Raw genomic sequence first — 144179 nt, 5'->3', positions numbered from 1 at the left:
TTTCATTCTTGATAAAGGAGGATAACAAACCCTTTTCACTAAGTAGCCTGGATTCTAGCCTCATCAGAATTTCTCACGCCGAAAGGTGGAGGGCCCAAACACTAGGTTAATAATTGAAAAAAAGAAAAAAAGTTGTTGCAAAAAGCAAATAAAAAAGTGAGGACTTCTCCCAAAAGGTGAGAAGTGAGAAATGATTAGATAGAGGTTGTTTTGATTTTTAGCCAAGTTGATTTGAGCTTGTAAGTCTATAGGGTTGTTTAAACACCTAATGCCCTAAAGCCGTTCGGTTTGGGGGTCATTGACCTAACTCTCGACCTCATGGATCGCTACAAAGCTTAATAGATTAACACATTGTACTATGCTTTCATCTTTGATCCTTAGGATTAGAAAAAAAAAAAAAAAAATCTAGTAAAAAGAATAAGCGCACCTAGATCAATAAAGCTCTATTAAAAGGTTCATCCTTTGTCTTGATGATCGGTACTAGATTTGTGTGCTAGTTTGAGTGTAAGGATGTGATCATTTCTTTAGTTGGCTTAGATAGTAACATATTTGATGCTGGTTCACTTAAAAAGGATTAGAGTTGTTTTGATTTGCATGATCATTGTTTTGATGTGTGGAGGACCATACTTGCTTCCATGTTGTTGAGATTTTGGGAGATTGCTTGGAATTGGTTGAAAAATTGCATACTTGAGGTAGTTTTTTCCCAATGCTTGTTTGGAATATTGGTGCCTCTTTTTGAGAATGAGCTTAATGTTTGTCGGTATCATTTCTAAAAATCCTCACGAGACTTCACTCGTCCGCTAGGGGTAACCTAGGGGTTTAAAAGGCTTGTTACGTGTGCTAAATGCAATCATGTTCCCTATGAAAGTGGCGTTTTCCTTTTATTGCTTTCTAGTTTGTAGTTGTTTAGTTGTTAATTTCTTTCTTTACTTCATAGTTTATTGCTAAGGCCTAGCAATATTTAAGTTTGGGGGTATGATAAGCGCTGAAAAGTTTGCATTTAAACCCCTAACGTTCTAGAACCTTATTCTATCTTATTTTCCCATTTTAGTTTAATTTCATGATATTTCCCTTTTCAGGCACTTATCTCCAAAATAAGTCAATTCAGCTGAATTAGAGCATAAAAGATGAAATCTTAAGCTCAGTGGAAGAAAGGAGTAAAGTGGTGAAAAATAGCCTTCTTTGATTGATCGAAACAAACTCTAATCGATCACACAGTGTTTGTTCCAACCATACCAAGATGGATCGATCCTTTTGTCCTTATCCTCAGAAAATTTCCCTTTTCGATCAATCCAACATTCCTTCGATCGATCGAATGTTTTTGATCTTATCCCCACCTACCAATTTTATCTTTTTCCCAAAATATCCTGAAAATATCTCAGTTTTGTCATTATTCCAAAAAGGCGCCGCCATAGTTCGATTGATTGAAACACCCTTGTAATCGATCGAACCTTCTCAAGTGAGAGAAAAACAAAGTTCCAACCAATTAAAAGGTGTGATCGTGGTGCAATCATTGGGGGGTCCTAGTGCACTAGGTCTGACCATTGGGTATGGCATTTAAGCTACCTATATAAGGATTTTGGCTATTTAGAGGAGATATAGAACCATAGAGAGAACTATAGATAGAATTAGAAAAGAACCATATACAATAGAGAGGCTTTGGAGGAGGCTAGAGATTAGAGAGAGATATACACCATTTAGGAAAGTTTTTCCACTCATCTAAGGTTTTTACCAAGAAAAAGAAGATCATTTCTACAATAGAGATAGCCCTTGAGGGTTAGATGACAACATCAATGAGTGGCTAAACCATTCTCTTGGGGCTAGAGATAGCCCTAAGCATGCCTCCTAGACTTTGATATTTTGTAATTAAAGGGGATTTGTGTTGTAATTCTTATCTTGATGATAAGCGCCGAATATTGCATATTCAAGCGCCCTTAATTGCGTTAGTTAAGTCCACTATTTGATCATTTTATATAGATTATCTTCAGTTTTGTGTTTTTTCAGGTTTGTTTCCCAAAAAGAAATAAAATGGAAGTCTTAAAGGCTTTTTAAAGATCAAGTCATTCTAGGCCTACGCATCATATGATTTCCAAGAGAAATAAGGCAATAAGCCGAGCGCTTGTGCAGAACCAAGTGCTTATGTAGAATCGAGTGCTTGTCCATCGCCGAGCGGCAAAGAACCGAGCGCTCTTCCAAAGCCAGCCGAATGCTTATCCAAAGTTAGCTGAACGTTTGTTCAGCAATCCAAAGCGCAGCAATCCAAAGCGCCGAGCGCTCGTCTGTGCAGCACAAATCCAATTCAGGCCCAGTGAGTAGAAGGCTATTTATGAGCGCTTGTCCCTTCACTGGACGAGCTCGTCCCTTCACTGGACGAGCTCGTCCAGACAATGTAGACCCAGTTGGCATTTTAAACCTTTCAATTTGATTCCCTCCTTAATTGAGGTTGTTGGTAAATTACTTTTAGGGGACATTAACCTTGAAATGGAGGAGGTTTGGTAGATATTTTGCCTCTTTTAAGAAAGGGTGATGATTGTAAAATTGGGATAATGTTGTTGGAGGATAATTTTAGAGAGAGAATTATTGAGTTTTTAAAAGCTTTTTGGTGGTATTTTCTGAAAGTAGCGGGAATGGAAGGGTTAAATTCTTCAACCTCTTCCTCCCTTGCTGCTATGGGTAACTAATTCCCTTCCTAGGGAGGTAATGAAGCCTTTCCTTGTAATCATACTCTAGTTGTATTTTGATTTGGGGAATGAAACATGTATCTAATAGTTTCATAGTCTAAAGATTTACATAAGTTGTAATGGGTCTTCATTTTAATAAATGATTGTGTTGAACTTATTATCTTGTCTTAGATTATATTTTCTCATAATATTACTGCTTATATCTTCGTAGTGAGAATGGAGATGAGATTATGAAATGGTTTTTAATGGCATGTTGTATGGAAATTTTGATAGTCCATAGCTTAGGAACACCTTTGTTGGATTATGTTTAGTTTTTGACTTCATGTGCTCTCATCATACTTATTGAGGAATTTGATAGTCCATAGCTTAGTGAGCATGCCTTAAGCTACACCCTAGTCTAGGTAGTGAAATCATGTAAAACTTTGATGGATCATACTTAATTCTTGATTTTATGAAATTCTTGAAGGTAATGTAGTAATCATGTATTTCTACATATCATGGTCATATATATAGGTTGTGCCCCAAGTTAATTGCAAGCAAGCATGTTTATATGATTTGTGGTGGATTCATTTCCCTAATTCTCTCTACATAAGTTTACTTCATCTTAAATTCATTCCATTTACTATTTTATGCACATTTCAATTCCTAGTTTTAAGTGACAAACAAATCAAACCTTATACACCTCTTTTATCAAACTAAAAGTGATTTTACAACCTTGGTTGCCATAAACTAGCAATCCCTGTGGTTCGACTTACCTTTACAATAGCCCTATTTTACAATGATTTATGCTATTGCAAGTGTTGATTATTATTGGTAAACTTATATCAATCCACCAAATTTTGGCGCCATTGCCGGGGATTGCAAATAGTTTTGTAACTGAGGTTTCAAGATTACCTTTGGTTTGATTGTGAATATTGTATTTTGTGGATATTTTTTCAGTTTGGTTTTGGTGATTTTTGTGTTTAAGTATTATTTGTTAGATTTTAGGAACTCAAGGCTCGCCAAGGAAAAACTGAAAATTGTAAGTCTAAAGGACTTCGGTTAAGTTTTTCAAAGTTCTAGTTTTAAAAGTTGTGAATATTTTGCATGTGTATAAATTAGTGATTTTTGTGAAGCCCTTGTCGAGGCTATTTCTATTTTTCTATTTTGCAAAGCATCGGTCCTTGTCGCGGCCATTTATTTTCTGTTTGTTGATAATTGAGGAGAAAGGGAACATTGCATGTGGATGTTATGGTGAAGGGTTGTTACGCTTGTTGTGTGAATTTTGTTGTTGATGTTGGGCCGTAGATTATTGTCTTTGCCAACTCTTGAAGAACCAATTGACATAAATTTAGCTGAAAGGACTCTTAGAAGAAATCTTAGGGAATATGAAAATATAAGAGGAATCGAACTTGAATTTAATACCATGGCAAGAAATGATGGAAATTTACGGAATGAGGAAATAAATCTTGAAACGGCCTAAATTCCAAATGTGGTACCTATGACTCTTAGGGACCATTTCATCCCTACAACTTTTACCTCTCCTTCTTGCATAGTGATGCCAAATATCGATGCAACCCAATATGAGATTAAATCTAGCACAACTCAAATGCTTCCGTCTTTTCTTGGCTTTGAAAATCTAGATCCCTATAGGCATCTTAATGAGTTCCTTGAAATCTACTCTACCATCAAGATGAGGGACTTCCCTAAAAATGCACTCTATTTGCGTCTCTTCCCATTCGCCTTAAAAGATAGGGCAAAATATTGGTTGAACTCCCTTGTTGTAAATTCCATCATTACATGGGCACAATTGCAACAGAATTCCTAAAAAAATACTATCCGGTGAGTAAGACCAATCAAATGAGGTGTTCCATTCTCAGTTTTTTACAAATCAATGGAGAACAACTCTATGAGACTTGGGAAAGACTTCAAGACCTTCTTAGGAAGTGTCCGCACCACCAAATTCCAAAATGGCAATTGGTGCAAGCTTTCTATGGTCGTTTAACCAAACCACATAGACTTATGGTTGACTCATCATGTGGTGGAATGTTCATGTCTAAAAATGCGGATGATGCTTAGACCTTACTTTAGAATTTGAGTGAAAACTCTTTGCAATATAATTCTCGTAGGGCTCCAACATTAAATAATGCAAAGAACACCAATCCATGTCAACCAAAGACAATGAGGGAAGAATCTTCTTAAGTGGATGCCATAGCTCATAAATTCTACCAATTAATGGACCACATCTCTCTCATTCTCTATCTCAAAATTCAGCAAGTGCGGTGTGTGCATCATGCACTAGCCCATTCCATCTCTCAGAAGATTGCCCCACACCGGAGCGATTTTTCAGCAACAATCAAGAGTAGGCTAATGCCATGTTTTCCAGGCTCAGAAATAATTTTTATTCTAATACCTACAATTCGGGATAGAGAGATCATCTGAATTTTTTATGGAGGTAACTAGCCCCACAAAATTTGACATTTTAAAATCAAGGGTATGAAAATCAGCTCTCTTCTCAATTTCCAAATTGGCAATTTCAGGCCTCTTCAAGCTACCATCCACCCTATAATCTAAATGGTTCTACTCCGCCTCCTATGTTTCCAACTGATGAGATTCTAACTGCAAATAAGCAAATGATGGAATCCTTTAACAAGCAAATGTTAGAATCCAACAAGCAACTATTGACATCATTGCAGCCCACTCTCCAAATGGTCCATTCACATGCTCAGTCAATAGCTAAACTTGAGAATCAAGTGGGATAAAAAGCTACTTCAATGAACCAACTTCTTCAAAAGGATACCGGAAAACTTCCTACTAAACCATTTGTGAATCCTAGATAGATCCATGTGATTGACGAAGTCCCTCCTACTAGTGGACCTACTCATGAACATGTTCAAGCAATCACCACACTTCGAAGCGATCAAATTGTGGACAATAAGGTTGATGGAGGAAAAGATGAAAAAGTTTTTCCTCCCAAAAATCCAAATCTCAGCTCATCTAATCCAAATTTTACTCATGTAAATCTAGAGTCCAGCACTGAAAATTCCAAGCTTGTGACCCCAAATGTGGAGACCTCTTATGAGCCTAAGGCTTATTTTCCTCAATGTCTCTAAGAGTCAACACATATTGTGAACAAAGGTTGTAAAATTCAGGATATGTGGGGGGTCTTTAAGCAAGTAAAGATCAACCTACCTCTCTTGGATGCTATCAAGCAAATTCCTCTTTATGCCAAATTTCTCATGGATTTGTGCACTCAAAAGCGCACTTCTAAAAGTCATTTACCGAAGAAGGTAAGACTAACTGAACAGGTGAGTGTGATAATTCAGCACAACACTCCTCCAAAGCATAAGGATCCGGGTGCCCCGATGTGATACCCCTGGATTTCCAGATGCGGGTTGGCCAGGCCCACGCCCGAACACCCGAGGATATCAAAACAAATGACAATAAACGAACACAGAATACAATTATAATAAATAGGAATAAATAAAAATTGTTGAAAGAAAACTAAAATGATAATCCAATAATGAAAATCTCAGAATAATTTATATATATAAGAACTATTTTGGTACATCCAATACAAAAACGACTTGGGAATCCATCTAGTGGACCTCTATTCAAAACCCAACTGAAGATACACTAAACCAAAAAGGAAAATCCAAAACTAAATATAAACAGCAGTTCTACGCAGTCGGAAGAATGAGTGACCGTCTCTGCTCAGCACGAACAAGCTCTAAGACTGGAACCATCTGATACCTGAAAAATAATAATGGGTCAAGCCCACGAACAAGTTCTATTCTAACTACAATCCAAGCAGAGACCCGATACGCAGATACATCCTAGATGTCTCAACAATAGCTATCTAGTCCATACATATATATATCCACACTAAAGGACTTTCATTGGACTACAATGGGGGTCTCAACCTGAATAGAAGGCAACATGCAAAAATGCACCCAAAGGTGGGCATGAGTACCTAGACCTAACAGGGTATACCTCAACCGTCATAGCCAGCTATGAATCCCAATGCATATACGCTCCCTAACCAACGATCTTGAGACTCAAGCTCATATCGTGGTACCATATTCATATATCTAAAGTCCATCCAAAATCAGAGTATGTCATTCAATTGTTCATTGATTTGACATAAGTTTTATAATCCAGTTAGTCAATCAACTTATTCTGTTGATCAGACTTAACCACAAATAAAATTTAATCCAAAAAAGTCACTCAACTTACTCAGTTGATTTGACTTAAATATAAGTAGGATTCAATATTTTATAAACCATTCCCTTATTCCAATAAGGTAGGTCTTGGTGTTTTGAGCTAAACTATCCCTAGTATGCCACCATCCCATATCGGTGTATACAATCCATAACATCCATGTAAATTACAGAAAATATAAATAATAGTTCAGCAATTAAAGTCCAAAATAGTAATCCATGTAATTGCAGAATAGAGTTTAATATTTTAGCAATTAAAATCCAAAACCTTAATCCATGTGATTGCAGAATAGAGTTTAATATTTCCGCAATTAAAATCCAAAGTATGCATAGATCAAGTCTGATAAATAAGTGACCTTATTATGCATCCAAAACCAGGTTTATAATCATGTTATAGTTCGTTAAATTGTTAAAATAGAATTAAACAATTTAATCCTTTTTATTCGTTAACAGTATACAAGATTGTTTAAACTTCCCTACTGTTAAATCCATTAGCATAAAAACATTAATTCTATAGGTTGGATCCTTATACATCATAATATAATGTTTAGAGTCCATCCTACAGTCCATTAAATTGCTAGACACAGTTTAAGCAATTAAATCCTCTCTATCCATTATATCCGAGGACAACATGTAACTCGTTTTAAACTTTCATACTATTTACAAACCATTAGCATATAAATAAAAATTATGCATCCTAGGGCTTTAATACACCATGAATTAATATTTAGAACCCTCTTAATATCCCAAAATAGTTCAGGATACCAAATTTAACCAAACAGTGCGCAAATCACCTCCGGTACGCTTCAAAACAAGAGAGCCTGCTCACAAGAATTCAATGTAGGCTCAAACCACCTTGGAGCCAGCTCCCTAGACCTTGGAGCCAAATTTGTGAAGAGGGGAGCCGGCTCCCCATCACCTGGAGCCGGCTCTGCACAAGAGGGAGCCGGCTCCCACTTCCATGGAGCCGGCTCTCTCCCTTTATGAGAGCTCTGCACTTCTTCGCTTCGTCTGCTTTGTCTCCGGCCATTTCTAACCCTTCTGTTCTTCTTAAATAATGATCTTAACTGTCTACAATACATCCAGTAACATCCTAGTCCTTTATTTAAATTAGTTTGCATCAAGAACAACAACGAAAACAGTTAACGATTCAATATGCTTTAAGGTCTGATGATACAATCCAATTTTGCAACAACTATACCAGTTAAAATTAGGCACATGCAGGCAAAAAATCTAACATATACTAAGCATGCAAGATTCAGTTAATATCTAATTAAAACCTTAGAGATCATCTAGGTATGCACATAACACAAGTCAAGGGGAGAGAGACAGAATATAACTTGCCTGTGTGGTTTTGAATCAAAAACTTGTTGCCGTCTTCCTAAGCTTTCCGATGACATCCGTTCATTATCAACCTCCTACTACTCAACCTTCCCTCCTCCTAGGTCCATCCTTTAAGCCACAGCCGAAACCCTAACTGCTATCTCTCCAATTCCCTCTCTATATCTCTCTATAACACTATAAATGCATAGGGTTTTTCCAACCCTTTTGAAGACGTATAATAGTATATTTATAGGCACCAATAAAACCTAGGTCCAATTCTAATCAGAGATGGAAAACCTCCTAGGTCCAGTCGGCCAATACGTGAGTCATAAAAGACTAAAACCCTATTTTAATATTATAATTAAAAACACTAATAATTAAACCTAATTAAGTCATTTAAATAAACAAACAAACCATCTAAACAATTAAAACTAATTTAATACAATTAAAGAAAATAAAAATACAATTAGACAACTAATTAAACAAACAATTCAATTAAATAACAATTAGTCAATTAATGCAAATAAATAGGCAAACAAAATAACCAATTAAACAACCAATCCAATTAAATAAAACAATTAATCAATTAAACATAAACACATATCCACATAAACACATAAAATACAATAATTAAATTCCAATTAAGTCATTTTTAAAATTAGGGATATTACATTCTTCCCCCCTAACAAATGGAATTCCATCCTCAGAATTTACGGAACTCTGAATTATTTGTTTTTTTTTTTTTAAAATTCATTTCCGTTCTCGTGTGGACTCAGCCTTTGTGTATAGGTTCCACCAAATTCCAATGCATCCAACAATAAACAAACCTTGTTAGTATGAATATATATCTTGGCAACTCAACCATGCCTCCTAAAGTATATTTATTTATACTTTTGGCAAATCAACCATACCTTCTTAAGTATATTTGGTTATTCTTTGGCAAATCAACCATGCTAACAATTCAACCATGTCTTTAGCAAATCAACCGCATCTCCTTAAGCATATTCAGTTATACTTTGGCAAATCAACCATGCCTTAATTCACCTATATACTGATTTTAAACTTAACGATGAACTAAATCACACATAGGCATAGCATGCATATCACACGCATAACATTAATTTAAAACCAATCTATCTGGATATACCAATTAAATATGTCCTTACATCAGCCAGTTCACTTGACCAGAGATTCGATGTCTTGCTATACCTTATAATCATCTGAGTGCATTGAGAAGAAGTGACAAATTTTACATCACATTCACTCCAACAACATTAACAGAAACTACTAATCCTCCACCAGTACCTTAAGCTCTATTTGAGTAAGGTAACACCTCCACTAAGATCAGCCCCAATATTTGAAGTTGAATTCCTTAATTTCCTTGGTAATAACCAGTGTCATTATTATATTAGCTAAAACTTCAACTATGAACTCAACAACTAATCAAAAGATATGAATCCTATTAGTTCTTGAGAGCTTCCACTTCCATATTCCCTTCCACCAGACAGAACTTAATGCAAAGTATGAATCACCACTTTAATGCATCTAAGTCGTCTCATAATCCACTCTATTCATATGAACTGATGTCATACCAGTTCGAAAGAAACAAGAATTTAGCAGATTTAATTTAGAAACTAACCAATATCCCAACCAGAATCTTGACCCTTTTGTAAAGTCAGCAATCCCTCAACTAAATCCATGAAAATGCTAGAGATCATCTAGGTATGCACAGAACACAAGTCAAGGGGAGAGAGACAGAATAAAACTTGCCTGTGTGGTTTTGAATCAAAACCTTGTCGCCGTCTTCCTAAGCTTTCCGACAACGTCCGTTCACTGTTAATCTCCTACTGCTCAACCTTCCCTCCTCCTGGGTCCTTCCTTTAAGCCACAGCCGAAACCCGAACTGTTATCTCTCCAATTCCCTCTCTGTTTCTCTCTATAACATTGTACGTGCATAGGGTTTTTCCAACCCTTTTGAAGACGTATAACAGTATATTTATAGGCACCAATAAAACCTAGGTCCAATTCTAATCAGAGATGGAAAACCTTATAGGTCCAGTCGGCTAATACGTGAGTTATAAAAGACTAAAACCCTATTTTAACATTATAATTAAAAACACTAATAATTAAACCTAATTAAGTCATTTAAATAAACAAACAAACCATCTAAACAATTAAAACTAATTTAATACAATTAAAGAAATTAAAAATACAATTAGACAACTAATTAAACAAACAATTCAATTAAATAACGATTAGTCAATTAATGCAAATAAAAAGGCAAACAAAATAACCAATTAAACAACTAATCCAATTAAATAAAATAATTAATCAATTAAACATAAACACATATCCACATAAGCACATAAAATACAATAATTAAATTCCAATTAAGTCCTTTTTAAAATTAGGGTTATTACACCCGACAATCTCGTGTGTTATTGGTGACAATAAGATAGAAAGGGCTCCCCTTGACCTAGGAGCGAGTGTGAACTTGATTCCTTACTCAGTTTACTTACAACTTGGGTTGGGAGACCTTAAACCAACCACCGTGGTCTTGCAGCTTGCAGACAGATCAGTCAACACCCATGGGGTATTCTCGAAGATGTGATAATCAAAGTGGACAAATTTTACTTCCCGGTAGACTTTGTGGTCTTTGACACGGAACCGGTCCATGATCCAAAGAAATATATTCCCGTGATCCTCGGTTGGCCTTTCTTAGCTACGGCTAATGCTTCAATAAATTGCCGAACCGGGGTGATGGATATCGCCTTTGGAAATATGCAAGTCAAACTCCACATTTTCCATGCCACTCTACATCCTCCCGATGAGGATGATTGTTTTCTCATTGATGTGTTAAATGAAGTGGTTGAAGAATCTCTCCCCTTCATTCTAAGCAAGGATCCTCTTGAAACTTGTATATCTTTTTGACTTCGAAAACTTTGATATCGACCAATCTATCCAAGAAGTCAATTCTTTACTAGAAGTTGGTGCTATCATGGACTTTCCTTCTTAGAAAGTGCCAAGAGAACCATTTCCTCAACTTTCCAGCACTCCTCCGGTACCGTCATTGAAATCTCCACCACAACTTGAGTTAAAGCCACTCCCGGTCTACCTCAAGTATGTGTTTCTTGGTACAAATAAAACTTTTCTGGTCATCATTGCATCGGACCTTTCAAAGGACCAAGAAAATAGCCTTTTAGCGGTACTATAAGAGCACAAAGAAGCTATTGGCTGGGCAGTGGCTGATTTGAAAGGAATCGACCCCTCTATTTGTATGCATTGCATTCATATGGAGGAAGACGCCAAACCTTTTAGAGAGGTACAACGCTGGTTAAATCCAAACATGAATGAGGTGGTCATGAAAGAAGTGATAAGCTACTAGATACGGGAATCATCTACCCCATCTCGGATAGCAAGTGGGTAAGCCCTACTCAAGTTGTTCCCAAGAAATCCAGCCTCAACGTTGTTGAAAATTCACTCGTGCCACAACGCACCACCACCGGGTGGCGTGTATGCATTGATGATGAGCGCTGAAAAGTGAGCATTTAAACTTCTTAAGCTTGAGTATTCTAGGACCTTTATCTATCTTATTTTTTCGTTTTAGACTAATTTCAGGTTATTGCCCTTTTCAGGCGCTTATCCCCAAAATAAGTCAATTCAGCCAAATTAGAACATAAAAGAAGCAAGCTGAAGCTAAATGGAAGAATGGAGCAAAGTGGTGGAAAGCAGCAAGCTTTGATAGATCAGACATATTTTCGATCGATCTCATAGTGATCGATCCAGCCCTGCGAAGATAGATCAAAACCCTTTGTCCTTATCCTCAAAAATTTCCATCTTCGATCGATCCAACTTTCTTCAGATTGATTGAACTTCCTTGATCTTATCCCCACCTACCACTTTTGTCTTTTTCTGAAAATATCCCAAAAATATCTCAGCTTTGTCTTATTCCAAAAAGGCGCTGCCAAGGATTGATCGATCTGGCCTTACTTCGATGGATCTGGCTAGAGTTTGATCGATCTCATCTAATTTCGATCAATCGAAACTCCTCAAGTCCGAAATAAAATAGATTCCAGCTTATTAAAAGATGGCTCGTGGTGCAATCATTGATAGGACCATAGTGCACGAGACCTGACCATTGGGAGTGACACTTGAATTACCTATATAAGGATTTTGAGCCATTTTTACATCATATCTCAATATATCTAAATATATCTCATATCATATCATCATATACTATCTTGGAGAGGAAGCTAGAGCATAGAGAAACACACTATTTGGGAGTTTAAGGGTTGGATGACTACATCAATGAGTGGCTAAACATCTTCTTAGGGCTAGAGTTAGCCCTAAGCATACCTTCTAGATGTTTTGTATTTTGAGGGGATTTGTGTTTTAATCTTGTCTTGACATTTGATTTATATATGAATCTTGTTCTTACAATGATTTGTGTTGTTTAATACTTCTAATTGATCATTTCATTCTATCCACATGTCTATGTATGCTAGAATATATGTTCATGTGTTTATCTCTTGGTTTTGTGATATTGATGCATGTCTATGTGTATTGATGCTATGAATCTAGAGATTGTCAAGGCATAGTGCTTAAATAGAATACTCTTGTGATTTGTTTGATGGTTCATACTCATTTCTTGATGGATTGTGCCTCTACCTTAGTTTAATTAGTTTAATTTTCATGTCCTTAGCTTAGATGTAGTGTAGTTGCTTTACTTTCTTAGATGTGAGGACAATCCATGCTTGTTGTTTGATGTTCCATACTTATGAATGCAAGTAGTATGATTCTCTAACTTGTTAGTGTGTTGATTGTGAGCTTAAACGAAGAAATAATGGCGTAGTTTGATATATTGTGCTATTCACTAAGTTGTTTAGACAATGTATAGTTAATTAGTCAATCCATGCTTGTTGATTCAATCAATCACACCTCTTTGTATTATAACACATATTTCCCCTCATTCATTACATAATGAGTGTCTAGAATGGTGATGTTTAGTGGTGACCTCTAGATCCCAAGACCTCTCTCTCTTGTTCTCTACCCTTTATTTATTTTAAGTTACCTTGTATTGAATCTATTTACATTGCAGCTTAATTAACCAAACAAACAATCTTTAGATCACTCGACCTACTAGTCCGACCTTGTTTCCATTTTAAACATTGCCTCCAATCCCTTGGGACGATCCCTACTCACCCAAGCTATATTAGTAGTTAGAAGTAGTAGTGGCATTTTATAAATTTAAACTTGGCCACACTTTCTATATGCAATTTGGGATGTTACGACACTACCGCACCAATTGATTAGTGGAAACTCAACTCTACCACTAGGAAGGATAATTTTCCATTCCCATTCATTGATCAAATCCTAGAGAGGCTCGCTGGCCAAAGCTACTACTATTTTCTTGACTGTTATTCCGGCTATAACCAAGGGGCAATTGATCCTCAAGATCAAGAGAAGACCACATTCACATGTCCCTTTAGAACTTTTGCCTATAGACGCATGTCCTTCGATCTATGCAATACACTGGCAACTTTTCAAAGATGCACGATGTCCAAATTTTTTGATATGGTCGAGAAGTTTTTGGAAGTATTCATGGATGACTTTTCTGTCTTTGGATCTTCCTTTGACTCATGTCTCCACCATCTATCCCTTGTGCTTCAAAGATGTAAGGAGACAAATCTGATTCTAAGTTGGGAAAAGAGTCATTTCATGGTTCAAGAAGGCATTGTCTTGGGGCACATTATCTCTAAAAGGGGAATTGAGGTCGACAAAGCAAAAGTTAAATTGATCTCTAACCTTCCTCCTTTAAATTCTGTCCGACAAATCTGTTCCTTTCTTGGTCATGCCGACTTCTATCGCCGCTTCATCAAAGATTTTAACAAAATATCTTGGCCCTTGTGTAATCTTCTTGCCAAGGATATTCACTTCAATTTTGATGAAGCATGTTTGGAGCTTTCAAGAAGCTTCGTACTCTTCTCTCTTCAGCCCTAATCATGAAACTGCCTAACTAGTCTCTTCCATTTGAGATCATGTGTGATGCATCCGATTATGCATTATGTGTGGTTTTGGGCCAACATGTGGACAATGATGCGCACAAATGTGTACCACTTATAACAATAGCACATATATTTATCAATGTAGGATAAGGCTATTATAAGGGTTAATCAAACCACAAGGAATGCTAGCTAATGGCAATCGAGATTGTAAGATTAATTTACAGTTTGATTTGTGAAATAAAGTTTTTGGATTGTTTTGTTTGTCACAAACATAAATTGAAATTAACTAAAATTACTAAAATAGAAATTTGATTATAAGTAAGTGAGCTAATAAAGATAAGGGCTAGGGAAATGACTTCACCACAACCCTTGTAAACATGCCTAATTGCAATTAGCTTGGGGAACAACTTAGACATGTAACCATGATATGTAGAAATACAAGACAACTATAATATCTTCAAGAAAATCATACATTTTAGGACTAAGCACAGATTATCTTCAGTTAAATATCATAGATTATCTTCAGTTGGTATGAACCATCTACCTAACTAAATTAATCTAAAGGTGTAGCATGGTCCATATTCCTTAGGTATAATCTATATAAATATTCAATTACATGCCAATATAACCATTGCATAATCTCATCCTTATTGTCACTCTAAGAATGTAAGTAGCATAATCATAAAGAAACAATTTTTAAGACAAGATAAGAGTCTCAACAAGATTATATATAGAATGAAGCACAAATACATCAAAGTGTAATTTCTAGATTGTACAACTTGTCACAAATATACAAAGTTCCCCAAATTTAGATACAATCAAGACATAATTACTTGGCAAGGGTTACATCAAATCCCTATGAAGGGAGTTAGCTTATCATGTGCAAGGTGTAAGCCTCCATTGATGATGAAGACTCCATTTCCATGAGCTCCGAATTCTGCTCCTTCTTTTTCCTCCCCCTTTCTCAATATTTCTCTCTCTATCTTTTTCCCAATTCAAAACTTAGAGATAGATAATGATGGGTGGTTGATATATAAACTAAAAATTCCCTCCAAAGAGATCATATTTTGTAGTCTTTCAAATTCTAAAAGAGTTGGAGACATCCTTAAAATCAATGAAACAAACTTTAACTAAATCGAAGTGTGACAGCTCAGCATGTTGGTAGAATTAGCATGTTATTCTTCTGTATTTTTGACCTATCAATTGTCCAAATTAGCCTTTCCTTTCAACATAGAAAATATATTTCTATGAGTCAAATTTCCAAATCATTAACTCATTTAGCAATTGGATTTATAACCCGGGAGATATGGTTAAAATACCATAGGAGTGTAAAGTTGAGTTTTGCCACCTGGTAGCATATTGGTGTCCTCTTGCTCTCTATTTTTGACATCTAAAATGTGAGAATTAGACTTTTATTAAAACATACCAAACATAGATCTCTGAGTCTCTTTCCACAAAATCAAATGGTTTATCATTTGGAGTTTGGAGTAGACAGTTATGGCCTTTTTACCAAAGGTGCGCAGAGCTGACGACAGCTCGCGTCGGGACGCCAAAACTCGCGCCGGGACGCAAAGTGCTGATGCTTGGCGTCCGGACGCCAGGTACTAGTGCTTGACTTCTTCTTTTCTTCTACAATACTAACTGTATCCATTGCCTATTTAGGCCATTTCTTCTTGAAAGCCACTTGATGTTTAGGCCCGATATGCCTTGTGTTCCAAAAGTCCTTAAAACCTTATTTTTATTCCTTTTTCGCAATTAGACCTGCAAAAACACAAAAATGAAGTTAATCTATATACACAGATCAAATAATGGGCTTAACTAATGCAATTAAGGGCGCTTAAATATACAATATTTGACGCTTATCAGACCCCCAAACTTACATTTTGCTAGTCCCTTATCAAAACAAAATTGAAACACAAATTTTTCCTCTTTTGTGAGAGTGACGATTGCATTTAGCATATGCAACAAGTCTTTTAAACCCCTAGATATCCTAAGAGGACAAGTGAAGTCTCGTGAGGGTTTACCAGAAATGATACCCATAAACATTAAGCAACAAGGCTCATTCTAGTATAAATTGAAACATATGACTTTAGGGAAAATTTCTATCATGAAGACTATAACAGGTATGCATACAATGATATCTCAAAACAATATTCAATTCCCAGCATTCATGCATCAATAAACTAGTCCACATATATGATCCTCAGTATCTCATTTATAATAAAATTTCATCTCAAGTTCCTTAAAAGTGAACCGGAATTTAATTTTCTTTTTATAATGCACTTTTAACCCTTTTATGGTTCATACAAAGTCTTCCACATCCTTAATTTATCTTTGAAATCATAATCCGTGGCATGAATTTATTTGAACACATTTTGTGTTGCTCTTTTTTTTTTTTTTTTTTTTTTTTTTTTTTTTTTTTTTTTTTTTTTTTTGACTGTGTGCAATGTCTAAGTTCCTTAAGCTCTCTAACCATCCCATGTAACAAGCGTTGAACCAACGATTCCTAAACCAGATGGTCTTAGGGCGTTAAGTGTAAAGATACTCCTAAGGGTGTAATGACTCGGAATGGTTAGGCTACGAACTCAAACTAATCATACATCTTACATTCTTTCCTTATCTTCCTTTTTAATCAGTTGACATGTTGAAAGAATGCAGTTTTATTAATCAACTTTTTTTATTTTATTTTATTTTTTTTATGCCAAGGATTATTTCATTCATCCGATTTACTAATTCAATGAGCCAATTAAGTAAAACCACAAGGAAGGGAATGCAATTTTCGATGTGCTCAATGTGCATTATGAAGTCACTTAGAGATGAACGACTCCAAAATAAAACATTTAAATCATGCAATGGACCTTTTTTATTTGAATAATCATGCTAGCAATTTTCAATCATTCGTTGGTATTCTATATAAGCATACAAGTTGTATTAATCACATAGACCCTCTACCAAACTTAGTTCCAATAACACCAAAAATCATTTACCTAAACATACAATTTTTTTTTTTTCAATGTAAATAATAGAAATACATCTGACAATGACATTACGTAAATGAATAGTTAACTCTCAACACCCCCAAACAAATGATACATTGTCCTCAATGTATAAAAACAAGTATAGAAACTAAGCATGCATAGAAGTGTAAAAAGAGAGAAACTACCGAGTGCAAAACAGTGACCCATTGCATCCAGTCACATTCAAAATGCCAAAGTTCTTCCTCTAAACTTGTACCTAATAATCTGTCCACATAATCTAGGTACCAAGCATAAAAGCATAGACATAGATAAGGATATAAATATGAAATAACATGTCATGCTGTATTAAAACCGGGAAAGAAACCAAAATCTGTGCACATAAAAAAATGCACCCACAATTGTCATGCCAAACATGGCCCAAAAAATAGAATTATTCAAGAAAGGCAAGAGTCTAACGAAAAGCTACTTTGAAATTTTTTATTTTTATTTATATTTATTTATTTATTTATTATTATTATTATTATAATATATTTTTTTAGTTATTTTTTTTTATTTTGAATTTATGAATGCATAAATGTAAAGGAAAAGAAAATTAAAGAAGAAAATAAACTTATAATACATTGCAAATTTAAAACTTTTTTTTTTTTTTTTTCATTCACAACATTGCTTCTGGACTACACCTGGGGATTAATGCTCAGCGTATGAAGATGGCGTCCGGACGCAGGAGTGCCCAGGTTTTGGTATCCGGACGCGGAGTGGATTGGTGCACGCGCTGTATATGGACATGCTTGTAGCTGTGGGCAATGGTGGACATGGCGTTCGGAAGCAAGAGCTAGCATCCAGACACAAACTGTATTGGTGTGCGATTTTTGCAGTGATATGGTTCGGGAATGATATATATACATTCCCGGAAGTGGTGTCCAGACGTCGGACCTCCAGGGGTTGGCGTTCGGACGCCAGTTCTTGCGTCCGGACGCGAGTTGCTTCAGGGATTGGCGTCCGGACTCAAGTTACTACGTCCGAACGCGAATGTGTCTAGTTCTTTTGATTGATTGTTGCTTGAAGACTCCCAAAAATGTTACCAAAATCTTTTTATGATTATAAAAACCCATTTTTAGAGATTTTTGGTTTACAGTAACAAGTAAATAAGGAAGCTTGGAATGAAAAGAATTTGCTTCCTTGAAGTGCTAAATTTAATGTCGATAGTTAGACGATGTGAGAATTTCAAAGTAAGGTTTATCCTATACCATGTCTCTCTAGAGAGTCATGCTTCCCAAAATAAGAAAGTTCCTTTAGGAGTGGAAGAAATAGAGACTGAAGATAAAAAATGGGAGTAGGTAAAGGAAAGACCTTAACCCACTCTTCTTCCTCATTTGAGAACTTTGGAATATGGGAAGATTGATTTGGATTTTGGGATGGTTTATCAAGTGACGGAACATCAAACAAAGACTTGTAAAGAATCATATTTAGCACGGTAATTTTTGGAAAAATATCCTTCAAACTTTCCACATCCTCCTCACACTTATCCGATGGTTCGGGCTCAACATTTTTAGGTAATTCAAGTGAGACAATGGGAGGAGATACAAGCTCCCAAGAGAGAGATACATTTGATGCTGCCCAAGGAGAAGAGTGAATGGGTGGAGAAATATCAGGCAAAAAATTTACCTCCCAAATAGATTTGTCAACAACAAAATCCTCACAATTAAAATGAGACAAGAAAGCTTTTTGAGGATTCTCCATTGAAGGAGGTGTATCAGGCAAAGGATTATCTAGGGAAATAATCTCTTCATCATTCTTTTCCTCAATTTGAACCACAAATTCTTCATTTTCATATGTGGAAAGAAATTGATCCTTTTGAACCACCATTTCTTCATTCTCACATGTTCTAACAACTTGATCATTCTCATGATAAGAGCTACTAGGAGTAACCTCATCATTCATAGAATACCTGTTTGAATTGGTTACAAGCTCACATGGAAATTCCTCTTCCTCTAAATGATTTAGATCATTAGCCATTTGTTCCATTTGGATTTCTTTCCTAGCTAGAGCTTGGGAATGAGAATGGATCAACTTAATGGTGGGTTTCATGTTAGCCAAGGCAGCCAATATTTGCTTATGTGAAGCCAATATCTCTTCAAAATGAGACAGTGAAAATGGAGAAGAGGGCTGGAAATCATGATTATTGGGCTGGAAATTTGATTGAAAATATTACCTATGAGATTGTGGGGTTGAATTTCCTATATCAAGCCACAAAAAGTTTTGATAATCTCCCTAACCTGGGTCATAATGATTGAAATATGAATCATTCCCCAATTCAAAGAAATCCGCATTTGCTTATTCTTGATAAAAATCATAAAATTGTCCCGTTGTAGGACAATCCCTTGTATCATGTGTATAATTAGAACAAAATGCACATAACTCATGTGGTATGTAAAAATGAGTTGAAGGGTAATTACCCTCCATTTAAAACTAATTCAACCACTTGTGTAGATATATATAAAAAAAAAATTTTCACACAAAATATATACAAATATAGCATAGAGTGCAAATAAATTCACTTTTGAAAACTCACAAAGGGTCCAAAATTTCTAGAATTTCCCGAAATTTTCTTTCAAGCAAAACAACCCCTTGTACCTACACAAATGCACTCAAATACTCTAAAACAAGTTAAAACCAGAATATATATTCAAAATCCTAAACTAAAGATCAAACCAAATTTAATCTTTAAATCTTTAATCACAAAGCCATTTGCATTACCAGGCAATGGCGCCAAAAGTTGATGCGCACAAATGTGTACCACTTTAAAAGTACCACTTATAACAATAGCACACACACACACACATATATATATATCAATGTAGAATAAGGCTATTATAAGGGTTTGCCTAACCACAAGGAATGCTAGCTTATGGCAATCAAGATTGTAAGATTAATTTATGGTTTTATTTGTGAAAGAAAGTTTTTAGATTGTTTTGTTTGTCACATACATAAACTGAAATTAACTAAAATTACTAAAACAGAATTTTAATTATAAGTAAATGAGATAATAAAGATAAGGGCTAGGGAAATGACTTATCTACAAACCTTGTAAACATGACTAATTGCAATTAACTTGGGGAACAACTTATACATGTAACCATGATATGTAGAAATACAAGACAACTACAATATCTTCAAGAAAATCATATATTTCAGGACTAAGCATAACTCATCTTTGGTTGGTATGGCTCATCCACCTAAACTAGGTTGTGGTATGAACCATCTTCCCTAGGCATGGCCTATGAAGGTCTTTTAATGGTATGTTGCAGCATATGAAATCAGTTAAATATCATAGATTATCTTCAGTTGGTATGGACCATTTACCTAACTAAATTAATCTAAAGGTGTAGCTGGTCCATCTTCCTTAGGTATAATCTATATAAATACTCAATTACTACCAATATAACCATTGCATAATCTCATCCTTATTGTCACTCTAAGAATGTAAGTAGTATAATCATGAAGAAACAATTTCTAAGACAAGATAAGAGTCTTAACAAGATTAAATATAGAATGAAGCACAAATACATCAAAGTGTAATATCTAAATTATACAAATTGTCACAAATATACAAAGTTCCCCAAATTTAGATATAATTAAGACATAATTATTTGGCAAGGGTTAGAGATAGATAATGATGGGTGGTTGATATATAAACTAAAAATGCCCTCCAAAGAGATCATATTTCGTAGCCTTTCAAATTCTAAAAGAGTTGGAGACATCCCTAAAATCAAGGAAACAAACTTTAACTAAATTAAAGTGTGACAGCTCAACATGTTGGCAGAATTAGCATGTTATTCTTCTATATTTTTGACCTATCAATTGTCCAAATTAGCCTTTCCTCTCAACATAGAAAATATATTTATATGAGTCAGCTTACCAAATCATTAACCCATTTAGCAATTGGATTTACAACCCAGGAGATATGGTTAAAATACCACAAGAGTGCAAAGCTGAGTTCTGCCCCCTAGCAACATATTGGTGTCCTCTTACTCTCTATTTTTGACATCTAAAACGTGGGAATTAGACTTCTATTAAAACATACCAAACATAGAACTTTGGGTTCTTTTTCTATAGAATCAAACGGTTTATCATTTGAAGTTCGGAGCAGAGAGTTATGGCCATTTTACTAAAGATGCGCAGAGTTGACGACAACTCATGTCGGGACGCCAAAACTTGCTTCGAGACGCGAAGTGTTGATGCTTGGCATCCAAACGCGAGGTCCTGTTTTTGGACGCCAGGCGTTGGTGCTTAACTTCTTCTTTTCTTCTGCAATGCTGATTGTATTCATTGCCTATTTGGGCTATTTCTTCTTAAAAACCACTTGATGTTTAAACCCGATATGCCTTATGCTGCAAAAGTCCTTAAAACCTTATTTTTATTCCTTTTTTCGCAATTAGACCTATAAAAACACAAAAACACAAAAATAAAGTTAATCTATATACACAGATCAAATAATGGGCTTAACTAATGCAATTAAGGGCGCTTAAATATACAATATTCGATGCTTATCACACATGCTATCTACTATGCCAGTAAAACTCTCTTTGATGCTCAATTGAATTACACCACCACTGCAAAAGTGTTGCTAGTTGTAGTGTATGCCTTGGACAAATTCCGCTCTTACCTTCTTAGGTCTAAGGTCATATTCTTTTCAGACCATGTTGGTTTAAGGCATTTGCTCACAAAGAAAGAAACCAAACCCCGGCTAATTCGATGGATACTCTTACTTCAAGAGTTTGATATTGAAATTTAAGATAAAAAAGGGATAGACAATTTCGTCGCCGACCATCTCTCTCGTTTACTCATTGAGAAATCTTTTGAATTTTCTACAGTTCGTGATTCCTTCCCGGATGAGCAACTGTTTCAGATTTCTCATACAAATCTTCCTTCATTTGCGGATATTGTCAACTATCTTGTGGTAGGAAAAATTTTGTCCCATTGGTCCAAACATGAGAAAGACTGGCTCTTTTCCCAAGTCAAAAATTTCTTTCGGAAGATCCGGAATTGTTCAAGTATTGCCTAGATCATATTATCCAGTGATGCATTCCTGAAACTGAATTCTCAAGTATCCTAAATTTCTTCCACACGCTTGCATGTGGAGGACACTTCAGCGCCAAGAAAACTTCTGACAAAGTTATTTAAAGCGGGTTTAATTGGCCCTCTCTGTTTCAGGACACTTACAATTTTTACAAGTCTTATGAGCACTGCCAGAAGCTCAGAGCCATGTCTAGAAGAAACATGATGCTCCTGACCCCTATCTTAATTATATAAATTTTTGATGTGTGGGGAATTGATTTCATGGGACTGTTTCCATCCTTTAATGGCTATGACTATATTCTCGTAGTGGTGGATTATGTGTCTAAATGGGTTGAGGCTAAGGCTACCAAAACCAATGATAATAAAATTGTGGTCAAGTTCGTTCAATCGAACATCTTCAGCCGATTGGTATGCCTAGAGCCTTCATCAGTGACGGAGGTTCTCATTTCTGTAACCGCAATCTCAAACCCATCATTCTAAAGTACTTTGTCACTTACAAGGTTGCCATACCTTACCACTGTGATACCCCCGATTTTCCAATGCGGGTTGGCTAGGCCCACGCTCGAATACCCAAGGATATCAAAAACAAATCGGCAATAAACGAACACAGAGTACAAAAAGAATAAAGAAGAATAAATAAAATGCTGACAAGAAACTAAAATGATAATCTAATAATAAACCTCAGAATAAATTTCCATTAATTAATAAACTTTTCTGATACAACTGATCTTCCAAAATACAACTCGGGAATCAATACTGTGTGGACCCTTAGAAAATCCAAACTAAACAAATGTCAGCAATAACTGTCTAAATCAGGAAACTGAATCATAAAGGAACTCCTGTGTAGCATCGGAAGAATGAAGTAGACTGATCCCCACTCAGCACGAACAACCTCTACTCCTGACGAACACCTGAAAAATAATAGTGGGTCAAGCCCACAAACAAGTTCTACTCTACTACAGTCCAAGCAGAGATCCGATACACGTATACATCCTAGTCAATCCAACAGTAACTAGTAGTCCGTATATATATATATATATACACATTAAAGGAACCTCATTAGACTATAGGGTTGTCTCAACCTGAATAGTAAGCAACATGCAAAACGCACATATAGTGGGCATGAGTACCTAGACCTACCAGGGTACACAACTACACTATATCTAGCTACACATCCCTGGCGATATACGCGCCCTAACCACTGATCCTGAGACTCAAGCTCATATCATGGCACCATAATTATATATATAAAATCTAGTAACCATTCTATTCAGTATAAATTAATTCTCCATAAGTCATTCAACTTGTTCAGCTGACCTGACTTGAATATAAGTAGGACTTAACATTTTAGTTAATTCATTCCCTTATATAATAAATTAATCCTCCATAAGTCATTCAACTTGTTCAGCTGACCTGACTTGAATATAAGTAGGACTTAACATTTTAGTTAATCCATTCCCTTATATAAAATAGGTAGGACTTAACTAATAAGTTAATCCGTCCCTAGAATGCCACCATCCCATACCGATGCATTAAATCACACAATCCAACAATTGATGCAACAATTAAGAAAATACATCAAACAATCCAGAAATAACTATGATAATATGATATCAAGTTATCACAAAATAGGAATGACTTATTATTTATTTAAGCTTCCTATATCCTATGTCCTACATAAACTGAATCTTATACATATTATGATATTTTATTATACCGTCAAATAAGCATTCTCTATATCCAATTCATCCTACACATTTAATCTCAATTGCTAAAGCATATTAAAAGATTAAATCCATTTATTTGTTTAAAACATTAAAATAGCAAGCATCATTATGATTGAATCTATTTAAATTTATTTAAACCCAAACCTAGTTCCTATTTAATGTTCAGGAATCCTAGGCATGTTTCTACGTTCCATCATTCCACAGATATAAAAAATACATAATTTAAACATATAAAAATTCACACCGGAAATCAAATCAAAATCATGCATTTATCAATTCATAACACAAGAACAGATATGAAACAATTTCATAAAACCTATGTTCTAATCCAATTAAACATGCATAATTATTTAATTTTATGTGTTTAATAAATCCTGAAATTTCCTAGGCATGTACAGAAACATGAATCAAAGGGAAAGAGATAGAAGAAAAACTTGCCTTAAACTTTCGGATTGAAAGTTAAACTTCTTCTTCCTTGATCTTCTCTCTACAGGGTTTTTCTCCTCATTCCTTTTCCTCCTTCTCTTTCTAACTCTCTCTCTCTAGAATATATCACGTGAATATTTATAACCCCCTTTTTCAACCTATAGCTATATATTTATAGGCTAAATAAAATAACCCTAACCCTTTTCACAATCCAAGTCAACTTAAAAAAAATAAATATTAAAATATTAAAAAGGTAAGTAAAATATGTTATGTATATAATTTATGTATATGTTTATTAAATAAATAAATTATACACATTCCATTATTTATTAATGGATTATCCAATAATACTAAAGTTACCATAATATTATAAAGTAACTTAAAACATAACACGTATCAAATCTATGTATATTTTTATTATTTAAATATAAAACATATACATCAGATTAAATATTACTACCCAAGTTATCATAAAAGTAATTAATAAATTACTTTCTCTTTTATATATATTAAAAAGGTAAGTAAAATATGTTACGTATATAATTTATGTATATGTTTATTAAATAAATAAATTATACACATTCCATTATTTATTAATGGATTATCCAATAATACTTAAGTTATCGTAATATTATAAAGTAACTTAAAACATAACACGTATCAAATCTATGTATATTTTTATTATTTAAATATAAAACATATACAACAGATTAAATATTACTACCCAAGTTACCTTAAAAATAATTAATAAATTACTTTCCTTTTTATATATGTATATAATATATATCTATATATATACATACACAACTATCTATGGATAATAATCCATATACATCCAACCTCCTATCCAAGTAGTCCATGGGACCCAATTGGTTGGCCCATTACTACTAACCATAACCATAAAAGAAAAAGTAAAATAAAATAATAAAAGAAAAGAAAACATTTAATTTACAATTAATCAAAACACTATTTAAGTACATAATCTAATTAAACAATTAGCACATAGACAAATACAAATAATACACAGACACATAATCAAATAATCAAGTAATACCTAATTTAATTAAACACATAAGCAATTAGTCAAATAATCAATTAAACAATTAAAATAAATAAATAAATACCTAGACTATCCTTTTAAAATTAGGGGTATTAGATTCTTCCCCCCTAACAAAAGGAATTCCGTCCTCGGAATTCGCCCTTACTTTCTTCCATTATGCTTAGAAACTGTGAGCAAAAAACATCCTCCTATTCCCAAGTAAACGCAATCTCACTATAAAGGCTCCACTTAACTCCAATATACCAAGTGGTATACAGGGTTCCTATATTTTAAGAAACACAATAATCATACGATGCGTAGGTTGTATCAACGTAATCCTCCCATGTCGACAAGGGAATGATCTACATACCTCTAAGTGCCATAGAATATACGCACAAACTCCTATGCACCCAGCGCTAATAATTTGGTAACGCTAATTCAAAGGCGACTGCCTCAATTACGAAACACAATCCTCTAAAAGTCAATGTAATAAGTAAAATTGACCTTTCTCCAAAAATCGCCGTTCTTCCTACATGGAAAACAAAACGAGCAAACTACTCCCTGATAGAAAAACTCTAGTAGACGAGTTCAACTATTTACAACATCTCATTGTCGCCTCCCAATCAAGCGCAGTTCAATACAAAGGGAAGTATCTTTTTCCAGCATATTTTTAAATGAAGTTGAGGTCTGATTATACAACCCTTACTTCCATTTCCAACCAACAAATGAGAGGTATGCATTGTGAAGATACAAAAACTCTAAAGTTGTCACATTAACCTCCTTGTACCAACAATATCACAGACAAAATTCCGACAAGTGAAGTAAACACTTCCAACTGTCCATGAAAATCTAGGATATACTCCTCAAACATATCCTGTATAATCTAATTTAATCTCTCGATTAATTCCTCCGTCTATAGATATGAAGTAGAGCTGCTGCTCCAAAATCTTCATAAAACTCATTTGAAATAGCACTTTGCATCTACTAATATGGACATCCACATGCTATAACACCACTATCACTGAACTATAGAACTACTATGAAGTTCTAAAATAAGCATCACTCAAATTTATGTCCTCAATCGATCTTTCTCAATCCACCACTAGGATTCCATATGGAAAATTGAAATTCCAAATCAATGTCGATCCTTACCACCGACCATCACTCCTATTTAATTTAACTTCCATATTTGTTATAGGAAGTGGCTAAAGATTCCTATGATATCCGATGATTAAATTTCCACCTTTGTAGCAGGTTTTACACTTAGGGCAATTATATATGCATCCTTATCCGTATCTGTTCACCAAAACTGGCATTTGATGTCATGATGTACCTTCTAACCATCTGAGCACACCGAGAAAAATTATAAACTTTCCAGCTCAGTCGCCCGACCGTCATATCACTATTTACAGAAACTACTAAATCCTCCTCGAGTACCTTAAACTCTATCTGAGTAAGGTAACACCATCTCTAAAGTTAGCTCCAATATTCAAAGTTGACCTTCTCAACTACCGTAGCAATAACAAGTGTTATTATTACACCTGCTATAAATGCATCTGATAACTTAACAACTAACCGAAAGATTTAAATATTCTATCGTTTGTTGAGAGCATCCATTTACATCATTGCTTCCACCAGACGGAACTTGATATAAAGTGTGAATCACCACTGTAATCTATTTAACCGTCTTATGATCCATTCTATTCGTATGAACTGAAGTCCTACCAGTTCGAAATAGACAAGAATCAAGCTGACCTAATGTATCAGTTAACTAATATCCCATCCAGAATCCTGACCCTTGTGTAAAATCAGAAATCCCGCAACTAAATCCGTAAAATGCTCTCTCATTTCCACTTTAGTATAGGAAATGGCTGTAAAGGATCTAGTGATCTTTGATGGTCCATCTCTACTATCTAATAAATATTAGACTTGGAGATAAATCACTATGTCCATACTCCTACTTATCGTGAAGCATCATGTTTCCACTAGGATGAAGAATTAAAAGTTGTAAAACTCAGTCCGTGCATCCTCCATCCAATTTGTCTATAGAAAGTACCGTTAGTCTGGTACCACCAGCTTTTGTCGGTACTCAACGATTAAATTGGAGCATCTTCAAAAGCGAATTCTGTAACTAAATCTGTCCACCACTGATCCATGCTAAACTTGCCGATATTGAAAATCAATCGGTAATTCCATTTATCAATAGTCAACTATGACTTTAACTCAACAAAAGTCAACAAACTACGACATTTTCATACATACCATGCATCTCATCTTTATATAGGTGTTTGGTCTCACCATCTTATCTTTGACACACACTGCTTCTTTAAGACAAGTTAATGACAATCCGACTTCTTTGTCTAACTTCAAAAGAATATGAAATCTTTCCATCATCTACATAAGTTATCAATTTCCTAGCAATAGCTAATTGTTGCAAATTGTGACTAAAAAAATAATTCAATATTATTTATGGAAATGAAGAGACTTAGTTTCCTCCTTCATGTGCAACACCAGCAAATTCCTCCTAATGACACACCCTTGTGAATAAATTCTTGATTAAGAATTTACTGATGAATATTTATTCAGTCTCCTATCCTCACTCGGTGTCATTCTAATAAGTACTTAATTCAGTACTAAATCCTCCTTCCGACTTGATAACAACTTCTGAAATTTTCAAGAAGATGTTCAGCAAATCCAGCACCTCTGATAAATCATCATGGCGTTATAGTGATCTTTATTTACTACTACCTCACGCATACCGAAACATTAACAACCACCAATACCATGGCGTTGTAATATGATACGAATCCATACCTAACGTAAGGTATATCAAACTAATCGTTCTAGATTGTTTGACTCGTAGTGATTGTTTAATTATCTCATCCCAAAATACACCATAATGACACATGTCCAGGTCCAATAGATTGGCTAGATTTATGTGTATCTACCAAATCCTACGACCGTACACTCACAAATCTAGCGTAAATAGTGTTATTACTCCATGTTATTAAAACAATAGTTGGCTGATCATACACTTGTGTCCCTAACTAAACCACATACCAAATCTCGAGTAATTAACAAAAATAATAATAATAATAATAAAAGACGTATGATAAACACAATAAAACAAAATATATTCCTACTTAGGACATTGTTCCTTCTAGAAAAGGAAGTTTCCTTTGAAATCAACCTTACTAGATTGTTTCAAAATTTCCTTTTATAGTTTCGTAAATAATTATCCAACCTTGAAACATATCCTTGAAAACATAGCTTAAAAACACAAATGTTTGCCTAAGCAAATACCAAGGGCTTAACCCTCATCCTTCTTATATGCGGAATGTAAACTGTCTAACTTGGCTTTATAAAGCGAATTAGAATGTCACAACATAACACCAACGCTCTCTTGTATGTGATTTAAAAATTATGTATTTCGTTCTGATAAGAACACATCCGATCCTCAAACTCCTGAACAATACTTCTTATATACCTCTTTTAGAGATGATAAGAAAGTTTAATTATTTGTAGATTAATCAACCCCAATTCTACTAATAACATTCGTTATACTATTAGCAATTCAGATCACCTCGCGCGATCATCCGTCTTTAAGATTTAGTACCCTCTCTATTGGATGCACATAAATCTCCTCGATTAGGATCCTCTTCGGCTCTTACTCCTCGCTTGTCTCTTTTTTTGAGATCAACTGAAGTCGTGTTGGCCCCAATATGTGGTGACCTATCACGTACACCTAAATCCTTCCTTGGCTTATACTTTTAAAGTAACGCTAAATGAACCTAAACCATTGATCCCTAACTTTGCCTTCTGGCAACGAAACCGATAACGTACTCCTTTACTCCTTTGGGTCTTATCGCTTTCGCCTTGAACCCATCCTTTTCCTAGTGCCAACCATTCTATGACTACAGAATATAATTGACATCAGCTCCTCCTAACTAACCGTAAATAGAGTACAACGAATCCTAATACGGGCTCTAAGTTTTAAGAGACGTAACGCGGAAGTCATATAATGAAAGACACTCCTAAGGATACTTGAACCTGGAGTGCTTTGATACCAACTGTGATACCCTCGATTTTCGAATGCGGGTTGGCTAGGCCCACGTCCGAATACTTGAGGATATCAAAAACAAATCGACAATAAACGAACACAGAGTACAAAAAGAATAAAGAAGAATAAATAAAATGCTGACAAGAAACTAAAATGATAATCTAATAATAAACCTCAGAATATATTTCCATTAATTAATAAACTCTTCTGATACAACTGATCTTCCAAAATACAACTCGGGAATCAATACTGTGTGGACCCCTAGAAAATCCAAACTAAACAAATGTCAGCAATAACTGTCTAAATCAGGAAACTGAATCATAAAGGAACTCTTGTGTAGCATCGGAAGAATGAAGTAGATTGATCCCCGCTCAGCACGAACAACCTCTACTCCTGACGAACACCTGAAAAATAATGGTGGGTCAGGCTCACAAACAAATTCTACTCTACTATAGTCCAAGCAGAGATCCGATACACGTATACATCCTAGTCAATCTAACAGTAACTAGTAGTCCGTATATATATATATACACACTAAAGGAACCTCACTAGACTATAGGGTTGTCTCAACCTGAATTGTAAGCAACATGCAAAACGCACATATAGTGGGCATGAGTACCTAGACCTACCAGGGTACATAACTACACTATATCTAGCTACACATCCCTGGTGATATACGTGCCCTAACCACTGATCCTGAGACTCAAGCTCATATTATGGCACTATACTTATATATATAAAATCTAGTAACCATTCTATCCAGTATAAATTAATTCTCTATAAGTCATTCGACTTGTTCAGCTGACCTGACTTCAAAATATGAGTAGGACTTAACATTTTAGTTAATCCATTCCCTTATATAATAAATTAATCCTCCATAAGTTATTCAACTTGTTCAGCTGACCTGACTTGAATATAAGTAGGACTTAACATCTTAATTAATTCATTCCCTTATATAAAATAGGTAGGACTTAACTAATAAGTTAATCCGTACCTAGAATGCCACCGTCCCATACCGATGCATTAAACCACACAATCCAACAATTGATGTAACGATTAAGGAAATACATCAAACAATCCAGAAATAACTATGATAATATGATATCAAGTTATCACAAAATAGGAATGACTTATTATTTATTTAAGCTTCCTATACCTTATGTCCTACACAAACTGAATCTTATACATATTATGATATTTTATTATACCGTCAAATAAGCATTCTCCATATCCAATTCATCCTACACATTTAATCTTAATTGCTAAAACATATTAAAAGATTAAATCCATTTGTTTGTTTAAAACATTAACATAGCAAGCATCATTATGATTGAATCTAATTAAATTTATTTAAACCCAAACCTAGTTCCTATTTAATGTTCAGGAATCCTAGGCATGTTTCTACGTTCCATCATTCCACAGATATGAAAAATACATAATTTAAACATATAAAAATTCACACCGGAAATCAAATCAAAATCATGCATTTATCAATTCATAACACAAGAACAGATATGAAACAATTTCATAAAACCTATGTTCTAATCCAATTAAACATGCATAATTATTTAATTTTATGTGTTTGATAAACCCTGAAATTTCCTAGGCATGTACGGAAACACGAATCAAAGGGAAAGAGATAGAAGAAAAACTTGCCTTAAACTTTCGGATTGAAAGTTAAACTTCTTCTTCCTTGATCTTCTCTCTACAGGGTTTTTTTCCTCCTTCCTTTTCCTCCTTCCCTCTCTAACTCTCTCTCTTTGGAATATATCACGTGAATATTTATAACCCCCTTTTACAACCTATAGCTATATATTTATAGGCTAAATAAAATAACCCTAACCCTATTCCCAATCCAAGTCAACTTAAAAAAAATAAATATTAAAATATTAAAAAGGTAAGTAAAATATGTTACGTATATAATTTATGTATATGTTTATTAAATAAATAAATTATACACATTCCGTTATTTATTAATGGATTATCCAATAATACTTAAGTTACCATAATATTATAAAGTAACTGAAAACATAACACGTATCAAATCTATATATATTTTTATTATTTAAATATAAAATATATACATCAGATTAAATATTACTACCCAAGTTATCATAAAAGTAATTAATAAATTACTTTCTCTTTTATATATATTAAAAAGGTAAGTAAAATATGTTACGTATATAATTTATGTATATGTTTATTAAATAAATAAATTATACACATTCCATTATTTATTAATGGATTATCCAATAATACTTAAGTTATCATAATAATATAAAGTAACTTAAAACATAACACGTATCAAATCTATGTATATTTTTATTATTTAAATATAAAACATATACAACAGATTAAATATTACTACCCAAGTTACCTTAAAAGTAATTAATAAATTACTTTCCTTTTTATATATGTATATAATATATATATATATACATACACGGCTATCTATAAGTAATAATCTATACACATCCAACCTCCCATCCAAGTAGTCCGTGTGACCCAATTGGTTGGCCCATTACTACTAACCATAACCATAAAGAAAAAATAAAATAAAATAAGAAAAGAAAATAAAACATTTAATTTACAATTAATCAAAATACTATTTAAGTACATAATCTAATTAAACAATTAACACATAGACAAATACAAATAATACATAGACACATAATCAAGTAATCAAGTAATACCTAATTTAATTAAACACATAAGCAATTAGTCAAATAATCAATTAAATAATTAAAAATACAATTAAAATAAACAAATAAATACCTAGACTATCCTTTTAAAATTAGGGGTATTACAACCACCCTCAAACGAGTGGTCATGTGGAAGTATCTAATTGTGAGATCAAGCATATTCTAGAAAAAACGGTTCGACCAGACTGCAAAGATTGGTCGTTACAACTAAACGATGCGCTTTGGGCCTACCGGATAGCGTATAAGACACCCATTGGCATGTCACCATATAGACTTGCCTTTGGTAAAGCTTGTCATCTCTTGGTTGAGTTAGAGTCCGTGCTTTTTGGGCTATAAAATGGTTCAACTTTAATCTAAAGCAAGTCGGCTTTGCTCTCAAATTGCAACTCAATGAGCTTGAGGAAATTCGAAATGATGCGTATGAAAGTGCCAAAATCTACAAGGCAAAGACTAAAGTATTCCATGACAAACACACTGTTAATAAGTCTTTTGCCCCCGGATAGAAAGTTTGGCTTTTCAATTCTCGGTTGCAACCCTTTCCCGGTAAGCTCCGTTTACGGTGGGATGGTCCATATGTTATCTTAACTGTCTTTCCTCATGGTGCTATTGAACTTCATGATCCTACAAATGGATCTCTCTTTAAGGTTAATGGTCAAAGGCTTAAACCTTATGTTAATGGCATAGTCCCAACTCGAAAAGTGGAGAAAGTCCTATTAACGGACCTAATTTACAAGGATTGATGCGAAATCGTAGTTCGTCCAGCTATTGACATTAAATTTAGCACTCTTTGGAAGCAATTCTTTCATTTCCAAATCTTTCAAAAGTGCCGTTGCCAATTTTCTGAAAATTAGCTAAGTGTCATCTAAAGTTAACTTTTTCGAAACTATCTTGATTTGCATTCCAAAAGTCACTTTAGGCTTACTTAGTCATTTTACGGACTCGGTAGTATTTTCAAAATTTTTCAAAGTCATTTCAAAAATTTTATCAAAGAATTCAAAAATGGGAATTTCGAACCTAGGAGCTTAAGTTTCTAATTGGAAAAATTTTAGATCCCGGCACGGCTTTCGTTCATCCAAAATAAAAATCCAATACATTCATGGGGTTTAAATTTTTCTAAGGCAGGGACGAGCACTCGTAATTAAATAATTCCTCATTGCCTCATCTTCGAGCGCTCGTCCAGCTAGACGAGCGCTCGTAATAAGTAGTTTGCCCACTGCCTCGTTTACGAGCGCTCGTCCAGCCTCTACAATGCAGCTATCTAGCCTCCAATGTCCATTGAGCCCTCCTCCCATGTCATACGAGAACTCGTCCAGTGAAAGAATGATTGCTCATCCTGTTCAGCTCCCCCTTTTAATAGACCTTTCCCTCTCCCTTTCTTTTCACTTACCCATGTTGTCTTAAACTTCCACTATCATCGCCCCATGCATATACCACCCCATCACTCCACCATCTCTTCCACTACCCTATGCCTTCTCTAATTTATTTAAATACCTCCTTTCCTCCCCCAGGTTTATGCACATAGACATTTACAAGATTGCCTAGACTCTATCATGGTCCTTCGTCCCGGGGTAAGATTTCTGAAATTTTCCTTCGCTTTAAGTTTTTTTTTTTTCCATCCTAAGTTGTATATTGAGGAGGATGGAAAATGACTTTTGAGAAGTTGTTGATGAGTTTTTCAGCAGTGTGCATTGATAGGGTCGTTTCTTTACCAAAATTTCGGGTTTTCTCCATTATTGGTGACCTTTATTTCTCCTCTATTTCTGTTTGCACACTAGGTGTTGCTGAAAATCCTCAACCACTTCTCCATCTTCACATGGCTCGTGGGGAATCATCTAGGCATCCTAGAACATCTGAGGCTGCCCCTGCTGTAGTCCTAGAGGTCCCAAGGGCTGCTTGGCTTACCAAGAAGCTTAACTATGAGCACCGGTTCCATCTCATGGAAGTCTTTGCCGAGCACCCGATGTCCTCTTGGGCAGTCACTGAATTGAAAAATCGGCGTCTTCAAGACATTTGCAAACCAGTTGCGAAAGTTGCCTCCATACGAGTGGTACGACTGTTTTATCAAAACCTCCATTGCCTGGATGAGTCGGCCAACACTCTCGCCACCTCCATTGATTGCACTATCTATTCATTCAACCTCAATGACATTATCTCTATTTTGGGCTGCCCTCTTCAGTGCCCTGATGATCTTTTGGATGCTAGGGGTCGTCCGCTATTTGAGGAAGTTGACGATTTAGCCATCAAGCAAATTGTTGCAGCAATTTTCAATGTCGCTGATCCCTATAGGCCTCGTAGTTTCACTCTTTAATTCACTCTACCTGAGTGTGTTTGGTTCCTTGATTCGGTTCTTAAGCACAATGTGTGCCCTTTAGTACATAGCACCAAGTGTCGCAGTTTAATATTGGATGCTATGTAGTAGACCAAGGCTTTTGGATTTCTATTCCAGATTTAATTTGGAACCAGTTCATGAAGTTTTGGGATGAATACACTCATTTGAAGCATCAAAAGGCCCAAACTTGGGCTTTGCCATTACCGTTCTTCATTACCATGCTTATTAAGCACAAAAGGTTATGTCATTCAAGCCAATGAAGAGAAGGGCAAGAAGATCCCAGCATTCACCATATAGAGATGGAACAATGTTCTTAGCTATCTTAGGCCCAATAACCCCGCTGTTGCTCCACCACTGTGGGCACCATCTCCTCCCATCCAAGAGGATGATCCTATGGCAGAAGATTACATCGATTGGGAAGATCCGCCTGTTGTACCTCAGGATGAGCATGCCCCTCTTAGGGAGAGAATTGTTAGTCTCCATGCTCAAATGGACACTATTGAGAGTATCCTGGCTGACTATAATAGGGCCGTGTGGGAAGACTACCTTGCTGCAACCGAAGACCGTCGGGTTGCTCATGAAGAGAGGCTTGAAACTAAAAACCTCCTCAATACACTCCTTGACCGTTTCCCTCCTGGTCCCTAGCCAGCACCGCTTAACTAGTTTTTATCTTTGTTTTGCGTTTCGCATGTTGTGGGGTTATTTCAGTTTTTGGGTTGCTTTTATCTTATGTAATGTTGTTTTATTACAGTTTGGGAATATGTTTTGATCTAACATGTTAGGTTTGGCATTTTGGCACTACAATATCATCTGTAACTGTCATCCTCGTTATAAATTAAAATTCCCTATTTTGTTTTTACTGTTTGCTACATGCTTGTGTTTTGTTTTTCATTTTTTTTTTTAATTATTTCTTTCTTTGGTGTGTATTCACATTTTCATATGTATCTTTTAGTGTTCTCTTTGCAGATTGCTCATTCCAAGTTTGGGGGCATTACTTTTGGATTTCACATGGTGGCATGTAGTCCATGCCACTAACTTTTCTGCCCATACTTGGTATTATTGCTCTTTTTACCCTTTGGTTTTTTTAAAAAAAAATTTCAGTCTTTGCCTTCACACATTGAGGACACTGTGACTTTCAAGTTTGGGGGTATTTTTGTATATATAGTGTTTATATTGTTGTTTTTGTTATTTTGTTCAAATAAATTGGGAAAACAATGATTTTGTAGTCTTGGAACTTGTTAGAGATTGAAGCATGTGTTGAATACTTAGTGTATAGAGGCAAATGATAGTTTTAAATTAAAGAAAATCTAAAATGAACATGTGGATTCAAAATGGTTTGTATAAATGCTTCAATTAGATTATCTTCGAGTATCACTTTCTTCTTTGCTTCACACTTCACATATGCACACCGGAAACTTAATTGTGAGGCATGCAATCCAATTTACCTTGACTATGACTCAGTTGATTTGGATTGATGACCCTAATGAATAGATATCTTTGGCATGATATAAAAAAATAAAATAAAATAAGAAGTTGAATAATGAAAATGACTTGTTTAAGTTCGTAGCCTTGCTAACTCAAATTATTAAGCCCTTGGAGTATCCTTACACTTAGCACCCTAAAGCCATCTGGTTTGGGAGTTGTTGGCCTAATACTTGCTACATGGGTTGGTTAGAAAGCTTATGGGACTTAGACATTGCACGGTTATTCACGAACATAAAAATAAATAAATATGGTTTATTTGAGTTTGTAGCGTTGCTAACTCGAGTTATTAAGCCCTTGGAGTGTCCTTACACTTAACACCTGAAAGCCATCCGGTATGGGAGTTGTTGGCCTAACACTTGCTATATGGGCTAGTTAGAAAGCTTAAAGGACTTAGGCATTGCACAACCATCGAAAAAAAAAGTTGAATAAAATCATGCCTTAGAGACCTCATTTAAAAGAAAAATTCAATGATTTGAAGGTTTGTGTTCTTGAAATTGGAAAAAGAGGGTAAAAGCTGCATATTGGGAAGGTTCACTTTAAATGAAGCTTGAGATGATTTCTATTATAGATATGACAATGGAAGTATTTATATAGACTATGATGTTAATACATAAGAGTTGAAAGATGATTAGCCATTTTGTTCTATCAATGCTTCATATACAAAAGGTAGTTTTCATAATGATTTCATCTCCAATGTTTTCTATGTTCCAATTTTGCAAATGAGCTTTGTACATCTTCATTCACCATGTTGATGTTTGTGGGTAACATTCTTGTTAAACCTTCACGAGACTTCACTCACATGAAAGAGGAGATTTGTTGTCATTTCATTAAGTGTTGTCATTCTAGTTTTGCTATAGGACTAGCAAAATATAAGTTTGGGGGTATGATAAGCGCCGAATATTGCATATTCAAGCGCATTTAATTGCATTAGTTAAGTTCACTATTTGATCATTTTATATAGATTATCTTCAGTTACGAATTTATGTATATTTTCAGGTTTGTTTCCCAAAAAGAAATAAAATGGAAGTCTTAAAGGCTTTTTGAAGATCAAGTCATTCCAGGCCTTAGCATCATATGATTTCCAAGAGAAATAAGGCAAGAAGCCGAGCACTTGACCGAAGTAGAGCGCTTGTGTAGAACCGAGCGCTTGTGTAGAACCAAGTGCTTGTCCATCAGCCAAACGCCAAAGAACTGAGCGCTCTTCCAAAGCCAACCGAGCGCTTATCCATTAGTCGAGCGCCAAAGAACAGAGCACTCATCCAAAGTCAGCCGAACGATTGTCCAAAGTCAGCCGAACGCTCGTTCGGCAGTCCAAAACGCCGAGCGCTTGTTTGTACAGCACAGATCCAATCCGGGCCCAGTGAGTAGAAGGCTATTTACGAGCGCTCGTCCCTTCACTGGACAAGCGCTCGTCCAGACAATGTAGACCCAGCTGGCATTTTAAACCTTTCAATTTGATTCCCTCCTTAATTGAGGTTGTTGATAAATTGCTTTTAGGGGACATTGACCTCGAAATGGAGGAGGTTTGGTAGACATTTTGCCTATTTTTAGAAAAGGTGATGATTATAAAATTGGGATGAAGTTGTTGGAGTATAATTCTAGAGAGAGAATTATTGAGTTTTTAAAAGCTTTTTGGTGGGTTTTTTTTTTTTTTTTTTTTTTTTTTTTTTTTTTTTTTCTGAAAGTAGCGGGAATGGAAAGGCTGAGTTTTTCAACCTCTTCCTTCCTTGCTGCTATGGGTAACTAACTCCCTTCCTAGGGAAGTGATGAAGCCTTTCCTTGTAATCATGCTTTAGTTGTATTTTGATTTGGGGAATGAAACACGTATCTGATAGTTTCATAGTTTCATAGTCTCAAGATTTACACAAGTTGTAATGGTTTTTATTTCAATAAATGACTGTGTTGAACTTATTATCTTGTCTTAGATTGTATTTTCTCATAATATTGCTGCTTACATCTTCATAGTAAGAATGGAGATGAGATTATGAAATGGTTTTTAATAGCATGTTGTATGAAAATTTTGATAGTCCATAGCTTAGGAACACCTTTGATGGATTATGCTTAGTTTTTGACTTCATATGCTCTCATCATACTTATTGAGGAATTGGATAGTCTATAGCTTAGTGAGCATGCTTTAAGCTACACCCTAGTCTAGGTAGTGAAATCATGTAAAACTTTGATGGATTATACTTAATTCTTGATTTTATGAAATTCTTGAAGGTAATGTAGTAATCATGTATTTTTACATATCATGGTCATATACATAGGTTGTTCCCTAAGTTAATTGCAAGCAAGCATGTTTATATGGTTTGTGGTGGATTCATTTCCCTAGTTCTCTCTACATAAGTTTACTTCATCTTAAATTCATTCCATTATTGTTTTATACACATTTCAATTCCTAGTTCTAAGTGACAAACAAATCAAACCTTATACACATCTTTCATCAAACTAAAAGTGATTTTACAACCTTGGTTGCCATAAACTAGCAATCCTTGTGGTTCGACTTATCCTTATGATAGCCCTATTTTACAATGATTTGTGCTATTACAAGTGTTGATTATTATTGGTAAACATATATTAACCCACCACTTGACATCTTATATATATATAAATCTTGTTTCTACAATGATTTGTGTGGTTTAATACTTTCAATTGATCATTTGATTCTATCCATATGTCTATGTATGCTAGAGTTAATGTTTATGTGCTTATTTCTAGATTTTGTAATATTGATGCATGTCTATGTGTGTTGATACTATGAATTTAGTGATGGTCAAGGCATAGTGCTTAAATAGATTACCCTTGTGGTTTATTTGATGGTACATACTTATTTCTTGATGGATTGTATCTCCTCCTTAGTTTAATTAGTTTAATTTTCACGTCACTAGCCTAGTTGTAATGTAGTCGCCTTACTTTCTTAGATAGGAGGACAATCCATGCTTGTTGTTTGATGTTCCATGCTTATGAATTCAAGTAGTATATTTCTTTAATTTGATGATGTGCATTAATTGTGGACTTAAAGGAAGGAACAATGACTTAATTTGATATACTGTGCTATTCACTAGTTTAGCTAGACAATGAATGCTTACTTGGCCATCCACGCCTGAGAATTCAAATAATGGCACACACTATCCTTTGCAACATATAATCTGCCTAATCCATCAAAAATTGAATGTCTAAGAAGGTGGGGGTTAGTGGTGAACTCTAAGTCCCAAGACCTCTCTCTTGTATTCTCTATACCTTACTTTACTTTAATTGCCCTACATTGCATTTTTCTAGTTTAAGTCGTAGTCTTAGTCAACCACCAAACCATCTTTGATCATTCGACCTTCTAATCCTACTTTGATTTCCAAGTAAAAATACACTTCCTTTCCCTTGGGACAATCCTTAGTTACTCTAGCTACATTTATAGTTAGTAGTGGTAGTGGCATTCTCTAAATTTAAACTTGGCCACACTACACACTTTATTGCAACTAGGTACGAGACACACCATATGTGATGGGTTAAATTGTGATGACGAAATAGTTCTACAGTCTAAAAGTTTTAAAAGGTTCCTTAAAAATAGAAAGAATAAAAATTGTAGTAAAGGAGATCCTTCTAAATTGAAAGATAAGAAAAATAAGAAAGATGCTTCTATTTCTTTTGTTGCTCATGTTGATAATGATACTGCTAATAATTCTTCTTCTTGTGTAGGAGATTCTACAAAATTTGGAACATTAAGCAAGGTTAGTTCTTGTGATTTGGATGATAAGAAAATTGAAAAAAAACCAAGTGAAAACAATACTTTGAAATTTTTTTAAGGCAATGTTAAAGGCTAGTCAGAAGCAGTCTGAGGAACTAGAGCTGATGAAAAAGGAGAATGATACCTTGAATAATGAGAATAAGCAAAAATAGAAATTGCTTGATGAGAACAAAGTTGAAATTCAGAATCTTCAAGGTAACGTAAAAATTCTCGAGAGTAAGGTAAGTCAAGCTAATTCTACTAAAGAATCTCTTATTGCCAAATTTAATTTTCTTGAGCTTAAATTGAAAAAGTCACAAGAAAAATCGTTTACTTTTACTTCTGGGCAGATTAAGATAAGATGATTAATGTTGGTAAGTTTGTAGTTGATAAAACTGGATTATTCATTTAGTAAAAAGGGTCAAACTGTTTTTGTTAAACCCATGAACCTAAATGTGCCTATTGTTTAAGCCTAAACTTTTTGTTCAGCCTATGCGTGCAAAGAATGTGTCCAAGGTGTTTTATTGTTCCTATTGTGGTAGAACTAGATATAGTCAACACTTTTGTATAACAAGAGCAAAGATTTTTTTTTTTTTTTTTTTTTTTTTTTTTCTCAATTTCAAGATTATAATTCCTTTGCAGAGAATAGGTTTCATGCTAGAGGGCAAAATAATTGGATAAACCTAGAAATTATCATGCTAGGAGGAATTCACAAAAGAAAAAGAATGTTATTAATTTTCTTAAAAAAATCTCTTTAAAAGTTGAAGGTGAAAGTTGTTTGGATGAAGAAAGAGGATTTGAGGTTGTATATACCTATTGATGCTATGGAATTTATTTCCAATAGGTCATTGGGTGTAAAACCTCCAGAGTAAATCCTAAAAAGTTTTTATTATCATGGATTATGCTTTGATGTGTATCTTGTTTCCGTTGGACCATATCTTGTAGTTTAGGATTTAGATTTTTTTTTTTTTTTTTCATGAAAAAAAGCGATGCTCATGTTTTTCTTGTTAATATATAAGTGATAATTAATTCTCTTGAATTCATTATTTTTAAATGCGAATTGAGACACATGATTATTTGATAAAAAATGTTCTAGATGTGTAATCTATACTTGTGAAGATCAATTTGCTATGATTATTTATTTTTAAAGATGAGTCTCTTGAGTTTATATTTTTCATGTGTACTAGTCCAACTCTGAAAACTTCAATTGAAAATCATTGTCAAGTTGACTAGGTCATATTGCTTATAAAAGTTATAAAGGTTATTGCTTTAAAAAAAAAAAAAAAATAGATCATGTGTTTAGAAAAAAAATGAAAAAAATTTAGTATGAAAAAAAAAAATTCAAAAAAATGCCGAAAATTTTTGCTAAGGAAAATGCTACCTATTGAGACTAGTTCGAAAGCTCCTACTAGACTTTGAAGAGGAGCTAATTGAGTAAAAAGAAAGCAGAAGATAAGTCAAAATAGGTAATTGCTGTCTACTCATTAAAGTGAAAGTTGCCTTGCTTAGAAAAAAAAAAAATTTGTGCTCAGAGCAATTTTATCTTGATGCTTTTCGACCAATATTGTTTGGACAATAGATCAATGTGATTTGATTGAAATTTGATGAGGTTGTATTATAGACACATATGAATTTGGTAGATAAATTTCTAAATTTTCATAAATATTGCAAATTGAGATTCATGTTGTGATTAAATACTTGAGAATGGATTTTATTGCATAATATGTGAGTTTTAAGATATCATGTTCGTAATATGTTCTGAATTCTTGGGAAATTTTTAGGACCTCATATTTGACTTTGAAAAATTGATTGGTGCATTCTCATGGTTAAATTTGTTTGTTTGTTTGTTTTTTTTTTTTTTTTTTTTTAAAAAAAAAATTTGAAAAATCTGAAAAATTCCAAAAAGATTTATTTTTATTTTTAGACAAGAATTTTGTGTCTATTTCACGTATTTTTTTATTTTTGGTTTTTGATGTATTTTATATGCTAATGTGCAAATGTGCTTTTATGTGATGACTATGTCATCGATCCTTGTCCTTTTTCCGGCATTCAATTTTTATTTATTTATTTATTTGTTTTATTATTTATTTATTTGATTTATTCTTTTTCCGCATTGTCTTACGGTTTTGTCGCGCCCGAGGTAGGCTTCGGTGTTCGGAATTGATTTCTGGCCCCTTGTGCATTGCATTATATTATCTTTTACAATCCGTGAATGATTTAATTTCATTGAAAAGCATGCTCATTTATTTTTGATTTCTAAGGGTATGGATGCATGGTTTCTACGGAAACATTTTTGTTTTACGGGATACTTTGTGCAATTAAGTTTTTGAGATATTTTTCCTTAGGGACTTTTGTTCAAATATTCTCTGAGATATTTATTGGAGGGACTAAGTTGTAATTTGGGCAAAGAGTGATAGGTGGCATGATAAGTGCTCAAATGTTGCACATTTTTGCACCTATGTTAGAGTATTTTAGTTTATTCATCTATCTTACTTTTCTGTTTTAGTTCTAATGCTTATTTTTATTTATTTTAGGTTAATAAGGTTTAAATGGACTAAAAACAGACTATTAAGCCCTCTTTGGAGTCAAGAAGAAAATTTGGAAAAAGTCAAAAAAATTACACTGGACTATTGGCGATTGATCGCAGCTTCAGGGCGATCGATTGCAGGCCACGCAATCCATCGCAGCCACTTCAACAAAGGATAAGACTGCCACCTCATCTTTCGTCCAAAGTGGCGATCGATCATAGAAATTGGCAATCCATCACAGTGCCACGTTAGTGCCAACTAAGAGGATAAGGTTGCTAGTTCTCACGATAGCTATTCCACATCATCCACGATCGATCGCCAAAGTTGGCAATCTATCGTAGAAGTTAGCAATTGATCGCCATCCTACTGGCAGTGAGCTGTTTAATTCTTGAACTTGCCCAATGTTCACCTACCACATGGCTACGAGATTGAACCAATTAGAAGGCCATTTTCTGACTTGTTTACTAGTCCAAGGAGCTTGTACTTAAATTAAAAGGAACCATTTGTAAAGAGGTTAGCTAGTTTTACAATTAAATAAATCTTTAGACATAGTTTCTCTCTCTAGAAATTAGGGTTCTTGAGCAAGAAAAGAGCATCATCCCTAGGGTTTCTACCAAGAAGACCAAGAGGAAGAAGATAGAGTGAAGTTTGAAGATAGCCCTTGAGGGTTGTAAGATCACAACCATGAGTGGCTAAATCATCCTCTTAGGGCTTGGAAAAGCCCTAGGCTTGTACTCTAAACTCTAGATCTTTGACATTTTTGGGGATTCTATGTTGTAATAAATGTTTAACCTGTGAATATATAGATCTTGATTTTCTCTATGATTTGTATGGTTCAATCCTTCTAATTAATTCTCTAATTTATTTGCATGTCTATGTGTGATTAAATTGAGGGTTATGTCTCTACACTAGTTTTTCTAGATTTGATGCATGTCTATGTGTAATTAAATTGAGAATCTAGTGATGGTTATGATGATTAGTATTTTTGGATACTCTTATAAATTGATTTGATGGATTATGCTCATGCTTGATGGATTGTTTTACACCCTTAGTTAATTAGTTTAGTTCCATTGTCTTAGTGTAATTATAGTGTAATTGCTTCTCAATTCCTAAATTAGGTAGACAATTCATGTTGAATTTGATAATCTATGCTTTTTGTTACAAGATGTATATTTCTCTAGATTGATATGTGTTACAATTATGGGTTTATTGAATGGTTCATGCCTTAACTTGATGAGTTGTACTACATCCTAGCTTAAGTAGACAATTCATGCTTGTTTTTGTCACTCATGCTCATTGTTTCAATTGGTAGTAGACACACACTTTGGTTAAAACATTGAATTCCCCCAAATTGTTAAATACTAGAACTTTAGAGGAAGAGATTAGTGGTGATTTCTATGCCCTAAGACCTCTCTCATATTCTCTACATCTTACTTTATTTAGCTTGTTTCTTCTTGCATTGCTTAATTTAGTTAATCATAACTTAAGTAAATCAAACCAAATCACTCTTTTGATCACTTGACCTATTAATCTGACTTTTATTCCAAATACTCTTACAATCTCTTGGGTTGATCTTTTCACACCTCATACTACATAGTATAAGTGCCTAGTGGTTTTATAAATTTTTAAATGTGGTGCCACAATTCACTCATCCATTTTTTAGCACACACTCGGTTAAAAACCACATTTTTGGCACCGTTGCTAGGGATTGTCAACGGTCGTATTTGGAATCAAAATAGGAATTAGTACTTTTTTTTATCCCTTGTCTTTGGTTTTATTTTTGTTTTCTCGCTTGTTACTCTTGTCAATTAGGTACTTGAATACAAGGAAAGCAAGCTTGGAATTCTGACATTGTGCTTGGGACCTTTGTAAGCCATTCTTGAAACTTTTGTAGCTTAATTGTTCATTGCTTATTGCTTGAGAAGTAGCCCTTGTTGAGACTAATTGCATTATTTAATTTCTTGTCCAAGCATGAGCCTTTGTTGAGGCTATTACTTTAATGTTGAAAGCATGGGTCCTTGTCGCGGCCAACACTTTCTTGCATTGATATAACATGGGAGTATGAGATCATCGTATTGGAGGTTGTGAATTATTATTGTTGATTAAAGTTGTTAGTGTGTTGACTAATTCTTAGGCGATTCTTTCCACTCTTCATCATCATCACTCTAATGGAAAACCAAAATGTGAATCTAGGGTATCTAGACCCCAATTTGAACCAACATACTCCTATCGGTCCAAATCCTCTAATGGTCATTCGTGACCATTATACTCCTAATGTGTATAATGCCCCAACATGTATCCAATTGCCAACTTTTAGGGCCAAGCACTATGAGATCAAACCCTCTACCATTCAAATGTGTCCCAGTTTTCATGGGTTAAGCAATGAAGAACCTTACAAATATTTGGATAAGTTTCTAGAGGTGTGTTCTACTGTAAAAATCACGGATGTCCCCAAAGAATTTTTAAAATTGAAACTCTTTCCTTTCACTCTTAAAGACAAAGCTAAATATTGGTTCAATAACTTAGGGGTAAATACCATAACATTATGGGTTCAAATGCAAAGTGAATTTTTGAAAAAGTACTACCCCGCGAGCCGAACCAACTTAATGAGAACTGCTATTAGGGAATTTTCTCACGGGGATGGAGAACTCCTACATGAAGCATGAAAGAGATTGAATGATTTGTTAAGGAAGTACCTACATCATGGCATTCCAAAATGGCAATTAGTTCAATACTTCTACGAGAGCTTATCCGATACCCATAAGGGTATAGTGGGTGCTTCATATAGAGGTTCATACATTGGAAAACATGAAGATGACATTTGGCGCCTCTTTGAGAATATGAGCAAAAATTCAATACATAAATCTCAATCCTCTCGGATAAGTGGTAATTCTAATGTGGGAGGGAAAAAGAACTCGAATGTGTGTCAAGTCAGAGATTGTTGCTGAGGTTAAAACTCTTACACAAAGGGTTGACTAATTCTTGTTAAGTCAAAAATCAGAAATTCAACCACTCTACTCTTCACATCCTCAAAATGAAATGGGTATGACTTGTTCTAGTTATAATCACAATACTTCCAATTGTCCTCAAGGACAATCTTTTTCAAGTGAACAACAAGAGTAAGTTAATGCTACATTTGCTCATCCCTATTCCAATGCTTATATTTCGGGATAGAGAGAGAATTCAAGCTTTTGTTGGAAAAATCAAGGAGCCGGTGCAAACCCTCTTCACAATCCAAATTTCCAAGGAAGGTATGTGCCTCCTCATTTTCAAAATGAAAATTCTCAAGGGTACCACTCTCCTTTCTATTCCAATCAAAATGTGAATCATTATTCTCATCCTCAATCTTTAAATTCTCAAGTTCACTCTCATCAACCTCAAGCTTATCCTAGGAATTCCATTGTTGAAGACAAAGTCTTGGCACCTTAGAAGCAAACAATAAATTGTTACACTCTCATTCTCAATCAATCTCAAAGCTTGAATCCTAAATAGGGAAAATAGCTAATTCCATGAATGTAAGAGAGAAAGGTAAGTTGCCTAGCCAACCTGAGATGAATCCCAAGGCACATTATAGGAGAAAACAAGTCCTACATTAGCATTTCCTCCATATGAGCAAGTGCAAACTATAACCACATTGAGAAGTGGGAGGCAAATGGACAATAAGGTACAGAGACCATGTGAAATTAGTAAACCGGTTCAACCAAATAGTTCCAAAAAGAACTTTTCTTCATAATCTCCCTAAGTGAAAAAGTCTTATGAGCCAAAAGCTCCATTTCCTTATGCTTTGAGAGAGACTTCACCATTTGGGAGATAAGAGGGAAAAATCCATGACATGATGGAAGTTTTCAAGTAAGTTAAAATCAACATTCCTCTCTTAGATACTATTAGGCAAATTCCACCATATGCAAAGTTTTTGAAGGACTTGTGCACCCAAAAGAGGAAGAATAAGGGATAAAGCCCTAAGAAAGTGCTTCTCACGGAGCAAGTGAGCCCCATCATTCTCTATAACACTCCTCCTAAGTTTAAGGACCACGGTGCTTCAACCATTTCATGTGTCATTGGGAACCATGAGGTTTGTAGGGCTCTTCTTAATTTAGGGGCAAGTGTTAATCTCATCCTTTACTTCGTGCATGTGCAATTAGGATTGAGTGACTTGAAACCAACTTTGGTGGTACTCCAATTAGTCGATAGGTCCATCAAGAAGCCTAGGGGAATGATTAAGGACATCCTCATAGAGATTGATAAGTTCTACTTCCTGGTTGATTTTGTGGTACTAGATACCGAATCGGTTGCCAATCCAACCAATCATATCCCAATCATCTTAGGAAGGCCATTTCTTACCACCGCAAATGCAACTATTAGTTGTAGGTCCGGCATCATGGACATCTCTTTTGGAAATATGATGGTTAAACTTAATATGTTCAATGCAAGTCGACATCCTATCGATGAAGACGAGTATTTCCTAGTTGATGCCTTGGATGAAGTTGTAAAAGAGTTTACTCCTTTAATGCTTTCAAAGAACCCTCTTGAGGAGAACTTTTCCTATATCCTTTCTAAGGATCCTCTTGAGGCATGTCTTCTTGAAATGTATAGAAATTATGGTTTTGACAATGAAGGATCAATAAGCGAAATAAATGCTTTGATGGACTCCGTGGCCACCTTGGACTTCCCACAATGGAAGAGTCCAAAATAACCTCTTCCTCCACTCTCTAGCACTCCACCGGTTTCGTCCCTCATCTCTCCACCTACTATTGAGCTTAAACCACCCCTTCCAATCTCAAGTACGCCTTCTTAGGCCCAAAAGAGACTCTTCCAGTCATCATTGCTTTAAACTTTGAAGAAGACGAATAGAATGATCTTTTGGAAGTGCTTAAAGAAAATAAGGAAGCCATTGGGTGGAGTGTAGCCGACCTAAAGGGAATTGACACTTCCGTATGCATACATCGCATTCATATGGAGGATAATGAGAAACCTTTTAGCAATGCTCAAAGGAGATTGAATCCAAATATGAAAAAAGTGGTCAAAAAAGAGGTAGTGAAGCTATTGGATGCAGGGATCATTTACCCTATCTTTAATAGCAAATGGTTTAATCCGACACAAGTAGTTCCCAAAAAGTTGGGAATTACGGTTGTAGAAAATGCTAAAGGTGATCTCATTTCCAAACGTACCACCACTTTGTGGTGTGTGTGCATTAATTACCACAAATTGAATTCCGTCACTACAAAGGATCACTTTTTATTGCCCTTTGTTGATCAAATCTTGGAAAGATTGGCTGAGCAAAAGTATTATTACTTCCTTGATGGCTACTCGGGGTACAATCAAGTGGCCCTAGACTCGCTTGACCAAGAGAAAACCACCTTTACTTGTCATTTTAGCACATTCGCTTACCTACAGATGCTATTTGGTTTGTGCAATGCCCCCGCCACATTCCAAAGGTGTATGATGTCAATATTCTCGAACTTGGTGGAGAAATATTTAGAAGTCTTCATGGATGATTTCTCGGTCTTTGGGTTATCATTTGAGTCGTGTCTCCAAAATCTCTTACTTGTGCTTAGAAGATATTGCGAGACAAACCTCGTTCTTAGTTGGGAAAAGAGCTATTTCATGGTTTAAGAGAGGATTGTGTTAGGCCATGTTATATCTCAAAGAGGAATCGAAGTTGATAAAGCGAAACTGGAGCTCATATCTGAATTGCATCCACCTTCTACGGTGAGAGAGATCCGCTCATTCTTAGGTCATACCAGCTTCTATCGCCACTTTATCAAAAACTTTAGCAAAATTTCTAGACCCTTGTGAAATCTTCTCTCCAAGGAGACACCGTTTGTCTTTGATCAAGCACGCTTAGATGTTTTTCATCACCTTCGCACTCTTCTATCTTCTGCCCCCATGATATAACCTCCAAATTGGTCATTACCATTTGAGATTATGTGTGATACTTCTAACTATGCAATGGGTGCTGTCTTGGGGGCAAAAGGTGTGTAAGCTTCCATATGCCATATACTAAGTAAGTAAAACTTTTTTGGGAGCTCAATTAAATTACTCCACTGCAGAGAAAGAGTTACTTGTTGTAGTGTATGCCCTTGATAAATTTTAGTCATATCTCTTGGGATCAAAGGTGATTGTGTTTTCCGATCATGCCGCTCTATAACACCTCTTGTTGAAAAAGGAAACCAAATCACGCTTAATAAGATGGATTTTATTCCTTTAAGAATTTGATTTTGAAATCGAGGACAAGAAAGGCTCCGACAATGTCGTTGCCGACCACCTCTCAAGTTTGATGGTTGAATCTTCCCTAAGACTTCCACTTAGTGATTCTTTCCTGGATGAGCAACTTTTTCACATCTCCAATGGGAAGTTGCCTTGATTTGCCGACATTGTGAATTACCTTGCAATTGGCCAACTTCCCACCAATTAGTTAAGACAAGAAAAAGATCGCTTCTTTGCTAACATCTGAAAGTACTATTGGGAGGATCCCATCTTATTTCGTTATTGCCAGATCAAATCATAAGAGGATGTATACCAAAAAGTGAGATTCCAAGCGTTCTTGTGTTTTGTCATACACTTGCATGAGGTGGGCATTTTAGTGCAAAGAAGACAGCCTTGAAGGTGCTTCAAAGTGGCCTTTTTGGCCCATTATCCATCGGAATGCCTACAACTTTTGCAAGGTGTGTGTTCGATGCCAAAAAATGGGATCAATGTCAAAGAGAGACATAATACCCTTAACCCCGGTTCTTGTTGTTAAAATTTTAGATGTTTGGGGCATTAGCTTCATGGGACCATTCCCAATGTCTTATGGCTTCCAATATATCCTCCTTGCCATCGATTATGTTTCAAAGTAGGTTGAGGCTTGTGCTACCAAAATGAATGACCATTCCGTTGTAATTCAATTTGTCAAATCAAACATCTTTACTTGTTTCGGTATGCCAAGGGCGATCATTAATGATGGAGGCAAACATTTTTGCAATCAATTCTTGAAGCAACTCTTCTTGAAGTACTTCATCACTCATAAGGTTACCATTCCCTATTGTCCTCAAACAAGTGGGCAAGTTGAGGTTTTGAACTGAGAAATTAAGCAAATTCTTGAAAAAATGGTGAACCCGACCTGAAAGGATTGGTCAAGGAAATTGAATGATGCTTTGTGGGCTAATCGGACGGCTTACAAGACTCCAATAGGCATGTCTCCTTATGGACTTGTTTATGGGAAGCCTTGCCATCTTTCGATTGAGCTAGAACATAAGGCTTTGTGGGCAATAAAAAAGCTTAACCTTAATCTTGATAAGGCTAGTGAGAACCGTTTACTCCAATTGAATGAGTTAGAAGAGTTGAGACATAATGCCTATGACAATGCTAAACTTTATAAAGAAAAGACCAAAGCTTTTCATGATAAACATGTTATGAAGAAGTCCTTTGAGCCCGAGCAAAAAGCATGGCTCTTCAACTCTATGCTCAAATTCTTTCCCGGGAAACTTCGTACTAAATGGGAAGGCCTTTATGAGATTATCTTCATTTCTTCTCATAGAGCGGTTGAAATCAAGAGCTTGAAAGATGAGAAAATCTTTAAAGTGAATGGTCAAAGGTTGAAACCTTACATTGAAGGACATGCTATTTGAATAGATGTGGAAGTCGCCCTTTTGGTGGATCCCGTCTATCTTGATGATTGAGAGCATTTTAACGTCGACTAGAGACGTTAAACCTACTTTCATAGAGTTTTCAAACTCCACTCCTCCCCCATTTCTTTTTACTTCTCATTCTTGTGTCACCTAGATACGTTTCATGTTGCATCATTATAAAATTCCTTGTGTTTAGGGCCTTTGAACATTTTTGCCTTTGAAAGGATTCCAAAAACTTAACATTTTGTGCCCAGGCAGCATGCGGTGCGATTGGTCGCAGACATCAGCAATCGATCGTAGAACCTTGGTGATCGATCGCCGTCTGCAGAGTCCAATTTTGGCTTAAATTACTTCTCTATATCTATCCTTCGTGAGTATTCACGATCGATCGCTGACCTTGGAAATCGATCACATATGTGCATCAACAATTTCAAACTTCTAGAGTATCATTTGTCAACTTGACGATTGATCGCCAATCTTAGTGATTGATCGCATTGGAACTATCCAACTTCTCCATCATTCATAAAGCATTTGCGATAGATCGCAGGTTCACCACGATCGATCGTCAAAAGAGTTAGAAAAATCCACCTTCCAGGGAATTGTTCACAGAACTCACAAACGATCGCTCACACCTGCGATTGATCGTGGGTTGCTCTCAAAAATAAAAATAATAAAAAGGGGGAGAGGGTTCAACGTAGTATTCCGTCTTGCTAGAGACGTTAAACTTAGCACCCACAACACATCGTGTCTTTTATCTTTTGTATTTCATATTTTTGTCCTTTATTTTTGTTGCATTTTGTTTCTTTAAATGCTTTCATAAAAAGAAAAATTAAATAGTCTCACCATTGTGCCCTTTTGTGTAGTCATGCATATTTTCATGCTTTATCTTAGGCTTGATCTCACATCTCTCTCAGTTTGTGTTATATTGTCTTGAATGCATGTTTTGCCTTCTTTTTTCCATTGTGATATTTGATGTGAGTTTGCTAGTGTGGTTATTCAAGTAGGTTGTTGATTCCAAATTTGGATGAGACGTCTTTTAAAATGGATCAGTGCTAGACTTCATAGACTTTTGCCACCATGGTATACTCTTTCCATCTTTTTCATTGTTCTTATTGCACATTGAGGACAATGTGCAGTTTAAGTTTTGGGGTAAGATGGCTTCGTTGCATTCTACTTAAAGTATTGAGCTTTAATTGCATGATTGAGTTTTTGAGATCTATTTTAGCGATGATTTTGATCTTTTAAGGACTATATTTCTTAGAATTTAAAAATTGCTTGACTTGAGAGTTCAATACTCCTTATATGCCTTTTATGGCAATTATTTTAAAAGTTTGATATCATGTGATAAGTGCTTAAATGTGATGCATTTTAGCACCTAAGGTAGGGTATTTTAGTCTATTCATCTATCTTACTTTTATGTTTTAGTTCTTATTTGTGTTTTTGTCTATTTCAGGTCAATAAGGTTCAAATAGGCTAAAAAAAGCCTATTAGCTCAGTTTTAGAGCTAAGGAGAGAATATAAAAAAAGTAAGAAAATATGCACTGTTGAAGTTTCGATCGATCGAAGGAAGTCTCGATCAATCAAAGGAAGCTACAATCGATCGAGATCAAGGCAGTGCCAGCTTAATGGATAAGGTTGCTAGCTGTCCAAAATATATTGTCACGTCAGCTTCGATCGATCGAAGCAAGGGCTAGCAATAAGCTGTTTAATTCCCGAGCGAGTCCGAACTCCACCAACTCTTGTAGCTGTGAGTTTGCACTAATCAAAAGGCTTATTTATGACTTGTTACCTACTCAAAGAGGCTTATGTATAAATCAAATGAACCAATTTGTATAGGGTTATTCAATTTCATATTTTACCAAATATAGAAATAGCTTTTAGATAATTTCTCTCTCTAGAACTAGGGTTTTGGAGCAAAGCAAAAAAGAAGAAGATGGTGCCTACAATGAAGAAAACCCTTGAGGGTTCCATGTGTTAGCAATTCAACAAAATATACATGGTTCCAGTGCATAAAACATTATTTGGAAAACATACCTGTCATCTTTTGCCATTTGTGTTTGAGATGAACTATTACAGAAACACTCTTTAATACAGAAACATTCTTCAATCCTCTATCTTTGCCTGTGAAACTGAACAATCATTTAAAAGTTAAGATTAATTATATATTAAGACCATTTTTCTTACATTCTCCCGCTTGGTCTTATAATCATAATTAATCTTTTATTTATTTATTTATTATTTGTTTTGAAAAATGTTTGTTTTTTTTTTTTTATACAATGTTGGTGTGCACACTTTAAATAAATTATCTATATTTAGATAATCATTGTACCAAACAACTTTCATGAAGTCCTTACAAGTATATTAATATTGAATCAAGGATGTCATTATATTATTTAATAATATAGGACATCAATGGTCACAAACGTTAATACACTTAACTTCAAGATTATACATAAATACCGCATGTTCTAAACAATAGAATATTATGCCATGCTTCGGTCCTACAGTGTCTTAATAAGGACACACCATGTCTCATAAAAGACGCTTATAATTTTCCATACACACGTGCACCAATATAGAAAACTAAATAAATAAGGATAATATAATATAAGAAACTGTGATCACAAATACAAATGTGTCTACAACTGAGTTAAAAAACAACCTCCCACTAACTAATTAAGTAAATTAAAGCTATCAATAATACCCATATGAGCAACATGCTCATTGTATAGCTTATGTGGCAACCCCTTAGTCATGGGATCAGTAATCATTTGTTGTGTACTAATGTGCCCAATAGACACAAGTTGGTTTTGAATCCTCTGTTTTACAACAAGCTATTAAATATCTATATGTCTAGATTTTCCAGAACTCTTGTTGTTCCTTGAATACATAACTGCAGTGGAATTGTCACAGAAAATCATCAATGGTTTAGAAATAGAATGTACCACCATAAGTCTTGAGATGAAGTTCCGTAGCCATAATGCATGACAAGTGGCCTCATAACATGCAATAAACTCTGCCTCCTTGGTGGATGAAGCTGTTAGTATTTGTTTAATACTTTTTCCATGAAATTGCTCCTTTAGCCATTATGAAGATAAATCCTGAAGTGGATTTCATGCTATCCTAACAACCAGCAAAGTTAGAGTCTATATAACCCACCACTTCAAGCTTGTCGGTCCTTCTATATATAAGCAAATGGTTCTTTGTCTTTTGTAGGTACCTCATTACTTTTTTTGCCGCTCTCCAATGATCCATGCCAGGATCACTTTGGTATCTTCCTAGCATACCAACAACAAATGCTATGTCTGGCCGTGTGCAAACCTGAGCATACATCAAACTCCCACCTGTAGATGCATAGGGAATATTTTTCATTTGCTCCTGCTCTAGGTTATTTCTCGGACACTAGAATTTACTAAATTTATCACCCTTTACTATAGGGGCAATTCTACCTTTACAATGTTGCATATCAAATCTTTTAAGAACCTTTTCTATATGAGCTCTTTGTGACAATCCAAGAATCCCACGAGATCTATCTCGATGAATCTCAATGCCAATGACAAATGAGGCTTCACCAAGATCTTTCATTTCAAAACTTTGAGATAAAAAATGTTTAGTCTCGTGTAATAGGCCAATGTCACTACTAGCAAGTAAGATATCATCAACATACAACACTAGAAAAATGAACTTACTCCCCCTGAATTTCATATATATGCACTCATTAATAATATTTTCTTTAAACCCATATGAAGTAATTATCTCATAAAATTTTATGTACCATTGTCTTGATGCTTGTTTTAACCCATAAATAGATTTCCTTAACCTGCACACCATATAAACTTCATAATTTCATAACCCTCGGGTTGTTCCATATAAACTTCTTCAAGCAAGTCACCATTTAGGAATGCAGTTTTTACATCCATTTGATGTAACTCCAAATCAAAATGAGCTACTAATGCCATTATAATTCTAAAAGAGTCTTTCTTTGAAATAGGAAAAAATGTTTCTTTATAGTCGATATCTTTTTGTTGAGTAAAACCCTTAGCAGCAAGTCGGGCTTTATATCTTTCAACTTTACCTTTTGAGTCTCGTTTAGTTTTAAATACCCATTTACAGCCAATGGGTTTGACTCCCTCTGGTAAGTCAACTAGATCCCAAACTTGATTATTTTTCATAGAATCTAACTCATCTTTCATTGCATCTGACCATTGTTGAGCAAAAGTGCTACTTTTGGCTTCTGAAAATGATAGTGGATCATCTTCTTTATTAATGTTGAACTCAATATCTTATAGATAAACTTCATAGTCATCTGGAATAGCACTTTTCCTTTCTCTCCTTGATCTTCGTAATGACATGTCAACTATTGGTTTATTTAAGATTTCTTCTATGTGAGGTGTTTGCTCTTCAGGCTCTTGATGACTTAAATCATCATCTTGCATGGTAGTGAGTGGGATAACTACATTATCTCGAGGAACTAAATTTATATTTCAATTTTCCTCAAATACCATGTGCCTGGGTTTTGTACTCTCACTGGTATAACCATCCTCAATGAACCTAGTATTTAGGGTCTCAATAAGTTTGGTACTATGTGATGGATAATAAAACCTATAACCCTTTGACATTTCTGGATATCCTAAAAAATAACAACTGATTGTTCTGGGATCAAGTTTCCTTTCATATGGGTTGTATAATTTAGCCTCTGCTGCACATCCCCAGATACGCAAGTGATTTAAATTGGGTTTTCTTCCTATCCACAACTCAAAAGAAGTATTTAAGACTGCCTTAGATGGCACTCGATTTAGGATACATGCAGCAGTTCTAAGAACTTCACCCCACAAAAAATTTGGTAAAGATGAATTACTCATCATAGTTCATACCATATCCATAAGAGTGTGATTTCTCCGTTCAGCTACACTGTTTTGCTCAAGGGTACCCAGCACGGTGTACTGCGCAACTATACCACACTCCTATATATACTTAGCAAATGGCCCTGGATTAGGACCTGTATGATCATGCCTTCTGTAGTATTCACCACCACGATCATATTGTACTACTTTAATTTTCTTATCATGCTGACACTTGACTTCTGTTTTCTAAATTTTAAAAATATCCAGTGCCTCAGATTTCTCACCAATCAAGTACACATAACCATAACGAGAATAATCATCAATAAATGTGATAAAGTATTTCTTCCCATTTAGTGTAGCAAGAATGAAAGGACCACATTTGTCTATGTGTATAAGCTCTAAGAGGCCATTACTTCTAGTAGCACCCTTATATTTAGACTTGGTTAACTTTCCTTTAGCACAATTAAGTTTCTAATCTCTCTAGAGATATGACCTAAATGCCTATGCCATAACATAGAAGAAGAATCATTGGTAAGACCACGTTTGGTACTGACATTTAAAGACAGAAGAGATTGTGAAAAATTTGGGTCAAGATTTAGAAGATAAAGACTATCAACTAATGAACCAGAACCAATAAATTTGGAATCATAAAAAATATTAATATTACGATTATTAAAATGAAATTCATAGTTCAACATATCCAATTTAGGTACAGAGATTAAATTTCTGGACATTAAAGGAACATATAAAACATCTTTTAACTCTAATACAAAACCACTACTAAGGACATGACAAACAACTCGCACAGCTTTAACTTGTACTTCTACCCCATTACCTATGGTGAGTGTCCTTTGGTTAGGATTAATTTTTCAGTTCCTTATGAATCCCTGCAGGGAACTAAAAATACGAATAGTGTCCCCAGAATCAATCCACCAAGTATTTGGTCGAACAATGGCTAAAATAGATTCTGAACACACTAGACAATGGGTGCTACCTTTCTTTGCTAACCAGTTTTTGTAACTAAAACATTCCTTTTTGACATGGCCTCGCTTGTGACACCAGAAGCATTGAACTTTCTTTTACCCCACTTTATGTACCTGACTGGGTCCAACATTATTAACCTTTATACCCTTTTTCTTATTATTTTTCTTGACTGTTTTCTGATTCACAATGTGTGCCATATCGGGCTTATTGTGTTGAGTTCGCTCTTCCTCTTGTGCACATATACTAATTAATCTGTTAATTTCCACTTATCTTTCTGTGCATTATAAGTAGTTTTAAAAATATCGAATTATGCAGGAAAAGAAGTCATAATAAAGTGGATTAGAAAAGAGTTGCTAACTTCCATATCCAGATTTTTCAATTGACATGCAATATCAGTCATTTTCATGATATACTCACGCACACCACCAAGACCATCATATTTGGCGGTTACTAATTGGGTCATAAAAGTGCTGGCCAGTGACTTAGTCGAAATAGTAAAGTGTTCTTCTAGAGCCTTAAGGTAATCCTTAGCTAATGGTTTATCAGGAATGACACCTCTAATATATTTAGGAATATTATTCTTAATATACATTAGACTAAGTCTATTAGACCTATCCCATTTATCCCATTCCTTCTTCACCTCTGCACCACTAGTGTCTGTAGGCTTAGGTAGGTCATCTGACCTAATGGCTATGTAACGACCCAGTCATTTGCCTTTCTTTCCTTTTTCCTGAAATTTTACGAATGAATTTTTTTCGTTTAATTTTCTTTTCTGAGCTTTGTTTCGTGTCACTTAGTGTCATCTCAAGTGCTCGGAATTGGTTCCTGAGACTCTTTTTCGTGGATTGACAACTTCCTTTGAGGACCGAGTCATTTTCACATTTTTCGTTTTTCGACACTATGCGCTATTTCATCCTTTTCCCTATTCTGTCTTGTCTTCGTTTGTCAGTTTTTGGCACAACCTCACTTCTCATGCTCGGAGTTAGTTTTTGACTTCACGTGCCTTCATCTTGAGTGGTTTTCTCAAAATATGTATCTTTACTTTTATAAGAAAGTACTCTGGTTGCTCCCGGTGTCCACAGGGACATAGATGCACAATTCTTCAGAATCTTTTTCATTTCTTGGAGTGTTTTTCGTAAATATCTTTTGAAGATATTTTATTTCAGGGGCATCTAAGAAAATAGCTTTTGGAAGATAATTTCATTCTGGGCTATAAGTGCAGTTTTCACTTTTTGGAGGGGCCATTGTGCAATTAATGAAAGTTATTACAAAATGTCTTGTTTTGAACCTGGATCCTCGTACGGGATTCATTTTCACATTTTATCGAGTTGTGTACTCTTGGAATTTCCTCCTGGTCGATGTTTTCCAGTTTTAGGGTTTTTGGCCCTAGTTTGCGCCAAACTAGTTTTGGGCATAACTTTTTGCTCGGGACTCAGTTTTTGACGCCGTTTCTTCCATTGTTCATATTTTATCATTTTAAATCTTTTTCATTCACAAAGTTTTGCCATTTGAGCACATCTGCTCAAATTTTACTTTTTCAGACCCGGCGGGGCCCGTTTGGGGCACTTTTTGAGATTTCTATAAAAGGGGGGTGAGATATTTCATTTTTCATCTTCTCCCCTCTTCATACACGACCTGGAGCTCCCATGGCAGCCCAAGGGGTGTTGCCATCTTGTCTCTCCTCTTTTGGTTAACTTTTCCTTGATGTAAAGTCTTTGGCCTTAACGTTTGTTGTTCCCCTCGCCGTCCTCTACCTTTCCCCCTTATTAGAATTCAGTTTTGACCATTTCTTGAGTTTGGTTTTGAGGTCAAGTTATGATTTTGATGGGGCTTTGATAGGGGTTATGTTCACGGCATTGTCCCCGACAAAACCTAGTAGTTCCGTCAGATTCGGAGCCGTTCCATTTTGATGGCTTTTGAGATTTTCATCTCAACTTGAGGTAGGGGATGTTCTAGGTTTAAATTCTTGTTATATAGCATGCTTGTGATGCTTATACTACTTGTTTGCATGATTAAATGAAAATCTAGAGATTTTATTATTTATTTTTCTTGTACGGGATCTAATTTTCCCGGTTGCTCATGACTTGGTTGAAACATGTAGCATGATTTTATATTGCCCCTTGATATGCTCATTGTCATGTATTAAAATTGGAACATTTGAATAAGTATTAAAGATTTTATTTAATATTTATCTTAGGTGAAAGATTAATTCACATGGCCTTAACTAGCTTGAAATCAATATGTGTTAGCATATTAAATTAGGCCTTAGCATGCTCTCCAACATAGTTGAATTTGAAAGTAATTGGAGGTGTTTTGAAAATTAGTAATTATTAATTAATTTAATTAATTAATTTGGCCCGAGTGCACTATTCACTCTATTTGAATTCCGACTTGATATTCTTGATTCACATGCCATATAGCTTTACATATATTTGATTTAGAATATTCGGTTAGGTTTTGAAACCTTTTATTTAATTAAATTCCATGTTTAGGATTTAATCTTCATGGTGATATACAATTTGGAATTATATTGTGGCATGCTAGAAAATTAAGTTTTGGTATGACTGTTCACATGTATTAAATTGAAATTTATTGCATGAGAATTGCAACTTTTGTTTTATATTTAACTTTAGTGAAAGTTTAATTCGCATGGTCGTAAATTGAATGAAATAAACTTGTAATGTGATATTACATTAGTCCTTGGCATATTTTCCGACATAGGTTAATTTGAGAGCATTTGGTTAAGTTTGAAAATCTAGAGATTTTAATTAAAAGAATTACTTAAAATCTATTTTGCGGTCCCATTAGCTTAATTAAGGTTTCAACTTGATATTTGTATTGGCCATGACTTGTTTACTAGTATATATTAATTTGGGACTATCTGAAGTTGTTTTAGAACCTTAGGATTTAAATTAGCATGATTTAATTAAAGTTCTACTTTGTTGTTCTAACAACCTAATTGAGTTTTAGAATGGATATAGGTGATGACCTTGCCATGCCCTTTAACATGTATTAAATTGAGGTTAATTGAAATTGAATCGGAAATCTAGAGAATTTAATTGTGTTTATCTATTTAAATTCTATCAATTTGCTCCATGATCTAGTTGTGTTTTAGAAGTGGTTTCTATATTCAAATCATGGACTTAGACTTATTGTATATTCATTTGGTTATGCTTTAAACATTGGATAACATAGTTGCTATGTTTGTACTCATGAGAATATGTTTTCCTTATTGAATATATTGTTGCCTTGTGTAATGATTTGCACACTTCGTGTTTAACATCTTTCTTGCATAACGTGTAACGAATCGCACACTGAAGATTCGACATTCATCATATCATATTAGTTGTGGATTTAGAGCATGTATTGTATAGGTTTCCAAATTTGGTTGTGCTTAGTAGATAGTTGATTATCTTGCATATTCCTGTTGATATATGCGTTGTTTAACAACTTGTTGATTTTGGAAACTTGGGGATGTCGTTGTTTGACTATGGCTAGGACGTGGTTCTAGTACGGGGGATAGTCTCTCTATATATAGTCTAGTGCGCACATAGGGAGGTTACCCATGGGCTAGTAACCCTAAAGTAACTATGTTGTCGGTCTGATCCGGCGTGACGTCCGAGTATCCACTTTGTTTGATTTCGCATTTCATTTTCAAGTTGATAACTAGATGATGTTGTAACTTGTTGTTTCTTATTTGTCGTTCCATTTTAAATTACAGGATGTTAACTTTGCGAAATTGTGCTTTATGCGTTGTATTGGAAGTTCCAATGTTTGTTAAATTGCATCGATATTGAGAATCGTGTTTTGACGTTCTAATAAAGCTTAAGATTGATCCTATTGATTCGTTTATAACATAGACGCTAGGTGGCATGAACCACTACTGTTATTTTGTGCTTCAGATTTTGATGGCTTTGAGAACTTAAACCTTGTTGCATTGTATAACATGCTTTTTTGTTGTTGAATTGCTTGGATAATGTGATTCTTGTTAACTTGTATTCAAATATGCTTTTGTCATGTCGTATGGATTACTCTAGACCTAGTTCAATTGTATTGAAAATGCAATTCATGTTAATCTATACTCAAGCATTCTTCTTGTCGTGTTCTTTGGATTATCCCAACCATGATTCGTTTCATACACGTATGTATATCATAATTCTTGTTGCTTAGACTCTAAGGTAGCTTAGGATGCTCCCCGAGTCTCACTTGGACATAGACGTTAGGTGGCATGAGCCCCTTTAACATGTTTCATCTTAAGGTGATAAATTTCTAAAATGCTAGGCCGATGCATGCTCATCTTCTACGAGTAGCTTTATGTTACTCACCCCTACGATACTGGGGTATATTTCAGGTACGAAGACTTGGTTCGTGAAGCCTAGCATTCCTTGGATGTCGTGTAGCTTTCAAGTTTCCATTTCATGCGAATGTTAGCATGAAATGTCATTTTGTAGACTTATATGTCAAAATATGTATATTTGATTTCATGTATGTAATGTGTACTTAAGTACACTCCTTTCAATGTAATTGATATGTATGAGATGAGGCCGGAGGCCAATGACATGTATATTGTGTTCTATGTACTTTTTAACTTCATGAAATATTGTGAAAATCTTAAAAAATCGCAAGTCATTGCTTCACCATGGTTGCATCAGGTGTGGGAATTCCATTTTCATTATTTCATAGGGTCTTATTTGTCTTGTATGAAGTGTGGCCAAGGGCCAAATGGTCATTTGACTCTATTTTACATTTTTGGATTCCGAGTTTTCATTCTAAGTTCCATTTTTGACTTTTTGCCCGTTGGGGGGTCGGATTTTGTATCGGTGGTATTTTTAAGTCATGGACCATTGTAGCATGTCCAAATAGGTAAGTTACGTTTGCGTGCATGGTCGTTTCCGGGCAAAACTTTATCGTTTGTGTTTTGAGCCTCTTGTGAATTCATTTCGCACTTTTTTTGCATATTCTGATCTAGGGGCATTATAGACTTTTCACGGTGGTTTTATTTTCTTCTTTTAAAATGGTTGAATAGAAAACATGATTTTAGGGGGGGTTTCTTTTTCGTGTTTTTCCAGAAAATGTCGTCTTGGTGCTGGAAATCGATCACAAAGTTCAGCTTTCAGTTTTCTATTTAGCAGCTTTTTCGACCCTCTGGACCAGATTTTTTGGGAGGGCATTTTGGGCATTTTACATTGCGTTTTTTTTAAATCCTTTCACAAGTCATGTAGAAAACTCAATTTTGAGGGGGTTTTCTTCTTTGTGTTTTTGTAAAAAAATTCATCTAGGCCTCCAAATTCAGCCTATGTTCCGGATTTTTCTGAAAAACAAACCCACAGCAGCTTTATGGGCTACTGCTGCCAGCCATGTGTGCACCAGCGCACGCACAGTGTGCATGGGCGTGCGCATGGGCATGCGCATGGGGCTGTCATGGCCCCTCGTCAGGCCACCGCGACGTCAATTCTTCTTTTGGGCTTTTCTCCTTCGTCTGGACTCCGATTCAAGTGAATTTTTTTTTTTTTTAACTTGATTAATTTTTTGTCGTCTATCCAATGGTGTACTCAGTTACACTCAGATATTTTTGGATAATTACCAGTTTGCCCTTAAAGCTTTAAGTGTCCGTTTTTCGTCGTCATGCCGTTTCTCCTTCGTCCGGACTCCGAATCATGCGATTCTTGACTCCATCTTGATTAGTTTTTCGTTGTCCTTCCAGCGGTGTGCTCGGTGGCACCCGAATCTATGGTTTTCAGAAATAACTATTTTGCCCCTGGGGGCTTTCTATCTTTTGCTTCCGCATCAGTTCTTATTAAGTTCCACGACCTCATGGAAGGTCACTTTGACTTCTTAGCGTCTTATTTTTCGTTTTCGCTTCCGCATTCGGATCCGCTATTGGATCATCCTTACGGTTCATCACAGGTTACGCTGGCCTAAAAACCAGGGTCGTCACAGGTGGTATTAGAGCGTCCGAGTTCGAATATCTTGGACGACAGGTTTTGGGTGCATATCATGCTCACATTTTTTTGCTTTGAAGTGTCATTTATATCTTGATAACTTGCTTTGTTTGATAACATGTCTTATATGATAACATGTTCACATGCTTAGGTGTTTTGAGACATCTATTATTTGTTAAGCATACTTTATATGTATATATGCTTCCCGATAACATGTTCTGTGTCACTATCATGTTCTGGTGTGATAACATGTCTGCGTGCTTCTTGATAACATGTTTTATTTGATAACATGCCTATTTGCTTATGTGGCAACTTGTTTACTACTTGTGTGAGTAGATAGTTATGTTATGTTGCATGCTACTTGTTTACTTTATGTCAGGTTTTTGCATTGTCTCTTAGGATCTGTCATATCCCTTGGATGCGTTCTTGTTTCACGAGTTTCTTCCTTGGATAGGAGAAATTCATTCTGTGAGGACCCATGTAGGGAACCTTCTTGTCTGTTCTGTTGGTTGATGCGAGTGAGGCTCATGTGAGTGTAGACGACTGCGATTCATTTCCTTTTCCTTGTCTGGTGGAGTGAGACGTGGGCCAGGGAGGCACCATTTCATTTCCTTTTCCATCGTGGCTTTTAGATCTAAGGCCTTAAGCATAATGGTGCCAGTGTCATTGTTGTCAGAGTTTTGGTATTAGCTACCCCAACTCTCGCAGATGCCTAGTTCCCGCGGTGTTTTTGGTAATGATCATTTTCGACATTGATGTCATTGGTATCGAAAAGTTCCCTTTTGGGGAATGTTACGAACTAGTGCCTTATACTGTCATGCTACCTTGCTGACGAGTAAGTGTGGGCAGGTTCTGGTCACTGTTCGTACTGCCTTGTCACTCTCTTCTTCTATCATGTTTCAACGTTTCGTTGTCTTGGGATTCTCTCGGTAGTTGACGTTGAGTTAACGTGCCGATTCGTATGAGGTGTTGCCTCAGTTCTTGGTTTCGCGTTCCTTCAGTTGATCTTTAGACTTCAGGATTTGTCCTTCAGTGCGTTGTGAGCTGTCCTTTGATTTGACCTTTTGTTCGGTCATTATTCTGTTCTCTCTGGTGTGTTCCTAATTTCGGGGACGAAATTCCTTTAAGGAGGGTAGGTTGTAACGACCCAGTCATTTGCCTTCCTTTCCTTTTTCCTGAAATTTTACGAATGAATTTTTTTCGTTTAATTTTCTTTTCTGAGCTCTGTTTTGTGTCGCTTAGTGTCATCTTGAGTGCTCGGAATTGGTTCCTGAGACTCTTTTCCGTAGATTGACAACTTCCTTTGAGGACCGAGTCATTTTTACATTTTTCATTTTTCGACACTATGCGCTATTTCGTCCTTTTCCCTATTCTGTCATATCTTCGTTTGTCAGTTTTTGGCACAACCTCACTTCTCATGCTCGGAGTTGGTTTTTGATTTCACGTGCCTTCATCTTGAGTGGTTTCCTCGAAATATGTATCTTTACTTTTGTAAGAAAGTACTCTGGTTGCTCCAGGTGTCCACAGGGGCATAGATGCACAATTCTTCAGAATCTTTTTTATTTTTCGTAAATATCTTTTAAAGATATTTTATTTCAGGGGCATCTAAGAAAATATCTTTTCATTCTAGGCCATAAGTGCAGTTTTCACTTTTTGGAGGGGCCATTGTGCAATTAATAAAAGTTATTGCAAAATGTCTTGTTTTGAGCCTGGATCCTCGTACAGGGTTCATTTTCACATTTCATCGAGTTGTGTACTCTTGTAATTTCCTCCTGGTCGATGTTTTCCATTTTTAGGGTTTCTGGCCCCGGTTTGCGCCAAACTTGTTTTGGGCATAACTTTCTGCTCGGGACTCAGTTTTTGATATTATTTCTTCTGTTGTTCATATTTTATCATTTTGAATCTTTTTTGTTTACAAAGTTTTGCCATTTGAGCGCGTCTGCTCAAATTTTACTTTTTCGGACCCGGCGGGGCCCGTTCGGGGCACTTTTTGAGATTTCTATAAAAGTGGGGTGAGATATTTCATTTTTCATCTTCTCCCCTCTTCATGCACGACTTGGAGCTCCCATGGCAGCCCAAGGGGTGCTGCCATCTTCTCTCTCCTCTTTTGGTTCACTTTTCCTTAATGGAAAGTCTTCGGCCTTAACGTTTGTTGTTCCCCTAGCCGTGCCCTACCTTTCCCCCTTATTAGAATTCAGTTTTGACCATTTCTTGAGTTTGGTTTTGAGGTCATGTTATGATTTTGATGGGGCTTTGATAGGGGTTATGTTCACGGCGTTGTCCCCGACAAAACCTAGTAGTTCCATCGGATTCGGAGCAGTTCCATTTTGATGGCTTTTGAGATTTTCATCTCAAATTAAGGAAGGGGATGTTCTAAGTTTAAATTCTTGTTATATAGCATGCTTGTGATGCTTATACTACTTGTTTGCATGATTAAATGAAAATCTAGAGATTTTATTATTTATTTTTCTTGTACGGGATCTAATTTTCCCGGTTGCTCATGACTTGGTTTAAACATGTAGCATAATTTTATATTGCCCCTTGATATGCTCATTGTCGTGTATTGAAATTGGAACATTTGAATAAGTATTAAAGATTTTATTTAATATTTATCTTAGGTGAAAGATTAATTCACATGGTCTTAACTAGCTTGAAATCAATATGTGTTAGCATATTAAATTAGGCCTTAGCATGCTCTCCAACATAGTTGAATTTGAAAGTAATTAGAGGTGTTTTGAAAATTAGTAATTATTAATTAATTTAATTAATTAATTTGGCCCGAGTGCATTATTCACTCTATTTGAATTCCGACTTGATATTCTTGATTCACATGATAGCTTTACATATATTTGATTTAGAATATTCGGTTAGGTTTTGAAACCTTTTATTTAATTAAATTCCATGTTTAAGATTTAATCCTCATGGTGATATACAACTTGGAATTGTATTGTGGCATACTAGAAAATTAAGTTTTGGTATGGCTGTTCACATGTATTAAATTGGGATTTATTGCATGAGAATTGCAACTTTTGTTTTATATTTAACTTTAGTGAAAGTTTAATTCACATGGTCGTAAATTGAATGAAATAAACTTGTAATGTGATATTACATTAGTCCTTGGCATACTTTCCAACATAGGTTAATTTGAGAGCATTTGGTTAAGTTTGAAAATCTAGAGATTTTAATTAAAAGAATTAATTGAAATCTATTTTACGGTCCCATTAGCTTAATTAAGGTTTCAACTTGATATTTGTATTGGCCATGACTTGTTTACTAGTATATTTTAATTTGGGACTATTTGAAGTTATTTTAATTTGACACGCTGGCCTAAAAACCAGGGTCGTCATAGGCTAAGTCTAAATCCCTAAGTCCCAAATTAAAAATTATTTCATCTTTCCAGTCCGAGAAATTAGACCCAGTTAAGGCCTTCACACATGGTAATGAACCAACTGCCATTGTAATAATAACATAAAATATAATTCACATAAAATCAAAAATATTAAGGCCACAATTATATAGTTGAATTGTTGGGAAAAAAACAATCGAACTTTCTAGAATCAATAAGTAATGCCTCAAAATAATTGACTCCGAATGGAATCAACAACACATTCAACAATATTTCCTTTGGGCCAATATCATTAAATGTTAGTCTCCCACTAGTGAAACAAATTTCACTTTTGAGGCTAATTAATAATAGATAGTACACATATATACCTTTGGGCATATTATATTATCAATTATATAATCTACAGTAATTGCCTCAATCCATTTAGTTGAACAACTCTCAATAACCCACCTTTGGGCTTGATTATTGTTTGTCTCTACTAAATGCCATTCAATCCTTCAACTTTAGCAAAAAATCATAATTTTGCCACTAACTCCAAATATTATTGAATTTATCATGAGTGTTGGTGGGTTCGTCCGTGGTCGTCACACCCAATCCAAAGTTTGTGTAAAAGAGAGTGGTGTTGGACTATGGTCAAGTTTTATATTTATAATTTGCCACTACTACCTTTCACTAAAAATATAGTTAGGGCGAGTAGGGATCGTCCTAAGGGATTGGTGGGTAGTATTAGGTTGTGGAATCAAGATTAGAGTTAGTAGGTCGAGTGATCAAAAGATTGGTTGGTGATTGAATTATACTAAGATACAATTTAAACTAAAGTAAACAATTAAATGTAATGGAGAGAAAATAAGGGAGAGATCTTGGGGTTTAGAGATCACCACTAAATATAGCTTTTCTACACCCTTAATGAATGATTAATGAGGGGGAAAACATGTATTGCAACATTAGTGTGTGTGTGTGGTTGTCTTAACAAGTATGGATGACAAATTAAGCATATAATGTCTAAGCAACATGGTGGATAGCATAATATATCAAACTAAGCCATTAATCCTTTCTTTAAGCTCACAATCCAAACACATCACAAGGTTATAGACATATGTTACTTGCTTTCATAAGTATGGGACATCAAACAACAAGCATGGATTGTCCTCCCATTTAACATATAAACTACAACTACACTACAATTAAGCTAATAACATAAAATTAAACTAATTAAACTAAGGGAGAGGCACAATCCATCAAGAAATGAGTATGAACCATCAAATAAACCACAAGAGCATTCCATTAAGTACTATGTCTTGACAATCTCTAGATCTATAGCATCAATACACATAGACATGCATCAATAACACAAGAAATAGAGACAAACACATGAACATCTATTCTAGCATACATAGACATATGGATAGAATGAAATGATCAATTAGAAGCATTAAACCACACAAATCATTGAATAAACAAGATCTATATATATAAGAATGTCAAAACATGTATCACAATACAAATCCCCTCAAAAATACATAAATCAAGATGTAGAAAGCATACTTAGGGCTAACTCTAGCCCCAAGAGGATGTTTAGCCACTCATGGATGGTGTCCTCCAACCCTCAAGGGCTAACTCCATGGTAGAGATTGCTCCTCTTCTTGGTTGATGGAAGAACTCCAAACTTGTGTCTCTAGCCTCCTTTCTTCTTTTCTTCCTCACTAAGAATATAGAAAATTGTGTCTCTAGTGTATCTATCTAGTATATGTTAAGAATGGCTCATATTTTGTATATAGGTAGGTTAAATGTGACCCCAAATGAGCTGGGCTCGTACACCAATATTCCTTCCAATGATTGGATATGAGACAACTTTTAATGAGCTGGAAATTAGATTTTCACGGGCTTGAGGAAGTTCGATCGATCGAACTTATGGTGAGATCGATCGAACATGGCTGAGATTTATCGAATTTAAGCTGGATTGATCCTCTGTGGTGGCGCCTTTTTGGATAAAGACAAATCTGAGATATTTTGAAGATATTTTTGGGAAAGAGACAAGTGTGGTAGGTAGGGTGGTACAACTGGATAAGATGAAATCTTTTCGATCGATCGGAAGAAAGTTGGATCGATCGAACTTTGTGGGATCTTTGGATAATGACAAAAGAGCTTGGATCCATCTTGAAATGCTGAGATCGATGAACTTTCGATCAATCGAATATTTTCTGAGATCAATCGAACTTGCTAAATTTCCACCACTTGCTTCCTTTTGCTCCCACTTTGCTCATTTCTTTGATTCATCTCAAGATTGCTTCAATTGTGGTCTTATTTAGCTGAGTTAGCTTATTTTGGGGATAAGCACCTGAAAATGGAAAGAATACAAAATTAATCTAAAGTAGCAAAATAAGATAGATAAAGGTTCTAGAATACCTAAGCTTAAAGGGTTTAAATGCACACTTTTCACCCCCAAACTTAAATATTACTAGCCCCTAGCAATGAATTAGAAAGTAAAGGAATGAAATGAACAACTATACAACTATGAACTAGAAAGCAATAAATGGATAACGCCACTTTTGTAGGAAACACGATTACATTTAGTATATGCAACAAGCCTTTTAAACCCCTAGTGGACGAGTGAAGTCTCGTGAGGGTTTCCGAAAATGATACCCACAAACATTAAGCTCATTCTCACACAAGAGATACCAATATTGCAAACAAGCATTGGGAGAAAACTACCTCAGGTATGCAATTTTTCAAACATTTCCAAGCAATCTCCTAAAATTTCAACATCAAGCAAACAAGTATGGTCCTCCACACATTAAGAAAATGATCATACAAATCAAAACAACTCTAGAATCCATTTTGAGTGGACTGGCATCAAATATGTTGCTATCTAAGCCAACTAAAGAAATGATCACATCCTTACCCTCAAACTAGCATTCAAATCTAGTCCCGATCATCAAGACAAAGAGTGGACCTTTTATTAAAGCTTTATTGTTCTAGGTGCGCTTATTCTTTTCACTCGATTTTTTTTTTTTTGTTTTTTTGTTTTTTTGTTTTTTTTAGGATCAAAGATGGAAGCATAGTGCAATGTGTTGATCTATTAAACTTTCTAGCGATCCATGAGATTGAGCGTTAGGTCAATGACTCCCAAACCAAACGGCTTTAGGGCACTAGGTATTCAAACACCCCTAAGGACTTACAAGCTCAAATCAACTAGGCTACAAATCAAAACAACCTCCATCTAATCATTTCCCACTTCTCACCTTTTGGGAAAAGTCCTCACTTTTTTATTTGTTTTTGCAATTTCTTTTTTTTCCCTTTTTTTTTTTTTCTTTTTTTTTTTTTTTTTTTTTTTTTTTTTTTTTTTTTTTTTGAATAAACAAGTTCAATTATTAACCTAGAGTTTGGGCCCTCCACCTTTCGGCGCGAGAAATTCAGTACTTGATGAGGCTAGAATCCCGGCTACTCAATGAAAAGGGGTTGTTATCCACCTTTATCAAGAATAAAAGCTTTCAATGAACTACTAGCCCAATTGGGATATAACCAATTCAATAATCAACAAAGCATGTACCCCACAAATGAATGCTAGTGTGTGTCTGTGCTAGTGTAGAATCCTAGAGTGAATCTCAAACCAATCACAAAATTAGGATGATGTGGACCACAAGTGCAAGCAAGATATCAATCTTTCGAAAAAATTTACTCATAAATGGCATCCACAAGGCATACAAGGAGTATTGGACTCTCAAGTCAAGCAATTTTTAAATTTTAAGCAATATAGTCCTCAAAAGATCAAAATCATTGCTAACATGGATTTCCAATCTCAATCATGCAATTAAAGCTCAACTTAAGTAGAATGCAATAAAGACACCTTACCCCCAAACTTAAACCTCACATTGTCCTTAATGTGCAATGAGAATAATGAAAAAGTTGAAAAGAGTATACCATGGTGGCAAAGACATGAAGCCCGGCAGTGACCTAATTCGAAAGACGTCTCCCCCAAACTTGGAATCAACAACCTACTTGAATAACCACACTAGCAAATTCACATCAAATCTCAAGTGGGATAAGAATGATCAAATTATGTATTCTAAACCAATATAACACAAGATGAAAGCGAGATATGAGATCAAGCCCAATAGAAAAGTAGCAGGACTACACATAAGGGTACAATAGGAAATATATATATATATATATATATATATATATATATATATATATATATTTGAATGAAATGAAATTCAAAAAAAGTATGAACAATGATAGCTAAGTTTAACGTCTCTAGTTAGACGTAATGCTGCTTTGAATAAATAAGCTTGAAATTCAAAAAGGGAAGAAAAAGTTAAACCAAAGATGGTCAGATCGATCAAGTTCAGATCGATCTCAAAAACTTTTTCGATCGATCGAACATGCATAAACCTACAGACATGTTCGATTGATGGGACAGAGAGGCCTTTTGATGCAGGTGGATGCAGGTTCAAAATTTTTCTTAGTGTTGAGATCGCGCAGATCGATTGGATCGATCAAAGAACTAAAGATCGATCTAGGAACAAGTTTGAATGATGGGACAGAGAGCTGAAATATGCAGGTTTTCTTCGAACGATTGGACAGAGAGGTGATTGGATGCAGGCATGATGTTCGATCGATCGAACTTTCATTGAGATCGATCAAACAGGCAAAAACTCTTCCATTTTGCATTGCAACCCTAGATGTCTTCATAAACAGGGTCTATTAAATGTGCAGCTTCTAAATGTCTTTGGAAGACCTGTCCCTCTGATCGGTTGTCAATTATACATCAACCTTTGCAATAGCACAGATCATTGTAAAATAGGGCTATTTGTAGGGTAAGTCGAACCATTGGGACTGCTAGTTTATGGCAACCAAGGTGTCTAAAATTACTTTTAGAATGATGAAGGGGTATAGAGTTTTGTTTGGGTTGTCACTAAAATTAGGAATTAAGAAATGCATAAAACAATAATTGCAAGGAGATTAAGGAATAGAAAATGAGTAGAGAGGACTAGGGAAGCGAATCCACTACCAATCCTATAAACATGCTAACTTGCTATTAACTTGGGAAACAATTTCACTACATGGCAATGATATGTAGTGATACTAGATTGCTACATTATCCTCAAGAAATTCATAGGATCAAGACTTAAGTATAATCCCTCAAAGTGCAACATACTAGAAATACCTAGATTAGGGTGTAGCCATGACTTGCTCACTGAGCTAGGGACTATCAAACTCCTCAATCACTATGGTGATAGCACATGGAGCTAAGAATCAAGATAAAATCCATCAAAGGAAAGCCTAAGCAATGGACTACAAGCTTCTCATACAACATGCCAATAAAAACCATTCCACAATCTCATTTCCATTCCCACTATGAAAATGTAAACCATACAATCATGTGAACATATAATCTAAGATAAGATGATAGCTTCAACATAATCATTTATATAAATTAAGATCCATTACAAAATGTAAGGTGTTCTAGATCATGGAACCACCATATACATGAACCATTTCCTAAATTAAATGAAATTAAAGTATGCTTACAAGAGAGGGCTTCATCACCTCCGTAGATAGGGAGTTAGTTAGCCATAGGAGCAATGGAAGAAGGAAAAGAGATGAAGAAACCTTCCATTTTCGCACCTAGAGGACCGAAAATACACAAACCCTCAAGAACTCCTCTTTTTCTCTCTAGAACTTAGCAAAAATATGACATATGGAATAATACATGATTCCTTTCTTTTATCAAGCCAAAATCCTTTCTCTCACCACACAATTTCGAGTTCCAACCACCCTAGAAGCAATCAGGACCACAAAAATTACTTAGGAGACAAAATGCAGCTTGAAATCAGGAGCAGGTGATCTGTTTTCTACAAATCAGCGGGGGCTCGCGGGGTGTTGGCAGGCACCCGCGGGTCCTTGGCAACCCAGGGAGCTCACTGGACAAAACGGTGGGCGCTCATGGGTTTCGGCGGGCGCTCGCAGAGCTGGCGGCTGGGGCTCGCGGATCACAGCGGGGCCCCGCGGATAAAGGCAGCATTCTGGAGTGATTGGAGGGCGCTCGCGGTGGCAGGTGCCCGCTGAGCCTTGTCTTCAAAGCACTTAGCCCTCACTTTAAGCATTTGGATTGGTCCGGTGACACGGCCGTCATTTTTAATGCAAGGCCGCAAAACTCACGCATATGCTGACTTAAGAAACTTGGCTCAAATAATGGTCCCCAGCAACGGCATGCTCTGATCCTTCAAAGGATTGTCAAAACCGCTCTTTTAATCATATTTGGGGGAACCAACTTGAAAGTAGACGAAAGTAAACAAATAGAGCTAAACTATACATTATTATCAACTAATGGACTTAACTAATGCAAATAAGGGCCTTGAATATGCAAAATTCGGCGTTTATCACACCCCCAAACTTACATTTTGCTAGTCCCATAGCAAAACCAAAATATAGAACCTAACAAATATGACAACATATGAAATGCTGACAACATGCGTCAATCGTAAAGCAAGAAATTACCTATAAAGCTTAAATGTAACTTGGGACAACAAAAAATTGGAGACAGACTCATTCAACAGACTACCTTGCATATATGAGGCCTTGATAAACAAAAATGGTAAAACACATTTCAACTTTTATGCATCAATCATCATAGTCTATATAAACACTTCAATTGTCGTTTCTAAAAGAGAATTGAACTCTAACTTCAGTGAAAGTGAACCGGATTCCCAATATACGGCTTTTACCCTCTTGTTCCAATCTTAGAAACACAAGCCTTCAAATCACTGAATTTCCTCCTAAATGGGGTTTCTAAGGCATGACTTTATTCACAATATAACTTTTTTTGCTTGTTGAAAATTGCAATGCCAAAGTCCCTTAAGCTTTCTAACCAACCCATGTAGCAAGTTTTAGGCCAACAACTCCCAAATCGGATGGCTTTAGGGTGTTAAGTGTAGAGACACTCCTAGGGCTTAATATCTTAAATTGGCAAGGTTACGAACTTCAATAAACCATATTTATTTATTTATATCTTTTTGTGAATGACCATGCAATGTTTAAGTCCCTTAAGCTTTCTAACCAACCCATATAGCAAGTGTTAGGCCAACAACTCCCAAACCGGATGGCTTTAGGGTGTTAAGTGTAGAGACACTCCTAGGGCTTAATAACTCGAATTGGAAAGGCTACAAACTTAAACTGGTCATTATCATTGATTACTTTTCTTTTCTTTTTTTCTTTTTTTTTTTATTTTTTTATTTTTACTTAGAATTTACAAAAATATGCCAAAGATATCCATTCATTAGGGCCATCAATTCAAATCCACTATGTCATGGTCAAGGTTAATTGGGTTGCATACCTCACAATTAGGTTCCCGGTGTGCATCTATGCAATGTGAAGCATAGAAGAGTTTGAAATCCAACGAAAATCTAATTGAAGCGTTTAAACAAACCGATATGAATCAACATGGTCATTTCAAATTTTTCTTTATTTTCAAAAATATAATTTGTTTTCAAAAATATCATTTGCCTCTATACACAAAGTTTTGAACATATGCTTCCATCTCCAATAAGTTCCATGATTACATTATCATTGCTTCCAACCAAATGATTTTATTAACTTACATGTATCAAGATATGGTCATGCAAGCAAAAATGTTATGTTATCTCAAAAATGCAACAAATGCAATGCAACCCCAAACTTAAATGTCACATTGTCCTCAACGTGAGAAGACAAAGGATAAAAAATGAAAAAGGAAGAGTGTAACAAGAACAATAGTACCAAGTTGAAGAGAAATTGAGTGGCGATGCAAAAATAGGCCACTTCGTGAATTCCATGAGCATGCCCCCAAACTTGGTTTCAAAAACCTGTCAAAAGCATCTATACATAGCAAGTATCATATGAATCCAAAATGAATAAAAAATAACTACAATTTAGTCAACTAAAAACTATAATCCATGCAAAGTAGCAAAAGTGATGCAGTTACAAGTTCAAAAGAAAGACAGAAAGCAATTGCCAAACGTGGCCCAAAAGAAGTCTAAAAAGTACTACTAAGAAGGGAAATAAAACTAGAAGCATAAAATCACTCCATCATCGGAGTGGTGGAGGAACCGCTAGGTGCGCCGGGTGCACGGTCAATCAAAGTCTGGAGTATAGCTTGCAAAACCTCCTAGCTCTCCTGAGTTTTTTGAATAGTGCCCTCTATGTTATCAAAGTGCATGTCAAACGCATTAAGACGAGCATTAAGCGCATGATAATCAACACAGGTCATGACATCCAGCAGCGAAGCAACAGGGTAGCTGGAGCAGCGGGGGCATCATGAGTAGCGGGGGTAGGAGCCACAGGAGGAGCCGGAGCACCCCAATCCAAGTCGTCCCCAATGTGGGCCTGACGGGGCATCTTAAGCTGAACTGTGCTGGACTTCCAGACCTCGAGGTTGAAGTCAAACACAGCCTTCTCTTTCGCCTCACCACGAGGTGCTCTAAACTCCGCATCTTTAAGCAACCTGGTGATAAGGTATGGAAATGGAAATGCCCAGGTGGTGGCACTGCTGGACCTCACTAAGATCAACTTATTGTAAATCTTAAGAATTTGGTTCCAGACAAGCTGTGGGATGCAAAACCAGTACTCCTTTTCAGCGGCATAGTGGGCTTTCAGAAAATCCCCCTTACGCTCGAAATAGCCTGGCACAGGAAGGACTTTCTTGGCCAGGACCAAATCAAGAAACCACAGGAAGGACGTTCTTGGCCAGGACTGAATCAAGAAACCACAGGAAGGACATTCTTAGCCAGGACCGAATCAAGAAGGATTTATTGGTGCTTGTGGTTCGATTGTCAGTAAATTGACCGTGACAAATATCTCCCATAATGTCCGCCAAAGATAGTCGAGCCAGTGGTTCAACATAAAGAGATAGGCCTGCCTTATCCACTGGTGAAGCCAATGGACAATCCATAGCTATAGCAAGGTCATCCAGGCCAAATTCATAAACGTCGCCATCAATGGTAGTTTTGATGATGTCTGGTTCTGCACATGAATGGAATAGGTTTGCATAGAACAGACGGACCACGCACGGGTAGTAGGCATGAGCGCATGGCTTGAAAAGCGATGCGAGGCCACGTGCCCTCAATTCGCGAATTGACCATGCCGTCTCTTGATTTTACTCAAAATCAGTTTCAATGCTGAATTTTGCTGCGGGAACGATTGGCCATTCAGCCCAATTTGGAGTTAGAGGCACATTAGAGGGGCCCTCGAATGAGCGAGCATGCTTGGAAGCAACTTTAAGAGCCATTGGAATGAAGAAAGTTGGTTTAGGAATTTCGACAAACACCTGGCATGCACAAGGATTTGGAAGAGGGGCAAAATGAGGTTAGATATGTAAAAATCCCAAAAATTAACCTGTAATGGACATGCAATTAACACCTAACAATCACCAATCCTCCAACAATAGATTCCCAACCTCCTTGAATTGAAAATTTAAAGAAAAAGAAAGGAGAAGAAACTTAATCAATTTGGTGGAACAAACTTCCTTTATGCTTGAAGGATGAGAGATTGAGGGATGAAGAGAATTGATGAAGAAGGATGAGGGATGATATAGATGGAATGGATAGAGAAGGCTGAGATTAATAAGAGAGTGAGAGGTTTTAAGGGGTGAATAGGTTTGGGGCGAGGGTATGAGAGGGAAAGGAAAGGTTAAAATGAAATGCAATGGGCTTGAAAGCCCATTTAACAATCAGCGGGGGAAAGGTGCGGGCGCCCGTGAGGCGACATAGGCTCATTACCTATTTTGGTAGGTGCCCGCGGTGGCGCGGCGGGGGCCCGCGAGTCTGCGGCGGGGGCCCGTGAGGAATGGCGGGCACCTGCGGAAGATCGAAACTCTCTGGCCAATTTCGCGGGCGCCAGTGGTAGCGAGGCGGGTGCCTGCGGATCTCTGCAGATGCTGCCTTGTGCAGCCTAGCTCAGCTCGCAAGTCCCAGAATGTGATCGCAAGTGACTTAAACACGAACTTGAATTTCGGAGGATCCTAGTCATTGTGGAGAATCGCCGGAGCGGGATTTGATGCTCCATGGCTCAAAAGAGAGTCACAAAATCCGAATGTCATTTAAACTTTGGATTTAGACGAGACAGATGCCTCAATAACCTTGAATATTTCCAGAAATGGTACCATGACTTGAAAACGATGAAGAAAACCGAATGTGACCGCCGGAATGCTAGATAAGACAATTCCGGAAGAATGCACATTTTCGGTTACTTAGTGAATTCCTGAAAGATTCTTGGCACGTTTGCACACGGAAGAGGGAAGCCGGGTAGATGGAAGAATTGCTTCCCATGAATGCTAAATTTTACGTCGATAGTTAGACGAACCAAGATCGCATATCAATCCTCGTAAATTAGGTCCGTTAATAGGGCTTTCTCTACTTTGCAGATAGGGACTATGACGTTAACATAAGGCTTAAGCCGTTGGCCATTAACCTTAGAGAGAGATCCATCTGTAGGATCTTGGAGTTCTACTGCACCATAAGGAAAGACGAAAGTGATGATATATGGCCCATCCCACCGTGAATGGAGTTTACCGGGAAAGAGCTTCAAGCGAGAGTTGAAAAGCCAAACTTTTTGTCCAGGGGAAAGGACTTGTGGACAATGTGCTTATCATGAAAAGCTTTAGTCTTTGCCTTATAGATTTTGGCGCTTTTATATGCATCATTTCGAATTTCCTCAAGCTCATTAAGCTGCAATTTATGAGTAGAGCCGGCTTGTTGGAGATCAAAGTTGAGCCTTTTTATGGCCCAATATGCACGATGCTCTAGTTCAATTGGGAGATGACATGCTTTGCCAAAGACAAGCCGATATGGTGATATGTCAATGGGCGTCTTCTAAGCTGTCCGATAGGCCCACAGTGCATTGTTTAGTCTTAATGACCAATCTTCGCGGTCCGGTAGAACCGTTTTTTCCAAGATATGCTTCATCTCCCGATTAGATTCTTCCACTTGACCACTCGTTTGAGGGTGATAAGGTATGGCAACCTTGTGAATGATGGAGTATATAGAAAGGACGGATTTGAGATAATGATTTCAGAAATGAGATCCACCGTCACTAATGATTGCTCGGGGCATACCAAAATGACTAAAAATGTTGGATTGAATGAACTTGATCACGACTTTATGATCATTGGTTCTGGTAGCCTCGGCCTCAACCCATTTGGAAACATAATCCACCGCTACAAGGATACACTTATAACCATAAGAAGATGGAAATGGTCCCATGAAGTCAATCCCCCACACATCGAAAATTTCTTTGATTAAGATGGGGGTGAGGGTTATCATGTCTCTTCTAGACATGGAGCCGAGCTTTTGGCAACACTCACAAGATTTACAGAAATTGTAAGCATCTCGAAACAAAGAAGGCCAATAGAATCCGCTTTGAAGGACTGTAACGCCCCGAATTTTTTTTTCTAAATAAAATCCTCGATTTATTAAATCAAAATTCTTCAATATACACCCATGATCTCAAATAAATAAAATATCCTTTATTGATACGAAATCAATTCCTCAAATAAATACAACGATCTCTAAAATAAATAATTTAATTCCTCAACTCCTACTCTTCCTCCTAGCTCGCTACTATCAATCCAAGCTCATTCTCGGTACCTGAAACTGTAGGGGGGTGAGACAGTAGGAAAAACCATAACAAGGATTTCAAAGAGTTTCATGATAAATTTGCTTCACAAAAATATATATATGCTTTTAAACAAAATACATATATGCAATTTTAGCAAAATAATAATCAACAAAATATTTAAAATAAAATCATCCAAGCCATTCAAGATATGATTATCCCTACACTAAAAAAATAAACATCATCGCTGGATCAGAAACATCACCAAACTCTCGGCCCTCACTGTGTGCACCTCGGCACTGTATGTGTGCACATCAAAACTCTCTGTATTTCCTCTCTGTGTGTGCTCCTCTATTTTTCTCTTCTGTTTTTGTACGCTCTCTTAGCACACAAGACACTCAATATATAGGCATTGCACCGACACAGCAAACAATTCACCAAATATCCCAACTCAAAAATTAATACAATGATCAAAATTTCTAGTGGACCCGCCACCACCTTATCTTCCTTTTCTCGGCTGCCACACCATGCTGCCTCCTTATCTTCATTCTTCATTTTTCCACATACAAAGAACGTATTATCACCAAACATAAATCAGACAAAGCCACGTGAAGGACACAAAGCAAAGAACCAATTTTTTAAGAAAATAATTTGTGGGTCCCACCATCAAAATCACATTCCCAACTTTCTTTCTTTGATTTCCATATCTCTATTCTCTCAAGTGTGTCGGCTGGCAGTACCCATTTCATTAGACACAAAAAAATTAAATAAAAAGATATATCATGCAACAAAATCAAAACTCATTCAATGTCTCCTAGTGGGCCCGCACCTCATAACCAGTTTCCATCTCAATTTTCTTTCTCTCAATCTCGCTGGAAGCACATTCGCATATTCCAACACATAAATATCATATAGATATAAATGAATAGAAAAAACAAAAACCCATTCTCCTCATCACCTTCGACCAGTGCATCTCCCTTTGGCAAGATATAATATATATATATATATATATATATAAACAATTCAACCCTTTAATCAATTCAAGTGGGATCCGCACCTTTTCCATTACCTTTCATTATCTATTCATTCTTTAATTCAATACAGTGACAATCTAAAGGAAACCCACGTGAGAAAAATCAACCAAAAAGAATGTTGCCCATTTATTCTCTTCCCTTACAATTTTCGGCAGCCTTCATTATGATGACTAAAATTATGAAATGAAATTAAGCTTAATTAAAATTGTAGTCTCCAAATTCAATAATTAATGACCCAATTTCTAATTAGTAAATCTCCAATTTAAAATAATCAATCTCCATAATAAATCTCCAATGAATAAGCCTTAAATCATAATTAATTAAATTAATTATGACAACAAAAATCAAACCCATTGAATCATTTAAATGGGTAAATCATTCATTTAAAATTAAACAATCAATCTCTAACAACTAAAATTTATGAGATAAAAATAATTTAAATTCTTAAAAATCCGGGTTGTTACAAGGACTTTGTCAGCGGTCTTTTTGGCACTGAAGTGTCCCCCACAAGCAAGAGTGTGACAGAAATTTAGGACACTTGTGGTTTCATTTTTGGGAATGCATCTCCAGATGATTTGATCCGGGTAATATTTAAACAACTTCGGATCTTCCCAAAAGAAATTTTTGACTTGGGAGAAGAACCGGTCTTTCTTTTGTTTGGACCAATTGGACGGAATTTTGCTTACCACAAGATAGTTGATAATATCCGCAAACTAAGGGAGACTTAAATGGGAAATCTGAAATAGTTGCTCATCCGGAAATGAGTCTCGAACTGCAGCAAATTCGGAGGATTTCTCAATGAGTATGCGAGAGAGATGATCGGCGATAATATTGTTGGTCCCTTTTTTATCCCGAATTTTAATATTAAACTCTTAGAGTAAGAGTATCCATCAAATTAGGTGGGGCTTGGTCTCTTTTTTTTGCGAGCAAATGCCAAAGGGCGGTATGATCCAAAAAGACAATGACCTTGGATCCAAGAAGATAAGAACGGAATTTATCTAAGGCATACACCATAGCTAGCAACTCTTTTTTAGTGGTGGTGTAATTGAGTTGGGCATCGGAGAGAGTTTTGCTAGCATAATAGATGGCATGTGGAAGTTTGTCCACACACTGGCCCAAAACCGCACCAAATGCATAATCGGATGCATCACACATGATCTCAAATGGAAGAGACCAATTAGGCGGTTTCATGATTGGGGCTGATAAGAGAAGAGTGCGAAGTGTCATGAAAGCTTCCATACAAGCTTCATCAAAATCAAACGGAGCATCCTTGACAAGAAGATTACACAAGGGCTGAGAGATTTTACTAAAATCCTTGATGAAGTGACGATAAAATCTGACATGACCAAGGAAGGAATGGATTTGACAGACGGAATTTGGAGGAGGAAGATTAGAAATTAACTCCACTTTGGCTTTGTCAACCTCAATTCCTCTTTTTGAAATAATATGTTCTAGAACAATGCCCTCTTGGACCATAAAGTGACTCTTCTCCCAGCTTAGACTTAGATTTGTCTCCTTGCATCTTTGAAGCACAAGGGATAAATTGTGGAGACACGAATCGAAGGAGGAGCCAAAGACTGAAAAATCGTCCATGAAACTTCCAAGAACTTTTCAACCATATCAGAGAATATGGACATCATGCATCTTTGGAACATGGCCGGTGCATTGCATAGCCCAAAAGGCATGCGTCTATAAGCAAAGGTTCCGAAGAGGCATGTGAAAGTGGTCTTCTCTTGATCTTGTGGATCAATTGCCACTTGGTTATAGCCATAATAACCATTAAGAAAATAGTAGTAGCTTTGGCCGGCTAGCCTCTTTAGGATTTGATCAATGAATGGGAGTGGGAAACGATCCTTCCTAATGGTAGAATTTAGCTTCCGGTAGTCAATGTACACACGCCACCCAGTGGTGGTACGTTGTGGCACGAGCTCTCCCACAGAATTTTCAACGACGGTGAGGCCGAATTTCTTGGGGACCACTTGAGTAGGGCTCACCCACTTGCTATCAGAAATGGGGTAGATGATTCCCGCATCTGGCAATTTGATCACTTCTTTCATGACCACTTCCTTTATGTTAGGATTCAACCGGTGCTGGACGTCTCTAGAAGGTTTTGCGTTATCCTCCATATGGATGCGATGCATACAAAAAGAAGGGTCAATTCCTTTCAAGTCAGCCACCGCTCAGCCAATAGCTTCTTTGTGCTCTTGGAGCACCGCTAAAAGGCTATTTTTTTGGTCCTTTAAAAGGTCCGATGCAATGATGACCGGAAGAATTTGATTTACACCAAGAAACACATACTTGAGGTGGGCCGAGAGCGGTTTTAACTCAAGTTGTGGTGGAGATTCCAAGAAAGGGACCGGAGGAGTAGTAGAGAGTTGAGGAAATGGTTCTTTTGGCATCTTCTAAGGAGGAAAATCCATGATAGCACCTATGTTGAGCAACGAATTCACTTCTTGGATGGCTTGGTCAATATCAAAGTTCGAGAGGTCAAAATGAAACATGCAAGTTTCCAAAGGATCTTTGTTTAGAATGAAGGGGAGAGATTCTTTAATCACTTCATTAAGGAAATCTCTAGATTTTCAAACTTAACTAAATGCTCTCAAATTAACCTATGTTGGAAAACATGCCAAGGACTAATGTAATATCATATTACTAGTTTATTTCATTCAATTTACGACCATGCGAATTAAACATTCACTAAAGTTAAATATAAAACAAAAGTTGCAATTCTCATGCAATAAATCACAATTTAATACATGTGAACAATCATACCAAAACTTAATTTTCTAGCATACCACAATACAATTCCAAGTTGTATATCACCATGAGGATAAAATCTTAAACATGGAATTTAATTAAATAAAAGGTTTCAAAACCTAACCGAATATTCTAAATCAAATATATGTGAAACTATATGGCATGTAAATCAAGAATATCAAGTCGGAATTTAAATAAAGTGAATAGTGCACTCGGGGCAAATTAATTAATAATTACTAATTTTCAAAACACCTCCAATCACTTTCAAATTCAACTATGATGGAAAACATGCTAAGGCCTAATTTAATATGCTAACACATATTGATTTTAAGCTAATTAAGGCCACGTGAATTAATCTTTCACCTAAGATAAAATATTGAATAAAATCTTTAATACTTATTTAAATGTTCCAATTTTAATACACGACAATGAGCATATTAAGGGGCAATATAAAATCATGCTACATGTTTAAACCAAGTCATGATCAACCAGGAAAATTAGATCCCGTACAAGAAAAATAAATAATAAAATCTCTAGATTTTATATTTAATCATGCAAACAAGTAGTATAAGCATCACAAGCATGCTATATAACAAGAATTTAAACCTAGAACATCTCCTACCTCAATTTGAGATGAAAATCCCAAAGGCCCACCAAAATGGAACGGCTCCGAATCCGACGAAACTACTAGGTTTTGTTGGGGACAACGCCGTGAACATAACCCCCATGAAAGGCCCATCAAAATCATAACTTGACCTCAAAACCAAACTCAAGAAATGGTCAAAACTGAATTCTAATAAGGGGGAAAGGTAGAGCACGGCGAGGGGAACAATAAACGTTAAGGCCGAAGACTTTCCATCAAGGAAAAGTGAACCAAGAGAGGAGAGAGAAGATGGCAGCACCCCTTGTGCTGCCATGGGAACTCCAGGCATGCATAAAGAGGGGAGAAGATGAAAAATGAAATATCTCACCCCGCTTTTATAGAAATCTCAAAAAGTGCTCCGAACGGGTCTCGCCGGGTCTGAAAAAGTAAAATTTGAGCAAACGCGCTCAAATGGCAAAACTTTGTGAACGAAAACGATTCAAAATGATAAAATATGAACAATGGAAGAAGCAGCGTTGAAAACCGAGTCTCGAGCAGAAAGTTATGCCCAAAATAAGTTTGGCGCAAACCGGGGCCAAAAACCCTGAAACTAGAAAACATCGACTAGGAGGAACTTCCAAGAGTACACAACTCGACGAAATGTGAAAATAAATCCTGTACGAGGATCCAGGCTCAGACAAGACATTTTGCAATAACTTTCATTAATTGCACAATGGCCTCTCCAAAAAGTGAAAACTGCACTTATGGCCCAGAATAAAAATATCTTCCAAAAATATTTTCTTAAAAACCCCTAAAATAAAATATCTTCAAAAGATATTTACGAAAAATACCCCAAGAAAAGAAAATAATTTCAAAGAACTTTGCATCCATGCCCCTATAGACACCGGGAGCAACCAGAGTACTTTATTGCCAAAGTAAAGATACGTATTTCGTGGAAACCACTTAAGATGGAGTTACATGAAGTCAAAAACCAACTCCAAACACAAGAAGCGTGGTTACACCAACAAAGTGTCAAACGGGGAAAAGACAAAATAGGAAAAATGACGAAAAGTGAATAGTGTCAAAAAATGAAAAATGTGAAAATGACTCGGTTCTCAAAGAAAGTTGTCAATCCACGGAAAAGAGTCTTAGGAACCAATTCTGAGCACTCGAGATGACACTAAACGACATGAAACAGAGCTCAGAAAAGAAAATTAAACGAAAAAATTTCATTCGTAAAATTTCAGGAAAAAGGAAAGGAAGGCAAATGACGGGGTCGTCACACGTAGGAGGTTGATTAGAGACATTTGGATTATAATGAGGACGGTAGCTTGACGAGGCCTAAAATGGCCTATTTTGAAATTGAGAAGGGGGTTGATTTTGATGCCCTTGATTCTGAAAGTTTGAATTTTGTGGGGCGGGTTGCCTCTATGAAAAATTCGGATGATCTCTCCAGCCTGGATTATAAGTATTAGAATAAGGATTGTTTCCAGGTCTGGAAAACATCGCATTTGCTTGCTCATGATTGGGATTAGAAAATTGCCCTGGTGTGGGGCAATCTTCAGAGAGATGGAAGGGACTCGTACATAATGCATACACCGCACTTGCCGAATATTAAGACAAAGAGGGAGAGAGATGTGGTGCCACTAATTGATAGAATTTATGAGCTATGGCATCCACTTGAGAAGATTCTTCCTTCATTGTTTTTGGTTGACAAGGATTGGTGTTTTTAGCATTGGTTGAGATCGGAGCCCTACGAGAATTGTGTTGCAATGAAATTTCACTTTAATTCTCGAGTAAGGTCCAAGCCTCATCCGCATTCTTACACATGAATATCCCTCCACATGAGCAATCGACCATGAGTCTATGTGATTCGGTTAAACCATCATAGAAGGCTTGCACTAATTGTCATTTTGGAATTAGATGGTACGGGCATTTCCTAAGAAGATCTTGTAATCTTTCCCAAGTCTCATGGAGTTGTTCTCCATCAATTTGAGAAAAACTAAGAATGGAGTGCCTCATTTGATTGGTTTTACTTACCGAATAGTATTTCTTTAGAAATTCTTGTTGCAATTGGGCCCATGTTGTGATGGAGTTTGCAACAAGGGAGTTTAACCAATACTTTACCCTATCTTTCAAGGAGAATAGAAATAGACGCAGCTGGAGTGCATTCTCAGGGAAACCCCTCATCTTGATAGTAGAGCAAATTTCAAGGAACTCATCAAGATGCTTATAAGGATCTTCATTATTAAAGCCATGAAAGGATGGAAGCACTTGGATGGTGCTAGATTTGATTTCATATTGAGCAGCTTCGATATTTGGCATCACTATGCAAGAGGGAGAAGCATAAGTGGTAGGGATGAAATGGTCTCGAAGAGTTATGGGAACCACATTTGGAATTTCAACCCCATTATTACTGATCCCCTCATAGGAACCAAATTTTCTTCATTACCGGCCATTGTATTAAATTCAAGTTCAATTCCTCTTATGTTAGCAGATTCCCTAAGGTTTCTTCTAAGAGTCCTTCCAAGTGAATTTATGTTAACTGCCAAGTCAAGAGTCGGTAAGGAAAGTGATCTATAGCCAAACATCAACAAATCACAACACAATCAAAACAACAACGCATCACCATAACCTCCACATACGATGTTCCCATTCTCCTCAATTATCAACAATAGAAATTAAATGGCCACGACAAGGACCGATGCTTTGTAATATAAAAAAACAAAAAATAGCCTCAACAAGGGCTGATGCTTTGTAATATAAAAAAACAAAAAATAGCCTCAACAAGGGCTTCACAATTCAACTATCTCTAATTTAACCACATGCAAGATATTTACAACCTTGAGACCATGACTTCGAAAACTTACCAGGAGTCTTTTAGACTTACAAATTTGCTAGCTTTCCCACGGTAAGCCTTGAGTACCTAGAATCTCATAAGAAAACTTGATACACAAATTCATAGAAATCAACGAGAAAATATCCACAAGAACACAATATTCACAATCAAACCAAAGTTAATCCTAGAACCTCGGTTGTAAAACCGTTTGCAGTCCCCGGCAACGGCGCCAAAAATTGATCCATTGTCAATTATACATCAACCTTTGCAATAGCACAAATCATTGTAAAATAGGGTTATTGGTCGGGTAAGTCGAACCGCTGGGACTGCTAGTTTATGGCAACCAAGGTGTCTAAAATCACTTTTAGAATGATAAAGGGGTATAGAGTTTTGTTTGGATTGTCACTAAAATTAGGAATTAAGAAATGCATAAAACAATAATTGCAAGGAGATTAAGGAATAGAAAATGAGTAGAGAGGATTAGGGAAGCGAATCCACTACCAATCCTATAAACATGCTAACTTGCTATTAACTTGGGAAACAATTCCACTACATGGCAATGATATGTAGTAATACTAGATTGCTACATTATCCTCAAGAAATTCATAGGATCAAGACTTAAGTATAATCCCTCAAAGTGCAACATGCTAGAACTACCTAGATTAGGGTGTAGCCATGACATGCTCACTGAGCTAGGGACTATCAAACCCCTCAATCACTATGGTGATAGCACATGGAGTTAAGAATCAAGATAAAATCCATCAAAGGAAAGCCTAAGCAATGGACTACAAGCTTCTCAAACAACATGCCTGTAATGATCCGGTCATTTTCATTTCTTTCCCTTTCTTCAAATTTTGCGGATAAATTTTTTTCTTTGTCTTTTCCTTTTCGGGTTCGATTTCCCGCCTCTTAGTGTCATCTCGAGTGCTCGGAAATGATTTCTGAGACTCTTTCCTTTGGATTGACAACTTCCTTTGAGGACCGAGTCATTTCCACATTTTTTGTTTTTTTGACACTATTCATTTTTTCGTCTTTTCCCTTTTTTCGTCCTTTAGTCATTTTTTATTTTTCCTTACTTAACCTCACTTTTTGTGCTCGGATTTGATTCTGGCTTGGCATATGTCCATGATATTTAAATTCCATGACATCTACATTTTTACTTTGGTAGAAATGCATATTAAATGCTTACTTTCTTTGTAAAAGTTATGAAAACAAGACCTTTTGTAATTATCCATAACTTGAGGGGTTTTTGGGTAATTAAGCAAAGTAATTATTTTTTTTCTTAGGGACCATTTTGCAAATTAAATTAGAAGATATTTTTAAAAAGGACCTTTTTGTAATTTTCGAAAAATGTGACAAGTGTCACATTCCTATGGTGCCACTTGTTGATTTTGTGGTGGAACTACTTAGAGGCTTAATCTCATGACACATAGAGGGTGGAGATTCACCCACTTGTTGTCCTAGGATTGGTGCACTTGATGGCATGGATGGTTGACAAGTGTAGGGTTAATATTTAATCTTGGAAGCTTACTTGGATTCATGATAAGTGTAGGACTCACCTTTAGTCTTGCATTAGTGTGTGTGTGAGAGTTAATGCAAGAGCACCTAGTGAGTGGAGAAGCCCACCAATTTAGCTTAGGGTTTACTCATTTTAATTCAATCATCACTTTCCTCTCAAGAACCCTAAGGAAGCCACCATTGGAGAAAAGCTTGACTAGTAGCTTTGACTTCATTTTTGGTGCCCTTTCACTCACCTTCGAACTTTGAACTTGGAATACTTTTTGTTCCCCTCATCCTCCTCTTCAAAACCCTTGAAGGATCTAGCCTAACTCCTAGTTTTACTTTGGTATCTAGAGATTCAATTCTCTAGTGAGGTATTGATCTATTATTTTGAAGTATTTTTATGTTATTATTGAGTGTTTTACATGCATGGAAGAGAAGGACTTGTATTTTGCCCTTAAACTGTTTTAACTTGAAATTAATCTTGTCAAATTAAATATAGAATATGAAAATATACTCAATTAGCTTTCATTTAGTATTGGTTTCATGTAATTTGGATTTAAAATGAATTAGTTATGAATTTTTGAAATTGCAAGCTAGTTGCTGGAAATTTGAAGCTTTTCCTTTTCGGTCTGGAAATGAATTTTTATATGGAGAGCTGTGGTACTTCAATTGCCTTGAAATTTTTACTGGAACTTCCCCCATGGGTTTTACACTACTCAAATTTTTTTTTTTTATGATTTTAGAGCATTTCTAAATTTTTTTAAAAATCCAAAACTATCTGCTGTCCATGTTTTTATTGCAGCTGGAAAACATATTCTTAGATGATTTATTTCACTAACCTTTTGACATTGGATCATGGATTAAATTTCCAGTTTTACACTCTCATATGTTTACTTCCAAAATAAATTAGTTTTGCCCAATTTGGATGTCAAATGAATTTTTTATGAATTTTAAAAGTTAGAAGCTACAGGCTGAAAATGTGTTTTCTGGGCAGAATTTGTTTCAAAGTTGTGGTTCAAAACTGTTTCAATTGGGAAAATATTTTGTTAAAATAAATTGATATTATCAAATTACAGTGTTAAAGCTTTCATTGGGCTTTGGATTCATTTGATTTAGGTTAGAATTGAATTTTTTTATGAATTTTACAAGTTGAAGGTAGCAAGCTGAAAAATCTGTTTTGCAGACCGAAAATTTGGGGCGATTTCATTTCGGTGGTAATTGGGATTTTCATTCCAATTGAGGTAGGGAATGTTTTAGGATTATTTGCGTGTTGTATTGTGTGTTTTTCATGATTATACAACATATATGTATGCCTTGTATCAAATCTAGAAAGTTAGTAATTTTTATTTCTTTGTATAAGATTTAAAATTTATGAGGATGTATAACTTTGATTTGAATTATAACATGTTAGGAAATTATGCTTAGATATGTTAGTTAACATATATTAAATTTGGATCATTTGATTAAGAATTACAACTTTTATTTAATATTTATCTTTAGTGAAAGTTTAATTCACATGGTTGTATCAAGCATTAAATCAAGTTGTAATGTGGTATTTAAATAGGCCTTGGCATGTTCTCTAACATAGATTAAATTGAGGGCATTTGGAATTGTTTAAAAATCTAGAGGAAATTAATTAATTAGCTTGATTAATTTTGTTTTAAGTGTTTTAATCACTTAACTTGTCATTTGATGTTATATATATGATGACCATGACATGCCTTTCAATATATATTAAATTGAGGTTATTTGGATTAAATTGGAATTTAGAGAATTTTAACTATTTATGTTTAATTAAATTCTACTTTATTACTCCATGGATTTAATTGCATTTTGGAAGTTGTTTCTATATTTAAATCATGGATTTGGATTTGATGTATGTTCACTTGATTACTTTTGAGTATTGGATAACATAGTTGTTACTTTTATATTCATTAGAATATGTTTTTTCTTATTGAATATATTATTGCTATGTGTAAAGAATTGCACACTTTATATTGGACATCTTACATGCCATAGTAGTTGTGAATTTTGAGCATGTATTGTATAAATTTCCAAAATTTGGATTGTGCTTGGTAAATAGTTGATATCTTGTATATACATGTTGATATATATACGTTGTTGCACAATTTCTTGAATTTGGAAACTTGGGGATGTCGTTGTTTGGCTACGGCTAGGACTTGGTTCTAGTACAGGGGATTGTCCCTCTATATAGTCTAGTGCGCACATAGGGAGGTTACCCATGGGGTAGTAACCCTAAAATAACTATGTTGTCAGTCTGATCCGGCGTGACGTCCGAGTATCCACTTTGTTTGATTTCGTATTTCATTTTAAGTTGATAACTAGATGATATCGTAACTTGTTGTTCCTTATTTGATTTCCTATTTTGAGCTTAAGATGTAGCTTTGTGAAAGCATGCTTCATGCGTTGTATTGGAAGTTTCATTGCTGGTTAAATTGCATCGATATCATAATTTGTGTTTTGATGTTCAAATGTAGTTTAGGAATGACCTTATAGATTCATTTTGAACATAGACGTTAGGTGACATGACCCAAACTTGTTGTTTTCATATTTTGGATTTCAAGTTGAAGACTTTGAAAATCTATATCTTGTTGCCTTGTATAACATGTTTCCATATTGTTTGAATTACATGAACAATGTGATTATGATATAAATGATCTAGGTAGCTTAGGATGCTCCCTTGATCTCATCTTGACATAGACGTTAGGTGGCATGAGCCCCTTTAACATGTTTCACTATAAGGTGATAAAATTATAAAATGCTAGGTCGATGCATGCTCATCTCCTACGAGTAGCTGTATGTTACTCACCCCTATGATACTGGGGCATCTTTTAGGTACAGGACTCAGGATTTGAAAATTCCATTGCTCCTTGGATGGCTTACAGTTTCTATGTTTTTATTTTATGCAAGTGTTAGCATAAGATGCCTCTTTGTAGCCCTATTTGTTTAAACTTGTATTCGTTGATTCGTATAAGTAAAGTGTACGTAAGAGCACTCTTTTCAATGTATTTAACATGTATGAGATGAGGCCAGAGGCCAATGACATGTATCTCGTTTTCTATGCACCTTTGTTTTCAAAGTTTATTATGAAAATATTGGAAAATGTTAAGTCATTGTTTCATAACTTTCGCATCGGGTGTTGGAATTTCATATCTTTTCTGCCCGGACTCAGAATCAGACGATTCTTGAGTCTAATTTTGTTCATTTTTCGTTGTCCTTCCAATGGTGTGCACAGTGGCCACCCTTTTTAGTTAGAAATGACCATTTTGCCCTTAGTTCATCTCTTTTCGGGTTAGACATTCTTGTTTCATTTGCTTGGCTCATTTGAGTTCCGTGGCTTCATGGGAGTCATTTTGGGGCCTTAGGGATGACGTACATCTCTTGAGGTCGTTTGGCTTCTTTCGCTTCCGCATTTCGGGTCCGCTATCGGGTCAATTTCTGGTTCATCACTAACGTACCGGGTTGAGAAATCCGGGTCGTTACAATGCCAATAAAAACCATTCCACAATCTCATTTTCATTCTCACTATGAAAATGTAAACCATACAATCATGTGAACATATAATCTAAGACAAGATGAAAGCTTACACATAATCATTTATATAAATTAAGATCCATTACAAAATGTAAAGTGTTTTAGATCATGGAACCACCATATACATGAACCATTTCCCAAATTAAATGAAATTAAAGCATGCTTTACAAGAGAGGGCTTCATCACCTCCCTAGATAGGGAGTTAGTTACCCATCGAAGCAATGGAAGAAGGAGAAGAGATGAAGAAACCTTCCATTTTCGCACCTAAAAGACCCAAAATACAAAAACCCTCAAGAACTCCTTTTTCACTCTCTAGAACTTAGCAAAAATATGACATATGGAATAATACATGCTTTCTTTCTTTTATCAAGCCAAAATCCTCTCTCTCACCACACAATTTTGAGCTCCAACCACCCTAGAAGCAATCAGGACCACAAAAATTACTTAGGAGACAAAATGCAGCTTGAAATCAGGAGTAGGTGATCTGCTTTTTGCAGATCATGGGGACCCGCGGGGAACTGGAAGGTGCCCGCGGGTCCTTGGCAACCGAAGGAGCTCATTGAACAAAATGGCGGGCACCCGCGGGGACGTGGCGGGCACTCGCGGAGCTGGTGGTGGGGGCCTGCGGATCACAGCGGGGCCCCACGGATGAAGGCAGCATTCTGGAGTGATTGGTGGGCGCTTGCGATAGTGCGGCGGGCGCACGCGGAGCCTTGTCTTTAGAGCACTCAACCCTCACTTTAGCCATTTTGATTGGTCCGGTGACACGGCCGTCATTTTTAATGCAAGGCCACAAAATGCATGCATATGCTGACTCAAGAAACTTGGCTCAAATAACGGTCCCCAGCAACAGTGTGCTCTGATCCTTCAAAGGATTGTTAAAACTGCTCTTTTAATCATATTCGGGGGAACCAACCTGAAAGTAGACAAAAGCAAGCAAATAAAGCTAAACTATACTTTATTATCAACTAATGGACTTAACTAATGCAAATAAGGGCGCTTGAATATGCAATATTCGGCGCTTATCACCCTCAATGTATGGTTTTAATCTCTGTCCATTAACCTTGAAAATGTTCCCCTTTTTCAAATTTTGAATCTCAATCGCCCCATGAGGTGCAACAGAGATGACTTCATAAGGACCTTCCCATTTGGTTCTCAACTTCCCAGGAAAGAGTTTCAATCTAGAGTTGAAGAGCCAAACTTTTTGACAGGTTCAAAAGACTTCTTCACAATGTGCTTTTCATGAAAAGCTTTAGTTCTTTCATTGTAGAGTTTGGCATTATCATAAGCATTATATCTCAACTCTTCCAACCCACTCAATTGTAATAACCAGTTCTCTCCGGCTTTCTCAAGGTCAAGATTGAGCTTTTTAACCACCCACAAGGCTTTATGTTCCAACTCAACTGGAAGATGGCAAGGCTTTCCATATACAAGTCTATAGGGAGACATGCCAATGGGAGTCTTATATGCCGTCCGGTAAGCCCACAAAGCATCATTTAACTTTCGTGACCAATCTTTCTGGGTGGTGTTAACCGTTTTCTCAAGAATATGCTTAATTTCCCGATTAGACACTTCTACTTGCCCACTTGTTTAAGGGTGGTAAGGAGTGGCCACTTTATGAGTAACGGAGTACTTAAGAAATAAATGCCTTAAGAATTGGTTACAAAAATGCTTTCCTCCGTCACTTATCATAGTTCTAAGCATACCAAAATGAGCAAAGATATTAGATTTGATGAATTGAATAACCACGGAATGGTCATTTGTTTTGGTAGCACAGGCTTCCACCCACTTGGAAACATAATCAACGGCAAGTAGAATATATTGAAAACCATAGGACATAGGAAATGGACCTATAAAATCAATGCCCCATATGTCAAAGATTTCTACAACAAGGATATTGGTCAAGGGTATCATATCTCTTCTCGACATTGATCCCATCTTTTGGCATCTCTCACATGACGTGCAAAAGTTGTAAGTATTTCTATAGATAGTGGGCCAAAAGAGCCCATTTTGAAGAACCTTCAAGGCGGTCTTCTTTGCACTAAAATGTCCACCACATACAAGCGTATGACAAAACACAAGAACACTTGGAATTTCGCTCTCCGGAATGCATCTCCTCACAATTTGATCCAGACAATAACGGTACAAGATAGGGTCTTCCCAATAATAATTCTGGATGTTGGCAAAGAAACCATTCTTCTCGTTCTTAGGCCAAGAAATTGGAAGCTTGCCAACTGCCAAATAATTCACAATATCGGCAGACCAAGGCATTTGCCCATGGGAGATTTGAAAGAGCTGTTCATCCAGAAAAGAGTTATGAATAGGTGGGCTAGGGGAAGGTTCTATTAATAACCTTAAAAGATGATCGGCAACCACATTTTTGGTGCCTTTCTTGTCCTTGATTTTCAAATTCCTGAAGAAGCAAAATCCATCTAATCAATCTAGGTTTTGTTTCCTTCTTTGTCAAAAGATGTCTCAAGGCAGCATGATCAGAATAGACAACAACCTTAGACCCTAAGAGATATCGAAATTTATCAATGGCATATACTACGGCAAGTAACTCTTTCTCGGTAGTGGAGTAGTTCAATTGAGCTCCCGAGAAAGTTTTTGCTTGCATAGTATATGGCACATGGAAGCTTTCCTACTCTTTGTCCCAAAACTGCTCCCATGGCATAATCTGAAGCATCACACATTATTTCAAACGGTAATGACCAATTGGGAGGCTGCATAATTGGAGCAGATGGTAACATGTCACACAATTTATGGAAGCGTCAAGGCATGCTTGATTAAAGACAAAAGGAGTTTCCTTGGCGAGAAGATTGCACAAGGGTCTAGCAATTTTGCTAAAATCTTTGATGAAACGGCGATAGAAGCCAGCATGACCTAGAAAGGAGTGAACTTCTTTCACCGTAGAAGATGGAGGTAATTCAGAAATGAGCTCAACTTTTGCTTTATCCACCTCAATTCCCCTTTTTGAGATGACGTGACCCAAAACATTACCTTCTTGAACCATGAAATGGCTCTTTTCCCCAACTAAGAACAAGGTTTATTTCACGACATCTTTTAAGTACCAAATTTAGATTCTTGAGCCATGCATCAAATGAAGACCCAAAGACAAAAAAATTGTCCATAAAGACCTCTAGATACTCTTCCACCATGTCCGAGAAAATTGACATCATACACCTTTGAAATGTGGCAGGGGCATTACACAAACCAAATGGCATCTGTTTATAAGCAAATGTGCTGAAAGGACAAGTAAATGTAGTTTTCTCTTAGTTTGAGGGGTCAAGGGCTACTTGATTGTAACCCGAATAGCCATCAAGAAAGCAATAGAACTGTTGCCCGGCCAATCTCTCTAGGATTTGATCAATAAATGGCAAAGGGAAGTGATCTTTCCTAGTGACGGCATTCAATTTTCAATAATCAATGCATACTCGCCATGAATTGGCAGTACGCTTACAAATTGCCTTACCTTTTGTATTTTCAACCACCATAATTCTTGATTTCTTAGGAACTACTTGAGTTGGACTCACCCATTTGCTATCAGAGATTGGATAAATAATACCGGCATCTAAGAGCTTAACTACCTCTTTCTTAACCATTTCTTTCATGTTTAGATTAAGTCTCCTTTGGGCATCCCTAAAAGGTTTTGCACCTTCTTCCATAAGTATGCGATGCATGCAAATAGAAGGATCAATTCCCTTAAGATCTGCCACACTCCATCCTATGGCTTCTTTATTCTCTTTAAGCATATTTAAGAGCGCATATTCTTGGTCCTTTTCAAGACTTGAAGAGATGATGACCAGAAGAGTGTCTTTTGGGCCTAGAAATGCATACTTGAGATTGGAAGGTAGAGTTTTAATCTCAAGAGTTAATAGAGAGACTAGAGGTGGGACTGGTGGAGTGTTAGAGAGTGGGGGAAGAGGTTCTATTGGAGTTTTCCAAGGTGGAAAATCCAAGCTTGTAACAGATTCCATGAGATTACTTACTTCATTCATTGATTTTTCATCATCAAACCCACAATTGCCATACATTTCAAGAAAACAAGAAGCAAGAGGATCATCGGATAAGAGAGATGAAAGGTTATCCTCAATTGGTTGTTTCATAACCATGGTTGGAATTGACTTTTCAACAACATCATCCAACATATCTATAAGACAACACTTGTATTCATCTATGGGATGTCGACTTGTATTGAAAACATTAAGCATGACCATCATATTACCAAAAGAAAGGTCCATAACCCCGGATTTACAATTGATGGTTGCATTTGCAGTGGCAAGAAATGGCCTTCCCAAGATAATTGGGATGTGGTTGGTAGTATTGGCAACCGGTTCAGTGTCAAGAACTACAAAGTCAACCGGGAAGTAAAACTTATCAACTTTAATGAGAATGTCCTCAACTATGCCCCTAGGTGTTTTGATGGATCTATCGGCCAATTGAAGCACCACCGAAGTTGGCTTCAACTCATTTAAACCTAGTTGGACATACATGGAGTAAGGAATCAAATTAACACTCACTCTTAAGTTAAGAAGAGCTCTACGAACTTCATGGTTTCCAATCACACAAGAAATGGTTGGAGCATCGGGATTTTTGAACTTAGGTGGAGTGTTATGTTGAATGATGGAGCTTACTTGCTCCATGAGAAACACTTTTTTAGGGTTTTGTCCCTGCTCTTCCTCTTTTGTGTGCAAAGATCTTTTAAAAATTTTACATAAGGCAGAATTTGCCTAATTGCATCCAAAAGAGGAAGATTTATGTTGACTTGCTTAAAAATTTCCATCATGTCATGAATTTTTCCTTCTTGCCTCCCAAAAGGCGGCGTCTCTTTTAAAGCATAAGGGAAGGGAGCTTTTGGCTCATAAGACCTTGCAACTAAAGGAATTGATGAAGAAGCTTGAGAATTTCGATTAGGGACATTTTCATCCAAGGAAATAGGAGTAGGATTGGAAATGGGATGGGTGACAACTTTTGGTTGCACCAGTTCACTATCTTCCTTTCGTTGTTCAACCCTATTGTCAACTTGTCTACCACTTCTTAAAGTGGTGATGGCTTGCACTTGTGCCTTGGAAGAACACCCTGATGTGGAGTTTGCTTCCACAAAATATTAAGCTTTGGGTTCCTTTCGGGTTGACTAGGTAATTTACCCACTTCTCTTGCATTTAATGCATTAACTATGGTCCCAATTTGGGATTCAAGATTTGATATGGATTGAGAATAAGAATGCAACAAATTGGTGTTCATTTCTAAACTACCCAAAGCCACCAAAACCTTATCTTTGAATGTAGAATTGCTAGAAGGTGCATGAGGATAATGAGAACAAACTTGGGAATCATACATTTGAGGATGTGAGAAGTGATTCATTATTTGGTGATGAGAAGAAGAAACAAATCCTTGGGAACCTCCACTCCTTTTATGAGGTGGAATGTATTTGCTTTGAAATTTTTTAGTCTAATAAGGACTTGAATTTTCATTCCACATTGGAACATATGCACTTAAATAAGGATGAGTAAACGTAGCATTGACTTGTTCAAAGTGTTCATTAAACACATGTCCATGGGGACAATTGGAAGTAGTATGTAGAACACTTGAGCAGGTCATGCAAGGCTCACAGGGATGAGAAACATGATGAAGAGGAGATGATTTGATAGCCGGTCTTTGACTCAACAAGAATTGATCAAGTTTTTTAGAAAGGATCTTAACCTCGGCTACAATTTCCTTTGATTCTTTAATTTGACACACTTTTGCATTTTTCTCCTTTTTATTGGAATCATGATCAAACCGAGAAGTGTAATATTTGTGCAAAGAGTTTTCACTCATTTTCTCAAAAAAGTGCCAAATATCATCTTCATGTTTTCCAAAATATGAACCTCCACATGATGTATCAACTATGTCCTTGTGCATGTCGGATAAGCTTTCATAGAAATATTGGACAACTTGCCATTTTGGAATACCATGATGTGGACATTTTCTTAGCAAGTCATTCAGTCTCTCCCAAGCCTCATGCAACAACTCCCCTTCCTTTTGAGAAAATTCTCTAATCGAAGGTCGCATTACATTGGTCAAGTTTACGGGGTAAATTTTTTTTAAAAACTTATTTTGCATTTGCATCCAGGATGTTATTGAATTTGCCCCCAAAGTGTTAAACCAATGCTTTGTTTTGTTTTTGAGTGTGAAAGGGAAGAGAAGTAATCTAAGATCTTCTTTCGGGACATTCATGTACTTCACGGTGGAGCATATTTCAAGAAATTCATTGAGATGTTTATATGGCTCCTCACCATCTAAGCCATAAAATAGTGGACACATTTGAATGGTCTCGGGCTTAATTTCATATTGATTGGCCTCAAAATTAGGAAGCATGACGCAAGTTGTTGCATGGTATTCATGAAGATTATAATGATCACGAATGATCATTGGAGGAATTGGAGCTTGAACTCCGGGAGGAAATTGGTTGAAAGGAAAATGCTCCATGAAGTTCGAGTCTAAATAACCAAGATGAACCTCTAGATTTTCCATTGGTTATGATGGGGTTGGTTAAGACCGCATGAAATTTAAGAAACATGACAATGAAATCAACTAAGTAAACACTTCGCCCCCGCAACAAATCAATCAACAAATCTCCACATACAATGATCACATACTCCCATGCTTTCAATAATATGCAAAGAACAATAGAATTGCCTCCATGTGGGCTCACGATTTATTTAAGAATTGAAATACAAGCCTCCACGTGGGTCGATGATTTAACTAGAGATTGAGTTAAGAAAAGCTTATAAAGGGTCCTTTTGCACTTCAATTCAATTTTCAATTTTAGCCTTGCAAATTTTTTTTAGATTTTAGCTTTTTCCTTGCTTTTGCTTAGCTCCTTGCTTGAAATACTCCTTTGCTCACCTTCTAGCTCAATGCACTTAGTCAAATAAGAACCAGCACAATAAGTAACCAAAATGAAAATAAAGTAAAAACACGATCAAAAGAGTACTAATTCCTAATTGATTCCACAAATACGACGTTGCCTTAAATTAATCCCCAGCAACGGTACCAAAAACTTGGTGGGTCCGTCCGTGGTCGTCACACCCAATCCAAAGTTTGTGTAAAAGAGAGTGGTGTTGGACTATGGTCAAGTTTTACATTTATAATTTGCCACTACTACCTTTCACTAAAAATATAGTTAGGGCGAGTAGGGATCGTCCTAAGGGATTGGTGGGTCGTACTAGGTTGTGGAATTAAGATTAAGGTTAGTAGGTCGAGTGATCAAAAGATTGGTTGGTGATTGAATTATACTAAGATGTAATTTAAACTAAAGTAAACAATTAAATGTAATGGAGTGAAAATAAGATTGAGATATTGGGGTTTAGAGATTACCACTAAACATAGCTTTTTTACACCCTTAATGAATGATTAATGAGGGAGAAAACATGTATTGCAACATTAGAGTGTGTGTGTGGTTGTCTCAACAAGTATGGATGACAAATTAAATATATAATGTCTAAGCAACATGGTGGATAGCATAATATATCAAACTAAGTCATTAATCATTTCTTTAAGCTCACAATCCAAACACATCACAAGGTTAAAGACATATGCTACTTGCTTTCCTAAGTATGGAACATCAAACAACAAGCATGGATTGTCCTCCCATTTAACATCTAAACTACAACTACAGTATAATTAAGCTAATAACATGAAATTAAACTAATTAAACTAAGGGAGAGGCACAATCCATCAAGAAATGAGTATGAACCATCAAATAAACCACAAGAGCATTCCATTAAGCACTATGTTTTGACAATCTCTAGATCTATAACATCAATATACATAGACATGCATCAATAACATAAGAATTAGAGACAAACATATGAACATCTATTCTAGCATACATAGACATATGGATAGAATGAAATAATCAATTGGAAGCATTAACCACACAAATCATTGAATAAACAAGTTCTATATATATAAGAATGTCAAAACATGTATCACAATACAAATCCCCTCAAAAATACATAAATCAAGATGTAGAAAGCGTGCTTAGGGCTAACTCTAGTCCCAAGAGGATGTCTAGCCACTCATGGATGGTGTCGTCCAACCCTCAAGGGCTAAATCCATGGTAGAGATTTCTTTTCTTCTTGGTTAATGGAAGAACTCCAAACTTATGTCTCTAGCCTCCTTTCTTCTTTTCTTCCTCACTAAGAATATGGAAAATTGTGTCACTAGTGTATCTATCTAGTATATGTTAAGAATGGCTCATATTCCTTATATAGGTAGGTTAAATGTCACCCCCAATGAGCTGGGCTCATATACCAATATTCCTTCTAATGATTGGATATGAGACAACTTTGAATGAGCTGGAAATTGGAGTTTCTTAGGCTTAAGGAAGTTCGATCGATTAAACTTGCGGTGAGATCGATCGAACATGGCTGAGATCTATCAAATTTAAGCTGGATCAATCCTCTATGGCGGTGCGTTTTTGGATAAAGACAAATCTGAGATATTTTAAAGATATTTTTGGGAAAGAGACAAGTGTGGTAGGTAGGGTGGTACAACTGGATAAGATGGAATCTTTTCGATCGATCGGAAGAAAGTTGGATCGATCGAACTTTGTGGGATCTTTGGATAAGGACAAAAGAGCTTGGATCCATCTTGAAATGCTAAGATCGATGAACTTTTGATCGATCGAATATTTTCTGAGATCGATCGAACTTGCTGAATTTCCACCACTTGCTTCCTTTTGCTCCCACTTTGCTCATTTCTTTGATTCATCTCAAGATTGCTTCAATTATGCTCTTATTTAGCTGAGTTAACTTATTTTGGGGATAAGCACCTGAAAATGAAAATAATACAAAATTAATTTAAAGCGGGAAAATAAGATAGATAAAGGTTTCTAGAATACCTAAACTTAAAGGGTTTAAATGCGCACTTTTCAACGCTCATCAAGTGTGTCACTTTGGTGACTAAACACCCAATCTAATTTCATCAACTTTTGAGGTTAGGATTTTTATAATAATTCAATTTTCCCTAAATGAATCTAATTAATATATAAATATGCATCAATATTAAACATGAGGCAATATGCATAATTATATTTATTATGCTAAATTCAGTACATTTATATAATAATGATACCATTTAAATCATATCATAAGCACTATTTGAAGTTTCAATCCTAACACTTATCATATTTATATAAATATATATAGTAGCTTTCAATTGCTCCCTGGTGAGCATAGAGTAGTATACTCACTTTTAATCTTGACCTTAGAATCTAATCCTACTGTAATTAATTAATCAGTGTTTCCTTTTTATATTTAAGGCAATTGCTTCTTTTTTTTATTACCATTATATATTATTAATAAGAAATGACAAAACTAGACATGTTTTTAATGGAAACAAATTAAAACCAAACTGGTTAGGATTTTCTTTTATACGAATTCTTTCCCATCCGAATTCTTAAAGCATACCAATTAAAAATAAAAAAATTTAATTATCTCCAATTCCTTCGACAATGGAAGGTTAAAACATAAAAGGCAACCACGTCTAAAAAAATAAAAAATAATGAAATTTCCAATCCCATTAACTTTGAATTGCCACAGTGCATTCCACCTCCATCACCAGCACCTCCATCGCTGCCGCTACCACTTACCCGCCACTGCCGCCACTTCCACCATCGCTGGCCACCACCTCCACTACCGCCACCACCTACCCCACCACCTCCACCACCGCGGCGGTATTGGCAGGGTAGGTGGTGGCGGCGGAGGCGATGGAGGTAGCGGCAATGCCAGCGTAGGTGGTGGAGGTTGTCCATTCCCTTTCTCTTTCATATTTTATATTTTGGGTTGCATGATTTGATGATTTTACTTGCCTTTGAATTCATTTTTATGCACATATATACAAATAAACATATTTTGAGAGTACAACATTCATTTGTAATTGGATTATTCAGTAAGTAGTTATTTCATAGACATAAATTAATTGCAAGGATAAAAAGGGGACGATTGTGCATTAAATTTTTTAACTGGTATGCTTTGAGAATTCCCTGGCTAAATGGATAGGAACGAAGGGAATTGGAAATAATTAATTTTTTATTTTTAATTAGTATGCTTTGAGAATTCGGATAGGAAGGAATTCGTATAAAAGAAAATCCTAACGAATTTGGATTTAATTTATTTCCATTAAAAACATGTCTGGTTTTGTCATTTCCTATTAATAATATATAATGGTAATAAAAAAAGAAGCAATTGCCTTAAGGAAACACTGATTAATTAATTACCGTAGGATTAGATTCTAAGGTCAGGATTAAAAGTGAGTATACTATTCTATACTCACCAGGGAGCAATTGAATGCCACTGTAAATATATATATATATCTATATATATATATATGTATATATATATAAATAAATATATATATAAGAGTCTAGTAGATACTGTGTGTGTAATGACCCAATCATTTTCCTCTCTTTCCTTTTTCTCAAATTTTATGGATAAATTTTTTTCGTTTAATTTTCTTTTCCGAATTCTGTTTCTCGACACTTAGTGTCATCTCAAGTGCTCAGAAATGATTTCTGAGACTCTTTCCCTTGGATTGACAACTTTCTTTAGGGATCGAGCCATTTCCACATTTTTCACTTTTTGGACACTATATACTTTTCGTCCTTTTCCCTATTTTGTGTTTTCCCCGTTTGTCACTTTTTGGCACAACCTCACTTTCCATGCTCAGAGTTGCTTTTTGACTTCACGTATCTTCATTCTAGGTGGTTTCCACGAAATACGCACCTTTACTTTTGCAGTAAAGTACTCTAGTTGCTCCCGGTGTCCATAGGGGTATGGATGCATAGTTTTTCAGAATCTTTTTCTTTTCTTGAAGTGTTTTCCATATATATCTTTTGAAGATATTTTATTTCAGGGGTTTTTAAGAAAATATTTTTTGAAAATATTTTCATTCTGGGTCATTAGTGCAGTTTTCACTTTTTGGAAGGGTCATTGTGCAATTAATGAAAGTTATTGAAAAAATGCCTCATTTTGAGCTTGGATCCTCTTACGGGATTCATTTTCACATTTCATCAAGTTTTTTACTCTTAGAATTTCCTTCTGGTCATTTTTCTCTAGTTTCAAGGTTTCTAGCCCCGGTTACCGCCGAACTTGTTCTGGGTATATCTCTCTGCGTGAGACTCGATTTTCAATGTTATTTCTTCTGTTGTTTATATTTTCTCATTTCAGTTCTTTTTTGTTAACGGAGTTTTTTTGTTTGAGCGCGTCTGCTCAAATTCCACTTTCCCGGACCCGGCGAGGCCCTTTCGGGGCACTTTTATAGTTTTCCTATAAATAAGGGGTTATAAAATTAAAAAGTCATCTTCCCCTCTTTTCATGCACGACCAGAAACAGTCATTGCAGCCCAAGGGGGGCTGCCACCCTTCTTCTCTCAATTAAACATCCTTCCCTTTGTTAAAAAGTCGTAGTGCCTTTGTGTTTTATGCTTGTCTTAACTATGCGCATCTTTCCCCCTTATTAGAATCCATTTTTGGCCATTTTTTTGAGTTCAGGTTTGAGGTCAAGTTTGGATTTTGGTATGTCCTCTTTGGAGTTTAATGTTCACCGTGTGGTCCCCGATATAACCTAGGAGTATCGTCGGATTCGGAGCATTTTTCTTTCAGTGGGGTTTTGAGATTTTCATCTCAAATGGAGGTAGGGGGTGTTATAGTTTCATATTTTTATTGTCTTGCATGCTAATGATGCTTATACAACTTGTATGCATGCTTTTGTTCATAATCAAGAATTTAATTTAATTATTTTCTTTATGTAAGATTTAATTCTTATGATGATATTCAACTTAGAATTAAATTGTGACATGCTAGAAATTTAGTCCTTGGTATGGTGATTGATATATATTAAATTGGGATTATCTGAATAAGAATTGCAACTTTTATTTAATATTTATCTTTTGTAAAAGTTTAATTCACATAGTTGTATCAAGCATGAAATAAACTTGTAATGTAATATTAAAGTAGGCCTTGGTGAGTTCTTCAATATATGTTAATTTGAGAGCATTTGGAGTTGTTTAAAAATCTAGAGGAAATTAATTAATTAGTTATTTGATGTTACATATGTGATGACCATGATATGTCCTTCAACATATATAAATTTGATGTTATTTGGAATTAATTTGGAATCTAGAGAATTTAATTATTTTTATTTAATTAAATTTTATCTAATTGCTTCATGAATTTAATTGTGTTTTGGAAGTTGTTTCTATGTTTAAATTATGGACTTGGACTTGTTGTATATTCACTTGATTACATTTTGAGCATTGGATGACATAGTTGTTATATTTATATTCATGAGAATATATTTTCCTTATTAAATATATCATTGTCTTGTGTAATGAGTTGCACATTTTGTATTTGACATCTTTCATGCCATAGTAGTTATGGACTTAGAATATGTATTGTATGTGTTTCCAATTTTGGTTGTATGTGGTAGATAGTTAATTATCTTGTATATACATGTTGATATATACATTATTGCACAACTTGTTGTTTTTGGAAACTTGGGGATGTCGTTGTTTGACTAAGGCTAGGACATGGTTCTAGTATGGGGGATTGTCCCTCTACAAGTCTAGTGCGCACATAAGGAGGTTACCCATGGGCTAATAACCTTAAAGTAACTATGGTGTCAGTTTGATCCGGCGTGATGTCCAAGTATCTACTTTGTTTGATTTCACATTTCGTTTCAAGTTGATAACTAGATGATATCATGACTTATTGTTCTTTAATTGATTTCCCGTTTTGAGTTTCAAGATGTTAACTTAGAGGAATCATGCTTTATGCGTTGTATTAGAAGTTCCAATGTTGGTTAAATTGCGTCGATATTGTGATTTGTGTTTTAATATTCAAATGTAACTTAGGAATGATCTTATAAATTCATTATAATATAGACGTTAGGTGGCATGATCTACTTTAGTTGTTTTCGTGTTTTAGATTTCAAGTTGAAGACTTTAAGAATATATATCTTGATATTTTGTATAATATGTTTCCATGATTGTTTAAGTTGCATGAACAATGTGATTATGCTAGAAACGATCTAAGGTAGCTTAGGATGATTCCTTAAACTCATTGAAACATAGACGCTAGGTGGCATGACCCACTTTAGTTGTTTTTGTATCTTAGGTTGCAAGTTGATACTTTTGAGAACTTATATCTTGTTGCTTTGTATAACATGTTTCTATGTTATTTAAATTGCATGAATGATGTGATTTATGCTAGAAATGATCTAAGGTAGCTTAGGATGTTCCCTGAGTCTCATTCTGACATAGACGTTATGTGGCATGAGCCCCTTTGACTTGTTTCACCTTAAGGTGATAATTTTGTAAAATGTTAAGTCAATGCATGCCCATTTCCTATGAGTAGCTTTATGTTACTCACCCTGAAGTTACTGGGGATTTGTTTCAGGTATGAAGACTTGGTTTGTGATGCTCATCATACTTTGGATGACTTGTAGCTTTTAAGTTTCCATTTCATGCAAATGTTAGCATAAAATGTCATTTTGTAGCCTTATATATCTAAACTTGTATCTTTGATTCCATATATGTAATGTGTACATAAGTACACCTTTTACGATGTATTCGACTTGTGTGAGGTGAGGCCAAAGGCCAATGACATTTATATTGCATCTTATGTAATTCTTGATTTCATGAAATGTTATGCAAATATTGAAAAAAATCACAAGTCATTATCTCACTATGGTTGCATCGGGTGTGGGAATTTCATTTTTATTTTTCCATAGGGTCTCATTAATCATGTATGAAGTGTGGCTAAGGGCCAAACGATAACTTGAAGCCATTTTAAAATTTTAAATTTCAAAATTTTGATTTTATTTGCATTTTTGCCTTTTTGGCCGTTAGGGGGTTAGATTTTGCATTGGCTGTATTTTTAAGCCATAAACCACTGTAGCACGTCCTGATAGGTAAGTTACATTTGCGTGCATGATCATTTTCAAGAAAAACCTCATCCTTGGTGATTTGAGCCTCCTATGGACTCATTTTGCATATATATATATATATATATATATATATATATATATATATATATTTTTGCATAATATGATTTTAGGGCATTTTGGGGTTTTCCTTCGAGAAATAAATTTCGGTCTTCACATGGTCACTTAGAAAACATGATTTTGGGGGGGGGGGGGGTGTTTCTTCTTCGTGTTTTTCCAGAAAATGTTGTCTTGGTATCGGAAATCCTTCGCGAAGTTCAGTTTTCAGTTTTGCATTTTAGCAGCTTTTTAACCCCCATGACCTGATTTCATAGAGGGGCATTCTGGGTATTTTATAATGTATATTTTTCATTTTCTTTCATGAAACTAGGTCAAAAACTCAATTTTAGGGGGGGGGGGGGTTTCTTTTTCGTATTTTTCCAGAAAAATTCGTTTGGTAGCTCGTTTTTGATCTCAGATGTGGATAGTTACTATAGCAGCTTTTTGCCTTCTTGTCTAGTTCTGATCTAGGGGCATTTTGGGGATTTTGCAGTGTGTCTTTTTTGTTTCCTACCAAGTGGTCAGGTAAAAAACTCGATTTTCGGGGGGGTTTCTTCTTCATGTTTTTCTAGAAAAATTCGTTTCGGACCTCGTTTCGGCTCTCAGTTCTGGCTGAATTGTTTTCTTTCCTAACATGTCATGGTGGTTGTCATGGTGCTTGTCGGTGTGCTTGTGGGGTGCTCGTCTCGATATCGTGACGTCGACTTTTGTTTTCGCTCGTTCTCCTTCGTATGGACTCCAAATCGAGTGGACCTTTTTTTGAACTTGATTAATTTTTCGCTGTTTTTCCAACGTTGTGCTCGGTTGAACCCGAATCTTCCTGGATAATTACCCTTTTAGCCTTAAGAGCTCGTTTTTCTTCGTCGTGCCATTTCTCCTTCATCAGGACTCTGAATCATGTGATTCTTGAGTCCATCTTGATTAATTTTTCGTTGTCTTTCTAGAGGTGTGCTCGGTGGGAGCTTATTTGTCATATTTTCGATCTTTTGCTTTCGCATCAGTTCTTATTGAGTTCCACGATCTCATAGAAGGTCACTTTGACTTCTTAGAGTCTTGGTTTTTGTTTTCGTTTTCACATTTCGGATCCGTTATCGGATTATCCTTTCGGTTCATCATTGACGCATTGCCCTAAAAATCGGGGCAGTTACAGTGTGTGATTTAGTTGAGACGAGCTCTGCCGAAGTAATTAGCTGATGCTTCTGAATATATATCTTTGTAATTAGTACATACACACATATATTTATTTTATCTGGGGCAAAAAGGATCTGTTTTGATTTTCTTAAAATAGAAAATTTGGCGACATGCAAGACAACCTACATTCAATGGTATGGCGCACGAAAGGGAAACTGACACCATATATTTTGTAGGACCCGGATCTTGTATTGTGACAAAGCCTAGATGCCGATATGCGAGATATATGTGTCCTTATGATCTTTGTATATTGAGGCTTGATATTAGTTGTTTCAAATAGTTATCCATTTGGGCCTCATATAAGGCTAATTGAACGGGCGTACCATCTCATGATCTCATATATAAATACATGCATACGTGAGACATTGGTATAAAAAATCACTAAAATTTTATTACCAACAAAGCAGATAATCACGTACAATATATAACAATATATCTGTGTCCTATCTAATCTAAAACATAGAGACAATCATAAAATTTCATGCGTATAGAATGAATAATAGATTTATGCATCAGAGTCCATGTTTGGCTCTGATACCACATGTTAGCAATTCAACAATAGTATACATGGTTTGTGATACCCCCGGATTTCTGGATGCGGGTTGGCCAGGCCCATGCCCGAATATCCGAGGATATCAAAACGAATCGGTAATAATCGAACACAAAATACAAATATGATAACTAAGCATAAATAAATTGCTGAAAAAACTAAAATGATAATCCATTAATAAAATCCTCAGAATAAATTTTCATTAAATAATAAAATATTCTGATACAATTAATCCTCCAATAATACAACTTAGGAATCCATACTGTGTGGACCCCTAGAAAATCTCAAACCACTAATCAATACTAAACAACTGTCTATAACTACATATTGAATCATAAAGGAAACTCTTATGTAGGTAAAATGAAGAATAAAGTAGATGATCCCTACTCAGCATGAACAATCCCTACTCCTAACGAACACCTGAAAAATAATAGTGGGTCAGGCCGACAAACAAGTTCTACTCTACTACAGTCCAAGCAGAGATCTGATACACGTATACTTCCTAGTCAATCCAACAATAGATACACACTATAGGACGCCTACTGGACTATAGGTTTGTCTCAACCTGAATAGAAGGCAACATGCGAATCGCACATAAAGTGGGCATGAGTACCTAGACCTACCAGGGCACCCAGATGTCTACTATATCTAGTTATCCATCCTAGGCAATATACGCACCTTAACCATGATCTTGAGACTCAAACTCATATCATGGCTTATAACTATATATATATATATATAATCCATCCTAATCCGGAACATAAAATAAACATCCGGTATGTCATCAATTGATTCAGTTGTCCTGACATGAATATGTAGGATTTAACATTTTAGTTAATTCATTCCGTTATACATGAATAGGTAGGACTTAACATTTTTAGTTAATCCGTCCATAATATGCCACCATCTCATACTGGTGCATATAATGCATATGATCCATAAATGATGCAACAGATACAACAATACATCAAATAATCCATATAACATCCATATTAATTGCTAAGTTATTTTTAAGCAATTAAATCCACCATTCCATCCATAATTGATGAAATAATAAAACAATACATCAATTAATCCAGAGACAAGTATAATCAAAATCAGATGATTAACTGACAATATTATACTGCAAATACATTATTTAAAATCATACAATATCCATTTAAATTGCTAAAACAATATGAAGCAATTAAATCATCGACTAACAATATGTAAATTTACTTAAAATGTCATATTGTTTAACTTATAGCATAGGTATGTAAATTATGCTTCCTGGGATTTAAATATGTCAAGTAATAATATTTTAAACCCTCATTATATAATATCCATGAAATTTCTTAGAACAATTTTAATAATGAATTAATCATTAATCAACATGTAAATTTAACTGAAATTTCATATTGATCACTTCCATAACCTATAGGCATAGATTAAACATCTTGAGATTTTAACATGTTCATTGTAGCCATTTAAAACCCCCGCAACAGTCTAAACCATTTCAGAAGACCCCAAACATCCAAAACAGCAGCCAAAACCCATTCCCATAGGATTTTCAGCAAGGAAGCTGCCTCCATTGGAGATGGAGCCGCCTCCACTCCTGCTATTCTCCATGTTTCCCATCTCCGACGAGTTCTAAACACTCTCTACTCCTCCGACAAGGTTCCTAAACATCTGTTCTAGGTCCTAAACGATCCCAATAATTTATAAAATTCATATGCATTTTAAACACAAATTAAAACCAAGTTCCATGTAATTAATTTCAATATTAATCAAGAACACATATAAACACTTATATACTATTTTAATTCAAATTAAGCATGCATATTAATTCGATTTAAAATCTAATTAACCCTTGAATTAACCTAGGCTTGTATAGAAACATGAAATCTAAGGGAAAGAGTAAGAGCAAAACTTGCCTCTTAAGGTTTCAGCTTGAAACCTTTAACTGTCTTCTTCCTAGGTTTTTTGGCAACCTTGGTTGCTGTTGAACCTTCTCTGTTGCTCCTGATTTCACCCACAAATAAACCCTCTTCCTTCCTCCTTAGTCCGACCTTCAATCCTTGGCCAAAACCCTAGCTTCCTCTCTTAGTTTTCTCTCAAACGCAAGAATAGGGTTTCTTCCAACCCTTGACAGACAAACCTAAGATGTATATATAGGCTTATAACAAACCCTAATCCTATTCATAACCTAAGTCTAATAATAAGAGAAGGAAAAATAAAAATAAAACGTAATAATATCCATAAATATGTGTTAGGCGCTGAATTTTATACATTTTAGCCCCTCTATTCATATGTTTTATTCTCTTAATAATAGTTTATTTGTGATTTTACATTGTTTTATTGTTTTTATTTATTTCAGGGCTTTAATTATAAAATCAGTCAACACTAGTAATTCTGAGCTTTACAAGATGACATTCCGTGGGACAGAGCAATGTTGAAGATCCAAGTCTAATTATATTTAGAAAATAGTCCAAAAGAAGCTACAAGTTGATGAGAATGGAAAGAAGAAGAAAAGGAAAAATCCTTCTCCAAAAAGGATTTGTCGCCAAAGTTGGTAACTTAAACCCGTTTTGGTAATCTGGCTGTATCTCTCTCCTTGAGCGTCAAAAGAATTAAATTCCCACATTGTTTGATAGGACATTTGAAGAGCTACAATTTTGTGTTTCACGAGCTTTCCCTAAAACAGCTTTTTACCTTGTCAAAATTGGCCTAGAAGTCTGCATAAATTTTGGGAGTCCTTACTCGACAGAATTTCTATGTATGTCTCCTATATGAAAAAGGGAACTTTAGGGCTGATCTTTTATTATTTAAAGGGGGTCCTCTACAACATTGAAGCATCATACAGAGCAGTGAGGCTAAGATCAGAGAGGAGCATTCAGAAGAAGGAAGGGATCAATCCACGGTGGTGAAGATGTCTTCCTCAACCATAAAGAATTCCACCCCAGTCATGCTTGGCTAAACGCTTTGCTAGGGTTGTGATGTAGCCCTAGCTCAGCACACTGGTTTGATTGTATTTAATTATTGGAGAATAATTTTTATCATGCATGATTGTGTAATCTATAAGGTTTTTAATTAAATTTTCAATAAGAATCGGTTCTAAAGTTTTAATTCAATTACAAATATTTTTCTATCTTGTCTTCGATATTTTGATCTTGTGATTGAACACAACTCATTCGTTTCTTGTAGTTGTGAATGAGATGATTACACAATGGTATTTCTCTGAATAGAATGTTAGAGATTTGATGGATTATGCCTAGAAAAGATAGACCATGCTACACCCTAGAGTAAAGTAGATAGGTAGATGATTTATACCAATCGAAGATACTCCATACTTAGCTTTAAATTATATTATTCTCTAGCTGAATTAATATATGCTTGTAGCCATGATTAATTCCCTGTGCATGTTATATCATATATCTCCAATAAATTGATACAATTAACTGGTGGTGCGACGTTAGTGGTGAAATCATACCCCTAGTCATTTCTCTCTATTTTCTACATCATATTTAATCATTGTTCTTTAGTTTATTTTATTTTCTATTTAGTTAATTTAGAATTAATCATCACAATTCAATTATCCTACTTTCAAGTTAATTTGGAATTTAAGAAATCTATTGACAAACTTAATTTACACAAGTCCCTTAGGTACGACACCCTTACAAGTAAACCCTATCTGCAAAGATTCGTACACTTACGAGTGGTACATATAAATCTCACAACAAGTTTTTTGGCCCGTTACCGGGGACCTATTTTAGTTCTTGACAGATAATATTAAATTCTACAATTAATTTCAATTAGGATCTTAGTTTAGGATTTTATTTTATTTTATTTATTTATTTTATTTTATTTATTTTATTTTGATACTATTTTCTTTCAATCATTGTAGGTGACATTATATGCTTGGAAGACGTTCTTTGTCACTCCCTCAGCTTCCGTTAAACCCAAAAATTGAAAGAACTCTCAGAAACTTGAAGAAAGAAAAGATGGCGGATGATTTACCAATTGCAGAAGCTGTTCATTGTTTAAAGGATCACTACGAACCAGGGTATACAACTCTTCATCTGCAGTTCGATATCCTCAAGTGAGGGCCCCTCACTACGAAATTAAGGCCAATACTCTTCAGTTACTGCCTTCTTTTTATGGCCTATCAAAAGAGGATCCATACTGGCACTTGGATGACTTTGCAGAGGTGTGCAGAACAATAAAAATCCAGAGTTTTGATGATGATGTGCTCAAGCTACACCTTTTCTCTTTTTCAATAAAGGACAAGGCGAAGGATTGGTTTAATTCATTGCCAACTGACACCATCACTACATGGGCTGAATTGCAACCGAAGTTTTTAAATAAGTACTTCCCCATGGTGAGAACTACTCAATATCGAGATCCTATTACTCGTTTTCCTCAAGGGCCTAACGAGCCTTTTCACAAGGCTTGGGAAAGATTCAGAGACCTCCTTCGGAGGTGTCCTCATCATGACATGCCAAAATGGCAGCTTGTCAACTTCTTTCATAAGGGGCTCAATGAGGCACAAAGGTATATGGTGGATGCCTCTTATGGTGGAAATTTTATGCTGAAAAGTGTAGAGGAAGCATGGCAGCTCTTCAAAAATATATCTGATAATTCTACACAACATGTCTTACCTCCAATAGCAAGACCTCCTACCATATTGAGGAGAGCAGAAGGTGTGAATGAAGTAGGGATAAATTAAGGGCTAGTGAGCCAAATTGAGGTATTAACCAAGAAGGTTGATCAATTGATGACTTCACAGTCAAATTTTATTCCTCCTGCGACTAATGTTCAAGGATTTGAAGTGTGTTCTTTCTGCTCCAGTCCAACTCACCATGTGTCCATTTGTCCAAGTGCATCTCAATATTCAGAAATTCCACAAGAGCAAGTTAATGCTACAAATGGAAGGCCCAGAGGGAATAATATGTATTCAAACACTTATAATCCGGCTTGGAGAAACCATCCTAACTTCTCATGGAGAAATCCAGCGACAGGGACATCAGCTCCTCCACCTCAAGTTCCTCAAGTGCAAGGCAATTTTCAATCTCCAGTTCATACTTCAAATCCTCAAGGATTCACTCCTATGAATGCCTTCAGTCAACCTCAACAATTCTTATCAATGCTCGAGGCAAAGATGGCAAAGTAGTTAGAGCCAACTAATCAACTTGTGCAGTCTCATTCTCAATCCCTTGCCAAGTTAGAGACTCAAGTTAGCCAACTAGCTCAAGCCTTGAACATAAGAGAGGATGGCAAGCTTCCTAGTCAACCAGTAGCTAATCCAAGAGGTGTGCATATAATTGATGACATTACTGGCCAAGAAGTTCACCGTGAACAAGTGCAAGCAATTACTACTCTGAGAAGTGGTAAGAGAGTTGAAAATAAGGTAGAAGAAGAGGAAGCAAAGAAGGATGAAAATTGGAAGAAAAGACTTGAAGAGAAAAATGAGCAGAATGAAATAGCACAAGAAGTACCTCCAACTATTGAGCCATCTCCAGAACAAAGGCATATTGTTGTGCTATTCCCTCAGAGACAACAAGAAACATCAAAGGCAGCAAAGCAAGCAAGCAAACTTCAGGACATAATGGAGATGTTCAAACAGGTGAAGATTAATCTCCCATTGCTTGATGCAATTCTACAAATTCCAGCTTATGCTAAATTTTTGAAAGATATGTGTACTCAAAAGAGGCATTCAAGTAGCCATATTCCTAAGAAGGTGCTATTAACTGAGCAAGTCAGTTCCATAATCTAGCACTGCACTACTCCAAAATTCAAAGATCCAGGCGCTCCAACAATTTCATGCACAATAGGGAATCATCAAGTAGAGTGAGCTCTCTTAGATTTGGGTGCCAGTGTAAACCTTCTTCCGTATTCGGTTGATTTGTAACTCGGATTGGGAGAATTAAAGTCTACCTCCATTATTCTCCAATTAGCAGATAGGGCAACCAAATAACCTCGTGGTGTCATCGAAGATGTGATTATCAAAGTATATAAATTCTACTTCCCAGTTGACTTTATTGTGCTACATACCGAGCCCGTTCTGGAACCAAGGAGGCACATTCCTATGATGCCATCATGGACGTATCTTTTGGTAATATGAAGGTGTGCTTAAATATTTTCAATGCCAGTCAATGCCCTTTAGATAATAATGATTGTTTTCTAGTCGATGCCATTGATGAATGTGTTGAAGAGATGACCCCATTTGCATTGACAAAAGATCCACTGGAAGCATGTCTATCTTACTTTGATGCTGAGTCATTTGATGTTGAGAAAAGTATTGAAGAGGTGAATGCCCTGCTTGATGTAGCGAGTATGCACAACACTCCACCATGGAAGATTCCTATTGAGCCACTTCCACAATTGTCGAGTAAACCACCTAGACCATCTTTGGAGTGTCCGCCAGAGCTAGAGCTGAAGCAGTTACCCTCTCATCTGAAATATGCATTTCTTGGGCCAGAAAGTACTCTTCCAATAATTATTTCAGCAAAGCCATCAGACGCACAAGAAGAGAAATTATTAGAAGTACTAGCCAACCATCGAGAAGCTATTGGCTGGAGTGTGCCGATCTCAAAGGGATTGATCCCTCAGTATGTATGCATCGGATTTTCTTAGAAAAAGATTCTAAACCTTTGTGAGAAGCACAGAGGAGGTTAAATCCAAATATGAAAAAGGTGGTGAAAAAAGAAGTAGTCAAGTTACTTGATACAGGCATTATTTACCCAATTTCAGACAATCAATAGGTGAGCTCAAATTCAAGTGGTTCCAAAGAAATCTGGGATCACTGTGGTGAAAAATTCTGAAGGTACTTTACTTCCCCAACGCACCACTACAGGTTGGCGAGTGTACATCGATTACCGCAAATTAAATTCCAAGACACGGAAGGATCACTTTCCTCTCCCTTTTATTAATCAAATATTAGAGAAACTGGTAGGGAAGAAATTTTATTGCTTCTTGGATGGGTATTCTAGATACAATCAAGTTGCCATTCATCCTGACGATTAGGAGAAGACAACTTTCACCTGTCCATATGGTACTTTTGCCTATCACCGTATGCCTTTCGAACTCTGTAATGCACCAACCACTTTTCAGAAATGTATGATGGTTATTTTCTCTGATATGATTGAAAATTTTCTAGAAGTCTTCATGGATGACTTCTCGGTGTTTGAGTCTTCATTCGATAATTGCCTGGAGAATTTAGTGCTTGTTCTTCAACGATGTAAAGAGAAGAATCTAATCCTAAGTTGGGAGAAAAGTCACTTTATGGTGCAAGAAGGAATTGTCCTTGGCCATATAATATCTAAGAGAGGAATTGAAGTAAACAAAGCTAAGGTCGATCTTATCTCTAATCTTCCTCCCCCATCATCGGTGAGACAGGTGCGATCATTCCTCAACCATGTAGTATTTTACAGACGTTTTATCAAAGACTTCAGTAAACTCGCAAGGCTATTATGCAATTTATTGGGCAAGGATGTTCCTTTTCACTTTGATGAAAAGCGTCTAAAGGCATTCGAGCAACTTCGCTCTTTACTGTCTTCTGCACCCATAATGCAAGCTCCAGATTGGTCTCTTCATTTTGAGATTATGTGTGATGTATCAGACTATGCAGTTGGCACCGTCTTGGGTCAGAAAATGGAGAAATTGCCAAGAGTAATTTATTATGCAAGCAAGATCTTAACAGAGGCACAGTTGAACTATACCACTACTGAAAAGGAATTATTGGCAGTGGTTTTTGCTTTGGACAAGTTTCTCTCTTATTTGTTGGGTTCCAAAGTTATTGTGTTTTCTAATCATGCAGCTCTTCGACATTTACTCAACAAGAAGGACACCAAGCCAAGGTTGATTAGGTGGATTCTATTGCTACAAGAATTCGACCTAGAAATCAAAGACAAGAAGGGTTCAGAAAATGTGGTAGCAGACCACTTATCCAAAATTTTGGTAGATTCATCGTGTACTCTTCCATTACATGATTCATTCCCAGATTAACAGTTATTTCAACTTCAGAAGGAGAATCCACCATGGTATGCTGATATTGTAAACTGGAAGGCATCCAGAAGAATTCCGTCTAATTGGACCAAACATGAGAAAGACAGGTTCTTCTCTCAAGTGAAATATTACCATTGGGAGGATCCATAGTTATATAAGTACTGCTCGGACCAAATTATTCGTCGTTGTGTACCAGATAATGAAATTCCCAATGTTTTGAAATTTTATCACACACTTACTTATGGTGGCCATTTCAGTGGGAAGAAGACAGCAGCAAAGATTCTTCAGAGTGGTCTAACTTGGCCTTCCTTGTTCAAAGATGCTTACAAATTTGCCAAGGCTTGTGATCGATGTCAACGGCTAGGCACCATTACAAAAAGAGACATGATGCCTCTCTCCTCAATTCTGATTATTGAAATTTTTGATGTCTGGGGAATTGATTTCATGGGGCCATTCCCGATGTCACATGGTAAAAAGTATATTTTGGTAGGGGTGGATTACGTCTCCAAGTGGGTAGAAGTAGTGGCAACAACAACTAATGACCACAAAGTGGTGGTTGAATTTCTTCAAAGCAATATTTTTAGTCGGTTCGGAATGCCAAGGGCAGTAATCAACGATGGGGGAAATCATTTTTGGAATCGCTTTCTTTGAATTTTATTTCAGAAATATTCCAGCTATCACAAGGTAGGTACTTCTTACCACCCTCAGACAAACGGTCAAGTAGAGATTTCAAATCGCAAGATCAAACATATCCTTAAGAAGACGGTTCAACCAGATCGAAAGGATTGGTTATTGCTTCTCAATGATGCTTTATGGGCGTATTGTACAGCATTCAAGACACCAATTGGGATGTCACCATATCGCTTGGTCTTTGGGAAAGCATGTCATTTACCTATGGAATTGGAACATAAAGCTTTTTGGGCCGTGAAAAATTGAACTTTGACATGTGTCAAGCTGGGGCCAAGAGGAAGTTACAGCTAAGTGAATTAGAAGAACTTCGCAATGATGCTTACGAAAGCATAAGAATTGACAAAGCTAGAACCAAAGCGTTTCATGATAAGCACATTGTGATAAAATATTTTGAGCCAGGTAACAAAGTGTGGTTGTTTAACTCCAAGCTAAAGCTATTTCCAGGGAAATTGCGCTCAAGATGGGATAGTCCATACCAAGTTCAAACGGTAACCCCTCACGGGGCTATCACTATTTTTGACCCAAAGAAAGGCAAGACACTACAAGTAAATGGTCAGAGATTGAAGTTGTACATTGAAGATTCTATGCCTACAGAAGGAGTTGAATCCGTCACTTTGACGGATCTCATTTACAACACTTAATCATCCAAGTATCACGTTGCCTACCGACGTCAAATATAGGAAGTGTAGATAAGATTTTTATTTTTATTTTTTTTCTTTTCCTTTCTCTCCTGAATTTTAGCTTTTGTTTTAGTAGATTAGGAGGATTTAATTTATTTTGTAGGGCTTTTAGTTACTTGTGTAGGTTTATAAGTCATTCTTGTTTCGGCAAAAAAAAAAAAATTAAAAATTCCACGGCATACAAAGAAAAAGGGATGATTGGAGCAGAATGGAGCATTTTTTTGGATCCAAACATCGACCAAACCGCCTACGGCTGTTTGCATCGCGTAGATCTCGAAAAAAATACCCAAAATGAAAAAAAATAATTCGTCCAAAATGGACCTCCGATGCCAAAGTTATGGCCGTTTGAAGTTTGCTTTCTAAAAAAAAAAAAAAATCGGATCAGCAGTAGGTCCGGGCGAATGATCGCCCGACCCATGGGCGACCATCACCCGGATGGAATTTCTGGGGCAGCTAGAAGCAGGTCCGGGCAATCGATCGCCCGGCCCATGGGCGACCATCGCCCGGGTGAGATTATTTTCCTACAGAAAGACAGTAGCCGGGCGACCATCGCCCGGAATAACGGAGACTGTTGCCCGGTAAATTTTTTTTCCGCGGCAGAAGTAGTAGCTGCCGGGCGACCATCGCCCGGCCAATTGGTTTCTCAGCAAGCATCTTCAGCTGTCGGCGATTCTTGTCAGCGATCAAATAGCGACGCGGCAGCGCCGGCCAATCTCTTTTCTGGCGGACGCAACAGACCTAGATGGCTTTCCGACGACTATCGCCCGGGTGGATTTTTCCAACGATACAGCAAACAGTTTCAGTGCCAGGCTTTGTTGTCTTTACAGGCTACGACTTCTATCTTCTTACTGCCCATTATCCCTTACCCATTTTACTTTCCTTCTCTAACCCACTGTCATCCTCACCAATTACAGAATTCAAATTCCATCATTTCATATTATCAAATTCAATACTCCATTCCTACACCAATCTATACATACCCCACCGCTAATTTACCTCCACTCATTAAATCATTACATTCCATATTACCATATTCCATCATCCTTCTAAATTTCATAACCCAAACATCAATCTTCCTAAATTTCTCTACATTACCTTTGCTACCCAAAGGTTGGGTTTTTCTCCGGCCTTGGTTGCTCGCTGTTATCCTTCAATTTGCAGAACTGGTTGCCGAATTTTGTGTTGATTGTGGAATTGTGACTTGAATGTTTGGATTTGGATTGTTAATTACAAAAGTTTGGGGCTGATACTCGTGGTGACTTTGGTTGTTGGTTGCTGTTTAGTGGTTGATTGGGATGTTGCACTTGGTTGAATTATAATTTGTGGGTGGTGACTCCAACTAAGTTTGAGATTTTGTTGACCGGATATTATTTGGGTGATTGTTTATGCATTGCTGGTTAGATTATGAGTGATTATTCACCAGATTATCCTCCACCATACCCACTTCCATTCATTAGTTCATTACCCATATTGTGTACAAAATTGGAGGAGAAATCAAAGATTCAAGGCAAAATCTCAATAAATTGTGTGAGGTGACCCGACTCAGAGTTGACATTCAAGAATCCAAGATCCATGATGGACATGCTGCGTGTGCTTATGATTCACAATGGGCTCAATTTCGATGCCCCGCCGCCTCCATTTCAACTATCCTGCCAGGTGCTTTCGTTCTATGTTATTATTATTATTATTATTATTATTAGTTTTTATTTTTCTTGATTTTAATTTTTGCCCAGTGAGGACACTGTCCAATTCAAGTTTGGGGGCATAGAGTCTACTCTAGTTGTTGAAAAAAAAAAAAAAAAAAAAAAAATTTCTTTGGCATATTGACTTTAATTCAAATATTTGAGAATTGTTAGGGGGATTAAGACACTTAATTACTTTTTAAAATTCTTTTCTGAGATTGTCTTGAATCCCTAATTTTCGTGCTTTATTTTATGTGGGTTCCACTATCTAGTGTGATAGGAATTTTAGTATTATCGGTCCCTGATGGATTTCACATACACACTATAATTTTATTTATGAGTATTTGTATTTTTTGGTTTTATTCTGATAACTATGGATGGATATGAATTGGTGAACTTTGAAAGTTATTACTGTGACAGAGATTTAAAAAAAAAAAAAAGAAAAGAAAAGAAAATATATATATATATATATATATATATATATATATATATATTTCGTAACCCTTTCATGGAGTAATCGAGGCTCATGTCTTATATACATAGAGTGTTCGCATGAAGACATAGGGGTAAGGATAAAGAAAAAGAAAATAATAATAATAATAATAATAATAATAATAATAATAATAATATTTTGCTATAGAAAATAATTTGAGAAGGGATCTGAGGAATTGAAGTTATAGAAGTTGGGTTCAATTGAAAAGACATTGCTACATAAGTGATTTGCTAGTTCACAAATTTCACAACATTGGGGATTGATTTTGCTATTTTTCTTGTTATATAAGTGTGTGGGAAACATTGGGATAAAGTATAAAAATAGGGACAAAAGAGTATAGTCAGATGATAATTTTTGAAGTACTTCTGTGTAGTCTTCCCCTTGATTATTATGATGATATGAGAATAAGTTGATTGTCAGGAGATTGAATTGTGTTGTATGTTTGTGGGTATCATCTCTGGAAGCCCTCACGAGACTTCACTCGTCCACTAGGGGTAACCTAGGGGTTTAAAAGGCTTGTTGCATATGCTAAATGCAATCGTGATTCCCACGAAAGCGGCATTTATGTTTTCTTTAATTTTATAGCTATGGGACCAGCAATATGTAATTTTGGGGGTGTGTTAGGCGCTGAATGTTATACATTTTAGCCCCTCTATTTGTATGTTTTATTCTCTTAATAATAGTTTATTTGTGATTTTACATTGTTTTATTATTTTTATTTATTTCAGGGTTTTAATTGTAAAATCAATCAACACCAGTAATTCTGAGCTTTACAAGATGACGTTCCATGGGATCGAGCAATGTTGAAGATCCAAGTCTAATTATACTTAGAAAATAGTCTAAAAGAAGTTACAAGTTGATGAGAATGGAAAGAAGAAGGAAAGGAAAAATCCTTCTCTAAAAAGGATTTGTCGCCAAAGTTGGTAACTTAAACCCATTTTGGTAATCTGGCTGTATCTCTCTCCTTGAGCGTCAAAACAGCTAAAGTCTTGCAATAGTTGATAGGAAATTCGAAGAGCTACAATTTTGTGTTTCACGAGATTTCCCTAAAACAGTTTTTTACCTTGTTAAAATTGGCCTAGAAGTCTGCACGAATTTTGGGGGTCCTTACTCGACAGAATTTCTATGTATGTCTCTTATATGAAAAAAAGAACTTTAGGGCTGATCTTTTATTATTTAAAGGGGGTCCTCTACAAAATTGAAACATCATACAGAGCAGTGAGGCTGAGATCAGAGAGGAGCATTCAGAAGAAGGAAGGGATCAATCCATGGCAGTGAAGATGTCTTCCTCAACCATGAAGAATTCCACCCCAGTCATGCTTGGCTAAACGCTTTGCTAGGGTTGTGATGTAGCCCTAACTTAGCACACTGGTTTGATTGCATTTAATTATTGGAAAATAATTTTTATCATGCATGATTGTGAAATCTATAGGGTTTTTAATTGAATTTTCAATAAGAATCGGTTTTAAAGTTTTAAGTCAATTACAAATATTTTTCTATCTTGTCTTAGATATTTTGATCTTGTGATTGAACATAACTCATTCGCTTCTTGTAGTTGTGAATGAGATGATTACACAATGGTATTTCTCTGAATATAATGTTAGAGATTTGATGGATTATGCCTAGAAAAGATAGACCATGCTACACCCTAGAGTAAAGTAGATAGGTAGATGGTTTATACCAATCGAAGATTCTCCATACTTAGCTTTAAATTATATTATTCTCTAGCTGAATTAATTCCCTGTGCATGTTATATCACATATCTCCAATAAATTGATACAATTAACTGGTGGTGCGACGTTAGTGGTGAAATCATACCCCTAGTAATCTCTCTCTGTTTTCTACATTATATTTAATCATTATTCTTTAGTTTATTTTATTTTCTATTTAGTTAATTTAGAATTAATCATCACGATTCGATTATCCTACTTTCAAGTTAATTTGGAATTTAAGAAATCTATTGACAAACTTAATTTACACAAGTCCCTTGGGTACGACACCCTTACAAGTAAACCCTATCTGTAAAGATTCGTGCACTTGCGAGTGGTACATATAAATCTCACAACAATATACATATATACCCATATATATATATATATGTACCAACATCCATAGGTAAAATATCCGTACTCGTTACTTATCCTATCCAAGTAGTCCATGTGACCCAAGTGAGTTGTTCATTACTACTATCCAAATCTATCCTTTTTGAAATATAAAATAAAATAAAACATAAAACAATTAAATCATTTAATCCTAACAAATAATTTCAATTAAACCACACATCATTTAAGGAAGTAAAAAATACAAACAAATTACATCTTATCAAAGCAAGCAAGTTAATTACTAAATTAATTAAGACAAACCATTTTAGCACACAATTAATTTAAACAATTAAGCAATTAGCCAAGTAATCAATTAATTAATTAAAAATGCAATGAAAACAAACAAATTACTATCGAGACTATCCTTTTAAAATTAGGGGTATTACATTCTTCCTCCCTAACAAAAGGAATTCGGTCCTCGAAATTCGCCCTTACTTTATTCCATTATTGTTGGAAACTATAAGCGAATGACATCCTCCCATTCCTGAGTAGACTCAGCCTCATGATGAAGGCTCCACTTAACTCTAATGTATCAAATAGTATATATGGTTCCTATATTTAATAAACACAATAACCGTCATACAAATAGGTTGTAGCTAATAACAACTCCATCTTACCCAATATTTAGTCAAGGGTATTGATCCATACTCCTTCAAATGCCATAGTATACACGCGCAAAACTCCTAGCGCTTACGATTTGGTAATGCTAATCTATAGGCTACTGCCTTAGTTGATAAACACAATTCGTGAAAAGTCAATTTAATCAGTAAAATTGACCTTCCTCCAAAAATCGCCTTGCTTCTTATATGGAAGACAACACGAGTAAACTACTTTTTGTTAGAAAACTCAATTATACCAGTTCAACGATTTACAAAAATCTGTTATTGCCTCCAAACCATGCGCAAACCATTACAAAGGAGAGTATTTCTCTCCAACGTATCTTTAAATGAAGTCAAGGTCTGATTGTATAACCCTTACTTCCATTTAAAACCAACAAATGATAGGTCTGCACTATGTTATACACAAAACCTCAAACGTTGTCACACCAACCTCCTTGTACTAACAATATGATAGACAAAAATCTGAAAAGCGAAGTAAACACTTCCAATTATTCATAAAAACCTATGATTTATATCCCAAGCATATCCTCCATAATCAAATATAATTTCTCGATCAAATCCTTTGTATAGAAATATGAAGCAAAGTTGTTGCTCCAATAGCTTCAGAAAATTCCTTCGAAATAACACTATTCATCCACGATAATGAATATTCACATGCTATAACGTATTCCATTATCAGTGCAATGTAGAACTGATATGAATCTCCCAAGTGAACATTACTCTAATTAATGTTCAGAAGTGAACTTACTCTAATTAATGTTCAGAAGTGAACTTACTCAATCCATCACTTTTATCCCATATGGAAAAATGTCGATAATTCCTACCGACCATCTACTCCTGATTAATCCTACTCTCATTGTGATTTAGGAAGTGGCAAAAATCTCCAATAATATCTTATTATCAATTTTCCAACTTTCTAATAGGTGTTACACTTAGAGACAGTTATGTACATGTCCCTATCCATACCGGCTCACCAAAACTAACATTGGATGTCTTGATGTAACTTATAACCATCTGAGTGCACTGTAAAATTATGAATTTTACATTTCAGTCACTCTGACCTCCGTAACATCAATTAAAGAATCGATTAAACCACCTCCAGTACTTTGAACTCTATCCGAGTAAGGTAATACCTCCTCCAAGGTCAGCTCTGATATTCTAAGTTAACCTCCTTAATTACCTTGGTAATAGCAAGTGTCGTTATTACACATGCTATAAATTCAACGGATATCTCAACAATTACCTAAAAGATTTTAAACATCACATCGGTTGTTGAGAGCATCCACTTCCATATTTACTTCCACCAGACGAAACTTAATGCAAAGTGTGAATCACCACTTCTATCTAAGCCGTCTCGTGATCCATTCTATTCGTATGAATTGATATCTTACTAGTTCAAAATAGACAAAATTAAGCTAATTTAATTTATCAGTTAACCAATATCCCAACCAGAATCCTGACCCTTGTGTAAAATCAGCAATCCCTTGACTAAATCCGCGAAAAATGCTCCGTCACTTCCACTTTAATATAGGAAATGGCTGCAAGGATCTAGTGACCTCTGATGGTTCATCTCGATTATCTAATAAATTTTAGAATTGGAGACAAAATCACTATGTCCCTCCTCTTGCCTGCCCTCCAAACATCTCCTTCATACCGTGAAGCATCATGTTTCCACCAGGATGAATAAAGAACTAAGAATTGTGAACCTCAGTCCTTGCATCCTCCTTCTAATTTGTCTACAGAAAGTACCGTTAGTTTGGTACCACTAGCTTTCATTTGCACTCATTGTTTGAATTGAAGCATCTTCAAAAGCTAACTCTGTAATGGAATCCATGGACCACCGATCCGTGATAAACTTATCGATAAAGAAAATCAATTGGTAATTTAATTCGTCAAAGGTCAACTAGCTATAACTTTTCCACACACACCGTGCACCTCTTCCTTATTGTAAGTGATCGGTCTCACCATCTTGTCTCTGACACATCCTACTTCTTTAATGAAAGTAAGTTAGACTTCTTGTCTAACTTAAAAGAATATGTAATGACCCGGTTATTTTACTTCCTTTCCTTTTTCCTCAAATTTTACGAATAAATTTTTTCCATTGTCTTTTCTTTTCTACGTTCGGTTTCTCATCTCTTAGTGTCGTCTCAAGTACTCGAGAATGGTTTTTGAGACTCTTTCCTTTGGATTGATAACTTACTTTAAGGACTGAGTCATTTCCATATTTTTATTTTTTAGACACTATTCACATTTCGTCTTTTTTCCGTTTGTCACTTTGTTGGCACAACCTCACTTTTTGTGTTCGGATTCATGTCCACTTTTGCATGCACTCATGGTATATGATTTCTTAGAAATGTGTATTTTTACTTTCCTAGAAATGTATGCTTATAGTGTACTTTCTTCCTTAGGGGTGTGGATGCACACTTCTTTGGAATTTTTCTTTCTTTTGAAGTTATTTGTGTAATTACTTTAAGTAATTATTTTTGTCTTGAGGACCACTTTGCAATTAATTTTGCAAGATATTTAGAGGAGGGACCTACTTGGAATTATTTTTGGGCTACTTTGGGATTATGTTGTTAAAGAAGGGTTTTTGTGCAATTGACCAAGAGTTGTGTGTGTTGACCATGGTGTAGGATCACATAGCGAGTGGAGGATTTCTAAATCTTCCACTCATACCATATCACATCATTTCCTCTTCATCTTCCTCTCCACAAAACCTAGCCACCATTAGTGAAGCTTAATGCTTAGGCTTTGATATTGATTTTTGAGGCCCTTCCACTCACCTTAGACCATAATGCTTGGAATACAAAAGGTTTGCCTCACCTTCCTATACATTACCCTTGAAGGGTTTGCCATTTTGTGTTTATTTGCCTTGGATTCTAGAGAGACACTTGTGACGGCCCAAGTTTTATAAACCCGGTGCGTCAGTGATGAACAAAAGATGACCCGACAACGGATCCGAAATGCGTAAGCTAGCTTAAACAAGGTCTTTAGAGATGTACGTCATCCTTAAGACATAAGAGTGACCTTCCGATGAGTTTTGAGACTCAACGGAAGCAAAACGGAGCCAAGGGTATCAACAACCCTATAAGAGAAGAACCAAGGGTAAAATGGTCATTTTACCCTAAGTTGAGTGAATTTAACTTACAACAAATCAAATAAGATCAAAATTACCCTAAAACATCATTTGGTAACTTCACATGAAGTCCCAAGGCTAAAGGAAGTGAAAATCTGAAACGAACCCTATCCCGGTTCGAATTAAAACGGACACCCTCTCACTAAAATAAGGATATCTTGAGCTAGGAGAGAATCTAAAACTAAAATTTACACCATTAGAAAGCTTACTTCGACCCGGTCTGTTTAGACTCAAGAACGGACTAATTCAGAGTTAAAATGAAGAAGTTATGATAGTTCAAAGTTGGAAGACCAAAGCTGAACCTGCAAATAGTTTTGCAAGACTTGAACCTGTTCAACCTCCTTGAACTGGTTCAATATGGGTAGTAGGCCCATGCTGGACCAAAATGACACCCAGAATTGAACAAATGCAGCAGAAACAGTAAATTTGCAGAAAAATGAACTTTTCATGGAATTTCCGGGACCAAGATGACATTTCCTGGAAAAACACAAAGAAGAAACCCCCCTTAAAATTGCGTTTTCCATATGAACATGTCAAAAGAATTTTTACTTTTCAAAGGGAAATCCCTAAAATGCTCTTATAACAGATTTTTATAAAAAGTGGAAATGAGTGCCCTCCCATGTGCTCGTTTTGCAAAATATGACTCTAAACTCGAAAGTGATCATGCACACAAATGTAATATGGATAAATACACGTGTTCCAATAGCCGATGGCCACATAGCACATCATATACAACATACGACCTATCAAACCTCAAATTCTCATAATTTCATAAAGCAAACTATGGATAAAAACTAGCATACATATGATACAAATGTATATGGCACTTGGCATCATGTTATACATACAAAATAGGCATCTTCAAGTATTCTTAGATATACATTACACATCAAAGAAGCCATCTTAGCTCCTAAAATACCATACATCCATGGTATACAAAATATAACATCCAAAAGGAAGGCATACTAAACAAGTGCATGTCAATATACATAAATGCTTCAAAGTACTCATGAGCCCCTAAGGATGATGAGAATCCAAGCACAAGGTCTCCTTACCAGTAAAATAACCCACACAACTAGGGTGAGTAATCAAGTTACTCGTAGGAAGAAGCATATGCGTATACCCTAAAGTTTTAATATCATTGTAAGATTAATATAGACGAATACAAGGGAGCATTCCACTTAACATCTATGTTTAAAGTATTCGAAGGGATCATCTTAAGCTAATGCAATGATTCCATCATAACGCGGTAACAATATCAATGTACTTAACAACATCAATTCGCCAATAACAGAAATTACAAGTTACAATTAAGCATTGGTTGTCAACTTGATTTAATGCGAAATGAATTAGTGGAATACTTGGACATCATGTCTCGGACTAAACCAAGATCAAAATGGTTATTCTGGGCATTAACCCGCTAGGAAGACCACCCTAGTGTGCACTATCTCAATTGGGGAGAACTCATACCTCCCGCACTAAAGCCAAACTTTAGCCATGTCACTTTAATAATGTCCCAAGAGAATCCAAAATATATCAAGTTCAAAACTTATACATAGATAATAAGGCATATCAACCACCTTACGAGCACAAGTGCTTTGAAAGCACACAAACCATGTCTTAGTGTTCCAAGTCTAAAATGGCATAATGAATGACAAGTATTCATCATGATATAATGTATAAAACAATATCACTAACTCATCAACTTAGGTCATGCCTCAACAATAAACTTTATCTACTAATCATTAACAATTTAGCAACAAGCTTATAAAATAACCACAATAAGTCCTCAACAAGCATAAAGAATTATCACCACTATAAGATAACAATTTAAATCAATAGAAATTGCATATGGCATTTATAATTCTACAAGAGTTCTATGTTACTACCACATGTGAAAATACTAGAACTTAGCACACTACTAAATCATACAACCTTTCTACACATGGTATATATAAATTATACATGCTTAATTCAATAAACCCTAAGTCAACAAGTGAGAGTTTCCTATAATATGCAAGACTATCATATTAAAAACATGTATACAATATATATTAAATCCCAAAGGACTTAAAATACTCAAAATATAAACATACTACCACCCCTACCTCAATAGAGAATTGAATCTCTATAATCTAAGCTACCAAGCACAAAATGGAAAACAAGTTTAGGGTTATTGAAGAGGAGAATGTGAGGAATCTTTTCTCTCCCAAGGTTTTTACTCTAAGGTGAATGGAAATAAGCCAAATTGAAGGAATAAGCTATGAACTAAGCTTTCCTCCAATGGTGGATTGGCTAGGGTTCATGAGAGAGAATGAAATGAAAAAGGTAAAGTGTAAAATGGTGAGTGGAAGGGCTAGAAATCCTCCACTCACTATGTGCTCTTGCACTACCTCTCTCACACACACAATGCAAGACTAAATCTTGATCATACACTTGTCACTAATCTAATGCTCCACCCTAGGCTTAATCCTAAGCCTACACTTGTCACAAATCAATAGCTACATATGCACTAATTTAAGGCCAACAAGTGGGTGAATCTCCACCCTCCAAATGTCAAGAAGTCATGGTGCCAAGTCTCTTCACCCAAATGCCAACAAGTGGCTCCATGAGAGTATGACACTTGTCACACTTTCCAAAAATTACAAAATGGTCCTTTTGTAAAATATCTTTTAAATTAAATTGCAAAAAGGTCCGTAAAACGAAAAATAATTATTTTACATAATTACACCAAAACCCCAAAAGTTATTAATAATTACACTAACGTATGCATTTATGACCTTTATGAATAAAGTAAGCAACTAGCATGCTTTTCAACAAAAGTAAAAATACCAATGTCATGAAAATCAAATATCATGAATGCATGCAGAACCGGAATCAAATCCGAACACTAAAAGTGACGTTACGCAAGGAAAAATGAAAAAAGGGAAAAAGACGAAAAAAGAAAAATCACCGAAAATGAAAAAGGAGGAAAAAGACCGGGTCATTACAACCTACCCTCCTTAAAAGAATTTCGTCCCAGAAATCAAGTCGTACATGAAAGAGGGAACATATGGGGATACCGAGAGCGCACCTCCTGTTCGAGCTCCCAGGTAGCCTCCTCAATGCTGTGATGTCTCTACAAGACCTTAACCAATAGAATGGTCTTGGTCTGCAAGACCTACTCCCGTGAATCAAGAATCTGGACTGAACCCTCCTCGTAAGTCACATCCTCATCAATAACAACATCTGTCCATTGTAAAACATGCGATGGGTCCGGCTTGTACTTCCTCAACATAAATACATGAAAGATGTCGTGAACCCTATCCAGGTTTGGCGGCAATGCCAAACGATAAGCAACTTCACCGACGCGCTCTAAAATTTGAAATGGTCCAATGAACCTAGGAGACAACTTGCCCGTTTGCCGAAATCTCAGAAGTCCCTTCAGTGGAGAAATCTTGAGAAAGACGTGGTCCCCTACCTCAAAAGACAAGGATCTCTTCCTCTTATCAGCATAACTCTTCTGCCTGCTCTGAGCTGTAGCCAACCGCTGCCGAATCAACTTAATCTTCTCTGTAGTCTCAAGAACAATATCAGGACCCAAGGCAACTGTATCACCTACCTCGGTCCAACAAATTGGAGATCTGCAAGGTCTACCATACAACACCTCAAAAGGTGCCATGCCAATACTGGTCTGGTAACTGTTGTTGTAGGCAAACTCAACCAAGGGTAAGTAGTCATCCCAACTACCCCCAAAATCCAAGATGCAAGCCCGTAGCATATCTTAAAATATCTGAATGGTACGTTCCGACTGACCATCAGTCTGAGGATGGAATGTTGTGCTAAAATGAAGCCCCGTGCCAAGAGCCTCCTGAAAACTTTACCAAAAGTGAGACGTGAACCTGGGATCCCTATCCGAAACAATGGATACCGGAACCCCGTGAAGCCTGACAATCTGCCCCACATACAGTCCACTAAGCCTCTCTGCGTCATCTGTCACTACCATAGGCAAAAAGTAAGCCATCTTAGTCAATCTATCAACAATGACCCAAACGGCATCATTCCCTGCCTTGGATCTTGGAAGTCCCGTCACGAAATCCACAGTGATGTGCTCCCACTTCCACTCTACCACTGGTAGTGGCTGCAACAAACCCACCAGTCTCTGATGTTTTGCCTTCACTTGTTGACAAGTAAGTCATTTAGCCACGAACTGAGAAACATCCCGTTTCATGCCTTTCCACCAAAATTGTCTCCGTAAATTATGATACATCTTCGTACCACCAGGATGAACTGTGAGTCGAGAATGGTGAAAATCCTGAAAAATAATGTCATGACAAGACAGAGGAACAACCATCTTCCTTCTGTACCTGAGACCACCGTTTGAATGCAAGGTCCAACCCTCTACATTCTCGTCACCTGTAATTCGATTATGGATGGACTTCATCTCCCTATCCTCCTACTGTGCATCAATAACTATGCTAACAAGAGCCAGTTGAGCCACAAGGTTAAACAAAATAGCCTGTGAAACATCCTCATACAACTGCAAACCAAAATCTGCAAGCTCTTCTAGCATCTTCCATCTGTGAATGGAAATGCTAGCAAGAGTACCCCGTGACTTCCTACTCAATGCATCGGCCACCACATTGGCGTTCCCCGGATGATACTGCAACTCAGAGTTGTAGTCCTCCATGAACTCAACCCATCTGCGCTGTCTGAAATTTAAATCCTTCTGAGAGAAGAGATATTTGAGACTCTTATAATCGGATAAAACCTCAAACTTCTCCCTGTACAAATAATGTCTCCACCCTTTCAGCGCAAAGATAACTGCTGCTAGCTCCAAGTCATGTGTCGGATAGTTTAACTCGTGAGTCTTCAACTGTCGAGACCCATAAGGAATGACCCATTATGTCTGCATCAAGACATAACCCAGTCCTTCTCGCGAAGCATCACAATAAACCACGTAATCCAAACCACGTTCAGGTATGATAAAAACTAGAGCTGATGTCAAGCTGACCTTCAACTCCTGAAAAGCAAAATCACAAGCCTCATTCCATATGAACTTGACTCCTTTGCGAGTAAGTCGAGTCATAGGTGCCGTTAAATGAGAGAAATCCCGAACAAACTTCTGTAATAGCCGGCTAGGCCAAGAAAGCTCCGAACCTCAAACACTGTCTTCGGATGCTCCCAATCCATCACAGACCCAATCTGTGATGGATCCACTGCAACACCGCCCCCTAACACAACATGTCCAAGGAATTTTACCTCTGGTAGCCAAAATTTGCATTTCTCGAACTTGGCATATAATCGGTTATCCCTAAGGATTTGCAAAACTGCTCTCAAGTGATACTCATACTCTTCCCTCGAAGCTGAGGACACGAGAATGTCGTCAACAAACACCACCACAAATTTGTCAAGATAGTCACTGAATACACGGTTCATCTAATCCATAAAAGCTGCTGGAGCATTAGTCAAACCAAATGGCATCACCAGAAACTCATAATGGCCATACCGTGTGTAAAAAACGGTCTTGGATATATCCTCATCCTTAACCCTTAACTGATAGTATCTTGACCTCAAATCAGTCTTTGAAAAGTATGTCGCTCCTTTCAACTGATCAAACAAGTCATCAATCCTAGGCAAATGATATCTGTTCTTGATCGTAGCTTGATTCAATTTGCGATAATCGATGCAAAGTCTCAAAGACCCATCCTTCTTTTTCGCAAAAAGAACTGGTGCTCCCCATGGTGAAACACTAGGATGAATAAAGCCCTTAGCTTTCAAATCATCCAACTGACTTTTCAACTCATCAAGCTCTGCCGGTGCTATACGGTACGGTGCCATAGAGATGGCTGCCATGCCAGGAATGACATCAATGGCAAAAACCACTTCCCTTAAAGGAGGTAACTCCGTTAGCTCCTCTGGAAAGACATCAACAAAATCCTCAACAACTGCCGGAAAAACACGGCCCAAATTGCTATCCTCGTCAACTAGCAAGCTAGCCAAGTAGGATCTGTGGCGACTCCAGTCACCAATGCTAAAAACCATATCTGGGTGGGAATCACTCCGATCTCTCACAAAATGGAAACAATCTCCCTTGGGAGTGCAAACGGTCACCCTCCCACGGAAGCAATCAATTGTAGCCCGAAAGAATGACAACCAATCCATCCCGAGAATGACGTCAAAGCCCGTCATATCGAGAATAACAAAATCAAACTCTAAAGTCCGCCCAGCTATCTCAATAGCACAACCCCGACAAACACGATCCAAAGACACTGAACCCCCTACTGGTGTGTCAACACAGAGAAAACTGTCCCAAAGTGTGGCCTCCAGACCCAATGAATGTGCAAATTGTGCAGAAATGAAAGAATGCGATGCACCCGTGTCAACAAGAACCCGTGCCCAAGAACTAAAAACTGGAAAGATACCTCAAACTGAAATGGTGCCTATGGAAGCATCCGCCTGTGGAAGAGCATAGGCTCATCCCTGAGCCCTACTGCGAACTGCCATGATAGCCTGACTGATGTGTAGAAACAGTAGGTGTAGAGCCCCTGGCTGGATAAGTGCCAACCGGCGCCACTGACTGTGGTGCCTAAGGAACTATGAAACTAGACTAAACCCCTGCAGACTTTGCCGGTACCATCTATGAATCTATGCCACTACGTGGCTTATTCAACAATCTTGGACAATCCTTCTTGAAATGACCTGGTTTCTTGCAATAAAAGCAAGTTCCCTGCCCTGTCTTCGTAGAAACTGAAGTCTGACTGGCCTATGGATGAAGCTGTGGGCAGCGAGGCTTGATGTGTCCCGGCTGCTGACAATGGTAACAAACCACTCCCTATGCTGATCCCGTAGATACAGGAACTGTGGGTGCAGAACGATTCTACTGTGATGCCCCCTGTGAGTGAGTATTGTTCCCTGCCCTAGCCTTCTTCCACTGACTCCCGAAAGATGATGGATTATCTTTTCGAGGCTGCTTGTGTGAACCCCTAATCCGTAACTGATCCCGTTCCTCTACCTTAGCTAGCATAGCCCTCTGGACCACCTCCCTATAGGTCCTCAAATCAAGAATGGAGACTCGTGGCCTGATGTCAAGATGTAGTCCATCCTGAAACTTCATTGCCCTGGCCTCGTCTGTCGCTACCATATCCTCGGCATAACGAGAGAGAGAAGTAAACCGTGTCTCATACTCAATGACACTCATAGTGCCCTGATAAAGACCTGCGAACTGTGTCCTCATCTCCCGCCTCATAGCCATAGGAAAGAAGCGCTCGAAGAACAAACCTCTGAACTCATTCGAAGTCATCAACTTAACATTGTGGACATTGGTCATAGACCTCCACCAGATATCTGCATCACCGATGAACAAAAAAGTAGTCAAGGAAATCCTAAACCTGTCCGTGGGTACCGCCATACTGTCTAACTTGCGAACCATAAGGTCTAACCAAGCTTCTGAGACTAGTGGATCTGAACTCCCTGTAAATGGATTAATCTTGACCCTCTATAGTCGCATAAAGTACTCTAGTGCCTCATTGACTACTAGTGCCGGTGCCGGTACTAGAATCTGCACTCTTGCCACCTGCCTACGTATTAACTCCTATAGGGATTCAGTGGTCCCCTGATTGATTCCCTATGCCACTCGCTCCTCATAAGTTAGTGCCAGTGGCGGATTAGCATCCACGCCACGAACTGGAATCCTGGGCCTCCCAGGACCCCGTGTGAACTCGATGTTGGCCACCTGTTCCTCAGTGCCCTGACGCGAAGACTCTTCACGCATGACAACCATGACGCTAAACGTACGAAAGAAATGAGGTCAACAATAACACAAGTTATTATGACCAAGTGCAATTCACACTATGAATGCACAAGACATGAAGCAAGATAAGATATACAACATACCGTCATGCTAAAGTAATTAACAAAAGCTTTTAAACAATTAAGCACTCAAGCAATTAAGCATACATGTCAAACAAAGGTGTTCTTAACCATATAGACATATAAGCATAAAGACATGTCATACTACTAAGCATGTTATTACGAAACACTTAAACATGTTATAAAGTCAAAACATGTTATCAAAAACATGTGAATGCATCGAAGTACATCAACAAAAGCATGATATGCACCCAAAACCCATCGTCCTAAGGTGTTCAAACCTAAGAGCTCTGATACCATTTGTGACGGCCCAAGTTTTTCAACCCGGTGCATCAGTGATGAACCGAAAGTGATCCGATAACGGATCCGAAATGCGGAAGCTAAACATAAACCAAGGTCTTTAGAGACAGGAGTCACTCCTAAGACACAAATGTGACCCTCCATCACGGAACTTAAAGAGGACAAAACCGGAAACAAAGGTCAAAAATGACAAAATTTGCTATCCAAGGGGCAAAAAGGCTAATTCATTATTCAAAGGAGAAACTTGACTCTAAATAAGTCAAACAAGGTTAATACAACCTAATCTAATCATTTTGAAACATTTCAAGAGGTTCCGTGAACATTGGCTAAGAATCCCACAAAATGCCCCGTCCCGGTTGAAGTGAAAACTGATACTGCTTTACTAAAACATATATAACTCCCACTGTGTTTGGAATTTGAGAATGGGAATGATACCATTGGAAATCTGACTCAAAATCCTTGAGTGTAGGCTCAAGAATCACCCCATTTGGATTAGAAACGAAGAAGTTATGACCTGTTGAAGTCGGATGATCAGTGTTGAAACTCAACAGAGGGAAGGCTCGGGTTCTAGCTATTTTAGTCGACCGAAATGAAGTTTCCGATGACCAAAATGAAGATGCTGAGACCTGAAATCATGAAGAAAAGGTTCTAATTGCTTCGGTAGACCGAAATAAAGGTTCGATCGACCGAAATGACCCTTGAACAGTGTTTTTGGCTACTGGAACTTGATGTTACTGTGCAAACACAAAACCATTTGACATCGGTCGACCGAAATGGAGTTTTGGTTGACCAAAACACCATGAAATCCTGCTGCTGAACCTGTTTTGAGCCTAAGATGCTAAGGTCAACCTCTACTTTGAATCCCATGATGATTTGATTCAAAATGAATGTACAAAATTAATTTTTTTTATGAGTTTTGAGAATGAGAACATGTCAACAACTTTGATATGAGTAAATGAATATAAAACAATGGCCTATGGCCCCATACACATCATTTACAAGATTTTGACCTCTCAAACCTTAAAGTTTGATTAAAAGACATTTGAAGTGAAACTTTGTTACCAAAAGTGTCTAAGTACAAAAGTAGGCATGCTTGGCCCTTGGCCTCTTTACTTACATACTTAAAATGTCAAAAGCAAATATTTGGGTGTTATTACATATCAACAAAGCTACTAAAGCTCTAAATGTACCATACACCCATGCCATTCAAAATATGATATCAAAAGTCAAGTCATGTTAAACACTTGCATATTAATATACAAAAATGCTTCAAATAGCTCAAAAGCTTCTAAGGATGATGAGCATCTATGAACATGGTCTCCTTACCTAAAAAATAACCCAAACCACTAGGGTGAGTAATCAAGTTACTCGTAGGAGAAGTATATGTGTATACCCTAAAGTTTCAATATCATTGCAAGATCAATATAGACGAATACAAGGGATCAGCCCACTTAACGTCTATGTTGGAGGTGTTCTAAGGGATCATCTTAAACTAACTTAAATGATTCTTTAGCAACACAAATAATTATCAATGTACTCAACAACATCAATTCGCTAATAATAAGAATTTCAAGCTATAATTAAGCATTGGTTGTCAACTTGAAATTTAATGCGAAAACAAGTAATGGAAGACTTGGACATCACGTCTCAGACTTAACCAAGATCAATACGGTTATTCTGGGCATTAACCCGCTGGGAAGACCACCCTAGTGCGCACTATCTCAATTGGGGAGAACTCATACCTCCCGCACTAAAGCCAAACTTTAGCCATGTCACATGTAACAATGTCCCAAGAGATTTCAAAATATATATCAAGTTCAAAACTTATATATATATATAATAAGGCATACAAACCATCTTCCATGCACAAGTATTTTGAAACCATACAAACCATGTCTTAGGGTTCCAAATCTAGAATGGCATGCCAAATGACAAATTCACCTCATGGTATTATGTACAATACAATATCACAAATTTATTAATTCAAGTCATGCCTCAATAACAAGCTCTATTTACTAATTATCAACATTTAGCAATAGGCTCATAAATTAATCACAATTTGTAATTCACAAGAATATAGAATTATTATCACAAAAGTATAGCAATTCAAGTCAATAAGAAATGCATATAACACTAATAATTCTACTAGAATTCTATATTACTACCACATGTGAATTTACTAGAATTTAGCATCTACTAAATTATATAATCCTCCTACACATGGTTTACACATATCATACATGCTTAAATCAATAAACCCTAAGTGATGAAGTGAGGGTTTCCTATAATATGCAATACTATCATATCAAAAGCATGTACACAATATATATTAAACCACAAGGACTATAAAACACTTAGAATATAAACATACTACCACCCCTACCTCAATACAGAATTGAATCTCTATAATCCAAGCTACCAAGCACAAAATGGAAAACAAGGTTAGGATTCTTGAAGAGGAGAGTGATAGGAATCTTTTCTCTCCTAAGGTCGAAAGTCTAGGGTGAGTGGAAGAGTGCCAAATGTGAAGTCAAAGCTCTATACTAAGCTTTCCTCTAATGGAGTCTTTGCTAGGGTTCATGAGAGATAATGGAATGAAGAAGGTAAAGTGTAAAAATGGTGAGTGGAAGGGCTAGAAATCATCCACTCACTATGTGTTCTTGCACTACCTCTCTCACACACACAATGCAAGACTAAAAGGTGAACCTACACTTGTCCCTAATCTAATGCCCCTTCCAAGACTTAATCCTAGACCCACACTTGTCAACAATCAATGGTTACATGTGCACCAATCTAAGGCCAACACATGGATGAATCTCCACCCACCAAATATCAAGAAGTCATGGTGCCAAGTCTCTTCACCTAAATGCCAACAAATGGCTCCATGAGAGTGTGACACTTGTCACACTTTCCAAAAATTGCAAAATGGTCCTTTTTCAAAATATCTTCGAAAATAAATTGCAAAAAGGTCCCCAAAATGAAAAATAATTATTTTACATAATTACACTAAAACCCTAAAAGTTATAAATAATTACACTAGAGTATGCATTCATGCCCTTTACAAGAAAAGTACTAATCTAGCATGCTTTTCAAGAAAAGTAAAAATACCAATGTCATGGAAATCAAATATCATGAATGCATGCAAAATTGGAATCAAATCCGAGCACAACAAGTGAGGTTATGCAAGGAAAAGTGAAAAATGACTAAAAGACGAAAAAGGAAAAGACAAAAAAAGAAAATCGCCGAAAATGGAAAAGAAGGAAAAAGACCGGGTCATTACAGACACCCTCCCGCGGAACGTAGCCCGAAAGAATGACAGCCAATCCATCCCGAGAATGACGTCAAAGCCCGTCATGTCGAGAATAATGAAATCGAACTCTAAGGTCCACCCAGCTAGCTCATTCGCACAACCCCGATAAACACGATCCAAAGACACTGGATCCCCAACTGGCGTGTTAACACAGAGAAGTCTATCCCTAAGTGTAACCTCCAGACCCAATGAATGTGCAAATGATACAGAAATGAAAGAATGTGATGCACCTGTGTCAACAATAACTCGTGCCCAAGAACTGAAAACTGGAAATATACCTTGAACTGAAGAGGTGCCTGCGGAAGCATCCGCCTGTGGAAGAGTGTAAGCTCATCCTTGAGTCCCTGAGCCCTGCTGTGAACTATCCTGATAGCCTGACTGATGTGTAGAAGTAGTAGTTGAAGAACCCCTGGCTGGATAAGTGCCAACTGGCACCACTGGCTGTGGTGGCTGAGGAACTCTGAAACCAGACTGAACCATTGCAGACTGTGCCGGTACCGTCTGTGAATCTGTGCCACTACGTGATTTATTCAACAACCTTGGGCAATCCTTCTTGAGATGACCTGGCTGCTTGCAATAGAAATAAGCTCCCTGCCCTGTTTTTTTATGGAAACTGAAGTCTGACTGGCCTGTGCCTGAAGCTGTGGGCAACGAGGCTTGATGTGCCCCGGCTGCTGACAATGGTAACAAACCACTCCCTGGGCTATTCCCGTAGATACAGGAACTGTGGGTGCAGAATGGTTCTGCTGCGATGCCCCCTCTGAGTGAGTATTGTTCCTTACCCTAACCTTCTTCCACTGACTCCCGGAAGATGATGGATTATCTCCGTGAGGCTGTTTGTTTGAACCCTTGATTTGTAACTGATCTCATTCCTCTGCTTCAGCTAGCATAGCCCTCTGGACCACTTCTCTGTAAGTCCTCAAATCAAGAATTGAGACCCATGGCCTAATGTTAAGATGTAGCCCATCCTGAAACTTCATTACCCTGGCCTCATCTACCATATCCTCGGCATAACGAGAGAGAGAAGTAAATCATGTCTCATACTCAATGACACTCATGGTGCCCTGACAAAGACCTACAAACTGTATTCTCATCTCTCACCTCATAGCCCTAGGAAAGAAGCGCTCGAAGAACAAACCCCTGAACTCATTCCAAGTCATCAACTCAATATTGTGAATATTGGTCATAGACCTCCACCAGATATCTGCATCCCCCATGAACAGAGAGGCTGTCAAAGAAATCCTCGACCTGTCTATGGGTACCGCCATACTGTCCAACTTGCGAACCATAAGGTCCAACCAAGTTTCTAAGACTAGTAGATCTGAACTCCCCGCAAATAGATCAATCTTAACCCTCTGTAGCCGCATAAAGTATTCTAGTGCCTCTTGACTACTTGTACTGGTGCTGGTGCCGGGATTTGTATCCCTACCACCTGCCTGCGTATCAACTCCTGTAGGGATTCAGTGATCCCCTAATTGATTCCCTGAGTAACTCGCTCCTCGTAAGTCGGTTCCCGCGGCGGATCAGCCTCCCTGGACCCCTCGTGAACTCGGTATTAGCCACCTGCTCCTCAACGCCCTGACGCGAAGACTCTCCACGCGTGACAACCATGATGCTAAATGTACGAAGGAAAGGAGGTCAACAATAACACAAGTTATTATGACCGTGTGCAACTCACACTATGAATACACAAAACACGAAGCAAGACATGGTATGCAACATACAGTCATGCTAAAGCAATCAAAGAAAGCTGTGTAAACAATTAAGCACTTAAACAAATAAGCATACATGTCAAACAAGAATGCTCTTAATCACATAGGCATATAAGCATAAAGATATGTCATACTACCAAACGTGTTATCAAGAAACACATAAACATGTTATAAAGCTAAAACATGTTATCAAAAGCATGTGAACACATCAAAGTAAATCAACAAAAAATGATATGCACCCAAAAGCCATCGTCCTAAGGTATTCAAACCTAGGAGCTTTGATACCACTTGTGAAGGCTCAAGTTTTATAAACCTGGTGCGTCAGTGATGAACAAAAGATGACCCGACATCGGATCTGAAATGCAGAAGCTAGAACTTAAACAAGGTCTTTAGAGATCTACATCATCCTTAAGACACAAGAGTGACCTTCCGATGAGTTTTGAGACTCAACGGAAGCAAAACGGAGGCAAGGGTATTAACAACCCTATAAGAGAAGAACCAAGGGTAAAATGGTCATTTTACCCTAAGTTGAGTGAATTTAACTTACAACAAATCAAATGAGATCAAAATTACCCTAAAACATCATTTGATAACTTCACATGAAGTCCAAAGACCAAAGGAAGTGAAAATCCCAAACGAACACTATCCCGGTTCGAACTAAAGCTAATATCCTCTCACTAAAACAAGGATATCTTGAGCTAGGAGAAGAATCTAAAACTAAAATTTACACCATTGGAAATCTTACTTCGACGCGGTCTGTTTGGACTCAAGAACGGACTAATTCGGAGTTAAAATGAAGAAGTTATGATAGTTCAAAGTTGGAAGACCAAAGCTGAACCTACAAAACAGTTCTGCAAGACTTGAACTGGTTCAACCTCCTTGAACCGGTTCAACATGGGTAGTACACCCATGCTGGACCAAAATGACACCTTGAACCGGTTCAGCCCCTCTGAACCGGTTCAACTCACCCATAATTGAACAAATGCAGCAAAAACAGTAAATTTGCAGAAAAATGAAATTTTCATGGAATTTTCGGGACCAAGATGACATTTCCTGGAAAAACACAAAGAAGAAACCCCCCTTAAATCGTGTTTTCCATACGAACATGTCAAAATAAGTCTTACTTTTCAAAGGGAAATCCCTAAAATGCCCTTATAACATATTTTTATAAAAAGTAGAAATGAGTGCCCTCCCATGTGCTCGTTTTGCAAAATATGACTCTCAAAAGTGATCATGCACGCAAATGTAATATGGATAAATACACATGTTCTAATAGCCCATGGCCATATAGCACGTCATATACAAAATACGACTTATCAAACCTCAAATTCTCATAATTTCATAAAACAAACTATGGAATTAAACTATCATACATATGATACAAATGTATATGGCACTTGGTATCATGTTGTACATACAAAATAGGCATCTTCAAGTATTCTTAGATATACATTACACATCAAAGAAGCCATCTTAGCTCCTAAAATACCATACATCCATGGTATACAAAATATAACATCCAAAAGGAAGGCATTTTAAACAAGTGCATGTCAATATACATAAATGCTTCAAAGTACTTATGAGACCCTAAGGATAATGAGCATCCAAGCACAAGGTCTCCTTACCTGTAAAATAGTCCACACAACTAGGGTGAGTAATCAAATTATTCGTAGGAAGAAGCATATGCGTATACCCTAAAGTTTTAATATCATTAGAAGATTAATATAAACGAATACAAGGGAGCATTCCACTTAACGTCTATGTTCAAGGTATTCTAAGGGATCACCTTAAGCTAATGCAATGATTCCATCATAACGCGATAACAATATTAATGTACTTAACAACATCAATTCGCCAATAACAGAAATTACAAGTTACAATTAAGCATTGGTTATCAACTTAGAATTTAATGCGAAATCAATTAGTAGAATACTTAGACATCATGTCTCGTCCTAAATCAATATCAAAATGGTTATTTCGGGCATTAACCCACTGGGAAGACCACCCTAGTGCACACTATCTCAATTAGGGAGAACTCATACCTCTCGTACTAAAGCCAAACTTTATCCATGTCACTTTAACAATGTCCCAAGAGAATCCAAAATATATCAAGTTCAAAACTTATACATAGATAATAAGGCATATCAACTACCTTACAAGCACAAGTACTTTGAAACCACACAAACCATGTCTTAGTGTTCCAAGTCTAAACTGGCATAATGAATAACACGTATTCATCATGATATAATGTATAAAACAATATCACTAACTCATCAACTTAGGCCATGCCTCAACAATAAACTTTATCCACTAATCATCAACAATTTAGCAACAAGCTTATAAAATAACCACAATAAGTCCTCAACAAGCATATAGAATTATCACCACCATAAGATAACAATTTAAATCAATAGAAATTGCATATGGCATTTATAATTCTACAAGAGTTCTATATTACTACCACATGTGAAAACACTAGAACTTAGCACACTACTAAATCATTCAACCTTTCTACATATGGTATATACAAATTATACATGCTTAATTCAATAAACCCTAAGTCAACAAGTGAGGGTTTTCTATAATATGTAAGACTATCTTATTAAAAGCATGTATACAATATATATTAAATCCCAAAGGACTTAAAACACTCAAAATATAAACATACTACCACCCCTACCTCAATAGAGAATTGTATCTCTATAATCCAAGCTACCAAGCACAAAATGGAAAACAAGTTTAGTGTTATTGAAGAGGAGAGTGTGAGGAATCTTTTCTCTCCCAAGGTTTTTACTCTAAGGTGAATGGAAGTGAACCAAATTGAAGGGATAAACTTTCCTCCAATGGTGGATTGGCTAGGGTTCATGAGAGACAATGAAATGAAAAAGGTAAAGTGTAAAATGGTGAGTGGAAGAGCTAGAAATCCTCCACTCACTATGTGCTCTTGCACTATCTCTCACGCACACACAATGCAAGACTAAATCTTGATCATACACTTGTCACTAATCTAATACTCCACCCTAGGCTTAATCCTAAGCCTACACTTGTCACAAATCAATAGCTACATGTGCACTAATCTAAGGCCAACAAGTGGATGAATCTCCACCCTCCAAATGTCAAGAAGTCATGGTGCCAAGTCTCTTCACCCAAATGCCAACAAGTGGTTCCATGAGAGTGTGACACTTGTCACACTTTCCAAAAATTATAAAATGGTCCTTTCTCTAAATATCGTCTAAATTAAATTGCAAAAAGGTCCCTAAAACGAAAAATAATTATTTTACATAATTACACTAAAACCCCAAAAGTTATGAATAATTACCGAAAATGGAAAAGGAGGAAAAAGACCGGGTCATTACAACGCTTCTCGAGTGAGGTAGGGGGTGTTCTAGTTTATTATTTACGTGAATTAATTATTTCTGTAGTGATGTTTAAGTTGTATGCATGTTTTGTGTTAATTTGAGAAATTAATAATTAATTTTAGCTTGAATATAACTATCTTTAGACTTGGTATATGGCATGGCCATGACTTGATCTTTATTATATATTAATTTGGGATGATTTAAATGAGTTATCAAATCTAGAGATTTAATTAATTTAATTTGATTTAAATTCTACTTAATTGTATGTTGCTTGTATTTCATTTTAGACTTGATATATGGCATGGCCATGGCTTAATCATTGATATTTATTAATTTGGGATCATTTGAATAACTTTTGAAATCTAGAGATTTAATTAATTTAAATTAATTAAATTCTACATCATGATGTCTTGCTCATTTTGTACTTTTGATTTGATATATGTAATGACCATGCTATGTTGTTTAACATATATTAATTTGAGGTTATTTAGAATTGATTTGAAATCTAGAGAATTTAATTATTTTTGTTTAATGAAATTTTATCGAATTGCTCAATGAATTTAATTATGTTTCAGAAGTGATTTCTATGTTTAAATCATAGACTTGGACTTATTGTATATTCACTTAGTTACGTTTTGAGCATTAGCTAACATAGTTGTTATATTTATATTCATGAGAACATGTTTTCTTTATTGAATATATTGTTGTCTTGTGTAATGAGTTGCACACTTTATATTTGATAGCTTTTATGCCATAGTAGTTGTGGACTTAGAGCATGTATTGTATGTGTTTTCAAATTTGGTTGTGCATGGTGGATAGTTGATTATCTTGTATATACATGTTGATATATACGTTGTTGCACAATTTGTTAATTTCGGAAACTTGGGATGTCGTTATTTAACTACAGCTAGGGCATGGTTCTAGTATGGGGGATTGTAGCCCTATAGTCTAGTGCGCATATAGGGAGGTTACCCGTGGGCTAGTAACCCTAAAGTAACCATGTTGTTTGTTTGATCCGGTATGATGTCCAAGTATCCACCTTGTTTGATTTCGCATTTCAGGTTTCAAGTTGATAACTAGATGATGTTGTAACTTGTTGTTCCTTATTTGATTTCCCATTTTGAGTTTCAAGATATTAACTTTGAGAAATCATGCTATATGCGTTGTATTGGATGTTCCAATGTTGGTTAAATTGCATCGATATTGTGATTTGTGTTTCATTGTTCTAATTTAGCCTAGGATGATTCCTTAGACTAATTCGGAACATAGACGCTAGGTGGTATGAACCATTTTAGTTGATTTCGCATTCAGATTTCAAGTTAATGACTTTGATGATCTATATCTTGTTGCGTTGTATAGCATGCTTCTATATTGTTTAATTGCATAAATATTATAATTATGCTTGGAATGCTTTAAAGTAGCTTAGCATGATTCCTAAGTCTGACTTATGACATAGACGTTAGGTGGCATGATCCTTTTGAATTGTTTCATGTTAATGTAATAACCTTGTAAAAAGTTAAATCTATGCATGCTCATTCCCTATGAGTAACTTGTTTACTCACCCCAAATTTATCGGGTGATTTTTCAGGTATGGATGACTTGGTTTTGGATGTACAATATCCTTAGATCGTTTTGTTGGATTGAAGTTCATTTAAAATTCATTCTTGTTCACATGCAAGTGTTAGCATGTTTGAGTTCTAGTTTTAAAGTTGTATTGCATAGTTAGAACAAAAACGTCATTTTTGCCTTGAACTTGTATTGTGTACCTAAGCACACTTATTGACATTCATTTTATGTGTATGATATGTGGCCAAGGGCCAAACTTCATTTGAAATCCTTTTATACCTATAAATGCTGAATTTTGCCTTTAATGTGAAAAGTATGAAAACTAGGGTTTTAATATGTCATTTTTGCACCAGAGTGTACATTGTGTATGAAACTCATCATTTGTCATTCATTTACCATGTATGAGGTGTGGCCAAGGGCCAAACACTATTTTGTTTTAGGTTTTATATTATTGTTTCCTATATTGCATTTTTGGGCTAATATAGTAAAATCAGAGCCTTTAAGGGTTCATTTTCAAATCTGGAGCTGCAAAGAGTGCATGAGCACATCCATAAGTACTTATTTTATATGCATGAAGTGTGGCCAAGAGCCAAATGGTCTTTTGATTGCAGTAAAGTGCGGTTCTTGTAATTTTTTCCTTTAAAGGACATTTTTCACGCATTGATGTTAGGATAGGTCAAATTTTGTATCAGTGGTATTTTTAAGCCGTGGATCATTGTACCTCATCCTAATAGGTAAGTTACATCTGTGTGCATGATCGTTTCTGAGAAAAACTCTTTCGTTGGTGAAATGAGCCTCCTATGGACTCATTTCACATTTTTTTTTTTTGAAAAATCTAGCTTAAGGGCATTTTAGGGTTTTCCTTCGGGAAATAAATTCTGGTTTTAACCTTGTCACATAGAAAATTTGATTTTGGGGGTAGTTTCTTCACGGTATTTTTTTGGAAAATGTCGTCTTTGTCTTGAAAACCCTGCGTCGGTTCCATTTTCTGGTTCTTTCTGCATTTTTACTATTTGGGTTCAATTCTGGTTGGGTTAAGCCGGTTCAGAGGGGCTGAAATGATTCAAGATGTGTTTTGGGTCCAACATGGACATTTTTTCCATGTTAAACTGGTTTAGGGTTGCTGAACCGGTTCAACTCCTCTAGAAACTTTTCTTCAGGTTCAGTTTTGACCTTCCAACGAACTGTCATAACTTTTTTGTTTCAACTCTGAATTAGTCCATTCTTGATTCTAAACATACTACATCAAAGTAAGCTTTCCAATGATATAAATTTCTATTTCATGTTCTTCTCCTAGCTTGAGTTATCCATGTTTTTAGTGTGTGGGTGTCAGATTTGGTTCGAACCGGGATAGGGTTCATTTGGGATTTCTCTTCCTTTATCCTTAGGACTTCATGTGAAGTTACCAAAGGATGTTTTTGGATGTTTTTATTGTCATTTGACTTATTGGAAGTTAAATTCCTTCCTCCTAGGGTAAAATGACCATTTTACCCTTGGTCCTTCTTTTGGTAGGGTTTTGATACCCTTATCTTTGTTTTTCTTCTGTTGAGCCTCAAAACTCCTTGAAGGGCCATTCTTGTGTCCTAAGGATGATGTACATCTCTAAGGACTTGTTTATGTTTGGCTTCTGCATTTTTGGATATGTTTCGGGTCATCACAGGACATATTGGGTTGTAAAATCCAGGGTCATCACAGGTGGTATCAGAGCTCTTAGGTTTAAAAACCATAGGACCATGGGTTTTGAGTGCATATCATGCTTATGTTGCTATGCTCTATGTGTTTATATGCTTTATGATGACATGTTTTGGTCTAATAACATGTTTATGTGCTATACGTGGTATGCCGTTTGATTAGCATGATTGTATTCTAATGTAAAGAGCATGATATATGATGTATGCTAGATCAGATTTGTATATACAGGATTGTTTTGCATATTTGACAGGACTTGGGATTAGTCATGGGATGTTTAAGTCGAGGTTGAGTTACTTAGTGAGTTGACACTTAGTGCGATGGTTGGTTTGTTTGGTTTTGTTTAGGCACTCTTTTCTGAGGTTGTTGGTGATTGTTCACATAATTTTGTGGTAGTTTAGGTCATTGTTGGCCTAGCGTTAGATTTGGATAGGTGAAAGGTCACCTTTTGTTTGGGCTCTTATGAAGTGGGCCATTAAGCGTAGCCGTAGTGCTGGATTTGTTGGTTTTGGGCCATGATGAGGTTATGGACCTCTTAGGCTCCCTGGTTGGTTGGGAAGGTTTCTCAGAGATTATAATTTTCGTGGGCGGGTACGTTTGTGGGCTGGTGCATGGTATTGTCATGCTACCATACTGGCTAGTTACGAGCGCAGTTCGGATGGAATCAGCTTTGGTTTTTGTTTCGATAGGTGTAGTCCTTTTGGTTGGTGATGATGTAAGTTTTGTTTTGAGCGTTGAGTGTTGAGATGGTGATTGATGGTCATTTTGGGGGCAATTTTTGGGTTGATTCGATTGTTCGATGGTATGGCTAGAGTAACCATTTCATTTGAGTTCTCCTTGCATGATGACGCTTTTGGGATTAAGTCAATTGATTGATGTTTTGGGTTAGTGAGAGCATTGCATTGTTAGTGTCACTTGTAGTGTCACCTTTAGATTCGGAGATGAATTGTCAGAGTCATACCATGGTGGTAAAGGCTCACATTTGTTTTGAGACAGGTTGTGGTCGCATTGGTTTTTGAAGTCAGTTTATGGCTAGGACTGGTCTCCCTTTTACATAGACACTCTAGGACACGATGTCCATAGGGCTCATGGTTGCATCATTTTACTTATGCAGTTTTGTTTACTACCATGTTAGTAGTATGATTTATGATATTGTGATGCATGAGTAGGTGGAAGTGTATCAACATTTGTTTTTCTTGTTGTGTGGCATTAGCATGCCTTACATATATGCTCAGAGATGCCATGATGTTACTGTGCTTTAGTAACATGATTTTGTGTTTACGTGGAGACGTATTGCATGTACCCTTGATTTTATCTATGTGAGTAGATTTACTTATTTGGTAGTTGTATTCCTTGTCAAATGCATGACTTCCATGTTTGGTTTTCCCTTTTATTTCTCACGGTCACACGTAGTTTGTATGCCAGTTTTCGTAATGGTTTCGTTGTGAAATTCCTTGTAGAGGAATTATCACATTTATTTTATCTTGAGCTGTCCACTTCCCTAAGGTGGAAAGAATGCTCCATTTTCATGTTTGTCATGTTGACACTTGTGGGGGAATAGGTTTTCTCCTCTTTTCTTGGTTCATGTTAGGGACTTCACAAGGAGTGAGTCTCTTCTTTTTGTCACCTTGTGCATAGTTTTGGAGTTGGTTGGTCCGTGAGGATCACCACTGTTGTCTTGAGTCCTTGGTGAGGATTTGATGAATTTTGGTCGACTTACTTCTATGTAGGGGGTGAAGTCTTTGACCTTGTTGTCTTTCATTCCAGAGACGGAGTAGTGGTGTTGTCCTTCTTAGGACTGGTAGTTCCCTTTCTTTCGTGTCTTCCCTTGTGGAGTTTTTCTGTGGTTATAGATGGAGTTTGCTGTACTCAGAATGAATAGATCGATGTAAGATCATTTTACAGGGACTTGTGTCCATATCATTGAAGATTTATTTGATTCATGAGGTGAGCTTGATACTCTTTTAAGAATTTCTTTTGGAGACTTGTTTCAGTTTTGGAGATCTAGGTGTGATTGACTCTTAGGAGGAGTTTTGAAGGATCGTTGTTGGATATGGCTTGTTTGTGGAGTTTTCTCGTCTTAGTTATGGCTAGGCATAGTTTTGAGGGATCGTAGTTCTAGTGATTGTTTATGGATTGAAATTGAGGAATTTTGATTTAACTTGGTGATGCCAAGTACGGTTTTGAGAGACTCGTTTTATGACCTTAGTTGTCAGGATTTTGATGTGTGTGCCACTTGTTGGACTTGTATTTCGAGGATTTAGTTATTCATGATAGGGATGTGGATCTGATGTTTGATTACGATGTGGTCTTATTGTTTATCTGTTTCAGGGAGATATGTAGGACATTCGATGAAACATCTTG

The 144179-nt window shown here is 36.3% G+C and overlaps 1 protein-coding gene and 2 long non-coding RNA genes across 3 annotated transcripts; 2 read left to right on the top strand and 1 right to left on the bottom strand.

Annotated features, from left to right (window-relative positions):
* Positions 1 to 76427: 76427 nt before the first annotated feature.
* On the bottom strand, positions 76428 to 77013 carry LOC132284929 (uncharacterized). The gene is made up of 2 exons (XR_009472399.1): positions 76826 to 77013; positions 76428 to 76638 (listed from the first exon to the last, which is right to left on the bottom strand). It is a non-coding gene; the product is annotated as an uncharacterized LOC132284929 (long non-coding RNA).
* Positions 77014 to 85404: 8391 nt separating this feature from the next.
* LOC132286328 (uncharacterized) lies at positions 85405 to 102516 on the top strand. The gene is made up of 3 exons (XR_009472750.1): positions 85405 to 85687; positions 86500 to 86557; positions 102316 to 102516. It is a non-coding gene; the product is annotated as an uncharacterized LOC132286328 (long non-coding RNA).
* Positions 102517 to 113569: 11053 nt separating this feature from the next.
* LOC132280824 (uncharacterized) lies at positions 113570 to 113956 on the top strand. The gene has a single exon (XM_059782580.1). The coding sequence runs from the start codon at positions 113570 to 113572 to the stop codon at positions 113954 to 113956; it is 387 nt and encodes a 128-aa protein (XP_059638563.1).
* The last annotated feature ends 30223 nt before the right edge of the window (positions 113957 to 144179 follow it).

Source organism: Cornus florida, unplaced genomic scaffold, assembly GCF_030987335.1.
Source record: "Cornus florida cultivar Cherokee Brave unplaced genomic scaffold, ASM3098733v1 CherokeeBrave_3.0.0_Hap2_Chr11, whole genome shotgun sequence".
Taxonomy (NCBI): Eukaryota; Viridiplantae; Streptophyta; class Magnoliopsida; order Cornales; family Cornaceae; genus Cornus; species Cornus florida.
This window is presented reverse-complemented; position numbering and strand designations above follow the sequence as displayed.

What these genes read in the sequence shown, in the direction of transcription:
- LOC132280824 (XM_059782580.1), top strand. Translation starts at nt 113,570, where the DNA reads ATGTGTCAAGCTGGGGCCAAGAGGAAGTTACAGCTAAGTGAATTAGAA.